The sequence below is a fragment of the Amblyomma americanum genome, chromosome 3 (genome assembly GCF_052857255.1).
Source record: "Amblyomma americanum isolate KBUSLIRL-KWMA chromosome 3, ASM5285725v1, whole genome shotgun sequence".
NCBI classification, from domain to species: Eukaryota; Metazoa; Arthropoda; class Arachnida; order Ixodida; family Ixodidae; genus Amblyomma; species Amblyomma americanum.
Window position 1 is genome coordinate 76,639,398 of NC_135499.1, and position 144,179 is coordinate 76,783,576.

General features: G+C 45.6%; 2 protein-coding genes across 3 annotated transcripts in view; both read left to right on the forward strand.

Moving 5' to 3' along the window:
* The window catches only part of LOC144124680 (arylsulfatase B-like), a 107,033-nt gene extending 77,924 nt beyond the window's left edge, over positions 1-29,109 (forward strand). For both annotated transcript variants that reach the window (XM_077657512.1, XM_077657513.1), the window contains exons 7-11: positions 18,677-18,803; positions 20,166-20,465; positions 23,323-23,594; positions 24,300-24,479; positions 28,958-29,109. In XM_077657512.1, coding sequence (XP_077513638.1) covers positions 18,677-18,803; positions 20,166-20,465; positions 23,323-23,594; positions 24,300-24,479; positions 28,958-29,098 — 1,020 coding nt within the window. In that variant the 3' untranslated portion in view covers positions 29,099-29,109. The remainder of the gene's footprint in view (positions 1-18,676; positions 18,804-20,165; positions 20,466-23,322; positions 23,595-24,299; positions 24,480-28,957) is intronic.
* Positions 29,110-57,449: 28,340 nt separating this feature from the next.
* LOC144123078 (arylsulfatase B-like) lies at positions 57,450-105,990 on the forward strand. Its single transcript, XM_077655982.1, has 11 exons — positions 57,450-57,519; positions 60,293-60,611; positions 63,866-64,025; positions 71,424-71,536; positions 75,757-75,867; positions 82,444-82,575; positions 84,717-84,843; positions 92,197-92,496; positions 96,320-96,591; positions 98,235-98,417; positions 105,767-105,990. The coding sequence occupies exons 1-11, from the start codon at positions 57,512-57,514 to the stop codon at positions 105,905-105,907; spliced, it is 1,866 nt and encodes a 621-aa protein (XP_077512108.1). The 5' UTR covers positions 57,450-57,511; the 3' UTR covers positions 105,908-105,990.
* Positions 105,991-144,179: the final 38,189 nt, after the last annotated feature.

Below are 144,179 nucleotides of genomic sequence, written 5' to 3' on the forward strand. Positions count from 1 at the left end.
TTGTTAACCCCCATTTGTCATTTTTTTTCTGTTTTTTTATATTTTATTATTCATGCTCACTATATATTACCACTTTTCGTCCTTCAATAAACTCAGTTGCTAGTCAGCGCTTGTTTTGCCTATGTCCTGACTTTGTTGCGCTGTTCACCCATAATGAGTTGGACGCTGCAATTTTCTAGAACTAACCAAAGGTGCAAGAGGATAGAAAATTGTCTTCCGGAACTGTTAAATAATTTAGAGGATGTAAATCTAGATATAAAGAATATCTCAGAAAAGATTAGAAATATCTAATTTCTACCACAGATCTTGCAACTTAGCCCAGCAATGCAATTACTTCCAGTCCTCAATGACAATTTGTTGTGATTGTGTCGATAATCTCTGTGTCCTTCATATACTAGTGACTATATATGGATTCCCCTGCATTTCATGGTATTGTCACACGTGAATGCGGGAGATCACTGATCACAAGAGACAGCGGCGGGCTTCGACGAACGTCTTGACCGCAGCTCCAGATCACTTCTTCTTTTGAGGCGGCGCGTGCTAGCGGAATGCACTGTGTCACTGGCCTCGTTTGGGATTCAGGTAGCGTGACTGGGCCGGAGAAGAGACGAGGACGATCGGAGGAAGAAAACTTGGAAAACTTTATACAAGGACTATTTACATTATGTACAAGCACAGGCAACTGAGAGTGCTTCTCAGTAAAGAGAGCTTCTTAGGAGTCGGGAGTCTCTGATACCTCTCAAGAAGGGGGCTCTCTCTAGCATCAAACCAGCAGCTCCTTAAATACTCTTCGTATTCCCCAGATCCCTAGCTGGGGAATACAGTTCGAAGAACGATGTCCAATCACACGATGACACTGATGGTACCACCCACGGCAGGGCGGTCCTGGTGTTTCTTCGCAGCTCGGTCGAGGGAAAGGGAATAGGACCCGGTCACGTTGTCGTCCCCGCGGTTTCCAGGTGGCCGCGCACGTGCGTCCGGAGGGCACCTACATGACACAGGAATGCAGGCTGTTTCCCCGCAGGTGTCGAAAGAGCTGCACTGGTGACCGGAACGCGGAAGCTCTGTCGCAGGTGCGGCACTCGGGCAATTGTTCAAATTCAGCGTGACTGAATTGGACCACACTGATACCGCACTTCGTCGTGGCGAGAAACGGAACGAATACGCTTATGGTCGTCGCTGGCATTCCTATGGGGACGCTATCGTCGCTGCTTTCGGCATTCCTGTTGAAGGCTGTAGTCGCTATGGGGACGCTATCGTCGCTGGTTCCGGCATTCCTGTTCCAGCACGTGGGGACGCTATTGTCGTCGTTTCCTCTGGCAGTCCTGCAGTCACGTCTCCCCCAGAGGGCTCACCCACCCTCGCGGTGGTCTTCAGGGAATCCTCCCCATGCCCCACTTCGCCGAATTCCACAGCAGGAAGGAAGCGCGAGCACAACAGCACCCCCGCCGCCAATATATTGCGCCCGGAAGATGAACTGCTTGCACGTAGCTCGGCCGACTGGGCGTGCCAGGAACCAGATGCTCTTTGGGAGTCTTCTGATGACATTCAGTGCCGAAGCTCGGCATCGCTTCCCCTCGTCTGATGGCCATTTTTGGAAACTCTCTGCAATGCTAGCCAAAAGGGATCACAGACGCCAAACCGCACCTGACAAAAGCACGTGCCCTCAGAACCCACTCATCCCGCCAACCCAAAACTCAGCGCCAAAACTGCACTTAGCAAAAAACTTTAACTAAAACTTGAAGAGATCAAATGTTTTGCCCGAATGAACACATGGTGTCTCCCGACAAGTAGTATCGCACTTGGATAGAAAAAAAAAATTCGCTAAATGAAATCAGGTTGGTGCTTAGTGGGTACGCGGTACTGGAATAGGTGACTTGATTTGGCCGACGTGGCTTTCAATTTTGCCCGCCCCAATACCTAGAGTCAAGGCACGTTACACCACTCGCTCTTACTTATCCTTGGCCGAAATAAGGAAACCTTCTCCTAGGTATGTTACCTGATTATGAACGACATTTCTGCGAAGAAAGTGGGAGATATGCGCTCTCCATTAGGCATAGAATAAGAAATAAACCTCCAAAACTACAACTTTGGGGGACATCCCCTTTTGTAAAATCTTTACTAGCTAAAAGGCTCGGCTTAGCCCGTCGGCATTTGTGTGGAGCTTGCCTTTCTTGTAGCGAACCTCGAAGCTGTGGTGCTGGAGTGCCAGGCTCACCCTCAGTAGACGACCATTTTTGGGTGACATATTGTGCAGCCAAGTCAAAGCGCAATGGTCCGTTTCTACTGTGAAACGGGACCCGGAGACGTAGCATGCCAGTTTGTATATCGCCCAAACGAGGCATGCGCATTCTTTTTCAGGCGTGCTATACGCCTCTTCCCGCGTGCTGAGCTTGCGGCTCAAGTAAAGAACAGGCCGTGTGTGCCTGCCATTGCTTTCCTGGCAAAGAAGAGCGCCTAACCCGCGGTCGCTGGTATCACATTGTATGATAAAGGGTTCCGAGAAATCTGCAGCAGCCAGTATTGGGCGCTCGCTTAGGGCCGTTTTCAGACTCTGATATGCCTTCTCTTTCTTTTGGTCCCAAGAAAGATTGGCAGGCTCACTTTTTCTCAGCGCGTCGGTCAGGGGGCTGGCTAAATCAGAGTAGCCCATTACTTAATGCTGATAATAGCCTGCTAGGCCAAGAAAAGCCCTGAGTTCCGATTTTGTGGTTGGGCGACGGTACTCCATCACGGCAGCCACTTTAAGTTCTGCAGGTCTGCGTTGGCCTCGTCCAACCACGTGCCCAAGATAGTTCACTTCGGCGCACCCCAGGTAGCATTTTCCCGCCCTTACCGTTAAACGAGCCTCAAGCAGTCGGCTCAACACAATACGAAGGTGTTCAATGTGCTCCTCCCAGTTTTGTGAGAAAACGGCCACGTCGTCAAGGTAGGGGAGAGCGAAATCTGCAAGTCCCCGCAGCACTTGGTCCATTAACTTTGAAAAACAGTACGGAACATTTTTCAAGCCGAAGCTAACATTACAGAGCGAAAAGTGCCGCGGGGGACACGAATGCTGCATACCTGCTGGCGCGCTCAGTGAGTGGCACCTGCCAGTAACCACGAACTAAATCCAGGGTGGATATATATTCTGATACAGTGACTGTTTCAACCCTTTCCTCGATGTTCGGAATAGGGTAGGTCTGGTCCACTGTGATTGAATTCAGTCTCCGGTTGTCCATGCAAGGTCTCGGAGCCTTGCCTGGAACCTCTACAATAATGATTGGAGACGTATAGTCACTTTCACAGGGCACTATGACGCCAAGTTCGCACATACGGCGGATCTCCGTCTCAATGATTTCTTTTTGCCTTGGAGAGACACGGTACGGTTTGCACCTTATTGGCTGTTCGTTGGACATCTCAATGTCGTGTTCGATGAGGGTTGTTTTTCCTGGCTGGTTTGAAAACCCCGCCTCAAAGTCGCGGAAGACGTTTTTCATGTCTCCTCGTTGTTTTTGCGACAAATGTGACTCTTTGTCTATTGAATTTAGCAGCTCATTCGCTACCTGCTCGTCCGCATGTATGACATAAGGTATGTCTGAGATCTCTTCCTCTGGCATGTTCAGCGCCATGTTAACCATGGCCTGACGCTGCACATAAGGCTTCATAAAATTACTGTGGATTATCCGATTGTGTTTGTTCTTAAATTTGACCTCATAGTTGGTGTCCGAAAGCTTGGACACCACCTTAGCTGGCCCTTCCCATTGCACCTTAAGCTTGTTCCTTTTTGACGGACGCAGCAACATCACCTGGTCGCCAGATTGAAAGGTGCGCTTGCGTGCAGATTTGTCGTTCTACACTTTAAACAGTGACTGCGCTGCTCTGACATTATTGCTTAGAGTTCTTGACGATGGGTCGCTTCTCTGCTCTGCAATGAGTGCTTTCCTATCAACCTTAGTCAACTCCTCCCAACAAGTCGAAGCAGGTGTTAATGTCGAACCCTTCGTTGGTTCCTGTTGCCCCATTCTCTATGGAACCGGCAATTCCTTGGATTTCATGAGCTACCGCTGGTTCGGAAACACCTTCATGGTCATGCTTATGCGGTTCAGACGGATCAGTTGTCTGACAAGAATCCCCCGGCTGGTCGGCAGAATGGTTCGGTGCCTGCTCATTTATCGGAGCGCAGTTGAGCTTCTTTGCGAGCTTTCGCGCTCGAGAACGTGTTAGCGCCATGCAAGCCAAGCCCGAGGTGAAAGAGAGACCTTTTTCTTTCAGCAGATGCTTGGATTTGTTCGAAAACAGGTAGGGCAAGTGTGTCGGCAAGTTTACTTAACTGCCGCTTCTGTGTCTAGCCTGCCTAAAGTCCCCTCTAGAGTCACCTTCGCTATAGGCAAGCATGCACTCTGTTCTTCGGCGACCTGCTTAATCCAGGCGCATTCGCCGGTGTAGTCCGTGGAGGAAACACAGGATGGGTGAGCAACATCCATGGTAGCCGCTGAATCCCGCAGTGCCCTGAATTTCTTGCCATTTATCACCACGTCCCGCATGTATGGCTCCAGCCATTTAAGGTTTTCCTCCGACTCTCGCATGCACGCGAACGCCATCTTTTGCTGTTTGCAGTTCACTGAGATGTGATCCTCCTTGTTGCAATTATAGCAGACAGTGGGCTTTCGCGCTTCAAACTCACGAGCTCCAGGTGCCTACTGTTTCGGCGAATTATCAGATTTGGGTGATTCCATCTTGTTTTCGCCTCCTCCTCCTTTGATCCCGCTTCCTCTGTTCGGTGATCCCGGCGTGCTGGTGGAACCCTTCTGTCGGGGATTCTCTTTAAATAGGTTTCTCCCTTTCCTAACCTTTTAATGTACCCTGCCTTGCTTTGGAGGTTTCGGCGAACATAATACTCGTCTGCGAGCTGTGCCGCTTTGTCTAGGTCTATATCTGTTGGCCTATCTTGCAGCCATATCTCAGATCTTCTGGAAGTACCTTGTCATGACTTTCGTGCACCTCAGTGGTCTTAAGCCACTCGTTTAAGTTGACTTTAAGCCGGTACGCGAAGTCAGTATGCGACTCTCCGCCTTTCATTGCCTGCCTGAATCGCTGCCTAAAGGCTTCAGCAGAAAGCCGGTACTTTCTAAGCAGTGCGCTCTTTACCTTCTCAAAGTCATCACACTCTTCCCGTGAGAGGCGAGCCACCACTTCGGCCGCCTCGCACGGAAGGAGAGAAAGTAACTTCTCAGACCAAGCGCTCTTGTCGATGTGCACGTTCCCGCATGCGCGTTCGAATTTTACCAAAAATAGTGCAATATCGCCTCCCACGCGGTAGGGTGAGACGAGATCCTGCAATCTCTGCCTCCCTTGCTCCTCTATCGAAGCTACAGGGCTAAGATGCGCCATATTCCCTCGGTTCGACGCGATTTCGAGCTCCTTCATTTTTCAAGCACGTTCTATCGCTTTTTCCTCTGCCTCACGGACCTCCCGTCTCTCGAGCCAACCGCAGCTCTTCTTTTTCTTTCTGCTCGCACAATTCCCGTCTTTCTTGAGCCAACCGAAGCTCTTCTTTTTCTTTCTGCTCGCACAGCTCCCGTCTTTTCTGCTCTTCTTTGCGTCCAACAATCGTTTCCCAAGCCTCGTTGACCTCCTCAGAAGTAACCTCCTCCTGCCGCATAACCTCGAGAATTTCTTTTTTTCCTTTCACAGAACGTAGCGAAATCCCCAGCTCCTGGCAAATTTCGAGCAGGTCCTGCACATTTAACTTCTCCATCGTGAGTTCCACCGTGCGTTATCAAGTCCATTAAAACAAAAGCCCTAGCTTGAAGTGGACAAAGCAGTTTCCCTAAATCAATTTCCCAGACAACAGGAATCCGCACCTAGCATCTGCCTGTGCTAGTACGGTCTGGCGAAATGAACGGTAAACATTGGGCACTCACCCTGCCAAGGTATAGCTGACGCCTATCAGTCCCGTAGCTGCCGAGGTCCGTTGGAGCCGGTAACTTCACGTGGAAGTCCCACAGCTGTCATCCAGTTGTTGGGATTCAGGTAGCATGACTGGGCCGCAGAAGAGACGAGGAAGATGGGAGGAAGAAAACTTGGAAAACTTTATTCAAGGACTATTTACCGTATGTACAAGCACGGGCAACTGATTGTGCTTCTCAGTAGAGAGAGCTTCTTAGGAGTCGGGAGTCTCTGATACCTCTCAAGAAGGGGGCTCTCTCTGGCATCAAACCAGCAGCTCCTTAAATACTCTTCGTATTCCTCAGATCCCTAGCTGGGGAATACAGTTTGATGAATGATGTCCAATCACACGATGGCACTGATGGTACCACCCACGGCAGGGCGGTCCTGATGTTTCTTCGCAGCTCTGTCGAGGGAAAGGAAACAGGACCCGATCACGTTGTCGTCCCCGCGGCTTCCAGGTGGCCGCGCACGTGTGTCCGGAGGGCACCTGCATGACACAGGAATGCAGGCTGTCTCCCCGCAGGTATCGAAAGAGCTTGCACTGGTGATCGGAAAGCGGAAGCTCTGTCGCAGGTGCGGCACTCGGGCAATTGTTCAAATCCAGCGTGACTGAAGGGGACCACACTAATACCGCACTTCGTCGTGGCGAGGACCGGAACGAATAGGCTTATGGTCGTCGCTGGCATTCCTGTTGAACGCTATCGTCGCTACGGGGACGCTGTCGTCGCTGCTTCCGGCATTCCTGTTGAACGCTATCGTCGCTATGTGGACGCTATCGTCGCTGCTTCCGGCATTCCTGTTCAAGCACGTGGGGACGCTATTGTCGTCGTTTCCTCTAGCAGTCCTGCAGTCACGTCTCCCCCAGAGGGCTCACCCACCCTCGCGGTGGTCTTCAGGGAATCTTCCCCATGCCCCACTTCGCCGAATTCCACAGCAGGAAGGAAGCGCGGGCACAACACTTCCCGGAAAAAAGAGAATCATCCCGATGCGTAGCCTGCGTGTTTTAAAAAAAAGTTCACTATGGAAAGCATGATCTTCGCGCGAAAGTTCAGTTCTACCGCTATCGTTCGTAGTAAGGACTGAGACGGACAACGTGTACCACCTCAGGGTGCAGGGGATCGCAGAGACTTCTTAAAGCCGTCAGAAACGACCTCATAGTTGAGGTCTCCATTTGGCCTAAGAACTTCGTAGGGTCCAAAATATCGACAGAGGAGCTTTTCGCTAAGTCCGCGTCGGCGAATAAGAAACCATACCCACACACGGTCTCCTGATGTGTAGCGAGCATCACGGCGTCGGAGGCTATAGTGTTCGGCATCTCGGCATTGTTAGTCGAGAATCCGCACTCTGGCCAGCAGGCGAGCCTCCTCAGCGAGGTGCAGGAAGGTGTGAAGATCTGCATTCAGGTCGATGTCGTCCACGTGAGGTAACAAGGCGTCCAGCATCGTGGTCACGTGGCGGCCGTAAACGAGATGGAACGGTGGCATGTTTGTCGTTTCCTGTACGGCCGTATTGTATGCGAAGGTGACGGATGGGAGCACTTCGTCCCAAGTTCTGTGCTGAACGTCGACATACATTGAGAGCATGTCGCCTAGTGTTTTGCTTAATCGTTCCGTTAAACCATTCGTTTGAGGGTGGTAGGATGTCGTCTTTCGGTGGTCTGTATGACTGTGGCGTAAACACTGATGCAGGAGGTCAGCCATGAATGCTGTGCCCCTGTCGGTGATCAGGATCACCGGTGCAGCGTGACGCAAAACGATCTGATGGATGAAAAATTTTGCCACGTCGAGGGCTATGGCGCTTGGCAGAGCTGATGTTTCCGCGTATCGTGTCAGGTAGTCAGTTACAACGATTATCCACTTGTTTCCCGAATGAGAAAGAGGGAATGGGCCCAGCATGACCATCCCGATCTGCTCGAAAGGCCACGATGGTGGTGCTATAGGCTTCAAAAATCCAGCTAGTTTTGTTGAGGGCACTTTGCGACGCTGACAGCCTCGGCACGTTCTGGCGTAGTGCGCAACGTCCGGATGAAGGCGGGGCCAGTAATTCTTCTCTTTGATCTTTGCAATCCTGCGGGCTACACCCAAATGTCCAGAAGTCGGTTCGTCGTGAGTAGCTTGAAGGATTTCGTCACGTAGGCTCGTCGGTATGACAATAAGCTATTGCTGATTGTTTGCGGAAAATTTTTCTTCACGAGGACACCATGGCGAATGCAGAGTTATGCTACCGAGCGCTTGAAAGCCTTCGGGATAGTCGGGCGGGTACCGTTAAGAAACTCCATGAGGTGCCGAAGTTCCGGGTTGGTGTATTGTTTTTAAACGAGGCTCATTGCACTGATCGCATTTAAGGCGATGTCGTCGTCGTAGTTACCATCCTCCGTTGGGGATTCGACCGGAGCGTGCGAGAGGCAATCGGCGTTCGAGTGCTTCCGGCCAGACTTGTACACCACTGTCATGTCGTATACTTGGAAGTGCCGACTCCATCTGACGAGGCGGGTTGCCGGATCTTAGGGGGTCGCAAGCCAACTCAAGGCATAATGGTCCGTAACTACAGTAAAACGTTTTCCGTAAAGGTAGGGTCGAAATTTCGACGTCGCCCACACTATCGCTAGACACTCTTTCCCAGTTGCTGAGTAGTTAGCTTCAACGTGAGACAAAGAGCGGTTGGCGTAAGCGATGACTCGTTCTCGACTGCTCTGGATTTGAACCAGAACGGCACCCAGGCCGACGTTTCTTGCGTTAGTGTGAAGCTCCTTATCTCCGTTTTCGTCGAAGTGAGCCAGAACTGAAGGTGCTTGCAGGTGGCGTTGAAGAGTTTCAAATGCTTGTGCTTGAGGGTCGTCCCACGTGAAAGGCGTGTCTGTCCTTGTCAAACGCGTCAGGGGCTCAGCGATTCGAGCGAAATCTTTCACAAAGCTACGGCAGTAGGCACATAATCATAGAAAGCGGCGGACTGCCTCTTGGTCCTGCGGTGGAGGGAAATTGGCAATAGCTTTGGTTTTTCCTCGGTCCGGCCGAACTTCCTCGTTACTGACGACGTGACCCAAGAATTATAGCTCAGTGTAAGCAAAGTGGCATTTCTCTTTTTTAACCTTAGCCCAGAAGAGTTGATGGCTTGCAGCACAACTTCGAGGTGCGAAGGTACTCTTCGAACGTTGGTGCGAACAAAACAACGTCATCAAGGTAGACGAGGCATGTCTGCCACTTCAGGTCTACCAGAACTGTGTCCATCAGCCGTTGGAACGTTCCGGGTGCAGAGAACAAACCAAATGGAATTGCCTTAAACCCATAGAGCCCGTCCTGAGTAATAAATGCGGTTTTTTCTCGGTCCCGTTCATCTACCTCGATTTGCCAATATCCTGATTTGAGGTCCATGGATGAGAAATATTTTTAATAGCAGAGGCGATCAAGAGCATCGTCGATTCGAGGAAGGGGATAAACATCATTTTAGTTACTTTATTTAGGTGGTCGTAGTTAACACAAAACCGCAGTGTGCCATCTTTTTTTCTCGTCACGAGGATTACAGGTGCGCCCAGGGACTACGGGAGGGCTGAATGACGTCGTCTCGAAGTATCTCCTTAATTTTGCGGCTGATTGCGACGCGTTCAGTGGAAGACACACGGTAAGGTGACTGTCGGAGAGGGTGCACAGCGTCATCCATAATTATCTGATGCTTGGCTAGCTGTGTTCTTCTGACGCGGGAAGATGTCGAGAAGGTATCGCCGTAGCGCTGGAGGAGAGTTTCTATTTGGCCTCGCTGCAGCGGCGAAAGCACGGGGTTAATGTCGTACTGGAAGTCGGGAACACCGGTGTGAACTTCTGTTGACGGCACCATGGCAAGGCTGGGCGCTCGTCGAATGTCGGCGATACCATGAATGTGGCCAACAGTTGTCCCAAGGCTGAGATGTTGGTTCTCACCTCCAAAATTCGTAAGCAGTACTTCGGTTTCTCCGTTTTCGAGGCAAACGACCCCTCTGGTGACAGCAGGACAGCGGTCGGAAAGCATAATTTGTTTGCTTTCGATGACACCTTCAAACTTCCGCAGCGTCTTCGCGCCGACAGATACCACAACACTCGAACGGGGTGGAATGGTGACGTCATCAAGGATCTAAAGAGCCGCGGGACGTTCGGAAGCACTGTGGATTGCGTTCTCGGTGGAGAACGTCACTGACTTTTGATTTAAGGTCAATGACCGCGTCATTTTTTGTCATAAAATCCATTCCGAGGATTACGTCCCGGGAACACTGGTCGAGTACGATGAAGGCGGACAGGTGCGTGTCCTCTTCGATGGTCACTCCTGAAGTGCACTTGCCAGCTGGGGTGATCAAATTGCCACCGACAGTACGAAGCTGTGGGCCCTTCCAAGGTGTTGTCACCTTTTTCAGAGTCGCGGCATAAGGTCCACTGATTACCGAGTAGTCGGCGCCGGTGTCTGCAAGTGCGGTGGCGTCGGCACCGTCGATCGAAATGTTCAGATCAGCAGTTGTAGTCGTAGGTGTAGGGGAAAGTCGCGGAGTCCGCTCATGGCTACGGTGTGGCGCCAGTCGATTTCATTGCGGCGAAGAATTGATGAGGCGAAGCATGTTATCGGGCTGGTGATCGTCGATGCGTCGTATAAATGGTCGGTCATGTCTGTGCAGTTGTGGAGGATCTTGGAAGTGTCGCCGTTGAGCAACCTTTCCCCAAAAGGTTGCCGCTTCTAGTTTTCTTGACGGGGACTATGAGACCTTCCGCGCGAAATGCCGGCGGAAGAACGTCGCGGAGACGAAAAACGACGTGGACACGGCGACCGAGCATAGCACTGTGGTGCTTCGGGTGCCGCGGCCAGGTAATCGCTTATTACTCGAGGCTGTTCACCACGCTGCGGTCGAGGCGCATCGGCACTATATTCCTTCCGACCCATACGTTGTAACGAAAGTTGCGGTAGACGTGACCGGGCGCGCCGCAGTGATAGCACAGAGGGCGCTGATCGGCAGTACACCAGACGTCGCTCTTCCGAGGGGGACCTGAGAAGGGTGAGGAAGGAGTGGTTGGCGGCGAATGTGGACAGGTGTATAGCGGCGACCTGGAGGCGGCGGTGGACGGCGAACGGCTGCGGCGTATGTCATCATCTGTGGTGTTGTGTTCCGTTGAAGAGGGTCTGGCGGCGGGAGTGCCTGTTGAACCTCTTCACGAATAATGTCCAAAATGGAAGAAACTTGCGGGGACTGCGGGGCTGGAAAGAACTTTTGAAGCTCTTAGCGTAGGACGGTCCGGATGGTCTCCCGAAGGACGTCGTGGCTAGAAGCATCGACACCGCTAGTAGCCATCAGCGACGGCGGACGCTCGTATTGTCTGGATCGTATGTCGAGCATGTTCTCCATCGTAGTGGTTCGGAAACAAATTCGGCGACTGTTCTGGGCGGGCTTCGAACTAACCCAGCGAAGATCTGCTTTTTGATGCCCATCATAAGAAAACGCAGCTTCTATTCGGACATATTGGGATCAGCCCGGCGGGAGAGCTTCGCCATGTCCTCGGAGTAAACTAGGACGCTCTCGTTTGGTAATTGGACGCGTGTCTGCAGGAGCAGCTCGGAACGGTCTTTCCAGAGGACGGTGGCAAAAGCCTGCAAAAACTGAGTCTTGAAGAAAGCCCACGTTGTTATTGTGGCCTCTCGGTTCTCAAACCAAGTACGAGCTGCACCCTCCAGTGAAAAAACACGTGCTGCAGCTTTGAGTCGTCAGCCCACCTGTTGCATTGGCTACGCGATCGAACGTCTCGAGCCAGTCATCCGGGTCCTCGCCTGGAAAGCCTTGAAAGGTGGGTGGCTGGCGTGGCTGTTGCAGCACAACGGACGGCGAAGAGATCGCATCCGGCATGCTGACCGGGGTTTGTGTGGACACTGATTGTCGCGTTGAATCAGAGGTCAGTGTCCTCACAGTCGGATGAGACTGCAGACGCCCGAACTCTGCTTGCAGCCCTTGCAGCCACCGGCTACCTTGGTGGGTCGGCGCAACTTAGACTTTCAAGGATTCAGGCGGGCTGGAGTCCCGGCTTCCTGGAGGGGTCCTGGGCATGAGGTGCGCTACCAAGCACCTCCACCAAGGTGTCACGCGTGAATGCGGGAGATCACTGATCACAAGAGACGGCGGCGGGCTTCGACGAACGTCTTGACCACAGCTCCAGATTCTTCTTTTAAAGGCGGGTGCTACCGAAATGCACCATGTGACTATCAGGTCTTACATAACTTTGGTTATTTTTTTTCTCTGCTTCGAGATTACATCAAAATGAAGATTGTGCGTTTTTTGGTGTGTTTTATGATACTATGAATGCCAAGGGCCTGGTTAGCATTGCTGTGTGTGACATATGCACCAATGTATGTCCGATAGTGTTATTAGTTGTGTCTTATTGCTTGTAATATGTCCCCTTGTACGCCTATGAATAGTCAGCTTAATTGTGTCCAATGAGAGTATCGACAACGTAAGTGGTGTTCTCTGCTTTTAATCCAGACAAATATAATTGTTTAAATGAGAAGCTCTATGTTAACGTCCTTCAACCGGTCAAATATGGGGGCAGCAACATTCAAGCTGTAAATAAGCAGCTTTTTGTTGCTTGCCCTCGCAGTTCTTGTACTCTTGTAAAAATGCGAAATAAATTGAATTGTACCCCAGGTGGTAGAAATTTCCGGAGGCCTTCACTACGGCATCCCTCATATCCTAAGTCGCATTAGGACGTTAAACCCCGATAAACCCAAATAAACTCACTGCTATATGCAGAAATCAGGCTAATTTAATGAATCTTGAAATATCTATATACATTTTGTAGATACAGGAGGAGTCACAAAGGTAACATATGCAAAAAGAGCCTGCTGCTAGAGAGTGCTCAAAATTGCTAATTTACTAACACGGCGTGAAAATCATTCACTCTCAAAATATTTTCAAGGCATATTTTCATGCGAGTGCTCCATATTAATGAAAAAATTTAAGCGTGAGTGAAGAAAAAGACGAAAATTAAGTTACAGAGCTTGAATGTTAGGTGATTTCTTCACACTAAGTAGCAATGAATGGCACAAACATGTTGCAGAAAAGTTAACTGTGAATATGCCGTAATTAGATTTAGGTTCTCTGGTAAGAAATTGTTCTGGTCTCCGAAGCCAGTGAAACTGATGCCGGAAACCGGATGCATTTAATAGTTCGGACTGGGAAGTGTTCGTTTTGCGATCTTCTGGATGATAGTGACAATACAAAAATGAACCATGGATTACATTTCTTGGAGTATGCGAGCTTGTAGTAACAATGGAAAACTGCATAGAATGTTGCTGAAAGAAAAAATGCAGATGGCTTGATTGGGCATCTGTTGTAGCGATGAAGAGTGCGTTTTGTGTTTCCCTAAGAAGAAATGTAGAGTTAATATTGATACGGATAAAAGGGCAGTAGGTAAGATGACCATGCGTAAATTAAAATAACAGCGTGCCCTAATATGCACTCGACCCCGTACGCCGTTTTCTTTTTAGGTGGCGTACACAGAGTTTTCGCGAGAAGACGAAGTAATTTTCAAAAATAGATTTGCCAAATAAAATAATGTGTCTTTCATGACAGTAAACGACGACATGGGCTGCATTTTAAGTGTGTAAAGGCTGCGCTGTAAGCCTCAATGTAAGAGCAGTGCGCAGTTGTATAATGTGCGGCGTCTGAGATAGGGCTCAATTTACGCAACCGTCATGGAGCTTGGATCAACATACAAAAGGATAAAATCTTTTTATTGTAATCTGTGCTTCAGTAAAATATGGTGTATGCAAACGCCAACAGATTTTATTGAAAAAATAAATCTCACGCCTTCCCCAAAAGACATGACGGACTCTAAAGGCATACATCATTGCGATTCCTGCGTGCTTCCTGGTAGGGAACGTAACAGTCGCATAAACACACGTTTTGCATAAAAGAGTATAAGCCGAAATCACCAGGTACTGCGAAGTGATTGTTTTCTTTCTAGCGGTATCTGCTTAAACTTCCTGGTGAGAAACGTAGCGTAAGTTCATTGCTTGGGCAGTAACAAAAATCAGATAATTAATTTTTAATTCCAGCTGGCAGGCGCATGGGAGCAAATAGAGAATTTAAGCGGGCCATCAGGACACCGAACATAATTATAGATGTAAAAAAGTAACTGGCCTTGGCCCTGCGATGCCAGGAATTCCGACAAGGAAAGTTGTGGGGCGATTTGGTGACGATATTCCATGACTACAGCGGGACGAACGGTGCGTAGAAGAAGGAAACGCGCAGAGGTCTACAAAGCGCTGTGTTGTGTCGCTGTGTTGTGACCTTCTTCAATGTCCCGTTCGTACCGCTGTAGACAGGAATTCCGGCTGTTCAGATGCATCGAGGGTGGTATGCTGAGCCTGCATTGCCACGCGCACGTAGAGAGGTAGCGCGGAGTAGACGCCTCAGACTCTTCATTTTTTACCTCTGCCTCGACCGGCGCGTCGCAGACGGCAGATAGGCCGGCGTGTCTAGGCTTGCCCTGCGGCTCGAGTGCGTGCATCTGATGCGCCTGGAGAGACAAAATTCCTCACCCATATCGCTGAAGGGAACGACATTGCTCCGCACCAGACAACTGATACTGGATGCTAGAATAGCCTGCTGCATTCTGTAATTTCAATGAGCGACGAAGTGCAAAACTTTAAAGATTGACTAGCAAGTTATTGGTTAGTCTCCATAGGAATGAAATAAAACACTGTGACGTACGCGACGGTGATTGCTATGATCATGTCGCTGAAAATCCGGCGTCGTCGTCGGCGTCGTCGTTTAGCTGCAGCAAGAAATGCAAGAAAAATCCCCACAAAAGCAACCTAGCGTGCAAGTGGGCCGCTTAGTTCATGTCACCTCGTGGCTTCGTCCCATCCTGCCCATCAGACTTTGATTAAACTGCCCACTTAGGCAGGGGGGCAGTTAAAATAAGGATTAACGGGAATTAATAGAACGGGAGTTACGGCAATTAACGGGAAGATCAACCTGTGCCGCACAAAACCCACCGGTGGCATCACCTGCCATCGCAGGGCAGTGGCTCATCGCTTAACCGCTGCACCACTTCGTCAGTAGTAGTATGAGGGACCCCAGGGATCAATGAATGGGAAGTAGAGAATGATCAAATCCGCATATATGGCAACTAACCCATTAAAGGTTCAACGTCATACCCTTAAGGCAGTGCTTAAGTGTCCCCTCAAAGGTTTTGCAGGTGGTTTCGTAATTTGAAGGGAAACAAGTAATCCAAGCGACGTGCATATTCTTTAGTTCCAGTTAACTAAATTAAGGGAACGGGGCCGGATATGGCACATGGCACAGAAGCATGGTCTCCTAATACCGCGCTTGAATCTTGCTAACATTAAGCTTACAGTAACATCCACATCTATCATAATTTTTCTCGCGCTGATGATGAACAGTAACCCATGTGCTGGCATTTCGCTTCAGCGCCTTCAGATTAGGTGATTGTAATGTCAACAGCAGTGGTTTACTTTCAAAGGCATTGTTTACGAATGCATCCAAGCGTTTGTGCCAACAATTGGTAAGAAAAGCACGTCGTATTCCTTAGATTACTCAGGACACTTCACGCTTACAGCGTCAGCTTAAAAGGTTGAGGAAGAGGTCAGAACATTCTAGTTGCCACACATTAAAACCTCATAAAGAACATAACCCAGCAACAAAAACTGAAATTGCTCATGATAACAATAAATATTATAACACGGTACTTCCATAGACGATTCAAACGTGTCCCGAGAAATCCTAGCGGCTTATACTTCCATTTTCTCGATCACCCAGCGTGTTCTCAGTAGGTAGTGTGTATGTGTGTGATAATGGCGGAATTCGCTCGGCGTTCAAATTCACTTTAAACTTTTCACGAAAGATAATGGCCATCTTCCAGAATTTCACATGTTCTTGCCTTCAATTCCTGATTCAGTGATTGCTGAGGCTCGTATTTATAACTTAACACTGAACCTTGATGTGAAAAAATCGCTTGGACCTGATGACATACCTAATGCTTTTGTTGAAACCCTATTCGGAATAGTGCTATAAATATGTGTGTACTTTATAATAAGTTTCTGAATGAATCTTCCTTACTGGGCAACTGGAGAACTGCCGGAATCAAACGGAAACGCCAAACAGGCAAAAAAACACGCCTCCGTAACAACCGGCCAATTTCCTTAACCTCAACATCGTGCAAAAATCTCGAACACATAATTCATAAGCATTTAATCGCGTCTCTTGAGGAACACAACACAATTTCAAAAGCATCGCACCGGTTCAGACACGATTACTTTACAATCACTCTATTTAAACTATAGAACACTTTTTGAAGTCATAAAATAGGGGAAAGCAGACAGGCGCAATTTCGATAGACTTTACAAAATCATTCGATAAATTTTCACACAGTAGATCACTTCACAAATTAGGTTCTATAATAAATAACTAAGCTATTGGCGTGGATTTCTGCTTCCTTAAGAGACCAACATCAGTTCTTCTCACTAAACAACGCATCTTCTGATACTGTACTTGCTGATTCTTGTGTTTCCTAGGGGTCCGTACTGGATCCTCTACTATTCTTGATCCTCTTAAATGACATTGTTGATAATATTTCAGTTCATGATAAATTGTATGCAGGTGATTTTGTGGGCTGCAACACTATTAACGGTTCAGGACCAACATAGATTAAATAATGAGTTTTCAAAAGTAATAGCATGGTGGGAAGAGTTGCACATGACATTGAACTTTGACGACAGTATTCATACGAAACACTCTGACGAAAAGTCTCATCGTGTGGGAACGGCGCTGGACTTAAACTAAAAAGAAAACTTTAAGCGCGCTTCGTCTGTTGTCGTGTTTACAGTTTTCTTGTTTGTTTAAATCCAGCGCGGTTCCCACACGGTGAACCACCAACTAGCCCCTGTAATTGCTTGCTTAAAGGTCTCATTCTCTTCCCGTACAGGACTATTAACGTCACGCTTTCAGAAGTAATGCATTATAAAAACCTCGGTCTGTGGATCACAAACAATTTGTCATGGACGAAACAAATCGACACTGTCACAGATAACGCCCGCCGTAAACTATTTTTTCTTAGGTCTTTAAAATCAGCACCACCAACTGTGCGATTTCTTGCACACAGAACCATAATGCGTCCATCGATTTAATATGCCGTCGTAATATGGGGCCCGAAAACCAGCAAGACTTATTCCAACGAAAAGCAACAAGATTTATTTTAAACAAATACCGTTGTGTATCAATCCCGGAGTAATTTCAACAATGTGTCTTCGCGTCGAATAATAACAGGCATCGCATATGTAGGCTGAGTTCTTTTTTTTCAGTTGATAACAAGACATTACAATATTGACACATCTGGTATCATCACTTTCTCGATAGGTTATGAAACAAGACACCGACATGACTAAACAATAATGGCCCTAACTTCAAGAAAAATTTCTTTAAGCAGTCTTACTTCCCACGAACTATGCCTGACTGAAATAATGTCCCTATCGACGCACTCACGCAGAAGTCATTAAGATCATTTGAAGAGCACCTAAATTCTTTACTGATATTGGTTTGACTGTATATATGTGCATTTATGTATGGTATGTACCCACTCTGCTAACACAGCAGTATGTATAAATAAGACAACAATACTGTACAGCACGCGTACACAACACTTTTAGAACGTCACTTGCATACGCTTCACTTATATGCCACTCTCACTAGGACAATCCTACGAATCTTTTTAAGTTGGTTCAAAACACGGCAACAAAATTTATCAACTCATCCTACTGACGTCTTCAAAGCATATCTCCACTGAAGCATTCTTTCGACATTCAAGCACTTTCCACGGCCAGAAAACATGCTCGCTTATTATTTTTTGTGCCTTTTATCATAATAACCTTCCCTTTATTCAAGTATACATCAGACTAGCCCCCCATGTCTCATGTCGCCTTGATCATGCTCATAAACTCTGTCCAGTGTTTGCGCATAGAAAATGTATCAAAACTCACCTCTAGTTGTGGCCATAAACTAGTAGAATTCTTTACCATCCAGCATCGGGTCATTGCCGAACTTCCCGCATTTTCAGTATTCATTAGTATGTTTTCTTTGCACCCATGACACCTCGTAATATTTTGCGTATATTTATTTTGTTCTTTTTTCCTCGTTGCTTAGTGCACAATTTTATATCGTTTGATCATGTATTCTTTGTAATTATTTGAAATTTTTTGCCCTGTTTAGTGGTGCAGTTTTTGTAACTTTTTGTTTTGTAAAAGATATGCTGTGCTCCTTTGTTCTGTTTTGCTGTTTCCCTTGATCGTGCTTTTTTATCCTCTATCCCCCCCCCCTATTTAATGCCTTGCTGGGCCCTTAGAGTGCCCTGAAATAAATAAATAAACAAGACACCGAGCATCTACTTTTGCGAACCGAATAAAAAGACGCACTAGAAGCTCGAAATGCCTGCAGTGTCCTGAATATCTTGCGAGTACTTCTGAGTACGTTCTTGCGATTTATCTTCACTATACTTCAGGACTTTCTCTCTATGCATATGTAAAGTGCAATAATATAGGTTTCAAGCAGTATTATCACCTTCTAATTGCTTTAGAGGGCCTGATATTTCGTGCTTAAAAGCACTTAGTAGCTCGAAATTGTTGTTCTTACACTGGCATAACATTTAATGTTTGGAAATGAGTTCAATACTGGCGCCTATAACGGCACGCGGCTGACGCAGAGCGTTGACTACCACCACAGCCGATGTTCCTGTACGTTACACACTTCGCCCCGCACTACGGCACCGTTAGAGACCCTCTGCAGGCACCGCCTCGGTACTTGCAAGGTTACGACTTTATTGGCCACCGAAACCGCACCATTTATGCAGGTAAGTAAGCTTTAAACGGCAAATTTATTTTGGCGTCATTCACCATCCACATCAGCCTTAGCCGCCAAATGCAAGACAAAGCCCTTTGCCATGTATCTCTATTTAATCGCACCCTGTGCCAGATACGACCACCTTATCCCCGTAAAGTACACATCCTGCTCAATCCACCTGACTTTTTGTCGGCTCCCGCCAAGTTTGTCCCCTCTTCGAATTGCTCTTAACGATCATGGTTTATCTTGTCCTCGCATTACGTACCCTGCTCTTCTCAGATGTCACCCGCACTATATGCAGCGGATAGAACAACTGGTCGCAGGTTCTCAGGGCTCCGATGCATACCAGCCAGTGATAAAGAAGGGTTCATTCGCGCTAATAAGTATATCTTATAAGAAGGGACCGACTCCAGCAGCAAGAATTGTGTTCATGCCCTTGCGATCGCAATTTTTCTCCTCTCTTTTGTCTTCCAACGCAACGATGTCGAACAGTCGACGCTCCCTCGAAGTTACTAAAAATCCGGAAGGCTGTACATTGTAGAACGCTTATTGATGGGAAACCTTTCGCGCTGATATATTTAAAACACGCACGACAGAAAGCAAGCAATAGCAAGATCTACGCTGCTGGAACAGATTTAGCACGCAGGTCCTGAAATGTCTAGAAACTTTCCCAGAGCTGAGAACAAACCACGGTGCCTGGCAGCCGAGGCTGTGCCTCTCCGTGCATGGCCGTATTCATTACAAAAACGTCTGTATTCCAACTGAGTGTAGTATACTGTGGCGATTTTTATTGAAAGAATATTTCAATTAACAGAGGAAAGCAGTTGGAAAAGCTACGGAAGTAAAGTGAATAATACTTCAGTGTCTCCTGCATGGCAAGTTTAATCAGATTACACCGCTTCTATGAGGCGGCTTAGTCCTCATCACGGAAGTACAGCCTTTGTAAAAAATAACCAGTCAACAGAGTTTCTTTCTTAGCGCTTTAGAGATGCTGTTATAGCACCTCTTGAGGCTTAAATACGGCAAGGTATGGAGATCCTTCTCCTCACCTTTGGAGACCTTCTGGTATTTAGGAGCCTAGTGACAAAACTATACGGCTCACAGGAAAACAACGCTGCCTGGTGACTTTTAGCAAAGACGATAACCCGCTAAAGATGTCGATGCGACTTCGAAAATACCACCACAAGTTTTTAACTGTAATGCAAGCTGACAGCTAGTCTTCCAATAAACCAAGAGCGATTTAATTTGAGTGTGTCACCTGTGAAAAGCGATCAAACGTTCACGCGTGAAGTGTCAAGATAATCTCTATGTTTGACGCCCGATTAAGTGCGAAGAGCGCACTCAATTGGTTACTTTTCCACATTCATTACAGGTATGGTGTCCGCACTTGACGAATCTGTGGGCAAAATTTTCGCCGCCTTGCAAGACAGAGGGATCCTGGACGACACATTTTTCATTTTCTGCTCTGATAACGGCGCTGCCGCTACATTTTACGACGCAAACGCTGCATCGCCCTGGCCACTGAGGGGCGAAAAGTTCACACTCTGGGAAGGCGGAGTACGCGCTCCTGGATTCCTATGGACCGCAAAGAAACTCTGGACCGGTGCCGGATCCGACTACGACCACTTCTTCCACGCTACTGACTGGCTGCCTACGCTTTACGAGTTGGCTGGTAAGAAAATACCACTCACTGCTCTTTATCTCTTTCTGCTGTTAATGTTGGGTGTTAGATCAGCGGTGGTTTTGGTGCCCCGTTTTAATGTAAACTAAAATGAATGGCATTATGAAGGCCGATCTCGAGTAATATAACTCTTCTCTGCAGATATTTTGAGCAAAACGAAAAACACCTATTGTAGATATTTTAATATCCAGGCAATAGGGGGAAAGTGATTTTATGGCTTTGTGTGACCATTATCCTCACTACTTTATATCACTATCCCCCTGGGCGAATATGGGCGCTGTGCGTTGCCTGCAGACAATTTATAACACTTCCGCAGTGGCCCTTGCACGGTTTAATTTTCCAGTGCCTGCACGACTGTTGATAATCCGACTGAATCAAAGATCAGTGCTATATACAAGCAAGTATATATTCTGCTCATTGCTGCACAACCAGGCCGATGATGAGAATATTCTATGCTGTTGCGTCCTCTTTGTAAGGGATGTTTCTACGCTGTTCACAGCGCCGAAATTACACGGTGCCCTGAGCGCCAGGGGAACATTGGATGATGACAACGTAGAGCATGCGCTTTCATGACTCTGCCTGGCCAATTATATCTGAGGTACAATCGCGCTTCACTATTTCAAAGCCACCCGAGATGTACAGTCGCCAGCAAAAGTTTCCGGGATGCGATTTCATGAAAAAACATTTATTGTATCTCAACCTCGCTACCCAGTAGCCTGATATTGCTGCCAGAGGAAGGTGCATGCAGGCGCGTAGAATCTTCCCACATTTTATGTAATTGGCTTCCGGGACTGTGCAGGAATAATTTTTTTTCAGCAAACCGATGTCCCATAAGCTTTTTCTGGCGATTGCACATATCCTTACCCATACCGCTTCAAGCTAACAGCAGCGAGGGACGTTCTTAGCCAAGCCTGGGCCTGCCGTAGCTCACAATATCGTCATGTTTTATTCAGTCTCACTATCATCGGTAGCTTTTGGTTGTGACATAATATAACTGCAGTGCAACTTTGTTGGCAGTAGACGTTCTATATAATACGCAATTGTAGAGAGGATGACACTGTGGAGTCAGTGCCCTCAAGAAAGGAAAAGCTTCTGCACACCTTCTGCGACGTTTCAGGAGGTGTTTAAAGGCAGTTTCTTTCTAGGCGGCAGTGGATAAGGATCCTATGATCAAGTGGAGCGTTGAACGTGCTCAGAGTGGCTCATTGAGCACGAATCTCATTCCGGGCGCAGTGTTGTGGCTACATGACACTGTTCCAGCTACAAGCACCTTGCCTGCTACTTTCCTGCCAGACGCGCGTACGCGCGTCGTCTGCATTGAATGTTTATTATCCACCAAGCGCTCAGAAGTGAGGACATAACGGTGCCGGCCAGTCTGCGTCGACCTAACCTCGACGATCGACAAGCAAGCAGGTTGCTGTCTCCACAGTCGCTGAGCTGTGCTCTTTAAGCTCTGCTTAATGCTTGATAGCACAATATCTCTAACAGACAGTTTCCTTACCTAATGTGCCTTGATTCTGCTGTGCTGGCGTACCAACAAGCGTGGGCAAAAAAAAATGTGTTTTTCGCTTGCTGTAATTGCAGAAAGGCCAGAAGATTGAAAACAAGAATAATAATAGCCTTCCTGATCCTCGTACTAGCAAGCAGCGCTGTCGAAGAAGTAGCAGGCATTAAATGATTTATCATAGGGCTGAATTAAGTTAGGAGGACTAAGAAAGCAGCAAATACAGTGTTAAAGGGCGGGCGCGTATATTATTGTGTCTTAGCGGACAGACCATGACTGCTGTGGCATTCCAGATCTATGACGATAGAACTCTCAACCCAAGGAATTCTATAGCGTCAACGAGAGACTGAAAGTTATCGCAAGTAAGCTTACTAAGAGGGTCAAGTAGTCAAAATATACGGAAAGATAGAATCCACAATGAGTAAAGTGAAAATGCAGTACACTGCAGTGATGAGCAACTTCAATGCCTAGGTAGGCAAGGTGCAGTCAGGTGGAAAGGCAGGTGGGTAGTTAAGGAATGGGATGTAGGATTAGAAGTGCCGAGTTATTAGTACAACGCACCGAACGATCATAATTTGCGGATCATGAATATCTTCTTGTGGAAACAGGAAAACCGGAAGTGTGCGTGCAAGGGCCCGCATGTACAGATTAAAAATGAGACTTCGTACTCTGTGCGCCTTCTGACAGATGCTAGGTATGGAGGTGGTCGTCAAAGTGAGATGCAGTGACCCATAATCTTGTGGCCTGCAATTAGTCTTAACATGAACCGTGAACGAAAGAGACCAGAACATAAGAAATTAACCAGGAGAAAAACCATGCAGTGGAGGTCATTTTATAGGTACTCACTAATCATGAATGGCTGCTTACCAGTATTCCTCAAGAAGAAAGCCTGTAGCAGCGGTAGCTTGCAGGCTGTTAGGGTTGCGTATAAATTGAGTACAGTAAAGCGACTTATGGAAAGGAAAATTATATGCCTAATTTTAGCCGATTTGTTTGTCCGTGACGAACAGAAAGAAGCTTGGGTAGGGCATGTAACGGGAATGCAAGAAACTCAATGGTATAAATTCCTTGATATGACAAGGGAAAGCGGGGGGCGACGTTTGGCGTGTTACGGGTGCCGCAGCCGGCACAGGCCAGGAATAACTCCGTAGATACAGGACAGGAGAGGGCTTTGTCCTGCAGTGGGTTTAGTTGGCCTGATGATGATGATGAATGGCCCGGGAAATCTAAAAAAACTTTGACCCTGCTGATTCATTTTATTTATAGCAGATTTTCTGCTCCGGTGACTATCCAAATCTGTGATCAATGGCTTCCTGCACTTACCCCGATCTATGATTCACGTAGGTGGGGACCTGTCACAGCTGGCTGACATCGACGGCGTCAGCCACTTTCAGTCTCTGCACAATCCCACGAATGCTGCACCCCGAAACGAGGTTCTCCTGAACATAAACCCGGTTGATCGCAATGCGGGTATAATCCAGGGCCGATATAAGCTTATCTATGGCCGCTTTCCGGTTGGTGTGTCGCACTGGATCAACATACCCGGTGCAAGAGAGCCTGCAGCAAAGGAGACTGAACTCGCACGTCAAAGCTGCCAGAATTCTCAGGCCTATAAGGTTTGTAGCGACGCATAAATACAATTCACTTGTAGCAAAGGAGATCCATAGCGTCTGAAAGCTGCACGCAGTGATCCTATTTTTTTTCGAAAGCACGGTGCTTGGCGGGGCTGGCTTGCGGAGACATTACACGAAACTGTAGCTGAGAAATGCTTTAGAGACAATGGCGCTAGGGGGCGCAGATGTAGAACTGAACATGTTAAGTAGCCATGAATCAAGACAATATTCTGTAATACTTGCTTCTTTATTTGCATTGATTTGGTATGAGCTCAGCTCAGGTACTACGGAAGCTGTAGATTTTGACGAAAAAAGTATACGCTATGGCTGCCGCATGATTGCAAGGTGAAAGATGATCTGTTGCAGCTTTTAGAAAGCCCGATGGGCGGGTGCTACTAGTAATGCTATGGTAAAAGCCAGTTTATTTTACGTTGCACTGCTGCACGGGGGCCGCTGGTTGAGGCAGAAAACTTTGCTCTATGGGCGCGAAATTAGGCAAGTGGAAGACTATGGCCAGTGCGATAAGAAATACTAGCTCGAATTCGAAAAAAATTTTAAAAAACAATTTTTACTAAGGGTGTATCTTTGATGGATGTTTGTGGAAATTTTTTACTATACCCAAGACAACTTGTGCTGCAAGTTGAGGTTGCTGCTGTCATAACTGAAAACTCAAAATGTGATGTCCTTTCTCCTTTTTACTGAGCAAAGGTCCTCGTCTCCCGCGGTGTGAGCCCCAAATGTGGCTTAGGAGACGACGTGTACACGGTGCCTGTAAACTGTGGTGAGAACTCGACCAAAAATTCCTGCGACTCCGACCCCGGGCCCTGCCTCTATGACATCATTGCGGACCCGTGCGAGTACCACGACATAGCGAGCGAAAATCCGGATGTGAGTCTTCTAGTCTGGTCATTTACACCCAGAATATACCGAAATCATACCTCGCTTTATGACTTTCGTCTCCTTCACATGTACAAATCATTGTCCGAACGTCGAGTTCTGTTCTTAGAAGAAACTATTGGTTTGCTTAAAAAATACACGCGGCCATCAAACTCGTCGTCATGAAATGTGGTGCTTTGCATGTCCTCGCACTAATTGCGGATTTCAAACACATAAATGTGCATTGCCAACCCTGCTTAACCGCATTAGCCTACCCATTGTTTCTTTTCGTTTCCCCTCGTGGCAACAGATAAAATCTAGTTTTAGAACAGGGTTTTAACGGTAGGAACTGTTTTATTTTGTGTTCATTATATACAAATGTCTACTTGCTACCCTTCCGTTTGCATTGTTTTGATTGATTTTTTGTATTAGGCTATGTTTTTGTGTTGGAAAATGTTATATTTCAATGATTATACTCGTTTCAGTTACCGATAAGCTGTGTATACACATCGTTCAAAATTTTGTCCAAATTGTGCACTGTAAAAGTGCTCTGTATGAAGCTAAACAACTCTTAGTTATCTGTATGTCGGCTATTTTCCCTCGTTTTCAGCCGTGTGATGTACATCGTTGAAATAAGCTTCACTTTACTTGACTTAATCTCACAACACCAGTTTGATTGCACCAGTTGGGTGCAGTGCGAAATATTGCATTTCAGAATTTGGGAGAAAGGGCTGCGTTTTCGAACTGCGCGAAAAAGAACATATGGCAAAGAAGATAACGCGTCGGACTGCGTTGATATGCTTAGGGCAAAAAAGCAAGGCCTCAATCTTAGTCATCATCAGCCTGACTAAACCCACTGCAGGGCAAAGGCCTCTCCCATGTCTTTCTAATTAACCCTGTCCTATTCCAGCAGTGCCCACCCTCAATCTGCGGACTTCTTAATCTCATCCGCCCAACTAACTTTCTGCCGCCCCTGCTACGCTTGCCTTCTCTTGGAATCCACTTTGTTACCCTTAAGTACCAGCGGGTGCCTTGCCTTCGCATCACATGCACTGCCCAAGCTCATTTCTTCCTCTTGATTTCGACTAGGATGCCATTAACCCGCGTTTGTTTCCTCACCCACTCTGTCCGCTTCCGGTCTCTTAACGTTACACCTATCGCTGCGTTGTCTTTAATTTACGCTTAACCCTTTTCGTTAGCCTCCACGTTTCTGCCTCTAAGTGAGTACCGGTAAGGTACAGCCATTGTACACTTTTCTCTTGAGGAATAATGGTAAACTGCCATTCATGATCTGAGAGAACCTGCCATATGCGCTCCACCCCATTCTTATCCTCCTAGTTATTTCCATCTCATGATCCGGATCAGCTGTCACTACCAGCCTTAAGTAGACGTATTCCTTTGCCACTTCCAGTACCTCGCTTCCAATTGTGAACGGCTGTTCCCTTGCTAGGCTGTTTAGCATTACTTTTGTTTTCTGCATGTTAATTTTTAGACCAACCGCTTTGCTCTGCCTGTCTAAATCATTGATCATGCTTTGCAATTCATCTCGGGAGTGACTCAGCAAGGCAATGTCATCAGCGAATCGCAGAATATTTAGGTATTCTCGTTTAACTCTTATCCCCAACTGTTCCCATTTCAGGCCTAGGAATACCTCCTGTAAACAGGCGGTGAATAGCATTGGCGAGATCGTATCTCCTTGCCTGACGCCCTTCCTTATTGGAATTTTATCCCTGAATTTATGGAGGACTACGGCAGCTGTGCAGTTTTGATAGATATCTTGCAGTATTTGCACATAATGCTCTTCTACACCCTGATTCTGCAGTGCTTGTATGACAGCTGATGTTTCCACTGAGTCGAAAGCTTTCTCGTAATCAATGAAGGCTATATACAGGGTGTCCAGGCTAACTTTAGCCAAAGGTTAAAAGATAAAATATTTGAGGTAGGCCAGCGAAACCACTTAAATACACCTACCAATCGGCTTGCGCATATTAGGCAAAATTTTTGTTTTGCAATTAATTAATTAGCATTTAAGGTAATTTTTCTAAATGCGTAAATATTGACCTTAGGCAGACTGTGAATAGCCAAGATGGAGAGCACCTTAAAAAAAAACCATTCCATGTATTTGCGATAAAGAAAGCCTAAGGTGTATCTTCTTTATGAGCTCCAATGAAAGCCTGCGAAATATAAAGAAAAGACGTGACTAGCGCACTCGCGCGCCACGATTGTGCTGCTCTCAATCCTGGCTTGAGTGCACGAAATAAGCTGCTGGCAAGGCGCCACGACCCATTCACCGTCGCGCTTGCAGACTGACTCTCAGCGGCCGTCGCAACCACCGTCGACATATCGGCCTGCCGGAGCAATGGGGTCGTCGCGCCTTGCCAGCAGCTGATTTCGTGCACTCAAGCCAGGATTGAGAGTAGCACAATCGTAGCGCTCGAATGCGCTAGTCACGTGGTTTTTGTATTTCGCAGGCTTTCTTTGGAGCTCGGAAAAAAGATACACGTGAGGCTTTCTTTATCGCAAATAAATAGAATGGTGTTTTATGGAGGGGCTCTCCAACTTCGTTATTCACATCTGCTGTCTAAAATCAATTGTTACGCAAATAGAAAAATTATTTTAATTGCTGATTAATTAGCTGCAAAACAAACAAATGGCTACGATGCGCAACCGGGTTGGTGGCGTATGTAAGTGGTATCTCTGGCCTACTTCAAATATTTTATCTTTTAACCCTTGCCTAAAGTTCACCTAGAAACCCCGTATAGGGGTTGCTTGTTTTGTGCGCATTCTCTATCATCTGAATGATAGCGTGAATATGATCTTTTGTCGAATATCCTTTATGAAAGCCTGCCTGATAAGTCTTCGTCAAGCCCAGTTAAATCGATGTAAAAGTGGTTAAGGTGTGCAGCCTTCTGTGAGAGGTTTGCCTTGTGAAGCTTGTAATGCGCAAAGTGTCTGCGTAGTGGTTAAGCGCGTTCAAAAGCGTCGCCTTTGTCGCAAGTGTGATTCAGAAAGTGATGTTCACAGATCCCAGAAGCACACATTGGTGCGCGATAAACGGCGTTCGAAGTTGCTCTTTTCACTTTCATTTTACAAATTAAAATGAATACCCTTTCTGTCCACATAAGTCGAAGCGATGCCAAGTTTTGCATTCCGAATGAAACGTGTTGGCAATTATCGGAACAAGCGATACCTTCGTCCAACTTTCTTCATTACGAAACGGAGCATGTGTAGGCTATGTTAATATACACGGACCAACGCCGTGTTCTAGAAGAATTGTGGGCGATGTTGCCGTCGGCCGGGGGTGTTGTCTGCTCGCTCATCTGCTATGGTGCGCGGTTCGCTGTCTTTCGCTTATTGTGCCGTTTCAGAAGTGCTTTTAATGTAGAGCTGTCTAGACTGGTTAGTTTCAATGGCTGTCATAATGAGCAAATATAGTGCACCCGGCAACATGTCGGAGACGACCAGAACCTTTGTGCTGTTCGGAGAAACTCCCAGCTGATACGGCGTCTGTTGGGCGTTAACACAATTACAGTGCCGTTTTGAAGACATATCAGCTGCTAAATGAGGTTGAAAACATTTCATAATCTTATTAAATGTATTTCTCAGCGGTTATCCGCCAGGCTGCTTTCACCGCAGCTCTCTGAAACGACAAAATTATTTTATTACTTTCTTTACAACGAATGTTTTGCCTATGTTGTTCTGCCATTTTTTTTAAATGGGTGCTTTGAGGTAGAAAAGCACATTTTTCGGAGTAGCATTTTAAGCAGTGTAGCTCATAATAATTCAGGTAGCACAGGCTAACTAGCAGGTTGGTTAAGGAATATCTAGTAAGTAAAATTTTAACTCCTAGATTTTGGAAACCTTTAAGCTAAGCAACCTCTCCTGTGCCCGTAACTCGTCGCAAGAGCGAAAACTTTAGCATTTAAACCGCAAATGTCTTCTCGGTAATATTAGTTAAGAGGCAAGCTTTTTAAAAAGAAGAAAAATTGCTCTCTTTTATAATTTATATAGAACTATCGTAGGTTGAATGTTGATAATACGTCTCCATTTTATTGAAACTACTTTCAGACTAGAGAAGTGCTTAAAATGCTGCCAATCATTCCTTCATGACCGAAGGTGTCCAAAAAAGACGCAAGTATTGTTGAACTGCATATCGCTAGTCAGATGAGGAAATCGAAACATTTTTAAATATGTATGCCTTACTAGCAATTTCTTCCGTCCCTTTAAAAAAAATTCATGACATCATAAAAATGATAACAGTTGCCGTATGCATTATGCCTTCAGCATGGCTTTTCAGTTCTCGCAGAAAAAATTAAGCTAGAATAATAAACATCGTTCAGGGAGCAGGAAAAAACTTAACGTCTCAGCAGCGAGCAGCAACACGCTGACGGAGGCATCCTGTTTCTCCCGCCATTCCACCTCCGGAGTTAGCTGCTGAGGGTTAAAAATATACAGCGAATATAGCCTTTTAATTTCACCCCCATTTGCAGGTGGTAAAACGCCTGCAGGATCGTCTTGAAGCTTTACAGAAGGGGGCCGTCAAGCCAAGCAACCTCAAGCAAGACCCAGAGTCCTTCCCGTCACGTCATGGAGGCGCGTGGGTCCCCTGGAAGGACGATGTTCCAGTATGAGCACAGCGCAATAAACATGAGCTCTGCTATCGAAGTGGACCACTAAAGGTGGTCCAGTGAAGTCAAGTTTATTTTCTATTTGTAGAAGGAGGAACCAGGTCAAAAACGTTGAGAAACAGCTTGACGAGACCCGGCCCGCTTATAAGAATTGGCAGAGCCAAGGATAGGAGGTAAATCAGTTCAGAACGTCTATAACAATTCTATGCTTATAAAATTTTCTTGTTACTTTTGTTCGCAGGAAAATGAGATTCACAGTACAACACAAAGAAAGCAAAATAGGAACGTTCTGAAATTCGCAATCATGAAATGAAGAATACATCAAGGAAAAAGCTTTCCAAGCACAGAGCAGTAATCAATTCATGACAATTTATCACAGAAAGAGCGCTGACACAGAATGAGGCAAGAACACCACACAGCTTTGTTCTGTGTCATCGCTGTTTCTAACATGAACTTAAACCTACAAGCCCAACTCACTTCCCTTCTACAAACAGCGTTGGGCCGTGAATGTGGATTCGGATGCCACCACTGCTTCTTCATGCAGCATGATGCTTCTGTATTCAGCGCCACTAGGTAAACCTGCATGGGATCAGGCCGTTGAAGTCAGTGTGCAAGAAGCTGGGAAGGATATGCTGCCCACAATGCACCCTTTTAAGCCAGGCATACTGTATTGCAACTGGTTTCATTGCAAAATGGACTATTTTTTGCTTTACACTCAAGAAAGTTCCTGCAGATTCTCGCAAATTTTCGCTGCTTCTTAGCGTTTCGCCAGGGAACCTCTGTGAAACATGTGTGATGTATTCACTCCTACGGATTTTGTCAGAACACATCATGGTGCGCCTGAGTTGCAAAGTTGAACTGGACACTTTGAAATCAATGAATTGCATTCTTAAGAATTACATTTACTCGGCGAATGATGTGTGCCCACGGTCACTGTGTAAAGAAACAAAGGACATCGGACAGGAGTGAAAGAGAAAAAGATATAGTATGTTTTTTTCGAGTTCTCGACGTTTCGACCTCCCTCCTGCTGCTTCATGTAGCGGATATTGAGAATTCCAACTCCCGATCAGAATAAACAACGGAAGACACTTAAGACTACTAACATCCTTTAAACACGAAAGGGACTTTTTCTTAATTTTAATGTTCTTATTTTTATTTTATACTTTTCTTCCATAATTACACACCCTACGCAATAGCATGCAGTCGTAATGCAGTGCATATAGAAAGGGCCGCCTTTTTTCACCAAGATGCTATGCGGTTTTGTGGGCCTTGCTTTGCGTGCTCGCCACGGAATCTAAACTTCCTGGGCTCGCTCCACCGCAGCTCAAGAAAAGGAATTTCATTTTTATTTGCCTGATCACGCGGGGTTTGGCACGGCACTTTTTCTGGACATCGGATTTCCTTGCCGATGAATCGTATAATGCTTTAGCATTAAAACCAATTACCGATTGAGTGTGATGTCGACGCTGGTGTCTCACTCTATGAAGGCCTAAAGTTCTCAAAGTCTAAGGTTAGTTAATATCGGAAGAATAGACTTCTTGAATACATAGTGAGCCCGAAAATATGCAGTGCTATGACAAACACCATCTGAGAATAATGGCCTACGACGGCCTCTGTCCTGTATACTCTGAGGACAATTTTTACTCTATTAAATGCGTTTGTACAACTCCAGCGCTGCACTGAAATGGCGGCTTCCTTGAAGGTCGTACTTTTTTGTTTAACGGAGCTTTCTTCATTATTTAACATGAATCTTTGAATGGTTGTTGTCGAGCTCTTAGTCTTGCTATTAATTAATATTGGCGAGAGAGATTCAAATGCCGAAATTCTCCTTATGCTTTAGGACGCTCCATAGATTGAAAAATGGAAATATGGCATTTTTGGAAAGGAAATAGCACAGTATCTGTCTCACATATCGGTGGCCACCCGAACTGAGCTTACGTATGGAAAGGGATAAAGGAGGGAGCGAAAAAGAAAGAAAAAAAGAAAGGAACAGAAAGAAATTGAGGAAGAAAGAAAGAAAGAAGGAAATAAAGAAAGAAGGAAATAAAGAAAGAAAGAAAGAAGGAAAGAAAGAAAGAAGGAAAGAAAGAAAGAAAGAAAGAAAGAAAGAGAGGAGCCGCATTGCAGTGCTCCGGAATAACATCGATCACGTGGGGGGCATTTAACGTAAAATAGCATTGCACACACACGGGCGGCCTTTGCGTTTCGCCTCCACCAAAACGCGGCTGCCGCGGCCGGATTCAAACCGGGGAACTCGGGCTCAGTAGTAGAGCGCCCTAACCAATGTGCCACAGCGGCGGGTCGTACTGGCGATGAAAATGCTTGTCCTTATTATCGACATGTGTGCTCCAATCATGCGAAGGAAATCGCTTGAGGCTTGAAAACCTGGCCCGCCGTTACTGTGGAGAGCCGCTGAGACTGTGAGCACTGCTATACTAATCTCCTGCAGTGTTTGCACACTAACTTCGAAAAGCGGTAAAATGAGCGCTGCCTTTGTTCGCCAGCTGCTTTTCTCTCCCCCTACCTTCTCTGTCAAACGAATGCCCTGCTTTTTCTGCCAACTTTGTCTCTTCGTTTATTCCGCACCTGCTCCGCCAGCGCCAGTTTCCCCGCGTAGAGGTCAAATAATGAAGAAAATGCGCGCAGTAGTGATGACATATTCCGGTAGGTAGCGCTTCCACTCCGTCACGACGGCCCGACGTTTGAACGTGAATAAAGGCGTGTCTAGGGAACGTACAGGTTTCTTAGTAACATATCTTCGTCGTGTCCACCTGACGGTTCTCGCAGGAGGCAGAGCAAGTTCCAGTAGGGAACAAGATGATTCTGTCCAGTTTTCGCGAGTGTTTGGAAACGTCTATGGCGGCGCATTACGTCGCTGTGCATCGAAACGAGGGAGGAGGGAGGAAGAGGAAGACGACGCTGCTCGATCTGTTGTCACCTCAGCTCAGTAATTTCGCCTTGTTTTCTAGTTATTAACTAGGTTATTTCCATCCTTGGAAGACTGCCGCGTCTTTAAGGCGGTACTGTCCCTACGGGAAGGGTATGGCAGCTCCGGCGCCGGTATCCTTAAAGGGACAGCGCCATCCGAAGGAGCCCAGTGGGGCGGAGGCGGCCATGGCATCACATGTCGGGGATCTGCCAGTCATCAGGGACGTCCAGCAGTGCAGTGCGTCATCATCGCTCAGCGGGGACGACTCAACTATCGTCGCCTCTGACGAGAAAGTGGCTGACATGGTGGAAATGGACAACGATGGCTTCAAAGCGGTGAGTCATCGGAAGCACCGGACAGTCGGCATCCCAGTGATAGTTCAGCCAAAAGAGAAAGGTGTTGACTTCAGAGAGTGGAACCCTATCAGGCTGTTCGATGATATTAAGTACTACTTGGATCTGCTTCGATTCGCAGTCGCTTCACAACGCAAGGGGCTCTTCATCTAGATATCTCAACGGAAGAGCAAGTAGACATTCTTCTGCGGTGCTCTCAGATCGGTGGCATACGAGTTCAAGCCCGGTTGCCACACTCCTACATGACTAACACATGTGTTATAAGGGGAGTACCAGTGTGGTATTCGGAAAGTGCCCTTCTTGACTACTTGAAACCGCAAGGACTTCTGCACGTGCGGCGGTTAATGCGCCGGGTGGAGCCTGGAGAACAACAATGGGCAGCGAAGCCTACAAACTCTATTGTGCTAACGCTTGCGCCCTACACCAACGCCCTGGAATAATTGACCTTGGTTTCACCAAACATGCAGTCCACGAGTTCATTGAAACTCCTCCCCGGTGCTTCAGGTGCCAACGCTTTGGACATGTAGCGAGAGTTTGCAACAAAGATCAACGTTGCAAGCGGTGTGGTGGTGGCCATGATTACATAGAGTGCAAGGCAGATTTTGCTTGCGCTAATTGTGGAGGTGACCATCCAGCGAGTTTCAGTGGCTGCACATTCCGTGTAAGCGCCTTACACCGTCGCAAGTCCTTCATTAGTGGCCCCAAACCACAACCTACTGAGAAACCGATACATGGAAGTGAAGAGTTCCCTGCGCTCGAGTCGGAAGCTCGGGACGTGGTAGCAAGCGACGTCGCTGCACGACCTGATCCGAGCAACTCGGCAACGGCCTCCGAGGGTGAGCTGGCTGTTCGATCTGCTTCTGCAAAAAGTGTCCATGTTCCTCAGCGACCAGATCACAGCAAGACTCGACAACATGGAGGACATCCCCCTGCCTTAAAAGAGATGCAGACACCAGCTGCCGTAGCCAAGAGTGGGTCCCAGTCCTCGTCTTTGTCGAAGTGGTGCGCCAGTGCGTGCAGCAAAATAAGGAGCTCAAAAGCCGGAATCTCTCCGACCTTCTACGCGTTTTGTTTGATGTCCTGCGTTCATATAGCCAAGCGATGCAGCCTGGCACTTTGAAGAACTTTATACAGCTGGTGCTTTCCTTTGAGACCTTGATCACCGCCTTCGCAGAGAACTTCAACTCCTAGATGGCTAGTTTTCTTCAACCTGTTGCAACTAAAAACCCTAGAGAAGTGCCGTTTTCATGCAATGGAACTGCACTGGGATTATAAGTCGATTAGCAGAACTAAAATTGTTCTTAAAAGAGACCTGTGTTCCAGTACTGGCCCTCTCGGAGGCTGGCTTGCCAAGCGGGAGGTGTTTGCCGGGATACGTCGCCCATAAGAATTGCAGCATAAAGTCTTTTCCCGCAAGAAGTGCCGCCCTTTACATACGAAGGGAGATTCCTCATGTGGCTTTGAACGTCACCGATCTTTGCACCGACAGTATTGAGGTAGTGGCTGTGGATTCGGCTCGCCTTCCGAACTCTGTCCATTGCATCAGTATACGTGTCCCCGCGGAAGAAGGTCGATATGGCTCTGTTCCTCCAGCAACTTTGTGACCGCTGCCCATCACCCAGAATAATCTGCGGTGACTTCAACGCCCACCACCCTGCCTGGGGTGACAGGAACACAGATCCTCGCGGACGCCAACTTGTAGAAGTCATCGACAGTTTGGACCTGTGCGTGGCCAATGACGGAAGTCCCACTTTTTTCGGCCTCCAACCTCACCCACATCTATAGACCTAAACTTACATTCACCTGACGTCCATGTGCAGTGGCCAACTAGAGCTGACCGAATGGGAAGTGATCACTACCCGATATTTGTGTTTACTGCCGACCTCCATCAGCGTGGTCCTAAAATTTGCCATGTTGTTAATTGGGACAAATACAGGGAGCACTTAGCCTGTGTTTCCGGTGATGTGACCGACAAAATGATTTATGCTAAGATGGCTGCTACCACGGCGCTCAAGCTACCTGATCATTTTCCGACTCCGGATTTAAAACTCAGGAACCTCTGCGCAGCGCGCAGAAGGGCGGAGCGACAACTGTTGCGGAAGAAGGACGACAGAGCCTTGAAGACAACTTTCAACAGGCTCAACTCTGCCATTAGACGTTATGCGAACAAGCTCTGTAGGTCCCAGTGGGCATCCTTTTGCGCTAGTTTGACTGTTTTCTCACCGATAACGAGAATTTGGCGTGTCCTTGGCAGTCTTGATGGTGGCTCTCGTCCGAGTAAACCTTTCGAGGCGCTTGCATTGCGCGCGCAGAAACCTCTCGTGTGCTTGGCAGAGGAATTTGCTGATGCATTTGTAAATTCCAGACCAGGCATTCATTTCTGCGCTCTGCCTGCTACGTCTCCGTCTGTTATGGACGCCCCGTTCACACTTCGAGAACTACAGACAGCGCTCCGCAGCCTGCGGCGTCGCTGTGCACCAGGTCCTGATGGCATTAACAATCAAATGTTACAGAACCTCCCTCTGGAACACCGGAAGATGCTCCTAACCTATCTCAATCGCGTGTGGGAGTCTGGTGACATTCACCCTTCATGGAAGGTGGCTTGTGTAGTCCCACTGCTGAAGGCCAGCAAAGAGATGACAGACGCGTCCTCGTATCGTCCTGTATCGCTGACGTCGTGTGTGGCTAAGCTCATGGAGAAGATGGCAAGTAAGCGTTTGTCTTGGTGGCTTGAAGATAGAAGGGCACTACCAACATGCATGACTGGATTCCGCACAGGTTTAAGCGCTCAAGATAGCGTCCTGGACTTGATAAGCCACATTGAACATCAGAGTGCTTTTGGACTTTCAACACTAGCTATTTTCCTAGACGTATCAAATGCTTATGATAGCGTCCTCCAGAGCTCAATACTGAATAGTCTGCAGGTTATAGGCGTACAGGGCTATCTTCTGAGATTCATTCACTCATTTCTCAGTGATCGTAAATTTCGAATGCGGTTAGGCAGTACAATGAGCTCCGAAAGGACGGTGTCGCGAGGGGTACCTCAGGGTAGTGTCCCGTCCCCAACGCTCTTTAATGTTGTCATGGCTGGTCTTCCCGCAAAAGTGCAAAAACATTGTAGGCATGTCCATATGTCGATATATGCAGACGACATTTGTCTTTGGTTAAGCGGATATCAACACTAACGCTTAGCTCTATTAGCGCGACAGGCCGTGCTTTCAGTTCAAAGTTGCCTTCAAGGTGTTGGGTTGACTCTCTCGGTGGAAAAATCTAGCTTCGTCCTGTTTCCAGGTAGGGGACGACGGTATGCGCGGCTGAGCATAGCCTTGATCAGTCTTGCCTTTGTCAGGTTAACCACATACGTTTTTTGGGCGTCACTATTGACTCACGTCTACAGTGGCGACGAGCTGTGGACTCGATTGTGGCTTCACTATCTTCGCTTCTCAATGTGCTTCGTAGAGTTGCTAATAAGCAATGGGAAAACCATCCTGCTTCAATGATCAGGCTTCACGATGCCCTGGTGACAAATCGCATAATGTACCAGCTCCCTTTAATTTCCCCCTCGGTATCGCAGCTGGAACGTCTTGAGGTTTTGCACAGAATGGGACTAAGGAGGGCTCTCGGCGTTCCGCAGGCTGCTCCAAACAATGCAGTACTGTATGAGTCTCAATCGAAACCTCTTCGGCTAGCCGCTTCACAAAGACTTTTGCTGCAAATTTTCCGCCTCAGAGAGACTGTTGCCGGGAGAGCGCTTCTACAGCGCCTTCGAAAGAGATCTGAGTCCCGGGCGTACTTGGCTTTAAATACTCTTCGTTCTCTGGGTCTCGACCTTCGGGATCGACCTAAGACGTTGAAGCCACCTTGGTCCTTTCCGAGCCTCGATTGTTCCTTGACAATTCCCCACGTTCGCGCTAAGCGGAATTCTCCTTTAGCGGCAATGCGTTCGCTCGTACTGGAACATCTTGAGACCGAATATGCCAGTCATCTTCAAATTTTTACAGACGGCTCTCTGGACAAGGTCAGAGGATCTAGTGCAGCTGCATTTCATATTCCGTTTTTGAAGTATGACTGGTCTGTTCGTTTTACTAAAGCCGTGTCCTCCACAATGGCCGAAAGCGTTGCCATTGAGGGAGCTCTAAAGAAGCTACGGTGTTGTACGCCTCAACCTACTGTCATAATTACGGATTCAAAATCTGCCCTTCAAAGGTTAGAGTACGGGTTCCCCACTGATGCCTTGAGTCTTAGATCGCTACGTTTGGTGCAGAATCTACATAGAAAAGGCTTCTCTATACGTTTTCAATGGGTGCCCTCGCACATAGGTGTCTTAGGCAACGAGATAGCAGACAACCTCGCCCATACAGCTCTCTCCGGGATTCCAGTACATGGAGTCCCTCATGAAGTCAAGCAAATGTTCAGAGATGTGGTGTTGTGCCACTTCAGTTCTTTGTGGAGCTCTCCTCATCAGCCATGTGTGACCAAGGGTCTCAAAAGGTACCAAGCCACTTTGCTGCACCGCGTTCGCACGGATTCTGCTCGTACGCCGGCGTGGCTGTATAAGACTGGCCTAGCGTTGTCACCATTGTGTTCAACGTGTGGTGTGTGTGGTGACATAGAACATTACCTCTTGTGCTGTACTTTTACAACGCGGAACAGGCTGTGTTATTCGGATCCCTCAAGAAGGCAGGAGTTCCTCACAGTTCTCTTCAGGACATTGTTTTCCCGCGCGGGAGCCAGTCGAGTAGAAGGGATGCTTCTCGCCTTCTTCTACTTTACCTGCAGGACACGGATTTGGCCTCCACATGGTGACCTCAGGAGTGTCTATTTGGGTTTTTGCGGACAGTGTTTCTGTGATTCTATTTAAGTGTCGCTACGGTGGAGCAACTGCCGGCAGCAACTGCAAGGCTAATCCCACCATTAGTTTACAACCACTCAACTCAACTAGAAACGAGTGCTTGGGCACAAATGGGGCCCGCCGCGGTGGCTCAGTGGTTAGGGCGCTCGAGTACTGATCCGGAGTTCCCGGGTTCGAACCAAACCGCGGCGGCTGCGTTTTTATGGAGGAAAAACGCTAAGGCGCCCGTGTGCTGTGCGATGTCAGTGAACGTTAAAGATCCCCAGGTGGTCGAAATTATTCCGGAGCCCTCCACTACGGCACCTCTCTCTTCCTTTCATCTTTCACTTCCTCCTTTATGCCTTCCCTTACGGCGCGGTTCAGGTGTCAAACGATATATGAGACAGATACTGCGCCATTTACTTTCCCTCCAAAACCAATTATTATTATTATTATCACAAATGGATATCGCATGGCGAGGGGATGCTGGGAGCACACAATGCCATTTTACGTTAAATGCCCCCCACGTGATCGATGTTTTTCCGGAGCCCTGCAATGCGGCACCCTTTCTTTATTTCTTTATTTCCTTCTTTCTTTCTTCCTCAGTTTCTTTCTGTTCCTTTCTTTCTTTTCCACTCCCTCCTTTATCCCTTTCCTTACGTTAGCTCAGTTCAGGTGGCCACCGATATGTGAGACACTGTGCTATTTCCTTTCCACAAATCATATTCCATTTTTCAATCTACGGAGCGTCCTAAAGCATAACAATTCCGGCATTTTAATGACTCTCGCCAATATTAATTAATAGCAAGACTAAGAGCTTGACAACAACCATTCAAGAATTCATGTTAAAGAATGAAGAAAGCTCCGTTAAACAAAAAACTACGGCCTTCAAGGCCCCTTCCTTTATTACGCACCTGCTCCGCCAGCGCCAGTTTCGCCGCGTAGAGGTCAAATAATGAAGCAAATGTGCGCAGTAGTGATGACATATTACGGTAGACGGCGGCACAAGTTAATCTTGTGGCGAAATCAATGAGCAGTACATCCGATGCACACCGACATGCTGCCGATGTTACCCGCCGTATCCTTTACTCGAAGGGCTGCGCGGGCTCCGGCCCACCATAAAGCACTGGTTTGGTCTCTGTCACCGAAAATTGCAGTTTTGTGTCGGCCCAAGGCACGGTTCGGGTTTGTAGCCGCGGGCCGGAGATAGTGTGTGTTGTGTTGGATTTTATGGCACTTAGGTAGCTAAGGTCAACATGCGCGAAGCTCAAGGTATAGAATAAGTTTCTTGTAGAATGTTTACAAATGTGAAATGTTATCGATAGTGTAGATGGCCTAAAAGATTGCACTGTCTAGTTATAACACAGGAAAAGAAATTTGAAAATGGCTAATTGTAAAATCCGTAAAGAAGGGCTCAGCGGTTTGCTTGGCTGGGCGAGGATTCTGAGGCTCCGAACCAATCAAATTAAAACCTCATCCTTCTTCTCAGGAATCAGAAAGTATCTGAATTTGTATCATGCTATAAAAGCGGGCCAGTGGTTCAAAATTTCCAGTTTTTCAAGTACTCTTGCTTCTTTTAAAAAGCTAAAAATAGGAGCTACGTAACAATTGCATTATCACCTAAGAGCAGTGTTGGATGAAAAGGAATGCATTCATTATAACATTTTAAAGTACTTTTATCTTAGTTTTTGCAGTTTAACACAAGAGAATAAAATGTGGCTAACCGTAAGTTCATCTCCGCATTCTTCGCAAACAGGTTTGTCATCTTTTGTTAGCAGGAAGTTGTGCATAAGGTCCGTGTGGTCTATTCGGAGACGGCATAAGATCACTTCCTTGAAACGATTGTGGTACACACACGACTTAAATTTACCTATAACCACTTTTACCATGTGTAGTTTATTATTTACTGCACTGTTCCAAGCCGACTACCATTTTTTGCTTAGTTTCCTTTATACTAACTTCATGCAATCATTAAAAGGTACATTCTCGTTTTTAATTTTCTTGCCACGAGATTTAGCAGCACACAGACCTGCTTTCAGTTGCCTTTTATTCTGGCATGAATCGGGACCCAGCAGAGTTTTATGTTTTGTCCTCGAGCTGTGGCTGTTACTATGATGTGTATGATGCCACCAAGTAGAGGAGTGATTGCGTTTCCAGAGGGGAGAGCTGTAATTACACTTAAGGAATATGTGTATATAATACAATTTGAGAGGTTCACGTTTACTACTTTTATGGCCACATAAGCTGCGTAACTTCCTGCAGTGAAGATGGATGCGCACTGCGGAAGTCGTACTGTTTTTTTTTTTCGAATGCCCTCGCAATACTGGGATTCTTATGTAAACATCAGTTTTTGAACCGTCATTGTAAAAGTCCGTAAAACTACTGTATTTTTCTTCGAGTGCAAGGAATTGTTGTAGTATATGTTGCTGTGGAGTTTGTTTTTTAGGAAACTGTGTAAGACTGAAATCGTAGATTGCAGGAAAATTGTACCATAGAGGCAGTGGGCGTCGTCTTGGACCAATGCCAGGTAATGTATCCAGTGCGCCGATGTTTTGGCACATTTCTTCAAAACGCAGCAGCAGTGACCTTATAGCTAAGGGTTTGTTGTTAAATATTGTTCTAGATGGGCACTTTGTGACTATTTGGTGACAGATGTGTTTAGGTAGTGAACGGATTTTTAAAATGAGCGAGCATGTGAGCATGGTTCTTATGTCTGTAAGGGATGATTCGATGGTTTCCACATAAGGACTGCTTATGGGTGACGTCCTGTATGCACAGCTGGAAAGACGCAAACCTAAATTATGAACTGGGTCCAGTCGTTTAAGGTACGATTACCTCCCTGATCCATAAACTATGCAACCATAATCTAAGGTAGAACGAACTGCTGAGCAGTAAATTTGAAAAATACAAGTCCTATCGAAACCCCAGTGTCTTCGTGAGAGCAATTTAAGTATGAATTTAAATATGTTTAGAGCTCGAGAGGCTTTGACATTCAAGTTATTTACGTGTGGGAGGAACATGAGCTTTTTGTCGAATGTTAAACCTAAGAAATTATGTTCTGGCTTCGTTGGAAGAACGGCTTCATTCAAGGGCAGGGTGGGATTGGGCTGCAGGCGTCTCCTGAGAGAGTCAAGGACGGCAGCTGTTTTTTGTGAGGGAAATCTAAAACCGTTTTTGTCTTCCCAATTACGACATTTGTTTAATATGAGCTGTATTTGTCTTTCACATGTTAAAAAGCTGGATGATGATGCACGCAATTTGGAGGTCATCTACGTAAACGAAGTAAATAATAGACTTCGGGATTACTTTGGCTAAGGGATTAATTTTTACGATGAGCAGTGTAGTGTTTAGAATACGTCCCTGAGGTACACTGTTCTCCTGAGTGAAGTTCCTCGAGAGGGTTGACCGAGGCAGACTTGAAATGCGCTGTTCGACGAGAACTCTTTCAGGCAGTTTAACATTTGGCAGCGGATACCCAGATCTGCCAGGTCGCGGAGAATTCCAAACATCCAGTTGGTTTCCCAATCTTTTTCCATATCACAGAAAACCGCCAGACAGTGTTGTCTATATATGAATGCTTCTCGGACAGCGTTTTCAAGCTGGACAAAATTGCCCTCCGTTGAACAAGCTTTTCTGAAACCGCACTGGTGGAAGTCGAGCATTTCGCGAGATTCAAGGATAAACATTAACCTAATATTCACTATGCTTTCGAAGGACTTGGCAAGGCAACTGGTAAGCTCTATCTATGAACCAGTAACTAGTAGGAGAGGATGGGAGTTTTCAGGTTGCGGGAATGATTCGATGACTGCCTTTTTCCATGCCTCTGGAATTTTTCCTGACACCCAGAATTTGTGAAAAATTTCCAGAGTACTTCTATCGCAGGCTGTGCCAAATGTGCTAACGTTTGATAATGTATCGTTCCAGGGCGTGTTGCAGTCTGTTTCCCGTTAGTTAATACTCTATGAAGTTCATGAACTGTAATCTAACAATTGTTTGGTTCGTTAGTGTAACCACTCGTTGAAAGTCTGGTTTTCTGGTGAGTTATTGTACTTTAAGAAAAAGTCATTGTAGTGTAGTGAACTAGAAACATGGGAGAAGTGCTTCCCAATAATGTCGGCCTGTTCGTTAATATTTGTTTGTCCATCAGGGGGTGTCAGGAAAGGAATTGAAAACGGAGAACACTTGCCATCAAGTTTGCGAACCTGCTCCAACATGTTTTTTGATGCAGTGGAGCTGTTTATGGAAGATATATAACCTTGCCATGAAGCGTTCTTGGCATTACGATGGCTATATCGAGCGTTGGTCATCGCCTTTCTAAAATTTATAAGGTCTTCTTGTGTGGGGTATCGACGGAAAATTCGCCATGCTTTGTTCTGCTTCTTCTACTATCTATACATTCGCGTGTATACCACACGTTTTGATTCTTTCACACCGCTCCCGAAGTCTGGGGAGTGACTTGGTGAGCAGTGGAAATGATACATTTTATGAGCATCTCATTTAATTTGTCAACATCGAGGCTGTCCAGAAATATTTCTTCCAACGTTGCATTTTGTCGGAAGAGTGTCCAGTCGGCCGTGGCCAACTTCCAACGCCGTGGTTTGGCCAAGGTGATTGATGGTGATGGTGTTAGACTGATAATGACAGGAAGATGACTACTCCCATAAGTGTTGTTCAGAACATCTCATTTAAAATCAGTAAAAACGTTTGGCGAACAAAAAGTTATATCAAGGCAGCTCATTTCAACAACGATTTTGTTACTCTGAGATTTTGTACTCATCGGTGATCTTCACAAAGTGAGCAAGAGAGGGAAAACAGGGTGGGCTTGCCAATGTTTCGACTAGTTCACTTGCCTAGACAAAGACAAGTCCGCTTGTCGAAAAGTTGGCAACCACTCTTAGGGTTACCCTCCTTTGTTCACTTTGTGATTAACAAGAACCATCTGACCGACATCTGTCTACCATGGACATCGCTGATCTGTAATCTATGTTCTATTTAAAGTGAGAACATGCTGCAATGTTAATGTATAATTCAATTTTCTTCCACGGAGAGCCCTCGCACACTTTGGAGGTTCCTGCTGTCATACTTAAACTCACTTGAAACAGATAGATGGAGTGCACAATTTCTTAATGTTATCCACCTTCACGCCTTGTTTTCCATCCACCTTATTGTGTAATATGTAGCGCCCCTCTCATCGCGCGGGGTGCGGGTCACCATCGAGCGGCCCAGGACACCAATGGATTTCTTGGTCACATTCAGTGGGCGAAAGCACTCCCATTGGTGCACTCTCTAGCGCTGGTTCATGGCGTCCAAACCGCCAGTGCACATAAAAATGCTATCAGCCATCCAGCGCATCTGCACAGAGCTGCTGCTTCCTTCTTCTTCTTCCTCTTAAAACATGGCACACACCCGCATGGGGGGACCGGCCAAGGTGCTCCTTCCTAGTTGCTCATCTTCGTCCTTTTCTTTAGCCGAACCTGAGCTTCGGTTTCTCGCAACGTTGATAACGTGCCAGGCGCCAACTGCTGTACCGCGCCCCCCTCGTGCCTTTGTCCATCCGTCGCGCCACATTCTGCCTTCTTGCGGCGAACAAGTTATTAACTGCTCGCTTCACTTGGTTAGTCATGAAAGCTGACGTTCGTCGCTGGGCTATAACATGTCTCCAATGGCAGAGCATTGAAATTCACCTTCACGCCCGCCGCTCTGCTTACGGGAAGTTCCCCTCGTCCAGATGCACTTGTGCCGCTACAGCCAACACGCCATACCTCTTGCTATCTCGCGTACGTGCATCCGTACGCACGTTGCTCCTAGGTGTTCCCCATTGCGAACACTACGGCAGAGAGAGTTCCTGCAGCCTGCATGACTGGTTGGGTGTCTCGTTTCGGTTGTGTTATTTTTGTCGCCACCGATCGAGGCCGCCACTTCCAAACGGCCCTGTTCACTGCTTTTGCCAACATCCTGAGAGTTATTCATCCTGTGCCCAATGGCATAGTGGAACGGCTTCACCGAGAGGTGACGGCTGCCCTCGTCACCTATCAGCACCGGTAACGCTTAAGGAACGTGTCCCAGCGCCTTCCTTTCGACCTTCTGGGCATCCGCTCGGCACTCAAGGACGACGTGGGCTGTTCTCCTACGTTGTTAAGGCCCAGCAAGATGGGCCGTTTTCAGCACGCATCCTGCGCTCTGGGGCGCCCACGCGCCGACCAGAGGAAGTCTGGGCATGGGCGACGCCGAGCGCGTCTACGACGCACGTATCCGACAGTGCGATTGCGCGATACTCGTGGCAGCGCGCGTGCTGTTTCCGACGTGCCACCATAGACCAATCAGTGGACGTTCTGCTTTTGTGCCTTCCGGAGCGGGTCTTCCAACAACTACCTGCAGCTTGCGACCGGGTACGTATTCGCGCCAGGCGCTTGGAGTTGTGTACCGCTTATTTTGCGTGTCGGGCTGCGGTGCTCAACGGGAAGGCGCGCACGGCGCACGGCGCGTAGGACGCAGAAGTGTCTACGGAGTCCGGCCTTAGTCTACGGTGCTCCCGTGCGCCTACCTAGAGCATTATTTCTGCCCCCCTCTTTGCCATCCGTCTTTGACGGTTCCACTTAGAACCGGGACCGGCGCCACCACGTTTTAAGATCTTACTTCTTTCGTCCCTGATGACTGCAACCCATGGTCTCTATTTTTCAGGCAGGATTTGGACTCCTAAAGCCATGACTTGGTACGACGAGACCAAATACACCTATCCTTAACACCGGCCTACGATGGAGCGCGCTGCGTTCACCATCGTATGAAAAAGCCTTTCACACTGAATATCAATGATCCTGAAGACTTCGTACCTGTTGACAGACTGAAACACGGTCTGTGTTGCCGTTGCACATTAATTCCTGCCACCTGCCAGCCTCTATGCTGCCATCCTTCCGTGCAGCCGGATTCAAGCACGTCAACGGGGCTGCTTCTGTGGCTACCACTATATAGGGGAGCCCGTAGAAGCCTTGCCGTGAAGCGAAGACAAAGGCACATGCAACTGCTGCTCATTAATCCCAGCACTGCTGCCGCTTTTTCTGCGTTTCGTCCTGGAGTACTTCGCATGTCCTGTTTATATTTGCAGCAATTTATTTCCCTACTCCATCGTTCTGCCTACAAAAACCCGCACTTGCGATGTGTCGGTCCATGTGCACTGCTACAAGAGCCTTGTATGGACACCACGGACCACGGGAACAGAAGAAACTCATTCTTAGAGTTTCTCCTCTATGAAAGCTTTCACGTCAGTTTTCGGGAGGCCAATTACTGTGACCCGTGCAGCTTAATCCTAAGTGTGTCTACGGGTGTACAGGGTCGTACACTCTTAGTTGGAATGTCGCTCCGTGCTGCCGGCGCTCCGAGGGGCGCCTCTCGCGGGCGCCGGAGAGACTACTGCGCAGGAGCAGTGAGAGCTGTAGGCGGGGCTTCACGCGCCGTCTGCAACAGTGCACTCTGTATTGCGGTGAAGTGGGCTTCAATTTTGAACTGCGTCCGCATTACGCCCATCGGAGAAACGTGAGAAACAAAACACTGCTGAGAAGCCTATCAGCCACTTCTATCCCGTTGCAGCAACAGTAGCAAAGCTTTAACTATTGCGTGCCGCGCACTTTCCCCTGAGTGTCATTATTTGTAGGTTTCAAATTAACCGTGTAAGCAGAACACATTTGTACTGTTTCTCCAACAAAATAAAAGCAGCTGATAGGCTTCTTAGCAGTCTTTTGTTTAGTCAAAAACATTTCTCCGATCGGCGTTATGCGCACGCAGTGCCAAATTGAAGCCCATTTCACCGCTATACCTGTAGCAGACGACGCATGAAGCCCCGCCTGCAGCTCTCACCACGCCTGCGCAATAGTTTCTACTGCGCCCACCAGAGGCGCCCCGTGGAGCGCCGGCAGCACGGAACGACATTGTAAGTAAGAGTGGACGACCCTGTACATTGACGGATGCAGGGGGTGTAAAAGATGACGGATGTATCTTTCGCTCTGAGAGCATGGAGCGGTGCGTTATGCTTCATTATGCCGTCGATTTCATTGCGAGCGTATTTTCGGTATCAATTTACAGATAACATCCACATAGTAGACGTGTAATTATTGACCTGGAGCTGGTAAACTTGGTATTTATAAAGTAACTTCGTGCATCGTCGCTGACATATGACACTTGAGTATAAAATGGTGCCTTAACGTCTACCTACTCGTGTACCTTATTAAGTGCGTAAGGGTCATGGCCAGAATAGTGGACCGTGTCGACACTTATGAAATGAGAAATATGAGTTCTTTTCCTTGTCGCGATGACCGAGATTAATGTAAAAACCTGGTTCTTTTTTTGTGGTACTTCTGCATTTTTTAGACATTTGGTAGACAAGGGCAGGGAGATCAGGGACAAACATCTCCAGGAAAACAAGAGTCATCGGAACCAAGGAAAGCATGGGATAGTTTCTTCCGTTATTTTGGGGTGCTGATCAATGGGGCATTAGTAGTGTAATCATATTTAGCTCTAAAAATATCTTTAGCAGGTACAGAGAAAACGTGGTCTCATTAAGGCATGGGGATCAGACCCTTGGCCTCCGTATGTCGCGTACGGTACTCTACACACTCCGCTACGCCGGTAGCTGTTGAGCCTTCTACTTTCGAGTGTTTTCGCCTTGTGTGTAACCGAACCTTAAAACAGTCCACCCCCCATCTTTCATTCATTTGCAACGAACGAACGTTTTGTAATTGCGCAAGTGCCACGTGGAAAGAGATCGAGCGGTGAGGGCGACGGTTGTGCAAGAACCCTCTTATTCAACCATTGGTACCAAGACAGCCAGAACCGAGGCCCTCGTCAACTTCAGTTAACAAGCAACAAAACCACAACGTGAGGTTACATTCCACACGAATGCACTTCAAAGGAGAACCTTAGACAGCCGTTGCCATAGCTGAGTTGGTAGAACAGCGTTCTACACATACAAAACATCGCCGATTCGGGTCCTGCTGCCCCAGGATGCAGAACTTTCCTTTTTCTTACATCTAAAAATATACTTGTATGGAAGAAATCATTTCACTACTAATTTCGAGGTGATCAACAGCTAAATTTAAATAAAATGGCCCCTCCGCATTCCTTGGTGTTCGAGAATGTTTTGTACAAGTTTATTCAGGAAAGACAACACAGCAATTTTCTGCTCAATCGAACTGGACGGTAATAATATATTTCGGCAAAAACTCATTTTTTGCACCAATGGCATTCCACTGAAGATGCCTAATACAGACATGAGTTTTCTACTTTCTGACACCTTTGCGAAGGAGCTGCAGGAACGATTTTGGGTTCGCTTCCTTTGTCGTCCGATCGCTTTTTGGGCATTTTTCGAGCACTTGCTCCTAACGTGGAATTCCAAGCTCCGCTGCTGTTACAGATAGAACAGCAGGGCACCGTTTACAATCGCCAATTATGTATCAAGATGGGGCTACATGCAGACAAGTTGCGAGGTGTTTCGGCGCTTCTTCTATGCCTGCTAACGTTCCGAAGGCGCACAAAAGCAGCTTTATCTTTGCGCAGTAAACGTACACACTCACCATCTTTCACTGCATGGATTGCTCATATTTCGACATCCAAGCAATGAAATTTGTTTGGCGTACCAGCCAATCGGGGTTAGCTGTTTTCAAAATAAAATAATGCTCACGAACAGAGCGTGTTAGGACATGTCGTGCAATACACTCTTTATTTCCATCGAAACTGACGTCAATCAATTGCTTTTTATTTTGGCATAGTCGAGAAGAGTCCACATATTGCATTCAGTTAGCTGTAAGCTCCTCGCTCTGTCTTGTTGCTGTGTAGGGCTCAGGCACAAAGAATTAATCCAGCTCTTCATGGAACTCTTTTGACTTTTGAATCGCATAATGGGATGCTGGAGGTATAATATTTTCGATTTCTTTTGAAGGCGTGGATTTCTGAAGAGGTGTTAACAGGTCACAGCGTTGTTTAGAAAAATCAGAAGTGTTAAACGCACGCCTAAAATTATTCAATCATTCTGAGAGATTCCGCAACTATCTTACGGGGAAGTAGCTGAAGATTCAAATCACATAACTGGATACCAGGATGCTTTGCCTTCGCGCTTCCTAAGTTAAGGCTAACAGGAGGAAGACGTTGCGCCGCGTGCGCAGCTCTAATTATGCTAGTGCTGTGGGCGACGAAGAATTCCTCTTCCGCCGCCGCGCTCAACATCATAAAAGTGGTCTTCGCCGCACAGAAGCCCTTGATGTTCGCGAGAGCGATAAAGAGTAGAAAGAAGTTGCAAAATATCGCCTCTCCTGTACTTAGCACCGCACAGCGTTACCATATTTACTTTAGCTGCTCTGCTCTACACAGCAGCTTCTCAGGGCTGCGCAAACCAAATGGCAAAGCAGCACAGCAGAGCGCGCAGTAAACCGGATATCACCTCAAATTTATGCACGAATTCATGCATTTATGCACTACCAGCGTCGTCCTGTCAACTCCTAGTTAATGTGTCTTTTTATGCTGTTTTTTTTTCGTAAGCATGCGCCAAGTGTCCAAACAAGCTACGCTTCAGTATTACGAACAGGGCAGCGAAGATTAGAACCACCTTGTTTATGAGTCGCGAGAAGTTTGAGTGGCGCCGCCTCACGGTCTGCCTACGTGTCGCCACAGCGTAGCTTCCCGAGCAGAGTGGTCCAGCTCTTTTAATTTCGCCAGGTACTTTCGGCTTTCCTTCCGCATTGTTGTCAGTCACGGGTAACTTCTGAATGACAGAAATAACAGTGGTAGAATCACACCTAAGAGAAATTTTATTCGATCCTGATCATCAACGAATGTGCCAGCTTTCTTCTCATCCTATCCTTCGCTTTCCTTACGCTCCTTTCTTATCCAGTTGTTAGCTTCACGATGCAGGTTGAGCTTGCTTTATGCAAGCGCGCAGCTTTAGTAGCGATGGACGTTGTAGCACCTACTACTAGGCGGATTTTCATTGAAAGAATATTTCAACTTGAAGCTTTAAGAGTGGTCTTCCTTGACAGATATTTATGAATGTCACCAAAGGCACGTAGGCTTCAGCATTGCCCGAAGTTTAACGAAGGCAACGTGCATGCATTATCATGTTTCACTCGTTGGCGTCTCGGAAGGTTATCGACGTCATTGTGTTATCAACCTGTCCTGTAAATCATCTACCTCTGCTTTCTGATTTACAGTCACTCATCTACTCAGCAGCATTAATAATTTTCTGACCAAGGCGTTGGAGGCAAGCCGCCGCCTTACTGAAGCTGAGGACGTGTCTTACACGAGTCGCGTTGTTGAGTTTGTCACTGAAATTGCTGGCAACGGTTAGCTTCCATCATCTTATGCGTTCTTTAAATAAATTTTGGAACAAGCACTGTCGTGATCTAGGGCAAAGAAGGGCTACAGAAAGTTTTGAAGGATTGACGCCTCCGCCTCGTTATCTCAGATGCGATCGCCCCGAATCGCTTCAACACACAGGAAGGTTAATGAACGGAATAATTTGTGGCAGCTGCTTTCTGTATTTGTTACCTGATATTTGAAAACAATACTCGCCTACAAAAAGCACACGGTAAAGGCACCGTAGACGACTTGCGTGGCGTCTCGTAAACCGGATACGCATATCTTGTACTCTTTAAACTTTTTGTAATACACAACAGTCGATTGCGACGGTGGCTTGATTATTTGAAACCTTATCATCACTGCTGTCTGCATTCTTAGCCGCTTCGTGCACTTGTGTAAGCGGACAGAGCTTCGCTGTGCGATTTCCTTCGCAGTAGGTCTCCACGATTACAATCGACAGAACGGAAGACGAACAACAGGCACGCGGGACGCTGCATGTATGGAGCCCTTGTCGTGACGTCACACTGCAGCTATCGCAGCGGCGCCAATGTTAAAAATCTGTGATAATGTGGCTTCGCGCAGGCACTGCGTTCTCAGAGGAGGCAAGCGTTGTGCAAGGAAACGTGTACTTGAAAGCGTTGTACGTAGGAAACAAACAGCGCTTGTTTGTGTTAGGCTTTCGTCTCGTGTCCCATTCTTGTTGCGCTGCGAGCAAAAATGATGAATAATTACCAACTTGTCCAAATTTCCGCCTTGCTGAGATGAGCAAGCACTATACTTCTAGCGGCTGCACGAAACCTGTAAAAGGACAACTAAAGAGCGATTAACTTTTCCAGCCCTCAATAATATTATTAAAAGCTTGCCATCGTTAGATCTCTTTGCAATTCTGTATTTACTGAACACTTTGTCATTTCAAGTTGCGGCTCGACGATTCTAACCCGATTTCTTAATCGTATCAGCAATACTGCTAGCAGGGTCATATTAGACACTGTGAGTCGAGGAATATACAATTAGTGAAATACATTTCATAGGCACGTAGTGCTCCAGACTCTGGAACATTAGGTCTGAAAGTTTAAAAAAAAAAGAGAGCATAGATTTTTCTGTGAATAATTTCAAATTTATGGGGACGTCCGGCATACAATGAAATTGAGTTGTGTTTTCCATATGAAAGACAATAGCTAAGTAAACCACTGCAGGCAGCAGTGCAGTCGCGCCCACTGATAACGAACCAGATGGTCATGCGGATTGCGTTCGTTGTATCCGAGAATCATAGTAAGCGGACTCCTCTTATAATACAGCCAATATTAGTAAGTTCGCGAAAACTGGCGTTAATTTCGTTAAAAAAAACCAATTGAAGCGCGTCTGCTTTTTGAAAGCAGAATCAAGCGAGGCACGTTCCAGGCTCTCAACTGTGGTCATGACCTCCTCATCGGGACCACCCTTGCTGCCAAAAATGTGCTTCAGGAAGGGGATATAACTAATTGTTGTTCAAGCGTCCCCTGCAGTTCGTGTCAAGCCGGCCACAATACTTAGATTCCTGGTAGTTAGAGAGTGCTCGTATTGTGCACACAACGGCTCCGGTATTGTCTCCTCATGCACTTAGTCATCTCAGTAAACACTTGCCGGCTATTGTATTAACAACGCGCTGCCACAAATCTACTTGCTTCTTATGAGGGCTGTTTTGGACAGAGTTATTTATTGTTCCCGAGCGCATGCAGTGAACCAAGCACCGCAGTGCACGTGCGCATAAAATGTATCAGCTACACTGCCTGCTATGTGGCGCTGCCTGTACGCGGTAGAAGCCCAAAAGGTGTAGCCGACAGGGCAAGCGACGCTATTTCAAAACCTTAGGTCTCTTAAGCGCAAGTTTAGATAGCAAAACAAGGGGTGCGACGTTCTAAAGCGACGTTCTAAAGAAACGCTTTAGTGGAGGGAAAAACTCCTGGATGTCATTAATGTGCGCTGATATCGCAAAGCACTACCAGCGTGCACGCCACCTGCCGCACGCCTACAAACTCTACCTCTCAGGGCACCTGTCAGGTGGCGTGTGCAGGCGTCTTAGGCCGACAACGTCGACGCCGACGACTACGACGCGGAACGCAGGAGCGGACGCCCAATAGCTGACCTCTAAAACGCCAAACTAGGAGGAAATGATTTTTCCTCTAGCGCGCACCCTTAAAGTGGTTTTCGCTACTCCGCATCTATGGAGTGGTGCATGTACTCCTCTACACAAGAGAGATTACTCCTACTTAAGATTACATGGCAAGAAAATTTTTGCTACTCACAGAAATAGAGCACAAACGTGGCGCCATATTGATTCAACCTCGATTAGGCTCACTGCTACAGCTGTGCTAGCGGCAGAACCAAATGAAAGAGTTCCACAGGTAGGCAACCCAGCTTGTTAAACTGCACTGCTTTCATGTGACCCTATGTCACGGGTTCTTCTTGCCGTCTGGAAATGCTGAGCCGTACACGGACGCTTCAGGGGTCATCTGCTTGTCGTCTGAGTGCGTTTTTCGTTATACTATGGCTGCGTGTTTAGGTGCTTATTTATAAAATACTTGCGTCACCTTTCGGGCATCATTGTAGAGGAACCATGTAATAAATCTTTCAAAATAATAATCCACAAAGTACATGAAACAGAGTAACCATCAAGGAAATGCAAAACAATAAGCTCACAGTATCAGGGTGCAAAAAGCTGGAAAACGAAAACTACATTATGCTCACAAATATGCTTGAAAAAAAAAATGATCATGAAATACTGATGCACATTCTCCGACAATAAGTTCCACTGTTTCACAGTTTTTGCAACAAAAGAAACACAGTAGGTCATATTCACACTATAAATCAGGTGATAAACAAATGTGCAGAATATCATCAACCCTTATACACAGCGTTCATTGATTAGAAGAAAGCATTTGACTCAGTGGAAACCTCAGCAGTCGTGCAGGCATTGCGGAATCAGCGTTTAGAAGAGTCTTCTGTAAAAATAACGAAAAATTTTGATAACTATTGCACAGCTCCATAGCCCTTTATGAAGTCAGCAATAAAAGTCTAATAAAGAAGACTATGGGGAAGGAAGGCATGACCTCGCCAATGCTATTCATCGCCTATTTACAGGAGCCGTTCCAACGCCCGGACTGGGAATAGTTAGGGCTAAGAGTTAATGCAAAACACCTAAGTAATTTGCGTTTAGGTGATGACATTGCCTTGCTACTTCACCCCGGAGATGAACTGCAAATCATGATGAATTAGCTATACAGGCATAGCAGAACGTAAGGTCTTAAAATTGCCATGCAGAAAACCAAAGTAATGCTCAACAGTCTCGCGAGGGAACAGCAGGTCACAATTGGTACTGACGTGCTGGTAGTGCTAAGGGAATGCGTCTACCAAAGGCAGGCAGTGGACGCTTCTCCGGATCATGAGGTGGAAGTAACCAGAAGAATAAGAATGAGGTGGAGCGCATATGGCAGGTTCTCTCAGAGCATGAATGGCAGTTAACGAATAGCCCTCAAAAGGAAGGTAAACAACAGCTGTACCTTACTGGTGCTCACCTGTGGGGAAAAAACATGTAAGTTAAGCAAAAGGGTTTGGCTTGAGTTAAGGACAACGCAGCGCGGTATGGAAAGAAAAATTATACGTTAAACGTAAAAACACCTGAAGCGGGCAGAGTGGGTGAGGGAATAAACGCGGGTTAATTACATCCTAGTCGAAATCGAGTGGATGAAATGGGCTTGGGCAGGTCATGCGATGCAAAGCAAGCTATCGCTGGTCCTTGAGGGTGACGGAGTGGATTCAAAGAGAAGGCAAGTGTAGCAGGGGGCGGCAGAAAGTTAGATACGCGGATGAGATTAAGAAAGTTACGGAGATACGGTACCAGCAGCTGGCAGAGGACAGAGTGAATTGTCGAGACAGGGGAGAGGCCTTTGCCCTGCAGTGACCGTAGTCATGAAGATGATGATTATGATAAAAACTGTCCGTTTTGCCGTCGTTTTCACGCACCTTGTTGGGGTGGCTGTGCCTAGACGGGGCATAACTTGGTTCCGACAGGTAGCCGCGCTTATCAGTGCCTGATTGATTGTGGAAGGTACGGTAGAGGATAATGGTGCAAGAAGAAACGAGCGGAAAGTACACAGATACAGTAGAGACCAGCAGAACGACACTGCATGTCCTGTGACTTACACCCTTTCCGCAGGTTTTATTCTTCCAAACGTGGTGCAAGCCGCCCAACTCTCCTTTTTACTGGATGGCAGCCGAAGATACGTCACTGACCGCAGTTATAACACTGCTGACCAGAAGCAGATGACACGGCAGGTGGCGTTGTGGATGGCGCAAAAATGGTGATTTTCTTTCTTCATTCTGACTTGAGCGTTGCGACCAATAAACTCCATTTGTTTTAGTTCAGAAGAGGACAATCTTCTATTATGCGCCACAATTGCGGAAGGAACTCAAATAGCGAATTAATCTAAATTGTGCTTCGTACTAAGGAAGAAATATTTGCACACATGTATGACGGGCGATGTGAACCATTTAAAATCCCACTGGGGTTTGCAGTGCAGTCCTTGTGCCAGCGCCCGTCGATAACCTCAAGGCGCAGAATTCTTAAATATTTCAATAGAGTTTTGGTACATCCGTTTTAATTCTCGTCTCAAACTTATTTTCTGCCAACAGACACCTCATGTAATTAAACTTTCTTTGCAATTTGTTCCTAGCTTGTGTATGATCCTGCGGAAAGAGTTTTCGAACTACACTTTGTAGCGCCTTGGAAATGTAGTCATAGCTTATTTTCGCGTCGCTTTATTGGTCATTCTCGCTCCTCCTCTCGCCTTCGACTCCGATGTGCTAGGCAAAGTTGGCAGTTGTGTGTGCGCTACGGAAATGCAGTTCACCTCTTCGAATGCAACTATTCAGGCCAACATATGTACTCTATGCTTAGAAGTGATGAATGTAATTCTTTAACTACGGTACATTCTGTTTACTCGCATTGGGTACCTAGTCAAGCAGATTCACATGTTTGGGGTACTTAAGAATCCTCAGCTAAGGTATTCCTTTGTCCTGTACACGATGCTGCGTAGCTGCGCCTATGTCACTGTGGATTGTATTCGGGGGCGCACTGTCAGTCACGGCTTTCTGAAATCTGCGCTGACTTCCTTCCTTCGTCAGTAACCACATCTTCCTTTCATCTGCAGCAGCAACTTCAGCACTGAAAAGTTTTGTAGGAAACTTTTTGTCATTATGACACGCTTTTACCGCAACGCTGCTATACGCGGAAGAAGAAGGCCGTCAGTTGGTGAACCTAGAAAGATATTAGCTGGCGCCTACCGCAAAGGTAGGACGAAGTCCGCTAGCTGGATCAAGAAATTGTTTGCACAGTGATCACAGCTCACAGCTGGCAATCACGCCCATGCGCATGGAGCCATCGTAATGAGTTAGTGCCACCTTTCGGGATAACCTGTTCGCGCACAGCGCTCCTCTAGAGCTCCGAAATTTGCTCTCGGCACCTCCGCTTGTCCGCTTCCTCTTCTCCACTTCGCTGTCAGCCTGTCTGTAATGCGTACCTTGCGCAGGGACGCTGAAATTATACAACCCGTAGAAGAAAACTCAGACAGTTTGCGCTGGGAAGCGATTTTACGAAATAAGCTGGAACATTGCTTTCTTAGCAGCCAAAGCATCTTCCGACTATTAAATTCTCTGGGACAATACTGCTTAAAAAAATAAAAAGTTGTCCTCATCCGAACTTGATTTCAAAGATGCGCTGCCTGATGCACTACCTGAATAGCTTGTTTCGTCGAACAAAACTATTGTTTTTTCTTGCGAGAGTTTTGCAGAGAATGCTTGCCTACTACTGCAATGTAAAATCCCTGTTCTGGAAATAACGTCTAACCTGACTGAAAAATGATACATGAGATTAGCCGAGTATTTTGACACCAACCAAACTATAACATAAAATACGCGCTGTGAATTATTTATGAATAGATTGGACCGGAAGCGGGGATCGCTATCCACAACCAGTTTGCATTAAAATGGGTCACATGAAACTTAATTTATACCTCTAACTGGAAGTTTAGTAATTAGAGCTTTTAAACTCAAATTTACAGAACTGTTATTTAATCCGGGCACTTGTCGGCCAAATCGGCGTTTATGTAGCTTAACGCTGTCTAGGTAAAAAGAAGTGTGTACGATTTAAGAAAAAGCATCATAGTCAAGCCCCGAGCTCGAACAAACTATGGACATCAAAGATTAAGCTGTCAGATAGCAGATTTACTAAACAACTATCCCGTCATTCACGACCTATTAACTGAAAATCTTTCATTAAGCAGGTTTAAGAAAACACTCAAGGGATTATTCTTAACGGAAGACTAGTGTGTTATGTTTTCATGTTTTTCTTCTTGTTTTCAATTTTATGTTCCATGTGCTTCAAGTTCGATAGTTTACATGTATTTTATGTTTGGAAGTGTTTTGTTAACATGTATTGCTAGCAGAAGTTGCTGCACTTATTCTTGTACTCTGTTTCCTGTACATATTCTTGCACTGTAAAAAAAAATATATATATATAATAAGGGGGTTGGGGGATACAGTTTCATCTAAGACATTTCTCTGCATGTAAACTCTGTTGAAACTCTGCATGAGTGTCAAACCGCTGCTTGCCACAGGGTGGCGTGACCTCGTCAGGCACTTTTCCGCCTTTTGTCACGTCCCCCAAGACAATAGTCTTGTATTATTGTCTTGAATAAAAAATGATTGATTGATTGATTGATTGATTGATACCACTCTAAACTTTCCCGCTCGTATAAATACCAGTAGGTCGGCGTAAGGCATAGGGTCGTCATAGTTTGGTGCTACTTTACGTACGTCTTTAACAAACCGTCAGTCGTCAGCTGTCACAGCGGATTTAAAAACTCGATGTGGCGTCAAAATCCGCACGGACTGCGAATCCATACTGCCTACACCCCGAGACATGGACCCAGAGAGAGATTCGGCGCGTCGAGAAGTAAGAGCACATCAGCTCAAGACCCCATCGCATCACATATACTGCACAGATGCCACCATCACCGATTCAAAAACTACAACTCCTTCAGTTGATTCTTCTGTAGGCCCTCACCTTCAGGAAGCCTGTCTCCGGAACTGTATTTCTGATCCGACTTTGGCTGAAGCACAAGGAATCGTGGAAGGGATCCTTCCCCACCGTCACCATAGTAGCAGCATCACAGTGCGACCGGACAGCCAGAACATCCTCCGTGATATCGCTACCAAGATGCTACAGTGAAACATCCAAGCACAGCTGAATCTCTGCCTTCACTAGCACCCAAACTGAACGTTCTTCTTGAATGGGTCTCTGCTCAACAGGGAATAGAATTGAAGGAACATGCACATTCCCTCGCTCTCGACACCTCTCCGAGCAACCCTTCTCCTTGGCCCGATGATTACAACTCCAAGGATGAGAGCGCTATGAACCGAAAACATCGCAGAGAAAGAATGAAAAAAGAACTACGACCCCCAACGGCGCTTCACACCTTCCCTCCTGGACACTTTACTTCTCGCCGGTCTACTTTCATTAGACAAGCGCAATTTCAGCTATCATGTTACCTGTACAACCACCACGTATTCAAGCGCTGTGGCCACCCCAGCTGTTACGCGCGTGTGTTTACAAGGTAAGCGCCATATATCTATTAGACCTGCCTTTGGGCCACACAGTTACCGCGCTACCCCAAACGCAGATTCCTACCCAGCCAGGTACCCTATTCTTAAAGAAATTATTAAATTGTTTAACGACAAATAGCGCTTTTACGTTACAGCTAGCGACCGGGACGTCATTATGTTTACTTAAATAAAGAAGTGGGGGTTACGCACGCATTACAGCTCGAAATTTCAGTTTCAATTTAACGATTGTAAGCGCCTCGCCCTGGCAGCGACGGGCATATTGAAGCAGTCTGAATGATGCCAAGACCCGACTGCACCCGACTGCACCCGACTGCACTCGAATGCTGCAAAACTGCTGCAGGCATGGTCGCTGCGGAGAAGGACGTGTGTCTACAACAATCCGGCCGTAGCACATTGTAGTGGAGTCCCCGAGATCGTGCCGAAACTAGAATGAAAAGGGTTATGGTTTATGGCCGTTTAACGTCCCAAAGCGACTCAGGCAATGTGGGACGCCGTAGTAATAGGATCCGGGAATTTCGACCACCTGGGGTTCTTTAACGTGCACTGACATCGCACAGTACACGGGCCTTTAGAATTTCGCCTCCATCGAAATTCGACCGCCGCGGCCGGGACCGAACCCGCGTCGTTCGGGCCAGCAGCCGAGCGCCGTAACCACTAAGCCACCGCGGCGGCTAGAATGAAAAGGGAAAGACACATGCCTTTTCTGCCTTTGTCCCCCTGTCCTGATTTGTTCCTTTCCCTCTTCCGCAATCCTGGACCAAAAAAAGAACATCCCACTTGCCTACGATCAGCATTAGCAACGCGCAAGTGAATCGTTCAGTCGCGAGCAAGCACGTGACCGTTGGCTCATGTTGTAATGCATCGCGAGCGCGCCAGTGTTGCCTGACAGACACATGGTCTAGGAGACCGTTTAAAAATTTCTTTTGCAAATTACGTGGTGCACGAAATGAGCTCAATTTTTCGCACTTGTTTCGAGATGCATAGCCATGAAAACGCAAGAAATAGCTTGAGTGTGAAAAATGGAGTCACGACCCCGTTCAAACATCTGCGCCCCATACTGTGGCCACTGCTCGTTGTCCATATATCCACCTGTTGGACGACATGGGCTCCGATTCTTCGACTTGAGCTGACGACCCGGACAGTGGTTCGAAAGCGATTTTTTTCTATCCCTCTTCAGGTAACGTTGATCTTTAAAATGCACTTCACTTCTTCGCCAACCGGCCAAGAGGAAAACGAAGACTTTCTTCATCCGTTCAGATCGCTTCCTGACGCTTGCACAGGGACTCTCTGCTGGAAACGCCATGAACGAGTAAGCCTTTTCAGATCTCAGTGTACGAAATTCTTCCACTTACCAACACACACCTCCTTCCAGAGGACCTGCTATGAAGGGAGCTCCCTCTATTTAATAAATCCTTCGGACGCGGCCAATACACAAGCGCTTAAATTGTTTCTCGAACCGTTAGGCGTCTGTGCGAGGTAGCATTATTTATTCAAATAAGTTGTGCATTGTTTAACAGCAATGCACCACAGTCTAATGTATCTTTGATCGGCCACACAAGCGAAAACACGCCCTCACACGCACTGAAACCATTCGACCCTCGATGTATTGAAGCAATGAGACGAGAGTGTTTTATAAGAAGTGGTAATGTTTTACAAGAAGTGGCCATGTCAACGACAATCTAGCCGCAACTTTAGTCAAGAATGAGTGAATTTTCGCAGCCTAAAACCACCACGCGTTGCTGTCGTGCGTGGAATTGAAACCGCCGTTTCCGGTTTGTAGACAACAGAAGCGAGATGCATGGACGTCTTAATCAGGTCCGTAGGGTGTAATCGTAGGAGCACCGGTGATTTTGTGGCGTTCATGCACTGTGGGAAACGACTTCTTCCGCAAAAGCTTCAAGCTGTGTGCAACAGCCGAGTCCTATAGGTCAGGCAGAACCATAACGGGCCCTGGTATTATCATCCTTGGGTCATACTGAGCACAACGTGACGCAGTAATTGTGTTTGGAAGCTTCATTGTGAGCTTAATTTTTGCTGCTTTACTTGAGAAGAATGTAGATAAATTAGAGCCGCACTGGCGGAAAGGTTGTAGGCTCATTGATGTCCCCTGTGAATTACATGTCCATGAATTGGCAAGTTGTTTTCTGTGAAACTCCCTAGATAAGTATTTGCCTAAGGGCGCAGAGCGTGCTTTGTGCTCCTCTGATTCCTTTTAGCGTTTGATGCTTGAATAGCTAGAAGTGACCGTTCCAACCAGTGGCGGGCGGCATGCGCATCAGAGTATAGACATTAAGAACACAAGACGACTCAGTGAAGCTGAAGTGTGGCGTGGTCAGTTACTACATCAGGTTGCAGTTGGAATCACCCGCCAAGTTATCGATGTCTTGTCAGAAACACGTAAACTGTTTTATATTATGATTATAACTACAAACTACACATTATCATAATTATCCGGTAGCTCTAGAGCTTCATGGTTTGCCGGACAGCAGTGAGATGTGAGTACACCAGTCACAACACAAAGCAAAGAATCAGAGTAAAATACATCCCTAGCCATTCTTCAAAGAAAAAGTATTTTGAGTGAGATTCCTGGTTTTGTAGTAAATAGGGTACTTTTAAAGCAATTTAAAGATTGCCAGCAGTATCTTTAAAATGCATAGCAACAAATGAAATGAAACATTAGCCACTCGGAGAAGAGGTGAGGGGCTTTAGGTTTAGGTTGTAAGCTGGCATGTGCGGAAACCTGCGAACCTAATTTTGGTAATGTTTTAATATGACAGTGGCACTTAAGGAAGCATTCTATGTATGGAATATCGCCAAGCATAAATTATGGTTTTATATATTCACTGTTCATAAATTTCGTTCAACATCAGGAAACAATTGCCGTTCAGACGTAGAACTCCAGCACCTTTACCATTTGTCGTTCGGAGTGGCGTCACTTTGCGCTTTTACTGGACCACTTGAGCGCCTTCCGGACGCACCCTGAAATTTAACCAATAAAACCCAAAATCTTTCAGAGGCAACTCGCCAATACTATTTGCGAAAAAAAAAATTCTCTACTGAACACAGCTATGCACGCATAAACTGTTTGAGGCGTGCTTAAAACGTTGACTGCATCGTGAGCAAGCGGTGTCCATTGTCGTGTATTCCTGCTGTGCGCCATGAATACTGAGTCGCGCAATGAAGCGGCGAGACACTACGAAAAGCACGCATGCCCTATCGCTGCTGCTCTCTGCTTGCGGTTCAGGGAAGTTGGCTTCACCGGTGGTTCACTGGTGGGTCACGCCGCACAGTAGAAAATTTAAGGGTGGTAAGCCGGAGGGCCACGACGCACAAGTATTAGGGCTTCGGAAACTGCTCTTGCAGTGAACATGTTAAGAAAGCCAAATTAGTTTTGCAACACGAAACGCCAACTCCTAATCTGCATACCTGTACAAAAACCTAACAAATAATCACAGTAGCATGATAGTGTAACCAACGCTCCAGGAACCATGTGGTCACTGATTTCCATTCGCAGATGCGCAGGTCGGTGTGAACCAAAAGTAAAGTTTCGGTATATCGATCGATGCGAAAAATTTGTCTTGAATAGGTCGAAAACGGCGAGGTGCCAAAGTCACGAGCGATAAAAATATCATTCACCGCCATTCGCTGGGGAACATAAAAAATGCTTCGTTATGAAGACTGCTTAGATCATTTTAAGAAAATACTGACAACTATAGCTTCCTCTCAGAGAAAGCCGTCAGGGCGCCACAGACATAGCAAAGCAGCAAGGTAGGTTAGTCTGTGATGGCACATGACTGAGAGAACGTTAATGCGCAACAAGATGTTTACACAACACGAAAATAACAGCACATCCGAAGGATATGCGCAGGCTAAGTTATGTTTTTTTTTCGCGTTCTAATATTTTTAGTGCAGTAACGTTTTTTGAGTCACTCACTATGGACCCGGAGATGCGGACAGTGCCTTGATTGGTGAAGTGGCACGTGGCACCAATTTATTTTTAAACATTTCAGGGCATTTGGCGCATTTATAGCTCAGGCTACAGTGTCTCGTATACGATCGTAGCAGCCGTCCTTGCTACACAGGCAAAAGGCAGTGGGGGAAGCTCCGGAAGATAACACGTGTGCTGCCCCTGCTTCACCCACCATCACCGCGGCTTCGCCTGGATTAATTTCTCAAGCCCAGAGCGAGCCGGAACATGCTGCGCCTCCATCGAAACCATCTCCAGCAGAAGGCCCCGGGATCAGAAGCCGCCCCCTATTCTGGAGCGGTGCTTTCGTGGCTGTGGCAGGGGTCATTGTCGTCATTGTGAAGCTCCTAAGCCTCGACTCCGGCATAGACCGCGAGAGAAACCAGCCCAAGAACAAACCGCCGCACATCGTATTTATTCTGGCTGACGACTTGGTGAGACTTTCATTAACGTTTTCGTCATTCCTTCCTTTCTTTCGAGGTTTCTTTCTTGCTTTATTTTCTATTGTGTTCTTCCATCTCCTTCTTTCTTGCTAGTTGCCTTGCTTGCTGTCTTTCCTTTCTTCGTTTATTTCTTTCTTTCCTTGTTTATTTATTTCTGTTTCTCCCTCTTTCTTTTTTTATTAATCGGCATTTAAGGTAACGCTGCCGTAAAACCGGATCACTCTTCTTTACTTTAACCGGTTTGTAGTGTTTTTATAGCGTCCGTAATCTGGTCCAGTAATAATATTTTTCTCACCGGCCCTTGTGCAGCTGTGTGAAATTAACTCCACAAAAACTTCAGCAAGATGGCCCTTTATGTTTCTGTTTCACTTATTTCTCCTCGCGCTTTTGCACTTATAGGCTCAGTTTCTTATAAAGGGAGAATTTCACACGGAACTGGCTTTGCTTCGGTCACTGCCAGCATCCTTCGAATTGATAGAAAAATTCACCTAAGAGTAAAGCTTGAAGTTTCTTAAAAACATCTCGTTATCAGTATCGCCGCTGTGATAATTCTGAATACTACATTTTAAAAGGTGCGCACTTAACCGGTCGCTAAAATTCAGTTTCCTATGTGACAAATCTCACGCTGGCCTGTTCTATTTTTTTAGCAGAAAACTAAAATTCACTTCCATTGGAAAAGGTTAACTCGTTCTGCTACGCATCATTGCTACAGCGAACAGAAATCAGTCGGAACTACAAGGGATATACGGACTATTTGAGTTCAACATAACACTATATTTCTTAGACGCATTCCCTTTGTTGCCTTAGTCGTATTTCAGAACAATGTGGGTAAAGTAATAACAAAATTTGAGGGTACTCTTAAGCTCCGCATTACGGGTGTGTCGCATTAGCGTTAAAGCCAATACATACTGAATTGGTCCTTCTCTACTTTACATTCATAGTTTCCTTAAAGTCCTAATACCACTACTGGAGCAGTGGTGCAGCAGTTAAGCGATGCGCCATTACCCTGCGACTGCAGGCACTGCCACCGGTGGGGTTGTGCTACCAAGGTTGCTCTTCCCGAGCAACTTTTCGCAGTTCATTATTGATTTAACTGTCTCCAGCCATAGTCCTCAGTCTGCTCGCAAAGCGGTGGGCAGGTTGTGATGACGCCACAAGGTCACGTGACCTAGGCAGCCAACCAGTTTCTTCTACGAGGATTTTTTGCTCGCAACACCGCAGACGAGGACACCGTATTTTCTGCAGAACGGCTGCACTAAAGCTATCGCGTTAAACGATTAAAGAAACAGGATACCAAATCCTAAACCTGGTTTCAAACAATGCAGAACGTCTCAGCGTGCGAACAAATTACGTCACTATTGTTCTCCCTTTACCTCGTTTCCCTGCGTTTAATGTCTAAAATGGTGACCGTAAGTGAGGGTTGTGATCACTATTTCCTGAAATGGCTCAAAGCAAGCTCGAATGTTTTCGCTCAGCAAAACCAGTAAATAAGGATTGGCGTACCGCTCGTGACGACACATGCACAAGGTTATCTGCGACTACTGCCACGATAGAGATAAAAAAAAACATCTTTATTAACACGGCAGAAGAACCTGCCGTGTAAGTTTGATAGGTTGCGCAGACGTGAAAAAATAAAAAAAAGAAAACCTGGAGTAGCTCCTTAAGGCTCTTAGCTCTTAGAATCTTAGAATCTCGATCCGGCTAAGATGTCAGAGATGTCAGTGCAGCGAATGACGTATTCTGCACGACCTGCTGGGAATATTCTCGGGCGCTTGCCGAGCAGCACCAGCAGCTGCTGGCTCCCGCAGTGCAGAGGCTGCCGGGAGAGCGACGTTTCCACATTGTACAACAGTGGAGTTAAGAGAGTCTAATCTCCTACGGCGCAGTGTTGGCATGTCTTTTGAAATATTCTAGATGCGACAGAAAAGTAGACACAGTAGAGCTCGTTTCACCCTAAGCTATAATGTAAGGGCTGCTAATAATCAAGAACCGGTGAAATCGAAGGTATTAAACCAATAAAGATATTTTATTCACGCTAGGCTCGCTATGTTTGGAGGAACACTGAGGGCGACTTCATTCAGTTATTATCCTAAGGAAAAATTGATCCTCAGTTCCCTTCTGGCTATGCTGACGTTTGTTCAGCAGCAAAACTCGCGTTGATTGCCGAGAAAATTGGATTGAAAATTTTTTTACACCTAGTTTATAATTTATGACGTCCTCACCGTAAAGAACAGGTAGCCGCTATTTTCAGCTGAATGGCATTAGAGCACAGAGTATGGGACCCCACGGAAATCGGTGTCCACGCAGACATTTCATTTGCGAAATTGGCCGCTGGTGGGGACAGATGTGCTTCGTGTTTTGACCTCGTTTAGCGGGTCGTTCTATGCCAAACGTACCAGGCTTCTTAGTCGAACCTCTCCGATTTATTGCAGGAAGTGCCTGCCTTTTAGTGCACTGCCGAAAGCTATTTCGTCAAATATTTCTGTCGGAAAATTTCCGGTCATATCACACCGCTTTCATTTTTCCAGACGAGTGCAAATGTAGGTCTCTCAAAAGAATGATGAAAATCAACTTCACATACGCGCAAATGTTTTCCAAAACAATGTATTTCATTTTAGTACCAGCCACATAAGAACTGCCAGCAAATGTTTTTTTAATATTTTAGATCTTTCTTTGAGCCCATCAGATAAAATTTTTGCAGGAAACATACGCCGCAGCAGTTGGCAATACAAATCGTTAATAAGATATGTGCGACATATGAATTTGGAGAAAGTGTTATAACTCGATACAAGAAAGTAAATTAATGAAAACAGTTTTCAAATTTCCAAGCAATAGAGATTTCCCGTATATTCAACCTTTGATTTTATATTGCAGTGTTCCAAGTAAAAAAACAAACTGGGGCCTATTACATAGCTAATATGACTCTTAATCCGCTCAGCGGTTTTTGTAGAACTCATCCCTGTTTTGGAAAAAAAAGATTCGGAATTTTACATCTCCCAGTCCTCTTCAGTCGGCTTCTCGATGAGCAACTACAACAGTCCGTTTTATAATTCTTTTGTTTTAATTCGTTTGAATATTTTTATTTCCTTACTCTCTTTGTTACTTGTGAACATATACGAAAGTTCTTTAAAAAACTGCAGGCAGTTGAAATAGTGTTAAATTAATCTCACTTTTTTGGTAACTGTTGCAGCTACATCTTAGATGAAATGAGAGCTTCTATAACATCCATCTGTTCTTCTCTTCAGGGCTGGGGCGACCTCAGCTACAACGGGAACCCCCAAATTCGGACACCAAATATTGACGCACTTGCTTGGAATGGAGTCCGACTCACCAGGCTCTACCACCAGCCGATGTGCACACCTACCAGATCTTCCATCATGACTGGCCGTTACCCCATACATACAGGTACGCTCCTATTCTCGCTGTTTGGTCATTTTACGAGAGCGTGTATTACCAGCTTCACACGACTGCACTGCAGCTACATGAAGGAAAGTATAAATTCATTATGCTCAATAGTTAATTTATCTTTGTCCCTGCGTGAGAAAAAAATTGAATTTTGACATACCTTGATCGGCCAAATTTCAACTACTTTTCAGTCAAAACTACTATTAAGTCAAAAATACTAAATTTCTCTTCATTGAAACACGACTTAGTGCATCTGAGGGAGCTCTATTTTGAATGGCATAAAAGTACGAGAGAACAGGACAATTCGTGCTCACGAAAAAGCAATCTTTGAGAAGGAAAAGCGGAGGAGCTTGCTAAAAATTACACACAAATATGAAATATATTCGCTCAGAACATAGAAGAACGAAGTATGTATTAAATTTCGGCAAAATGTGTTTTATGTTTTATTATAGTCTGTTTCACGAGTGAGACGTTTTGGGCCACTGCAGTGCAGTTCCCAGGTGGGCCGCGGGCTGACTCGAGACAGGCTCACAAAATAGATTAGGCCGAGCATAGCAGTTACCTATTTTCGAACTAAAATCACACAAATTGGAGTCATCCTCTAGCGCAAAGCAGTTGTTTGCAGTCACAAAGTCAAGTGTCGAAGGTGCGCAATAGCAAGGACGCCGCCCTTAGTGAGCAGCGTCGGTACTGGACGGTGACGCCACCTTCGACGACATGCTCGCCGTGATCACTGTGCGTTGACATGTTACGCGAGATGTTTGAAAACACTCGCTCAAACAAATTCCTGACGTATAAAAATAGGAGAGGACACTTAGACTCCGCCTTATGGGTATGATGCGAGAGCTTTAACGTGTTCTTGCACATGTACACAGAATTAGTCATTGTGCACTTGACACTGATGGCTACCTGGAAGTCCTGCCGCAGTGGTCCAGCGGTTAAGCAATGCGCCACTGAACTGCGATCGCAAGTCCTGCCACCGGTGCGCTTTGCGCGACCCAGGTTGCTCGCCACCCATGTTGCTCTTCTCGAGCAACCTTTCGCGGGCAATCATTAATTTAACTGTCACCTGCTACAGTGCGTAGTTTACAGACAATCCGGTGGGAAGGATTTGATGACGTCACAAGATTACGTGACCAGGCGGCCCACCTGCCTTCTAGGTTTCTTCTCTGGGGATTTTTGGTAAATTTTTCGTTCACTGTCAACGACGCAGATGACGCCGACGGCTCCTTAGAGCTATCGCGTTAAAACCGAACCCGACACTAAAGCACCGTCCCTTTAGAACATACTGGCGCTACTTGTCCAGAGGCGGCCCGGATCGCTCAAAATGCGCTATTAATCAACGGTGCACAACATCCAAATTGAAAATAGTTATACAAGAACTTTATATATAACAGCTACAAACTCAAAAATATATTTCTCTATTCTAGTGAAATAGACTTGCAGTATGTGGCACGCGTTACCATTTGAAATATTTGTGTGCCATTAGATTTTTAAATCTAAACTCTGGTGCGTGCGAAAACAGCATATGCTTAAAAGCGCAAAACAGTTGTGGTTTATAATATCTAACTGAAGCTGACTTCAAAAACAGCGAAACTAACTGCCCATACCGAGCTGAGACGTTCGACATCGGAATATACGACCATCATATGGGATCCCTATCAGCAACTGTGTTGTGAACACTGAAAAAAAGTTCACACAAGGGCGGCTATTGTTATCGTTTGTAAATTTAGAAATTTACGAAATCTGTGGTAGACATGCCACGCAAAATAAACTTGTCTCCACTGAAAAGGAATGAGGGTCGGCAGGGTGAAATTTTTTTGTTTTGCACAATAATCACTTCAAGATAAAGACAAGCCCCTACTTGAAACGGCACTTATCTCGCGCTAACACTAATGCTAAAGTTGGACTAAGAAAAAGAATTAAAACTTAAAGTCTCGCAGACCCTTGGCTTAATCCAGTACGAAGTAGAGGAATAACAAATAATAAAAAATTGCATAGCAGAAAAGAAAAGAAAGGACCATTATATAAAAGTTAATGGTGCGGCTGAGCCGAAACCATTGGAACGGCTCGCAAAGCGAAGGTGAAATGGTTTTTCAGAATTCGAGGCTATTCATGAATTCTAACGTGCGTAGCTTCTACGTAAGGCATTCAAAGTAGTTTAGCGTTTTAAATGTAACCTAACCAGCCAATAAAACTGCACCAATGTTCAGACCTCTCCTGACTGCTTTGGAGGAGTGTGGGGAAACTTGTGATGACGTCATTGCTACCAAATTTAAGTTATCCGCTGCGTTCGTCTACATGCAGCCGTGCGTGATCAGATTTCGCTGAACAGTGATTCGTGACCTTCACCTTCGGCTGCATTCGTTTTCTTCCTTGAAACAATCGCTTCTTCGGTGGAACCTTGTCGCCGCCATACTTAACGTCTTCATGGTTTCCCCTTCCTATCGCTGTCCACTGCAGAGGAGCCTGAAGCCGACGCCATTTATTCTAACAGCGATTACCTTACTATTTCAAAGGCGTGCGCAAAAAGATTTCGCGTGCTTTACCTTCAAGTTTCACATATTTGGCTCCTTTAAACTCACCGAATAATGAAAATTAAGAGAGATAATCAACAGATTGTGAGGCCCGGACCTCGGTATGTTCGCTCCTTGTAGGCAGATGAACAATTTCAAAAATTTGGCGGTGGTTCAGCTCTGGGTAAACCTGGAGTGACGCGATAGCTACAGCTGGCCTAGTTGAACTCGCTGACTTGAATTGCAGATTCGGTCTTTCGCCGCTCCGTTTCACTGGGCGTTCCTTCTTCATCTTCGTCCCACTTGACACGGCGCATGTGCACAGCTGTTGCAGCTCGGTTTCACCGGCGCACCGCGCCGCCGATAGCAGCAGCTGCTCCGCACCACGTGGCTGGTCACGTGACCAGTCACGTGACCAACCACGTGGCGGTGGCAGCACCGTCACGTGCCGCGGCCACGGTCACGTGTCACCGCCACGCTGAAGGCTCGAAATGCTACCGTAATGTAGCTGTCGCTACAAAAGATGCAAGGAAAATGATTGTTAGGAATCTTGAGTGTCGCTTCGGCCTCTTGCGGCATGGGGATGTTTGTGTGGAAGTTGATCTGACAAAGTGAATTTAAGAAGATAATTGTCGTCCCTCACCCCCCCCCCCTCTCCTAGTGCAATGATGAGAGCCATAAATACTCATCTCGAGCTTTGCGAACTTCTCGCAAAGACCAGGTTACAACCGTGACGGCCAGAATGTCTTCCAATACACACTCTATATTGCTCAGAATAATCGCTGAATCGAATTTCTTGCCTAGTCGGCAGTTCTTACTGTTTCCTATTCGAAGAGAAATGTTCCCTCATTCTTTTTACTGTGTTGTATCATCACCACCTGTACCGATTTATAGTGGTCTGAAAAGACCGTATTCATGAGTATACGGGTCCTTCATATCTGTTGCACTTGAGTCCTGTCTCTGCAGAGCAGGACGACGCTGTCTCATTTGGTGGTGAATATGTTAAGGTTTGTATAAAATTTTCTTTTGTGGCTGTGTATAACATCTCTTGAATTCTGCTCCCGCATTCACCGTGTGATGACCTTATGTCTGATAGTACTAATAAAATAAATAAATCAATAAAAATTCATGGCATATTTCAAAGTTTACTATTTGAATAGGCGTGTTAAGGAAATAGTGAAACCATTAATTGCTTGTCTCCTTCGCGTGATTTAAGAAAAGCCCACATTGCTTAAGAACTATTCAAAAACGCTTTAGTAAACCGACCTTAGTAATGTGTCCCACAATGCGTAGTGATATCTGCGAGTTGCGGAAGCTGCGCGTTTGGTTTTGAGCCGACTCATTGCGGTCCGTTCATGTCTTCTAAGGCTCCAAAGGGGTAACTAATGGGTCGAAATGATGCGCGCGACGTCCGCAACTCGCTGGTGCAAACGTAACCTTGGAGCTTCCATTTATGAAGACATAGCGCGACCTACAAGATTGCTTACCACGTTCCTTCCTCTCAATTATCCTTCGCCGGAACAGCTCTTGCTCTCCACATGTTCAGTAATCTCTGGAGCTGTGGCGTCAGTAAAAATATACTTTAAAGGGGTGGTCAAGCCAGTTTGCTTGACGTAATCTTCTTTTATAAAAGATCAAGCATGTTTTTGTTATGACGCGCGAGCTTATTCAGTCATTTTGTGCGTTAGTGGCCGGTAAGCCGAGCTTCAGTACGAAGCACACGCATCGATGCTCGCTCGAAGGAAGTCCCCAAGCGGCAGCACATGAGGTGGAAACAACCAGTAGGTTGGGACGTTATAGGCAAATATACAGGATGTGAAGAAAGTGTTACTAAACACAACATAAGCACTTAGGCATTCTGTGGAAGAGTATTTAATCCGGTACTAGAATGCCGACGGGAGGCTTGTCCTGTGGTTCGTGGTCTTTCGGTACATCAATCCGGGCGGTGAGCAGCTTGACCGATATGAACACTGAGAAAGTCAGTAAAGAAGAATAGCGTCGTCATGCTCAGCTTCTCTATTTGTCTTTACTGTATTAATGTTAAAGATACAATTGTTTCGTCGCGGGACAGGTATCTGGGTGCTAGCGTTATCTTTTTTTCAGGTTAAGGGGACACTGAGGAGTAGCCCATCTGGTTATTGTGCTTAGAGATGGTTAATAATCTCGCTCTTTCTAAACATTTTACTGTTGTTCTAGCAGAAAAAAAACAATCATCTGTAGCTCAAAATGTTAGCTTAAAAATTCCAAGTATTTTTCTGTCTATCTAGCAAAAAAACAAGCATCTGTAGCTCAAAAATTTAGCTTAAAAATTTTCTCACCACTCGATTCATACTCCTGACCTCCACACCAATGAAGACTTGTTGGCCGTTTTGTATTATTGCGTAGTTTTTCTGGCGCTTGAGGAAGTGTGCCTGCTACCATTCAGTATTAACAGCAGTAGACTGTGCGCTCAAAGGAAATGGCGCGTTCGTTACGCGAGAAAAAATAGTCGTGTTTATTACAGCCGGAGAGGTGGGTGCGTTCATTATGCGAGTGCGTGCATTAGACAAGTGAATACGGTAGTTCCAAATGTATGATTTTATTATAAATTACTAGTTCCTGGTTTATAAGCACAAATTGTGATGAATAAAACTTCACGCGTTTTATGCGCGAGTAAGCAGAATGTGATTTTTGATCGGCGCTTCGTCACACTAACGCTTGCGGTTTTAAATTTGGACTACAAAATTGCTTTTTCTGCGGAGTGCATTGATCCGAAAAACACCTCTTTTTGATATGTGCATGGAGCCGAAGAACACTTTATCGTCCCAGTCTTAACAAGTCGCCTTGTGCGCTGATTATAACGTCTCTTCGTAATAGCAGGTTTTAGCTTACGCTTACACGCGCAGTGTTTTAATTACGAGGATCGAAACTCAGAGAACGCACTATTCACAAGACTCTGAGACGTTACCGGCATTTACGCACCGATGAGAGCATCGTCAACCCACGAATAAAGTGGTTATCGGCCAAACGACTTGTATTTCTTCTCTCAGAATAATACCAACAAAGAAAATAAGCGGATTCTGCATTGGAAGATTTGAGTTCACATGTACGTTCAGTGCTTAATCATCGGCAGCTATGCTAGAAAGCATGGTCACGCTTACAGACAAGCTTATAAAAACAAGCTCATCAGTGGTTTCAGTAATGGTTAAATGAAATTCTTGACGATGTTGAGCAAGCCTGTAGCAGCAATAAACTATCCACGGTAGTCATTCTCCCTTTCGCGCGTTTTGAATACCCCCATTTGACGCACCGAATAATACAACCGCTAATCTGCATCAGTACTTGTTTTAGATTGTTTACTGAGATAAACATTTTCCTTGTTACACCAGGACAGGCAAGCAGCCCATTTTGTCTTGAAAAGCAACTCTTCAAAATTCAGCACGACATATTGACAAACCTATTTTTGTAAGTAGGTTAAATGTGTGAGCTGGCTTGGCTAGAGCGTTGGAGCTGAGGTGGGCGCATCATAAAGATAAAAACTCTAAAGCAGGTACTTGGTTCTACCGGTAGACTTTGCTCTGAAGCGCTACCGTATTGAGACAACAGCCATAAAAGTACAAACGTAGTCCGCGCAACAAGCGCACTGAAGTGCTGGCCTAGTGATTTGTGCACCCGCTGCACATGCAGGAAAGGCTTAGTTCTATCACCAGGACTCACGGGTACCCACCGGCTTTCCAATGGGCACAAGGTTTCCCCCGGCCCGGTCCTCGTCTTTTCTGGAGTGAAATGCTTAGAAAACTGGTCTTTAACCTTTTCAGAGACAACACGCGGGAACACTGTTTATTCCTGTGAAAAAAAAAGCTTCTTTTCTACAAATAGCGGATCACAGAAAAGCATGCAGAAAAGCACTAGGCTTACATCAGAGTCTTCCAAGAATTTTAGCGCCTACAAACTAAGCGACACTGTCGAAGAAAGAGCGATTACCAGACTTTGAGACGATAGCAGTCTTCAAGTTTAGCTGAAGGCGTCCGACATAAAAATTTAAATCTCTAAACGAGGACGAGGAACACATTTAATTGCACACGCTTGTAATATAAGGGGGTCGAAATGAAAGACTGTTTTAAAAGAAACAAGGATAAGAATTATGCTAAATAAGAGCACCAAATACTGAATAATTTAGAAAAATCTGGCCCCGTAGTCGCATTTAACTTATTTCTATTTCTGTCGATGCATACAGCAAGCCTGTTGCAAAAATAATCACCTTGATTAGCTTTTTCTCTACCGCCCTGATCTATCATAGCGCAACTCATGTAGCAAATCATGTCATGTATAGGTACTGTCCTCCTGTGCTGTTCGTGAAGCGTAAGATAGACAATGCCACGTGGAGTAAACTATGAAGCGAGTTGGGATTGCAACGTTCTAATTTCAGAAATGTTTCGCTCACAGGCAACTCGAGAATGTACGCATCCCTCGCATTGAACTAGCTGCTGGATTTGAAAACGATATGTCTCTTCAACATTATTTAATGAGTTGAAATATTTACTGAGTCGAAATGTGGGTGCACTGACACCACCATTATGTCTATCCCACATTACGGAAATATAATACGTCTGTTCTTTTTGTACACTGCCTTCAATCGATCCTCAAATTTCCTGTCGCTATGGCGTAGGACTGCTGCACCGAGGCCACGCATTCGAATCCCGGCAGCGGCGGCCGCATTTCTGTAAAGGCGACATACAATGCGCCTGTGTGCTGTGGGATGTTAGGGTACGTTAAATAACCATTGGTAGTCGAAATGAGTCTAGCGCCCTACATTCGGGCGTCTCCCCGACCCATTAAAACCTTACGTCATACCTGTTAATCATGGTATTGATTGACTATCGTCCTAAACATTTCTTCCTAGGGATGCAGCACTTTGTTCTCCTGATGGAAGAAACCAGAGGGCTACCCCTGGAGCTGAAGCTTCTTCCGCAGTGGCTCAACGATCTAGGCTATACATCGTACATTATCGGAAAGGTACGTTTCCGTTTCGGAGGGTTTCTTTCGTGCATGCGTCCATTACGTTCAAAAAGCAGCACTATGGTCATAGGACGCTTTCACATATTTTCTTGTGAGCGCTATGGGAAAAACACTCTTTTTGGTCATTGCATTATTATACAATTACAATAGATGTTATCATAACTATTATTGTTCATTGTGCAGGCCATGCTTTTGTTTATATAACTGCGAAACCATTTCGCCTTGCGATGAACACAATTGCAGTTATCAATGCCGTGGTGTGATGGACAATTAGCAATTTTGTAAAATAAAAATAATATATTATTTCATCTCTTTAATTCTTTTAGTGGGATAAGACCATGAATTATAAGACTGACCGCTAATTTCCTGCTTGTATCAGAAATTAATTTTTATTTTTCCAAACGTGGCTTCATATCTTAACACGATTTGCGATAACACGATTCGTCGCCTCAAGCGTGATACCCGAAGTTTATCCGCTTGTTCAGTGCGGGCTATCGAAACAAAATAAATGAGAACGTTCGCGTTTATGTTTGCGTTAAATATTTATCTTCATCTTTATGCTTGAATTTGATAGACATGAAACAGACTACCACTACCGCCCCCTTCTCATGGGAGAGGCGGCATTCAGAATTCCACAGTAGTGTCGTAGCGCCGGATACGCGCGATGCGTGTAGGAAAAATGCCGCAGCACACGGTAGTTCGGAGTGATCAAGGGCATTCTGAGAAGGAAACAGGCATGTACCTCTGCCGCCCAGTCTGGACAGAAGCCTTCACAGAGGGTATCATCATACACATCCTCGGCCTTTCCTCAGTGCCTCGGCGACTCAGTGGCCGTTTCCTGAAGTGGGAGATCCTTACTATAGGAGGTATTCTATGGTCACAGCGCGACGAACGGGACATACAAGAACTAAATACATAGGGACACACACACAGCAACAAAAATCATGGAATACCGTCACCAACTCGCCCAAAAACTTACCTATAGAAGGTGCCGTCAAGGTCACAGCATACGGAGCTTGTTTCATTGCTTCACCACCGGTGCCTTTGGCTGAAGGACGCCGTGATGTTTTATATCAGATAGTTTTACCTCCATTCTTTGCAAAACCAAGTCGAACATCCCCCGATTTCCGTAAGAACTTCATTCCGAATTTGAAGCAATCAACTCAAAGCATAAATTCCTTTCTAGCGACTCATACAGAAAATATTACAGCCTATAGCTGAGTTGGCAGTAAGCAAACCCATGAAATATTTTATAGGTAACGCGTAGCGCATTCCAGGACGGCTGCTGCTTGAAGAATTCGGTTTATGGTTGTGCGCGTTTCTCCGCTTGTTGCACGCATCGAGCGGAAATCGTGATGACTCTATTGTTGTGCGGTAGTGTTCTTCCAGAGCCAGACAAAATGCATCTGTGACACTGACCCTTTAGAGAGTCGCAGTGCTCGTTTATAAACACACCGCGTCTTTAGTTATCTAGCCCCGACTTAGGGCGCATTATTTCTCGCCCTTTCGTGCTCACGCGCGTCTTAGAGGCAGATTTCCAGCAACCAACCTCCAGTACTCGCTGCGCCGGCTACACGAGGAATGTTCGGTTAGCCTTTATTCCTCCCGGCAATGCGCGCTTCCACTCGTTGGAAGAGGGCGCACCTCGCCCCAACCTCACCGGGGAGGACAAGAAGGCGACCCTGCTTGGCTGCTCTAACCTACAGCCCCAAAAGGCCCTGCTTGAGTGCGCCTGGGTCCCGTACTGGGGTCCCGTACTAGGGACTCCACCTAGTCATTGTGAGGGCCGGCCCCTTATGAGTCAGTCAAGTCACACCTCCCTACACGTACTCTTTTCGAGGCAATAAATGTCTTTCACCACCACCGCCATCCAATCGCAGCGCCTCGGTTCCCATAGTTCGCGCCAGACTGCAAACCATTCGGGGGGAAAGATTCGTCAAGAAAAGGCCAGATTTGGTGTTATGTCATTTATTATCACAATGTGGTTTTACGTTATCCGTCCGGCTCGCGAATGGTCGCAGATGATATCTTGAGCTGCCGAAGAGTGGAGAAAGAACCATTGAATGCTATCTAAATTAGAAAGCGCCGCGAGGTCTATTAAAATCACTACAGCGCGAACTGAGTAGCTTGCTTAACTTCCACTTTGACCACTCGGGCTTCGCAGCGAGAATGAGAAAAAAAAAATCTAGCAGGTATTTCCGCTCATGAACCAAAGGCGGCAGCGATTAAGTGGCTGCACTAAATGACGCTGTATAAACCGCCATCTTCATCACCACCACCACCAGCCTGTCTACTTACACTGCAGGCACATATCGTGACATAAGCGCTCCGGTGATGACTGTATGAAAGCCAAGGAGGCGATGTTTACCACTCACAACCAAAAGGGAAGGGCATCAGTGTCATCCTCATCGGTCGCCCTTCATGTTTGGTGCTATCATTCTTCTTGCCAGCGTGCTCGAAGGCAGTAGTGCTATACCTGATGTGACTGCACACATCGCACTGAATGCTTTATGTTATGCGCAAGTTCTTGCAGTTCTTGCGAAGTTCTTGCGTACTGACAGCACCGAGACCTTCATTAGGGTATCGAGCAGACAAGGGTTAGGACATGAAGGACTCGCTCGGACATTTCAAGGACGCCGGCAGTCAACAAAACCAGAAAACACAGTTTTCTTGCGTAGGTAGCGTAAGAGGGTTTCAACGTAGCTGTCGCCCTCGCCGATGTATGGCGTCCAACGTGGCACTTGTGGTATTACAGATCGCTATACCTCCGCCGCTCAACGACGTTAATGGCACTGGATAGCTCGCTAAAGGTTAGGTTACAGGCAAGACGAATACAGTCGATAGTAGAAGGTTGAAGAGCCGCCGCCATTGCTCATTTGCCAGGCCTACAACCAGATGTATAGAGACCTGATCCCACTGTTGGCGTGAAGTTATTTCTTCTACTTTTGAGTTTACTAACCTGACAGGTAAAAAAATGATTATACTACTAGACTCCCGTTAATGAACAGCAGAAACAACAATTGTCCTATGCGCCTCTTGTTAGTGTTACGTCTGGCTGTTTTCATACAATGACTGAATATGTATGAATCATGAAACAGCGATGAGAAGAGGTGCTTGCTCATAGGTAGTCATTCCGGCTCTTTGGGTAGGCTGGCGAATTCCTCGAACGGGAATTAAAATGGCTATGCCGACAGTATAGTCTAGATTTTGTATACCTTACTTGATCTCATGTCCTCTTATACTGTCATTGTCAAAAGTAAGGGGGCTGTTCTTTTGAATTCTGCTGGCGCAGTTTTTCCCAGCCGCCGGCGAACGCTGGCAATCCTAATCTAACCGCGCTCCGCTGTGGTCACTGCAACCTGGTTGTTTTTGGGAATAAGTTTAGGTCACTATTGCTGTTTGATGCTTTGGAAATTGCTAACAAACCAAAACAAGAAAAGTGCTAATAATTGTGCTACTTGCCGGCCGCAGGCGAATTCCACGTGCTTATCCGCGTTCACATATTTTTTGCTTCGTTCCAAACAAAGACGTCAAAACTGAAATTTGCTATCGCTATTAATTGAACATTTTGGCTTTTCTTTCTTGAATATATTAATTTGTTCTTTATCCACAGCACAATTGCCATTGCAGTGAGGGGTTGATTTATACAGTATAAGACATAAATGTTGATAAATGACCAAAAAGAAAACAGAAGCATCCTCATCAACAAAATAACAGCCGAATAACAAACATTCACGCAGTACTTATGTATATGCAGAACTTCTTTTAAACAAAGGTTCAACTGCGATGTTCACGAAAAAAATGTACTTTAAAAGAAGACCTGCCATCCACGCAGCACACATGTACAGTCACGAGTAAAACCAAATACACAATGACGTCAGCGAAGTGGCGAAAATCGCAACGCGAGGCTTACGCGGCGCCGTGCTTCGCGAACAGACCTGGCACTTCTTTATCGGCGTGTTCGTAACCACAGCACCGAGAGTTGCTATCTGCGGCTTCGATGGCACTTTACGATTGCTAATCTTTTTTTTTTACTGGCAACTGCAATAGAAGAAGAAAGGCTTCATAAATCTTAGAAATGTGTATTTCATGGAAGTCTACGCAAAATAATATCCGCCGATCGCAATGACCTCATCTTATTCAGTTAATGAGGCTTTTAACTCTCAGTGTGGTTCGTCATGTTCTGTGTTCCTAAGTGCTGATCTTTCTATTTCCAGTGGCACCTGGGCTTTTACAAGTCAGCATACACGCCCACGAAAAGGGGTTTCGTGAGCCACGTGGGCAACTGGGGTGGCGCCATCGATTATTACACTCATGAAAGGGCTCCTGTGAGTGATCTCATGGCTCTACGAGCCACTAGTAGAAACAGTTTTCATTGCTTTGACAGCTGCGATATAAGAACACAGGATTAAAAAGTAGACGTTCTTTGATTTCTAGCAAACGCTTGCAGGTTTGTGCGGTAGAAACTATTGCTTCAATGGAGAAATATACTCATAAAGGAAAGTCGAAGGTCGGTGGGAGGGGAGAAATGGATTCGATGTTTTAGTGTGTACGTTTTGTCAGTTTCTGATCTTCGCTCGTCCAGGCAGCCAAGTGGCGCTGCCAGCATCTTAGATACATGGAGCAACCACCCTGTAACCCAGACAGCGCAAGGGAACATTGCAATATAATAGAGGGCAGCAGAAAGGGGGTTGGAATTTGGGTATTCATTCATAAAAGTATGAATATTCAAGGGCTAAACTGGGATGCAAGGAACATTCATGGCTAAAAGGAAAAGTGACATGGCAACAAATAAATACTCCTTGGCTTTGTACACTTGTGTTCAGAAGCTAATACCAAAGAGGAAAACAGGAAAATGGTAGAATGTATTGCAGCGATATTGATGAGCTGGGAGGACAGGGCGTGATAATTATCTTAGGCGACATGAATCCACACAACGAAGACCTTGATGGGTACACAGATCCTAAAGGTAAACATGCTTCTGGATATGTGTGACAGGCATGATTTAGTTGTATGCAACAGTACCCAGAAGAGTGAAGGGCTCATAACATGGGAGGCCGGAAGTCTGCACTCGAAGATAGATTTTGCACTTATGTCACATAGGATGCATAATAGACTAGCAGTAATGAGCATGGATGAACATAGTTCCTCCAGAAGTCTAAGTAGTGACCGCAAACGTATTAAGTTGAGTATCAGAAGAGAAACCAATGTAGGACTGAAGCGAGATGAACGATCAGAGGGAGATGATTACTCAGAGAAGTGATTGGAAGCAGCAGCCAAACAAATTGAGAAAGTAATATTTGAGAATAATGAAACAATATGGACTTATCCCAAATTAACTCGATTACTTGAGCTAGAGATGGCAAAGGTGCGAGTCAAGCCAAAAGGGAAAAGACTCAAACCCAAGAGTTGGTGGCATGAGGGGGTCAAGAAGGCAATAGAGGAACGTCAGGAAGCGTCCAGGGATCAAAGATATTCCAAGATCAGGGCGGCACCAGAACCTGAAGTAAATACAAACGTTTATAAAGTGGAGAAGGGAAGCATCCCATGAGAAATGAGAAAATTAGAAAAACCGGTGGCCAATGGAGGTCAGAAGTAAATAAAAAGAATAGAAAAGCAGCTCAAAAAGTGTGAAAACCGCTAAATACAATAAGTAATAAGACTAGGATAGAGCAAAGGTTTATTGTTAAAGATCATGGAATTCGACTAGAAGGGGATGAAGCAATGAAACACATAGGAACAAGGATTACAGAAAAAGTCAACGAAAGTAATTTTGCACATAATTTGTCGAACGAGGATAGACCGGTTACTGCAATTGCTTCCCTTCAGCAAAGAGAGTGGGAAAGGGCTGTGAAGAAGGTTCCTAGTGGCACGTCGACAGGACCAGATGGTATTCCGATTATGCTAACAAATAAGCTAAGAACAAAATCTAAGCAAACATTAATACAGGTATTGAACAAAATGATAGTGGATGGCAAAGACCCCGATGAATGGAGATTAAGTAGAATGAACATGGTGTATAAGAGAAATGAGGACAAAGCTGACGCAAGTTACTACCGTCCCATACCAGTGACATCTATTGTTTGCAGGGTGGTGGTACAGATTATAAAGGACAGACTGCAGGCTTGGGTGGAGAACGAAGGGGTGCTAGGGGAGCTACAAAATGGTTTCTGGAAACAAAAGAGGCTGGAGAACAATCTGTTTTCGTTGACGCAGTGTATAGTGAATACTGAAAAGGAACACAGACCTCTATGACTAGCTTTCCTGGATATTAGGGGATCCTACGACAACGTTTATCAAGAAGATTTATGGGACATATTTGGAACATTGGATGTGGAAGATGGAGTAATTAACCTTTTAAAACTTATATGTATAAAGGTAACATAGTGCTTATAAAATAGGAAAAAAATGTATCAGGGTCTATAGAGATACAGCGGGGGCTTAGGCAAGGATGCCCTCCGTCTCTTTTGTTGTTGATGTTGTACCTGCAAGAATTAGAGACCAAACTGAAGAGGAGCGGACTAGGCTTCAACCTTTCTTTTCTCAAGCAAGGCGAATGGATTAAACAGTCATTACCGGGACTAATGTACGCCGAATATATAGTGCTAATGGATGACAAGATTTGCAGAAGTTCATAGACATTAGTGGTACAGAGCGAGATAGATTAGGTTTCAAGTTTAGTAAGGAAAAATCTCCAGTCAGGATATTTAATGCTGAGTGCGGAGAGCATAGAATAAAGGAGTTCACGCTAGAAGTAGTGGATGAGTACAAGTATCTAGGGGCGTGGATAAAAAATGGTGCTGAGTATCTGACAGAGCACGAAAAATATGTAATGAATAAAACTAGTATGAATGAAGTTGTCATGAAAAATAGGGTACTGTGGAATTACAATAGGTATAGAGTGGTAAGAGGGATTGGTAAACGGGTGATGGTTCCTAGCCTGACTATCAGCAGTGCGGTCCTGTGCATGAGACCAGATGTTGAAGCAAGGTTAGAAATCAAACAACGCGGGGTAGGGAGGCTAGCTTTGGGAGCACATGGAAATACACATAACCAGTGGTTACAGGGTGATATGGGATGTGCGTCGTTCGAACGCAGAGAAGCTAGCAGTAAGATAGCATTTGAGGAGCGATTGAAAAAATGGGGGAAAAGCAGTGCGCTATGAAAGTTTTCAGATACCTCTACATAAGGAATGTTGACACGAAATGCAGAAAGCGAACTAGAAAAATGACAAGCAATTATCTGGACACCATTAGGTGGACAGATCAGCAATTATCGGTTAAGAAAAAGAGAGAGCCCTGTGGAAAAGAGGGATGCTGACGAAATCGGCACTGGCAACATACAGGGTCTTTAAGCAGGAAATTGCCGAAGAAAATATCTAGGATAATTGTAGAGGAAGCTCTTTATTGTTTAAGGCCAGGACGGGAGTTTTGCAGACTGAGACATATAGGGTCAGGTTCCACGAGATAGACACGTTGTGCGCTGCGTGCTGAGAGGAGGAGGAAACGACTGAACGTTTGATACTTTTCTGTAAAGAGCTTAACCCTACAGTGGAAAGCAGCGGGGCTGATTTATCCAAGGCATTGTGGTTTAAGGACAGTGAAGGGAAAGGCGATTTTGAGCATGTAGAAGTAACCAAGCGAAGGTTATCTGATTGGTGGCTAAAATCAAGGCAAGAGTAAAATCAAGACAACAGTAAAATTTCCCAAGTCATGGCTGGAAGGCTTGAACCACCACCCGCTTTAAAGGGTTCAGCCTTATCCATCTATCCATCCATTCATCCGTACATCTATCGAAGCGCCGCAGCGTCTTGAGGATGTTCGGCGGGTGGTGGGTTCGGAATACCTGGTCCTTATGTTACGGCAGGTGTGGTAGATATGGGTGGTTTCATTATGCGTCAAAGCCCGTCATTGTCACACCATAAGTGCTATGTTAACGTTGTTTTGTAGGCAACGTGTGCAGAGAGCCATTGCAACATTGAGGTCGAAAGGTGTCTGGTCTTTGAGTTGTCTTGTATTTTTGCCGAAACAATTTGGTTGTTATGATTAGTTGTTATGCTGTCTTCTTCGACACATCTGATGCTTCGATCACTATGATTCGAACGGTTATATTTCTGTGCGATGTGGTCACCCGGGAGATGTTCTTTATTAAACTTTCACAGACAGAGCACGATATGTAATTGAAACTGTTAGACAACTGCTGCTCCTTGCTACGAAAAGATACACATGTCTTCAGAGAGAAGCTAAAAGTGCGGAATATCTAAAACGTTTGAAAGCAGCGCCTCCAAATTAAAAGAAAAATGAGGAAACCTTGAGTACAAAAAAAATCACAGAGGTCACTTAAAGCTCCGCCTTAATGGTATGACATGATATCGCAATTGCTTAGGCTTTCCATTCTGAGCTTACAAAATTACCAACTCCAATGCCAATGATCACAGTGAACTCCGGCGGCCTATTGCTCCAGTGCGGCGTTTTTGCTACAACATTTTCAACGCCAGCTCATGCAGCGCACACCTCTCTCTCGTTCAGCATCCCACGCGCCTCAATGCGCGATTGAGTGGTCCGTTGACCCAGGGAGCCAGTTATGCACCTTTCCGTTCCCCCAAACGACAATTTACTCTAATACAAGTTTGTTTTTGCGGAGCCCCCGATAATAGGTTGCCGGTTCAAATCCTGCACTTAGCTGCGCTCTAACTTAAGTAGTACGTTCATGCTGCACGAAACTTTGAATCGTATGAGACCGTCGGGAACATTCTGGGGCAAACTGTTCGCATTGCACGATTCTTTTTTACGCAGCCTCCAATTATTTCCGACACGCATGCCTACTGCGCCGACGGCTTTTGGCCCGAACGAGCTGTATCCGCTGTCGCATAAAACTGCTTTATTTATTTGGGGCACATATTCACATGACAACGTTGTCTTTTAGAGCTAAAAGTCAAGTGTTGCTTTGGCCGTTCTGTTCGAAATATAATTCCACGGTGTGATCCCAAAAATAAATAGGAGGAGGATTTGGTTTCGCTCAGCTTCTTCCTACTGCAGTACCGTTAATGTTGACAGCATTGTATACTGGGCAAGCAGTAAAATTGAGTTTGCGAAGCCAGCCGTTCGAACACAGGTATTGACCAGATGTTTAATGCATCGTTTTATGTGACGGTACCGAGAAAAAAAAAAGCTTTTTTAGGCTATCCTCTATAGATGACGGTGGTTTCGTAGTTGCTCCGCCTTATCCGTATGGCGTCAAAGCTTTCGTGGATTAATGCCCTTATATGCGGACTCGTTCATTGCCTACTTCACATTCACAGATGCATGCGAGCTCTCATACAACACCTGGCGCTGTAAGACAGCAGTTAAATGATGCGTCGCTGCCCCGGCAGATGGCAGTTTCAAACTGTCACTAGAGGTGTTTCTAAAACCCAGGCTTGTGCAGTTTCAAAGTAACTTCTTGGCGACTAGTCAATAATTTAAATTCCGGGTGCCAAGTTGCGCGGTTTGTCATTACGTCACAAGGTTCCCTAAGCTTCCCGCCTGCCAGCGGTCGCTTTTTCCGCTTGCATATTATACTTCAATCCCTAAAGCAATATTAACATGCTGCATAACATGGCGGTTGTGATTTTGATTAAATTTTTTTTTTGCACTGTTCCGGTCCTCAAGAGCAATAGCGAGACAGAGTTAGGAAAATTAACAAGAATAGAAGTTATGTTATAGTCGAACAGTTTGTGAAGAGAAAACCCAGAGGATACGTTTTTGAAAATCAAGATCTTGGGGAGGGGGGGGGGGGGGGCGATTACGCCGAAAATCAGTCCTTACTTGCCGAAATCGCAGTATTCGTCTACGTAACATTCAGAGAGAAACCGGGTGATTGAAATTAAGTTTCCATAGTTCATGTTGCATTTTTTTTTACCTCATTTAACGCGTTATTACGACTATATCTTTCAGGGCCATAATGTATTATTTTCTATTTTCTTAAGCATTACACAAAGGGCAGCTAGCACTAAGAAACTGAAAAGGAAATGAGGCCTTTCCTTTCGTGTCCTTTCTAACAATTATTACGTTGGGCACGTTACCATCCCCATGCCAAGAACTTCCGGGTATTTTAATTTTCTTCTTGATATAGCGCAAAAAAACTTATTCAAAATCACAGCTATAATTTTAGGCAAAAATTAGCCTTCTAGTAGGATGCTATTGGTTTCGGTAGTGCTACACAACACTATGCAGTAGACGTTTTGTCGGCACCCGTATTTTTAGCTGTGGCTTCTGAAGCGTACTGTTCGCACGTATACTCATAAGGTTAGGCTAGGTTAGGTTAGGTTAGGTTACCTGTACATGTCATGAGTAGAAAGGCTTAAGACGTTTGTAGTGTTCACTTGAATGAAAACACCTCAGTCAAGAAAGCCAAAGGCATTCCGTAATTTTAATCTATGTTAACGGCAAAACTGCGTTCTCTAAATAGTCAAATTTTTCGGTAGAAATCGAATATTAGACGATGTTTCGAAAACAAATTGGCGGATGATCGGTGGTGGGGGGTGTTGGGACTGGCCGAAAATTGGTGAAAACGGGGCCGCTACCATGATTCCAATTAGTCTTCATTGTTCAGTGCACGTTCCTAGGAGGCCGGTGTGGTGTAAAACAAGCCACCCTATCATCTTGCGTCAGCTGTAATGAACGTTTGCTTCTGCTCACTGAATGATCGCGTTCGCAGTTAACGTTTCTCTTACACTGCCATGTTTGCATATTATGCATATTGTCAAAAAAATGCATCAGTTCTATCATGTATGAGTGTGCTTCAGGGCTTGGGTTCTTTTCTCTATAAAAAGAACTCGCTTCTCCCTCATTTGTTCGGAAATATCTGAAAATATCAAATGGGCGGTGAGCTGAAGTTTTCTTTTACCTCCGTTTTTTGCGCAGAAAAACAGCAGCGATTCCGGCTTGGACTTCAGACGAAACCTAACCGTGGCAAGGAGTTACACAGGTGTATATTACACCGATATAATAACGCAAGAAGCGTTGTCTGTCATTAGGAATCACCCAGTTCAAGAGGTGGGCTATAACGGAGTGTACTGGTTTGGAGGCTTCTCCTGACGTGTTTTTGTGCCTTAGCACGAAATCAAATTCTTGTGCATCACCGAACTTAGTTACCAGTTCGTGCGACTAGTCTTCTTCGCGACAGGAATTATGCATTCGGAACCAATACAATGGGTTATGAGGCGAAAACTGCTCTATATTTCGTGATAAATGATGATCGTGACGATCTGCTTGAAGGCGACACGACGGGCAACACTCTATCTCAAAACGTTACCCAAAGTTGTAGACACATGGCAGCATGAATATAATTTATTTTGAACATAGAAGGTTATTGTTGGCAGAGCAAAATGTGTCATTTTTTGTGACGTCGCCACAAAATATGTAAAATGACACGAAGTACTTCAAAGCTATTTACTCTGCATTACTACCTGCTCAATTTTTTTTAAATCTAAGACACATTGCATCTGCTGTCATGAGTGCATGTCTATTCGTTGTTAGAAAGCTTGGAGTGAATTAAGATGCGGAGCTAATGTCTTGCCTAAAATTTACACCACACAAAGAACAGGAGACAGTTACCTTACGGCTGAGAAGCAGTTTGACCCGCCAGCCAAATTCTCTAGCTGCCGCGTACATGTGGCTGTTGGGCAATGTTCCGGTAGAACATGCTAGTTTTGTATCCTGCGAAGTTTTGTTTAGAATTGTTCTGTGTACTATAAAACTAATGCGAGCAAAAAATTTCCCATTGCCTGTAGTAGCTCTGAATGGGGAACCACCTGATGTAAGATTGCTCTCTTTGGCCGTTGTTTTCACACTGTAAAAAAGACGCTTAAAAATTGGCTTAAAAGCTCGAAGTGTTCTTAATCGTCGTATTAGTCATCTGCTTGAACCCCAGTGGCAGGCTTCCAAATGCTGGGAAGCAGCAGTACAAAACATTTTCTGGCCGTTAAATGGTAGTCGTTGTCTTTCATCCACTCGTCCGTTATACACTAGACCTAAAGCGTCGAATAATTTACAATCTTGTGGGTTTCGCAAAATATCTCCAAATACAATAGGTAGCAACATAATTGGTATTTGCGTCGCCATTATATTCTAATGCTCCAGGAGATTTCTGTCTTTAGGAGGAAATTGCCGATGAGTTTTTGGGCGGCGAGTGTGGGCTCTGTTTGCTTTGTATCACTGCGTTCTTCCCACAGTTAGCTCTTATTCTTTAGCGTTCATTTTTTCACGGTCGCCTTAAAATTTTATCGGCTACCTTAGAAAACAGTGGTAGGGTATTAACGCAAACAAACCGTGTGGACGTGCAAAAGCATGTGTTTATACTGGTTGGATCGTGGTTTTGCTTTGCTGGGTCGTTAGCACGTCTGGCGACGCTATTCGACTAAGGTTAAGCTCTCACCGAGGCTAAGCTGCCCTGATATGTCCGCGCCGCACGTGGAAGTTGATGAAGACTATGATGAGCAATGCACAGCGCGAGAGTGTGTCGCAGTTTAACGCGAGATGTTATCGGCTGAAGCTATAGCACAATGCCCTTGCGCTGTGGCCAGTGAAGATTATCTGTTCGCGCTGCCGCTGGTTCGAAGCCTAGTTGCGGCAATGTTTCGTTTTCATCATTGCCTGTTGCTGTTCTTGGTTTTGTCAAGGTCACCTTTTCGGTCAATCTTCACAGAAACTCGGTGAGCGGGTTAGATTTTATGAAGTAGTGCTTCCGCTTTGAAATTGCTGGATATTACCTAAAGCAAAATATTAACTAAGTTCTGTGACTGCTGTGCGCACCTAACGGCAGCACGAATTTACGCCTGTATCGATGTAAAGCCTTTCAGACGTAACCGTTTGAAAATGTGAAGACTGTCTTCGTTGTTATTATGAGTTCGTTATTTGGGTTCTCGAAGTGTTTAAGCCCATCCAAAGCAGAAAATCACAGTACCTTTTGCATTGCGCCGTCCATAGTACAGCCATTCAAGAACGCCGCCTTTTAGCAAAACGATTAGCACAAAATTGCTTTCAGATCATAGTGTTCCTAACATCGAAGAGCACAATGGCCGCTGTAAAAGTCGAGAACGTTGTAGCAGTTATAACGCTTCGCGCTAAAGAATTAAGCTTTGAAATGGCGCTTGCAAAGAGACGCGCCTCACTCAGCGCTTTCTTTGTCCTCGTAGCCTATGTTCCTGTATGTCGCACACTTTGCACCGCACTACGGCAGCGAGAAGGTCCCCTTCCAGCCGCCTCCCCGGCCGGTAGAAGGCTACGATTTCATTGGCAACAAAAATCGCACGATGTATGCAGGTGAGTACTAGTGCTACAACGGAAACTCACAGTTCCAGACGTTCAATATCAGACATGCCAGTGGGTTGATGTATTTTTCGAAACATGAATGTCGCGTATGTCAGGCAGTGACTAGGATCACTGCGTGACGAAGATGTGGAAAAGGACAGTTTTCATTGACTAGGTCGTTATACTGGCAGTCAAGATTATAGCGCTTGTCACCATGTGAGTCACGAAGCTCAGCGCGAAGCCTGGTTACCGACAACCAAATTGTGCACAGGCGTGGCGTGTCAGAGCTGGTCATCCTAGTTATCATCAGTCGAGTGTTCTTAAGGCAAAACCCCTTATCAGTTACCAAACTATAAACAGCCCTAAATCAAACAGACTATCAACCGATTTGATTTTCCAGGAATGGCTTTGACAGGAACAGGCAACTCGCTGAAGCATTCATCGCAGAAACTTCTTACAGCGATCGTACTTTAGAAAGGAGCACCGACCAAACTCCAGCGGATTTACTCACACAGTGACTCTCCTTGATTCGTTAAAATCTATGACTACATTTACATTCTGTTGCGATTGATACTCACATTTGAAGGAGCTCCTTAGCATACATGTCTTTACCGCATTCATTCATTCTTTCTAATTTTTAAGGCGAAAACATTACTAGCCCATCAGGAGGAAAGGTGGCGGTATGTGTTAATCTGTTAGCGTACGTGCTCGCATATGGTACCGAAAATTCTAGCGATTGCAAGAAAAGTCAGATGACGTCATCAAGCTGCCTTGGAACGCACACAGGAATCCTAGCGCCGCAGTTTCAGTCAACAAGTGGCTGTAGAACGCACAGAGAAAGCCGAGCACAGTCATATGTATATCTTCGTTTTCGAAATTCTAAAAACTGATATGGGTATGACCCTCGGTGGGCTACACAGCGTCTCAATAATTACGGAGCCTAACAGTAATAGTTAGAAAGTTAACTATTCAATATAGATTAACCAGCCTGCTAGTTACCACATCTTAGCAATATTTTTATTCACTACACAGCTGACAATGCTATGACGAAAAAAAAACTCTTGTGAATCAACGGGCCGATTTTTAAAAATTGTTTCAAGTCTGAGGTGAAACACATTGTGTAGAGATGGCAAGAAGAATAAAAGGACGTTATCAAGCGGATTAAGGACGCACATAGGAATCCTAGAGCCCCACTTTCAGTCATCAAGCGGCCGTAGAACGCTTAGAGATTAACCAGCCTGCCAGTTAGCACGTCTTAGTATATTTTGAATCACTGCACCGCTAACAATGCTATGCCGCAAGAAGCACTCTTGTGCATCAACAAGCCTATTTTTAAAAATTTTGTGAAGCCTGAGGTGAAACACTGTGTGTATTGAAGAGGGTCGCGTGACCTAAAGCTGTGATTTATTTCCGACGTTTCGGCTGGGACCCGGCCTTTGTTAGGGAATGCAAAAATCAGCCTATCCTTGCTTAATTCTTAAATACAATTGCTGTGTAATCTCGCGTTCCCAAGCCACTAACACCGTAAATGAACATAAAAAATGCACGTGACATTGCAGGTGTTACATGGTCTGAAAGATCAAGTCTTTCGTAGGGACACCTTCGGCGTTATAACAAAATACCATGCAAGCGCTGAGCATGCAGAACATATTGCATATTTAAAAGATATGACACAGACAAGCGTGACCAGTCATATCTTCATCAGATAAAAATAATAAAATAAAATACACGTTGTAAAGTAGGTTATACACCGAGGATCATTGTGTAGTGCTCGTCATGCACCATCTAAGCCATAAAGAAAAAAAAACAACTCAGCTCTTAAAAATACTACCCAGTACTACATGGATAGCGAAGCCACATCTGGCACAAGAACACGTAAACATCAACGCGTGTTGCGTTCGTCATCTATAGCTTTGGCGAAAATTGTTGTGTTGCAAAGAAATACTAAAATAAAAATAAAAAGCTTCAATGTCTATGGCCATCTGTAGATATAACAGTCAATCGCACGCCCTCGGAAAAAATATTGCTACAATATATATATATATATATATATATATATATATATATATATATATATATATATATATATATATATATATATATATAATAACACAGCACACTACTAATACAGCACACACAGCACACCACAGTAATAAGCACAGCGTCACGAACAACCAGCGGAACCGTCCAGGCACAGATCAGAGACCGCGTTCAGTCCAGAGCACGCACGAGCGACCGAGCGCTCGGCGCCCGATCTTCGCAGTGTTCGGCGCTTCTCGTCGTCTTCTTCGTTGAGCGCCAGCCTCTGAAGATTCTAAAGCCCGTGTCCTGTGTTACAATTCCCCCCGGGCGGAAGGGCGCCAGCATGAGGCAGCAAAACAGACTTCTGCTCAGCGCATCGTAAAGAGGGGGTATACGTCACTGTTGCATCTGAGAGCGCAGCACAGGAAAGAGGTACCATCACTGAAGAGAAAGGTGGAATGTCTGTGTCCTCTGAGACGACCACAGTAGCGGCAGCAGCACCGGTTACGTCCAAGGGGGCGTCACTGTAGGGCGACAAGTCAAGCTGAGCACGGGCGCAGTCAATAACGGCGTGATGTGAGGAGAGGAAGTCCCAGTCAAGGATAACGTCGTGAGAGGAGCGGGCGAGGACGATGAACTCGATTGGGTAGGGAACGTTCCCGATGAGCATGCGGGCGGTGCAGGCGGCTAACGGTCGAATGTCCTGAGCGCTGGCCGTCCGGGGAAAAACGGGAGGAAGGGGCGTCGTCACTTTTTTGAGTGCGACAGAGGGTGTGACTGAGAACCGAAACGGCTGCGCCAGTGTCAACAAGTGCTTCGACGGCGACTCCTCCAACGAAAACGGTAATAATCTTGGCAGATCCAGAAACAGCTCTTGAGTGAGCCGCTGGTGACGCAGTTCTTGCCTCCGGAACTGCGGTGGTTAGTTTTCCGCGTGGACGGCGGGTTGGCGACGGAGCATTGGGGAACGGGAACGACGGCCAGGAGACGGCGAGCGGTGGGAGCGGGGATGGTAACTAGGAGAAGAAGAATCCGGAGGCGGCAAGTGTGACGCAGGTGAGGACGACGGCGGAAGGTCGTACGTCGGTTCACGCCTATAATCGTAGAGACGGTGGTCACGACTGCGACATAAACGAGCCACGTGGCTAGGGACGCCACAGGCATACCAAATAGGGCGGTTGTCATGTGCGCGCCAGGGGTTGAGTGGCTGCGGCTGTGATCGGGGGCGGGCAACCGGACGGTAAAGTGGGGTTGCAGGTCGCTGGGGTTCTAACTGCCGGGTAGGTGGCCTGTAGACAGGGGCAGCAGGTGAGGGCCGCGACCGCACCACGGCATCGGCGTACGTCAGATGAGCCGCGATCAAAGGTGGCTGGGAAGGAGGTGGCAGGACTTCAGTGACCTGCTTCTCGATAACATGCTGTAGGTTGGGAGTGAGCGACGGCGCAGGCGTAGGCGGGCAGGTAGACAAACATAGCTGGCGTGCGACTTACGTACAAACTGCTGGATGCTCTGGAGGAGCGACTGTTGGTCCAGAGCCCCGTCCCCTGGCAGAGCCAAGCTGCAAAGTGCGGCCTCCTGTAAGCCTGCACGCCGGGTAGAAAGGCGTTGTTTGCGCAGCTCATCGAATCTTTGGAAGTAGCCGATGACACCGGAGACAGTCTGGGGATCTTTGGCGACGAGCATCTGGAAGGCATCATCCTCAATGCCTTTCATAATGTGTCTGATCTTGTCGGCCTCGCTCATAGAAGGGTTGACACGCTTGCAGAGGCCGACGACATCTATATAACTGATGAAGTTTTCACCGGTTTGCTGGGCCCGACTTCGCAAGCGTTACTCGGAGCGAAGCTTTCACACTGCGGGACGGCCTAAGACTTCTGTCAGACTGGTTTTTGGAGCTGCCCAGCTTGAGATGTCAGCCTCGTGGTTTCGAAAACAGAGATTGGCTACGTCGCTCAGATAAAAGATAACGTGGTGAGCTTGACGCTATCATCCCACTTGTTGTATGCGCTTACGCGTTCATAGGAGGCCAATCAATCCTCCACATTCGTGTCATCTGTGCCGCATAAGGTGGTCGGGTCACGCTGCCGCGCGGCGCCGGTACAGAAGACAGCCGACGGAAGCGGTGAAGCGGTTTGTGTGACGGTCTCAGGCATTGCAGGGGTGGTAGGCAATGCGCGGGTGCGAAGCTCCAGGGCGAGGGATCGTTGGCACCTCCACCGCTTGTAATAAGAACACAGCACACTACTAATACAGCACACACAGCACAGCACAGTAATAAGCACAGCGTCACGAACAACCAGCGGAACCGTCCAGGCACAGATCAGAGACCGCGTTCAGTCCAGAGCACGCACGAGCCACAGAGCGTTCGGCGCTCGAGCTTCGGAGTGTACGGCGCTCGAGCTTCCCAGTTCTTCTTCTTCTTCTTCTCCTCAAGTGGTCGGCGCTTCTCGTCGTCTTCTTCGTTGAGCGTCAGCCTCTGAAGATTCTAAATCCCGTGTCCAGTCTTACAATATATATATATATATATATATATATATATATATATATATATATATATATATATATATATATATATATATATATATATATACTTATGAAGGGAGCCAACAAAACGAAGGTGCATAGGGGAACGTTATTTTTTTAATGTGTTGTGTTTATCAGTGGGATAATAATACTTAGATTAATAAATCGCTTAAAGAAAATTACTTCGAAAGCAGCAGAAAAACAACCATGCCGAAGGTGCGATCCGAACCCACGACCTCCGAATATCGCGTCCGGTGCTATTACCAACTGAGCTACGGCGACGGCTGTCCAATCTGCTGCTCTCGTGGGTATTTATCTTTATTGGATGTAAGCGAATATTGAGAGTGTTCACCAGCGCCACCCTCGACCATAGCGGCGGACTCCGCTATGGTCGATCCAACACGTGACGTTCCACATGACGTTCCACGTCACGCTCGCGGTATTAAAGGACGTGCTGCGTCCGCCGCTATGGTCGAGGGTATTCTTAGCCCGATATTCTTAGCCCGGGACACCGCATGACGAGGCCCCTTCTCACACCCGCTTTACCAGGGTCCTTTGGTACTCCAGTTTGGCGCAGTTTAGGAGGGAAGTCTCCCTTGCCTCTCCGGTAGGGGTGGGGGAAGGGGGTAGGTGACGCTTTTGAGTACATGCCCACACAGAGTGGAATATTTCACAGACGTCTCCACAGTGCGAGCAACGGCCATCTATGTTGGGATCAAAGTGTTTGACTACTGCAGGACAGAGAACAGTTCCTGTCTGTGGGCACCGCAGAGTTCACTCCCCCACCTTACTCAGCGCTTTGCCTGAGTTAGTTCCTGCAGTTTCTGTTGTGCACCTCTTCTTAGATAGCTCTCACTACTGTATGTGGCTGCCGTGGTGTCTCAGTTGTTATGGCACTCGGCTGCTGACCTGGAAAGATTCGGGCTTGATCCCCGCTGCGGTGGTCGCATTTCGGTGGAGGTGAAATTCTAGAGGCTACTGAGCGATGTCAGTGCACGTTAAAGAACCCAAAGCTAGTCGAAATTTCTGGAGCCCTTTGCTACGGTGTCCCTCATAGCCTGAGTCTCTTAGAGATGTCATATAATTATAAACTAAGTTAGGGTTAGTCGAAGAGCACTCATGCCTTTCCCCCAAGCATAGCCCGGTCAATCCACTTGCGAGATACACCAGCTCGTGTCGCCAGAAGAGTGGTCTCCCTGTTGGTTTAGGTAGGCGCGTGAATGGCTGGTACACGTATGGGATGTGGGCATGCCAGATGCAGTCATAGAGCGTGGAAGGGCTGGCTCCGCAGGTGGTGCAGTACGAAGGTAAGTGGGTGAGATGAAACAACTGATCAAACTCGGGGCATCGGAATGAGTTCGTTTGAAGTTGTGACCAGTGTATGATATGTTAGGGGTCTAGTGTGGAGTGGGGAAGAGGGTATGTCATGCGTCTTTGCCTGTAGTGCTGTGTGACAGTGTGGATGTCAAAGGGCTTGTTTTGAGTGTGAGAGTATGTTTGTTGCTCGGGGAGGCCATACACCGGCGCCCGCAAACCACGTTCCCTGGTAAACGCATAAACGTTCTCATTTGCAGGGATGCCATTATGCCCATAACCAGATTAATGATGACTTGTTGCCCTGGTGCTGGTAAACTAGTATGTGCGCTCAAGATGGAGTAGCAGTGCCTTGACGGAGTCTATAGATATGACAGTGTGGTCTGTGAACAGGGTGCAGATGTTGGCTATAGACATAGGTATTGCCAGGCATTATGCCTCAGTAGTGTTCGTGTTTCTGATGGCTACTGCTGTTCTGGTATTGGCTGAGTCCGGGAAAGCAAATGTGTGGATACCTAGGGATTGTGTGTGTGGTGCTGCGTCGGTATATAGGATGTCCTTCATGTCCGTTTGACACGCACCTCAAAGCGCGATTGACGTGTCCACTCACCTCAATCCTCAATTTTTAGGTGCATACTACCACCACCCAAGTTGCCGCGGTGGCTCAGTGATTCTGGTTCTGGCCTGCGGACCGTGAATATGCGGGTTCGATCCTGGCCGCGGCGGTTGAATTGGGATGGAGGCGAAATTCTAGAGGGCTGTGTACTGTGCGATGTTATTGCGCAATAAAGGACCCCAGGTGGTCGAACTTTGCGAAGTCCTCCAATACGCCGTTCCTCACAGCCTGAGTCGCTTTGGGATGTTAAACCTTCATAAACCATAAACCAACACCCCCTCAAAGCGCTATTTAGGAGTTCATTAATCCTGTGTGCAAGTTCTGCGCCTTTCCTTTTGTGAAAACCAATGGCGGGTTTAAACTACGAGTAAGGCAATCATATGAGTTATAGTATTTGGAGTCCGTGCAGTGTGCCGTTAATGCGATGGAATGGAACCCCACAAACAAAACAAGACCGAATCTTCACGTGCACCTATAGACGCCAATATGGAGCGGTGAAACGTGCCACTGGGTAGTCGTCTGAGAAACATCAAAATGGGCCTGTCACTCCAGACCTCTTGGCCGCTAGTGCCAGTCAGCTTTCGCTGATTAATGTGCTAAGCCGTTAAGCTTAGATTAATCATTTTTGACACCGCCTTTCCTGCACAAAGTGAGGATGTATCTTAAAGAACGAGATAACATTAGACCTCCAAATAATTCACCATTTTGAGCATCAAACAGAAAATGGCAGTTCGTCGCCATACACTGCAGTCAAGTTCACTGCTTTTAGTTTCAATCCGCAATGTCTATTCTTGAAGAGAATACGGGTGGAGTGCGAAACTTGTCTGGAAAATTTGCGGTCAGTAAAGGATAATGGTTGAGCAAAACTCTGGGTGCCTTCATATTTGCAGGTATGTTGTCCGCTCTTGACGAGTCAATCGGGCTTATTTTTGCCGCGCTTCAAGAAAGCGGGATTCTCGACAACACGTTCCTGATCTTTTGCTCGGACAACGGCGCTGCCGCTACTTTTTGGGGCAAGAATGCTGCCTCGTCGTGGCCGCTTAGGGGCGAAAAGTCTACACTGTGGGAAGGTGGCGTCCGCGTTCCAGGATTCATATGGACCTCCAAGTCCCTCTGGAACGGACCTGGCTCCTACTACGACCGCCTATTCCACGCTACAGACTGGCTGCCTACGCTCTACGAGGTGGCTGGTGAGCACACGTGAACGACTACTGTTGATCTGCTTCGCAGGGCATGTACTATTCAGATTATATTACCAACAAGAGCTGCAGCTATTGTTGGCATCCACTCTGGGTACTTTCGTCACAGCTTGTAAGAAATCATCGGGCACGGTTTCCACAGACGCCTTCTTGCATCCTCTCGAAAAAAGGTTGTGTTGTCAGCGTTACCACCCCATTAAATTGCTTTACAAATGGAAGCACTGTCGAAATATAAACTCTGAAATTATCTTTTGTCCAGTGGAAATATGCCTGAGATAAGCGTACCATAACATTTTTTTCACGTTGAATTCGTGCTTATTGTTGCAAATATATTCGCTCACGTTCTAAAGATGTGAGAGATTATTTGCACCAACGCGCATTCTTTAATACTGCTGCTTGAGGAGCTTTGTTTTGTGGTAGCCACAGCCGCACGCTTTGCTAATACCAAAGTAGGTACCCTAAGTGAATGCCCTATTTTCAAAAGTGGCGATAAAGAACTCTATTACTTTAAACGCTCTAATTTTGTATATTTTTCTTTGAGAAAGCCATATTGCCGGGAAGGTATGGGTGCGCGTTTTTCTGAATAACTATAAAGGCACGTATGCAAATCACACTTTAGAAGCTAAGTTATTTTCTTCCTACATCTAAATTTACTTCTCGCTCCTTTTATACAGGGCCACAATTTGTGTAATAAACAGTTTTTGTCGCAAAACAGCTTTTAACTTCAAGTAGATTCTGTTGTTTAAGTCAGGAAAGAGGCAGGACGACTAAAACACAACTGGTTTTATTTGCTTAAAGTTCACGCTCCTTGATTCATAATTTTGATTACATCGAAATACGAATTTTTTTCAGCCTCAGTATTAGGGTAAAGCACCGCAGTGCTACTAAATGTACGAGCCTCACGAAGAACGACAGAAATTATTTTTGGCAGTCAACTTTGTGGGTGCCATTGCTAGGAAACTGCTCATCGTGACTGTCGCAGTTTTCTACTAGTGATAACAGTATTTCACTCTAAGTAAGGTGTCACTTTTTTCCGAGGAAGCTACTTAAGTGCTTGCAAATTAAATCATCGCTTTAAAATAAAGCTCTGAAATTCGCCACTTCAATACTCTGTTTCGTATATGAAACGACTGTGAAACAATTTGGGGCTTGAAACTTCGCCATGCCTTTTGTTTCTCACATTAAAGCTTTCTAACTCGAGCTAGAGGTGATGTTGCTTTACAACAATGCTTAAACATTGTACGCAGAAAAAAATGGCCTTTGTAAGCGGCACTATTATGAGACGTTCTTGCATAGTACCTAGAAATCGAATTGTATTTTGGCTAAGATACAGTCTCAGCTGGGCGCATGAATACCAGCAGGAAAAATGGCTGAAGGAGCACGTAAGTTAGTATTCGGATTACAGTCTGTGCATGAAATGCACAATGGCGCAGAAAATGACTTAAAATGGTTAGCTGCTGGACTAGGTTGTTGTCAGAAATAATGAAAAGATTCTAGCGCCGAGAAAGAAAACACACAAGGAAGAAGACAGAAGACAACAAAGCGACCGTGTGGTCTTTTGTCTTCTATATTGTGTGTTGTTCGTCCCGGCACTAGACTCCTTTGAATATGACTTATAACCAGCGGTCATTGGTCGCGCCGCATCCTGGAAACATGGTCGCTCAAAGTGGGGTGCTTCAAAACTAGTAAAAACGTTCTAGCTAATTCAGCAGTGAGCAGTCTGCCCACGACTTCGGTTGTCGACACTCACAAACTGGCTCATCTTCTTTGGGGTCGGCACGGCTATACTATGATGCTTTCTGGCGCGAACAAGGCACATTTCGATATATATTATATTACAGAAAGTATTTGAAGCTCGTGTCGCCCCCACGCTGCTGTCAGTACCTGAAGGCGCGTGGTAAACATCGCAAAACCTTCTCAGTCCGAATAGAGCTCTATATATCAAGGGAAGACCTGCTTGCTGTAGCCCCATACCAAACAATACTATCCAAAAGCATTTTTGAGTGGTATACCGTTTATCCATGCCGAAAGGTAGCGCAAAAAGAGCAAGGGACCAAAGGAAGAAGCAAGACACGACACCAGTGCTTTTTTTACAACTAATACTTCATTGGAAAGAACACAAAATGTCCGCCACGTAAAAAGATAACCAAAAGGTTAACAGCATGGAAAGCACAGGAAAAAAATTTAAAAGGTGGCAATGCTGAGCAACGAGAGATATGAAACAAAAAACAGGAAGCTGCATTGTGACATACAAGAACGACCAAAAGCAGTTAAAAAAAATCACTTCCGTGTGTAGCCTAGGTACGCTATTTCATTTGCAGTTACAGAAATCCATGGTGTGCTAATACGGGAACTTCCTGGTCTTGATATGGAAAAAAGCCGCGATGATTTCCTGTGAGAGTGGTTCCTTATGGGTTTCTGCAATACGGCTTATAAACCCAATTTTTTCTTATAATATAAGATTTCTCTAGAACACTCATTTATCCACAGATTACCTGTCCGGAGTCTTGTAATTTTTGGCTAATAATTTTTTTGCTATAGTCAAATGTGTTCGCCTTTGGTTTTTTATGGCAATCTTGATGATGATTACGAATATTTATGGCGCATGCGCGTCTATGGCCAAAGAGCGCCATGGCACAAGGTATTTTTCGATTATTTAATGTGGGGTCAAAGACCCATTTTACAAGCATTTCACCCTTTACTAGCCGAACACCAACCAGGCTAGGGGAAAGCTTGTACTCATTGTATCGACGGTGGGCACCCGACGGAACTGGGGATCGAACCCCGCACCTCCCGCATGCGAGACGAATGGTCGACCACTCGGCCACCGCTGCGGTCCATGTCAATCTTAACTTTTCGGTGCTACCGATGGAAAACAATTAAATGAAGATTTCGGTGCAATTTAAATAAATTGAACATTTCCATAACAATGTCTTAGAATTTTGCAATTTTAATAATTTTTGTTCGATAGTGTATCACATGGCTACGACTTTTGAAGCGTATGTTTGGTAGCTTGAAACACCTTCGGAGATGACATAACCTAAGTCGGAGCTCTGTACGCATTAGTCGTTTTGAGGATACATTAGGCCATTGCAGCGCGCGCAGGAATGGCGTGCTATTGAGAGGTTCCGGCTTTGCGGTTTTCTTGGAGTTTTCAAAACAGTGATGAAACATTCAAAATTATTTCTTCATGTCACTTTAAAAGAAATATGAAAACTTAACGATGCTCTAGCGTGTTATGTCGCTAAGTAATTGCAACTGCTGCTGGACGTTCCATACTTTTGATACGCATTTTTCTACATGTCTACTTACACCGCGCACCTCAGCCTTAAGGAATACTTAATGACAAAACAGCACGCGGGAAAGTTCGAAATGTTAAGTCTAACGCTTTGCGAAGAAGAGACGACACTGGGGTGGAGACTTTTTGTTTTATTGGCAGCAGAGCCGTTTCCTCTTCGTTTTTGTGCGTACCGCTTCTCGAGTTAATCGTTCTTCCCGGAAGCACTGGGCCCACTCCTCCAGATAGAAGTCGCATTGAACGCGACTGTGCCAAAATTTGCCCCTAAAAATTAAATTTCTCTGCAGGACTGTTTTTCTTAGTTCCTGACGCTCTCTCAGGGCTCACCGAATTAATTTTGAGCTCAATGGGATTGTAGAAAGATTAACATGAAATGCCAGGCTGAAGATAACAGATTAAAAAGCGTTTGGCGCGCGTCTGGGGCGGGGTAGCTGCTATCAGTTTTCCTGATCAGATTACCGGCCTACTTTGTTCAGAACAGCCTCCTACATTTACTACGGACCATCGTGCATGCAGGGGGAGAAGTGTCCAAGCTAGCTGGCATCGACGGCGTCAGCCACTTCGGGTCTCTCTACAAGCCCACAGCCCCTGCACCTAGAAGCGAGATTCTCCTGAACATAGATCCCGTTGACGGGAACGTGGGAATAATTCAGGACCGCTATAAACTGATCGCAGGGCGCTTTCCGCACGGTGTGTCAGGATGGCTTAATGTACCCGGCATGAGAGAAGCAGCAGCGAATGAATCCGAGCTCGCTCGTCAAAGCTGCCTGAATTCACAGACTTACAAGGTTTGTCTTAACATACTATTTCTAATTACGTGTGCAACATTATGTGCAAATGCTTGTGAAGTGAACTTAGGAACATTTATTTCTAACTTAGAGCAGCGTTTTAGTAAGAACTGTTTGAGGCATATTACTTGAGACCTTACGCAAGAAACGTATGCCATAGTTGCTCAGTGAGACAGGAGGAAGAATTTGGGACTCTGAGGGGACAATTTATTAGGCCTCTATGCGTATTTACGTTATTATGACGCTGATGGTTGAGATGGTAAAGAAATTAAACAGAGGCACTGCCACTTCCAGTCTTTACGCAGGCAAATTTTGGTGCGTCCAGATTTTTTCTACCCAGATCCCTCAGGTTTTGCTACATTGCTAGTCACCTCCAAATGATTATCCCAGAGTCCTTTTCAGTGTTGACCTTGCTCTTTAGAAAAGTGACGGGAAAATGCTAAAATTCTATTTTCTTGGCACCAAAGAAGTCTTCTGCTGCCGGACAAAAGTCTATATAGCCACAAAGATGCTCAGATGAAATTTCAGTAAGGACACATTTTGAGAAAATGGTCCTCAGTGCCCCAGGATGAAGTACACATGGCCCGGGAAAGGAGCGAGAAGCCTAATTTTCAAGGCTTTTTGCTAGAGAATGTATTAGGAAGAGTTAGAGATGAAATGTAATGGAGAATACTTTAGCAATATGCGATTCGCTGGTGACACAGTGTTGCTGTGTAACTCACAGGGCGAGCTACAAAGCCTGATATTGGACGAGAACAGGTGAAGCAGAACTGGGGCTCTAAACATTATCATGCAGAAAAAGAATTAATGCTCAACAGTAGCGGAATGGCGCAGCAGTTTACTGAATACAGCGAAGTGTTGCAAGTGGTAAGGGAATACAGCGGCTCAGGGCATGTTCGGAGCGCAGATCCGCGCCACGAAATTGAAGTAAATGAGAGAATCAGAATATGGTTGAGTACATTTGTAGGTATTCTCACATTGGGAATACCAGTTTACTAGTATTCCTCAGGACAAAAATATATAACAGCTGTATCGTACCGGCACTCATCTATGGTGCATAAACGTTGGGAATAGGGTGCAATTTAAGTCGAAGACAACGCAGGGAGATATGAAAAGTGAAATGAAAAGTGCAACGTTAACAGATGTAAAAAGAGCCGAGTTGATCAGGCAACAGAGACTAGTTAAAGACTTCGGATTTGAAATAAAGAAGAAGAAAAGGGCATGTACATGCATCTTACTGGAAGGCGAGACAAATGACATTTCCTTAAGGCAACCGAGTAGATTTCAAGAAAGGGCAAGCGTAGGAGAGGCAGCAAAAAGTCAGGTGAACGGTTTAAGTAAGGAAGTTGGTAGGCACAATGTGGCCTCAGCTGGCTGAGGGAGTGAATAAATCAGTAAGATATATGAAATTCCTCTGCCCTGCAGCGAGCATAGTTATGTTGATGATTACCTTAGTCGCTAGAGATCGTCGCTTTCCGCAATAAGATTTTTTTCTCTATTGCTGTTCAAGTGTGAAGCGCTGTGATGATTTTCTAAACGTCAACTGAACATGACGACCCCTGTAAGCGAGGTTGCTGCTTTCGCGCGGCAGTTCTATACGCAAATTCAACATGAATGGTGTCGTTCTTTCCCGCAACAAAAAGGTCCTTGTCGCCCGTGGCGCGGACCCCAGCTGTGGTTTAGGAGACGACGTGTACTCAGTGCCTATCGACTGCGGGGAGAGGAAACCCACTATGAAGCCCTGCAGCCCAGAGTCGGGGCCATGCCTCTATGACATCATCGCAGACCCGTGCGAGTACCACGACGTAGCGAGTGAAAATCCCCAGGTGACAAAATATGCTATTATATTGGATCGCTTCATATAGCTGAGTATTGTACCATGAGAGATTCTTTTTCACGCCACGTGAAGAATGCGGTTTTCTTGAATGTGATAGAAAAGTACAGTTGGGCACATATAGAGGTATAATACTTTTCACAACAGTAATTACCGATTGATGATGAAGTGAAATGGAAAAGAATAAGTTAACTCAGCAGAAGTCGAATGCGAGGTTTTTATATGTGCGCGTCCAAAAACAAAAAGGTCTCCATGGTGCATACGAAGTGCTTCAAATCACTGCCTTTGTCGTGAGTGTCAACTAAAAAAACAACAAAATTTTGTGAATAGATATGCCAAGCACATAGCTCTGTATGAATAAACGAAATTAAGAGTACAGAGTTAAGCAACGTTTTGCTCACCATAAATTTTGCAGGAAGTAAACGCTTAGCGTTCATGTCCTGCTAAAGGCTTTGGAATTTCTCACTTTCTACGCTGACTGGAGCGCATAACAACGCAACGACATGTGTTTCCTATGGTCCTAAATTTTTTGGGTACCGGACACTGAATGCGCGCATCAAATTTCTCCTCACTCGGTTCACCCGTCTTTGTTCTGAAGAGGCTATACGCAGGCTGTCAGGGAAGTCCGCAGTTTAGGTTGCGGTCAGGGCTAGTGGGTAGGGAATTCTGCCAAGGGTTGTATACCGCGAGAGAACTAAGGCGCACGACAACCTAGCAGCAGCAGGGATTACTTATTTAACAGTCGACGCCCATACCGTGTTGTCTTTTCATTTCTTGTCATCCTGCATGGTGATCGTCGCGGATACCTTCCACTAATGTTTAAACTGGCCTTCGTCAACAGGTATCAATATCGCGTTCACACCAGAGTAACAGTAGTCTCCAAGCCTCAAAAAAATATGTGAATCCTTTTAAACACAAAGATTGTCAACTTAACACTAATACGTCGCTTGTGACGACTCTTTCAAGGAGCCTAGTTTTAATTAGACATTGGTAGCAGGCCGTCAGTAAGCGCAATATCAATTTTAGCGTTTCGAAAGCGTGGCTGCGCTCTACGCAGTGGCGGGGTGATTTTTTGTCAGTGCGTGTATCTTTTGGAATCGTGTGCGTTGGAGCGTGTACATGGCACTAGGGGGCACAAGCGTCATGTCAGCTATGTCCCCCCAACGATGATTGGCACCGACGATGCGTGGCTCTCGAGTTACATGTGCTGGCAAGCATGTTTATGTGAGCTGCAGTGGCGCGCGGTTTCCGATCGACGCGCTGAAGGTACTAAATTCACCACGCCTCAGAGCCGACTGCAATCGCTGTTAACGAATTGTAGACTAATGTACTTATTTAGAATAGTCAACTTCAAACGCCTAATTGCAACCAGACACTGGACAAGAAGAGGTAAAACGTTATCGATTAGTTTTCTTTACCACCTTACATAATTCCCGTTTCATTAAAACTTAAAAATACACGTCGACCAAAACGATAGCGCTACCACAATAACGTTAAAAACAATATGCGGCGTCAGCTTTATGAGCGAAAAATCATGGCATGGGTCTGTCAGGTGGTTCCCAGGGAGAAACCTAGGAGGCAGGTGAGCCACCTAGGTCAACTGACCTTGTGACGCCATCACAACCTGCCCATTGGATAGTACGACCATGTTGGCCAGCTTACATTGCTAGGGTAACCTACCGTTGTTCCATTCTTCCTTTACGTACTCTGTGAGAGCGGTGATCGAGTTGTGTCCTAAAACTCTACGGATACTATTTGGGATCCTATCGGGTCCCGGAGCCCATTTAGTTTTAAGGCTCAACAGTTCTGCCCTTACCTCTGCCTCTGTGATGGGGCGTGGAGTACCTCGTTTCCCGCTCCTTTTTACGCCGGTAGGGCGGAAGAGATGCTGTCTCCTATTACATTTGTTTTAGTTTATCAATGAATTAGATGTCCGTGCCTTCGTGCGCATGTCTAGCTTTGGCCAATCTGATGCTCGATTGGGTTTTGGAGTTTACTGGATCTAGGAGGTAACGAAGCGGGCCCCATGTCTTGGAGAGGTTCATGCATCTTTCCATTTCGTCGCACCGGTCGCACCAATTTTGTGCGCACAATTTGATCGCATAAGATTCGAAAGTCGGACAAGACCCCAAACCTGGAGCTTCTCAGGTCAATCTCCCTAACCTCATGTGTAGGGAAACTGATTGAGCGAGTTGTGCAGGCTAGTCTCACAAAGCACATGGAGCAAATTGACTTGTGGCCTCGTGAAATGGTCGGCCTCCGTACTGGACTGAACACACAGGACGTTATGCTCCGACTAAAACACGATATCTTGGACGCAAAATCAAGTGAGTCTAAAGTGATCCTAGGGCTAGACATGACAAACGCGGTCGAGAACGTCAAACACGAGGCTATATTCCGGGGCTTAATAGACATAAGTGTACGAGAGAAACCCTACAATTACATGAAAGACTTCCTGACAGACAGAAGCGTCTGCATAAAGTTCCAAGACACCGAGTTCCCCGCAGTGGAGCTAAGGAGCAAGGGCACGCTGCAAGGCTCCGTCCTGAAACCTTTCCTCTTCAACGTGGCCGTGAGAGGACTCCCCACGGCGCTCAAGAAAATCAAGGGCCTGCAATTCAGCATGTATGCGTACAATGTCAACCTCTGGATCAACCAGGGAAGCGACGCGAGCACAGAATGGCGCTTGCAGGAGGCAGCGGACACGTAGTGGCTTATACCGCCAATAGAGGCCTCTCGTGCTCACCGCAGAAATCGGAACTTTTCGTCTATAATCGCAAATCGCTCTGGAGAAACCAAGACTCAAAATTCGACATCAAAGAGGAATTTAAAACCATTCCTAAAGTTGAGTAAATCAGAATGCTGGGATTCTTTTTGCAGGAAAACGGATGCAACGATGGCATCAAAAAAAGCTAGATGGCTATGCGTCGCAAGTCCTAGGTATCTTTAGTAGAATCTCCCTCAGGGGCAGAAGCCTTAAAGATAAAAGTTGTACTAGATTTAATACAGGCTTATGTCTTTAGTCGAGTGTGCTATGCCACACCCGTCCTAATCCTAAGAGCGGACTAAAAGGGTAGATTGGAGTCCCTCATCCGAAGATGTATCGAGAGATCTAGGACTCCCGACATGCACATTCCACGGAGAAGCTCCTCGCCGTTAGGGTGCGCAATAGCTGGGAAGGATACACAGCGGCAGTTCACATGGCACAGCTAGAGAGACTTAGCAGCAGCACCACGGGCAGAGCTATCCTGCAGAAGGTAGGCTAGCAGTCAGACTGTGTGCTGCACCGTAAAACTGACATCCTAACTGTAGGGAGAAAATAGCAATAGCTCCACTGGCGAGGAATATTAATCTGGCGCATAATACCGAAAGGAGGAATAAGAGAGCCGAGCCACTTACAGAACGTATCGAAAAAATGAAGCCCGAAGAGGTCACCTACGTAGACGCGGCTATTGGGAAGTGAGGCGCGGCGGTTGCCTGAATATAGTCAACGGACTAGGCGCCCTCGCTTGGGCAGCCGCTATTCGCAGCCGCAACATAGAGACGGGCGATGAAGTCGCCGTAGCGCTCGCTTGCGTTGGAACAAATAAAAAATTCGTAGTCAGCGATAGTAAAACTGCCATCTGGAATTTCATGAAAGGCAGAATCTCGCCGGAAGCGGCGAGGGTCCTGACCGGCAGACATCTGACCCGCAACGTCAGCTTAATATGGACCCCAGCGCACGCGTCCCTACCCGGCAACGAATCTGCTGACGAGTTAGCTCGGGCTCTCTACTTCCGGGTAACCGTGGAACCACTGGACCGTCGGAACCTGGACGAAATCACTGAGAACAATAGACTAAACAGAAAACTAGTGCCGCCACCAGATAAAAGGCCAAGTAATAGAGAAGCGACCGCATGGCGGCGCCTGAAAGCCGGAAATTTTGTTAACCCAGTATGGGCCTTTCACGTCCTACCAGGGGAACACGAAAACGATCTTTGCAAAACGGGCGGGGAGAGGGGCACTCTCGACCACATATATGGGAATGCGGCGACTCCCCCGGAGTCGTAAAAGATATGGATTGCAGAGAAAGCTAGGAAGTCCTGCTGCCGAGCGAAGATCCCGCTCTGCAGAAACCTCTATTTACTAAACTCAATCGCGGGGCATTTAAGGTAATAAAGTGAAGCTATCCGCCTGGTGGCTGAGGCGGCGAGAGACAAAATCTCTTTGTTAACCTTTAGTCGTGGAGGCTCCGTCCTCCAGGCCTGCGTGCCGCGGGTGGAGAGTAGTAATGGCGCCAATTGGTCTCCATTTCCGGTGGAAATAAAAGTTGTCATCCACCCATCCCACTGGATAGCGCGAAAAATTTCCTTCGTGACAGGGAGCAGTTCAATTAATGATTGGTCGCTTGGGAAGAGCAACCTGGGCCGCAAAAAGCCCACCGCTGGCAGCACCGGCCATAGCAGGGCAGCGCCGCATCGTTTAACCGGTACATCAGTACGTCAGGAGGTGCGTGAGGACTCCCACGGATCTATGAATGTAAAGTATACATGGAAAATACGCCCTCCGTATATATGGGAAATACGCTTAAAGCGCTTAAGGCGGAGGTTAACTGTCCCCTCCAATTTTGTTTCCTTTTCGTCCGAGCACATTTTTGCGTTTTAACATGACTGATTCCGACCACACAAGATTTCATCCAGCACTCGACTTCATTTCCCTTTTTACTGACCTGCGGCATTATCGAAATGACTGTGGGGCCGAAAGTGTGATTAGACCTCCAAAACGGATACTTAAAGAATGGTGGTCGATTTGTGTAGTTAGGCCAAATTCGAATTGGATGCGCTAGCCGTTTCAGTTTTCATTTCAGTTCTGGTGTTTAGACCTAGTGTTCGCGAAATGCAGTTGTTAGCATAGCGGTAATGTTTTATTGGTCATATATGGAAAATTGGTCACTCTCTACATTTATAGATCCCTGGGAGTCGTCCTACTATTCCTGGCGCAGTTGTGCAGAAGGCAAACGATGGGCCACTGCCCTTCCATGGCAGGTGCTGCCGTCGGTGGGACTTGGGTTGTGACCCAGGTTGTTCTTACCGAGAAGGTTCACACGATTAACTGAGCTGCCGCCAGAGATGGCGGGCGGACTGCTCACCTGCACACCGACTCCTGCCCACCTGCCAATGGCTAAATGAGGGGAGTGGCCATTGTAACTGCTAGAACACTAAAACTAGGAGCAGGCTTCCCTGTCTTTGACTTTTTACGTCCGCCTTCTCCTTTACAAATTCCCATCTTGAATGCTAGTTCGGACATACAACTGGCCTGCCTTATTCTATTTAATTCACTGAAGCACCACGTAGAGTACTTAAGTAAATATGAAAGACATTTAGAGAAAATTTCATGTTTTTCAGTTTTGCAGTTTCTAGCATATTAGCGCGAAGCTTTGTAGTGCTTTTATTTTTGATGTTATTTCACATTCGGACCGGGAACTCATTGCATTATTTGGTACTTGTATATGAGCCGGGCTTTCATTCTGGGTAAACAGCGCGAACAGACGAAGTACCCAGAACAAGGAGAACACACACACACACACACACACACACACACACACACACACACACACACACACACACACACACACACACACACACACACACACACACACACACACACACACACACACACACACACACACACACACACACACACACACACACACACACACACACACACACACACACACACACACACACACACACACACACACACACACACACACACACACACACACACACACACACACACACACACACACACACACACACACACACACACACACACACACACACACACACACACACACACACACACACACACACACACACACACACACACACACACACACACACACACACACACACACACACACACACACACACACACACACACACACACACACACACACACACACACACACACACACACACACACACACACACACACACACACACACACACACACACACACACACACACACACACACACACACACACACACACACACACACACACACACACACACACACACACACACACACACACACACACACACACACACACACACACACACACACACACACACACACACACACACACACACACACACACACACACACACACACACACACACACACACACACACACACACACACACACACACACACACACACACACACACACACACACACACACACACACACACACACACACACACACACACACACACACACACACACACACACACACACACACACACACACACACACACACACACACACACACACACACACACACACACACACACACACACACACACACACACACACACACACAAACTAGCCCTACTATCCATTCTACTACGAGCCGAGCTCCCTGAAAAAGTCGTGTACACTCGATGGTGTTTCTATTGTAGTCAAGATTTTTATGTTGCCCGTGTTTTTTGGCCGAGTTCTTTCGGTGTGCGTATTTTAGAATATTTCCGCGAACCTTTGTAGTTATTTTCATGTTATTTTACCTACGGACCAAGGTCTGGTCGCATTATTCGCTATCGGAGGAACGACCAGCGCTCCCTGGTATAGCCCTGCACACGCGCTGCAGTATCAACGCCTGCGCAATATCTCGATAATTCACATTGATAAAAAATTCAGAGCAGCTGATATTGACAGGTATTTTATTTGTGACTAGGTCCCACTGCTCGCTATTGCGGTAGAGGGCCGTTTTGTCTTCGTGAGTATGTGCTCGAACAATAAACACTTATATTTTGCCGCCAGCCTTCTTTTCTCTCGTCTACTCCGTCGAGCCTCTTCTTACAGCTTCGTCACAATAGATTTTGGCTCAAGAAAATTCATAGCACAAACAAGTTTTGGCTAAGTAAGCACTCAGATGTTATTGCAATGCAATTCTGAATAATGCAATGCTTGAAAAGGCAGTGGAGCCACACGAAACCTAATTTCACAGCAATGGACGTGTCTTCACTATCGCGAAACGTGTTGTATTTCAGTTTTTGGCGCTCCCTAGCACGCGCCTCTCGCTGCATCGAATTACAGTGGGGACATATCTGTAGTCAACCATCGGCGCTATGCGCGTCAATATCTGTGAAAGAGCAGATTCACTAGTAAAATGATTGAGTATAAATCGCTTTCGCTTTGCTTTTCTGCATGACGACCAAGTATGCGTGCTTTCCTTGAAAAACGAGCTCGAATATAGATTTAAAGTCTCACGAACAGCAGTAACATGCGACAGTAGGAAGCAGTCGAAATAAACGCTGTATTAATATGTATTTCGAGCTTTCACACTGCACTTTTTGCAGGTGGTACAGCGACTGCAGCAACGTCTCGAAGATTACCAGAAAGGAGTCGTGAAGCCCAGCAACGTCCCACTAGACCCAGAGGCATTCCCCTCTCGCCATGGAGGAGCATGGGTGACCTGGAAAGACGATGTACCCTTATGAGCTGCGCGCACAAGGCGTTAAGAGTCCAGTCAAGGCGGGCCAGTTATCACCACCATGTAACAACTGCTGTCGCCGCATATGATTTGTGTACAAATACAGAGACAGGCACGTATGGCCTTGATGGATCAGAGGTATAAAATCTGTCTTCCGTTCAAAAGTACCGGTGTTCGAATCTAGGTGCCCGCAGTTCTCCACCGTGATTGAAAAAAAATACTCCCTGTGTCGATAGAATTGAATAACCAGATCTAGGGTGCGACGTGACCTCGGTGACCAGAAACGACAACTCATTCCCTCACCAGATCAAGATTTAGTCACCCCAGTGTAGTACTTGTCCCTAAACTTCTACGAGCAAACCAATTAACCTTCGGCCTTCAGTCTCCAGCGGCTGCGGACCAACTGACGAAGGCGGCAGTTAGACCTTTGGCGTAGCCGAGGGTGCTAAGAATCTCTGGCTCACGACAGGCCGCCACTGGAAACAGAACCTGGCAACGTTTAACGCTAGAACCTTATCCAGTTAGGCTAGCCTAGCAGCTCGGTTTTAGGAACTAGCCGCGGGAATAAATGGGATGTCATAGGGCTTAGTGTAGTTATGAGGACAGTTGAGGCGTACACAGAACAGACGGGCACGTAAAGTGCATCGTAGATTAGCGAAGAGACAAGAACTAGATGTGGGAATCTTCATCAATTAGGATATCGCTGTCAACATAGAGGAGTTTTATAGTAATAACGAGAGGGTGGCAGCTACCGTAAATAGTCTTAATAAGAATTACAAGCTGAAGGTGATGCAGGCCTACGTGCCTACATCCATCCTTGAGCGCATCATTGAAAGCTTGTATGATGACGTGAAATAGGCAATGAACAAATTAAAATCACTGTACACTGTATTAATGGGCCACTTCAATGTGAAGGTAGGCGAATATGGCAGAGGCTTCAGGAGTAGACGGGGCAGTTGTTAGTAGAATTCGCATAGAGAAATAATTTAAGGACCATGAATAGATTCTTCCGGAAACGAAAGAACAGGAAGTGGACGCGGAAGAGCCCCATTGGCGAGAATAAAAGTGAAAGAGAGTTCATACTATGCACTCACTCTGGTATCGTGCAGGACGCGGAGGTTCTTGGAAAAATGCGTGTAGTGACCAAAGGCAAGGTATCAAATTAGCTCAGGCTTGAAGAGAAAGGGGAAGAAACTAGTTAAGCGGAAGGCCATTAAGAAGTTAGCGGTAAGAGGGAAAGTATATAAATTCAGTATATTGTTGCCGAGCAATATTCGGCTTTCACTGAGGAAAACGATTGGAATGCTCAAAGAATGAACGAAAATCTCACAGCTATCATTAGGGAGTGCGCATTAGATGAACTGCGGTAGGATAGTTCGAAAGGATACCGGCAAGCGGTCTCAGGAGAACAAATATCTGGTTAAGAAACGCCAAATCATGAAAGCCTCTAACCCTAGTGAAGACTAGAACTGGTAGAGTTACCAAAGTTAATAAGCGAAAGATATCCGACCAAAGGAGGTTTAATATTGAGGACAATAGAGCATGCTCTAACGAATGACGGCCAGTAACGAAAGAAGTAATGATAGCCTTTGGAGCAGGGCAAAGGGTGAAAACAGCTGATGAGAATCTGTTAACAGACGGTCTGTTAAAAGACGGTAAGGAGATGACACTAGAAAAATCGGTCACCATACATACGCAACAACTTAAGACCATGAGCGTACTAGAATGTTGAATGAACCCTAACATTTTCTTAATTGATAAGAAAGGACACGTGAAGGACTTGAAAAATTCGATCAATCAGCTTACTGTCAGTTGCCTGGACAGAAAAAACGTTTATGTAGCTACACTTCGCTACCAAATCACCTACTATTGTATGAAGGTATTAATGCTCCTTCCTGTGGTAACAACATTAGGCGACTGGGTAGCGAGGTGGAGCTACTACAATGAACGTTTTTCGAAGAACTCGCGCCCCGCAAAGTTTTGTCTCCGATGGTGCCATTCTATAAGCACACTTTACAGAGAATTTTTTCTCACTCGTTCATGAAACAAGATGCACTGTCACGCAAGTATTGACCAATTTTCGGTGAACAGAAAAAACATCAAACTTGCAATTCCTGCCCAATTTTCGCATTCTATGCACCTTCTGCAGTGCAGTGGCTGACATCTACCATATACCATATGACATATACCATGTGATATTAACATTCCAGAATACCCAGCTATACAAAGATTCAATAACCCAGCAACTGAGGACTGTGAGGCGGCGCTGTCCAGCTCACATTCGGACGACCACCTTTCTCTGGTGAACCGGGCAAGAGCGCCGGAACAACCAATGGGATCCTGCAATGAGGGCCCACTCAATCACTCTATCTATTAGACGTTTTTCTCTCTCTCTTTCTGTGCGACATGGAATGTACGTACGGGAGAACGGCAATCTTCTGTCGAACTTGTAAAATCATTCTGCCTTAACACGTGAATCTCTTCCGACTTACTCGTAGCAATAATTCTTTCACACAGCCGTGCGATCACCCTAACAGGATACCCTGCTTCCTTCAGCCTGATATCTGATCATCCACGCTACCCTCCATTAATTTCAGACAAGAATTGCTTAAAGTTCTGCGAATACAAGACATGGCGACGCCATCTTTAATCAAATTTGAATGGCCAGACATAACTCAGCAATGACTTGACCGAATGCTGGGAGTACTTCTAGCAGGCCTGACGCGGCTCGAGAGGTACATCCAAATGTAGAAACTGCATCTTACCTTGGTTATTGAATTGTATGGTAAAAACAAGGCCTTTACCATATCTGGCTAACGTGTCCAAGACATCCTGTGTAAATGTATCTCGTAGACTTTTTTGTATATGCACAAGCCTTCCTATATACATAATCTGATACACTACGGACCGTAACCAACTTGACCAGCTTTCTGTCCTCCTAATGATGACGGTACAGAAACTCTTAAATAGTTGCCAAGTGGCTCAAGCCGTGGAGATGAACGTGTGAAAGAAACTTAAATATTCAATGCCAGGACGTAAGGAAAGTGGAATGAGCGGTATTTCAGACATATGAGGCAGAAACGTGTCCGATCGGTATTAGAGAAATTGGATACCCTTTCTCGAACCACCTCCAATACATTCACTTTCACATTATACGTTTATTCCAAGCGATGCACTCGTATTCTAGTACAAGGTGGCTTTTGCTTCTCTATGAGTGTTTACATCTTAAGGGCACAGGGTAAGGTAAAATTAGAAAAAAAGCGTTTTTTTTTGGAATTTTAGAAGTTCAATTCTTTCTACACATGTTCCATGATCGCACTTTCCTCAGAAAGCCATATTTGCGGCTGAAAAACGCTTTTTCCGAAACCAAGTAGTGAGCGGCCACGCCCCCTTTCAGGATTAACGTCAATTTTTTCAACCAAAAAGTCCACCACCTGATTTCAAAACTTGTCTAAAATCAACTACATATAAAAAAATTGTCTGGCAACTATTGTACAGCTCCTCTTTTTTAGCCAAGACAATCCTGAGACGCTTTGCACGTTTTTTCCACGTTTCTGCAACCTTCATGCAGCTGCGTCCGAGTGCTATCCCTTTCGATCAGTATTGTAAATTGTGCCGTTGTTGGTTGCTGCTGATAAGTTGAGATGCCCAGGGCAAAGAAGGCCTTCGTCAGGCGTGAATTTCACGGCAACCGCTACGCTCATCGTGAAAAAGCAAAAGGATGTCCACGACCGAATGAGATCCCGAACGCCGAACGCGCCAGCTCCTCGACATCGAAGCTTTCAAGATTTTCTCTGTGCTTCCAGGAAGAGGATGTGCTACAGAGCTGCAGCCAATATGCCTTAATGGACATGGACGGCATTTGTGCCGCAATTACACAGATTTGTGTGTGCAGAGAGTGCGGTGGAAGTGTTGAGCTCATCGAAATTGTGACAAAACGGGTAGGTGTTGCAAGCGTTTACAGTTTGAACTGTGAAGTGTGTAGTGCCGCACAACGATTTGAGACGTCGAAGAAAACTACTTCTGGCCTCTATGAAGCCAACCTCAGGTTAGTGTATGCCTTGAGGTCCATTGGTAAGGGAATGGCTGCAGGAAATATACTCTGTGCTATGCTAAACCTTCCTAAGCCGCCGACAAAGTTTGCGAAATACAATCAAGAGCTTCTAGGTCACATCGAAGCTGCTGCTCAGGAGTCGATGAAAAGGGCAGCTGACGAAGCTGTGCAGCTGAATGAGGGGGATAAAGACATCGCAGTTGCTCTTGATGGAAGCTGGCAGAAGCGAGGCCATACTTCCAATAACGGCATAGTCTCTGCGACCAGTGTATACTCTGGGAAAGTGCTGGATGTGGAGGTTTTGTCTAAACGTTGTCCAAAGTGCAGCATCGAGGGTACAAACAGTGACCCCCTTCATAGAGAGGTGTGCCAAAGCAACTACCAAGGCACCAGCGGTGGAATGGAATTCGCAGGAGCACTGAAAATTTTCGGCAGGAGTGAGGAGCTTCACGGCGTTCGATACGTCAAATACCTTGGGGATGGTGACAGCAAGGCTTTTATGGCTGTGAAAGCACAAATGCCATATGGTGATTCCGTTGAAATATCCACGGTTGAGTGCATAGGGCACGTGCAAAAAAGGATGGGCACAAGGTTACGAAGGCTAAAAAAAGGAAACAAAGCAGGAAAACTCTCTGATGGAAAGAGCCTCTCGGGCCGAGGCCGACTGACTGATGCAGTAATAGACAAGCTCCAGACGTACTATGGTTTGGCCATCAGAAGAAATGTAGGAAACCTGGATGAAATGCGAAAGGCCGTTTGGGCAACCTTCTTCCACTTATCGGCCACAGACGATGACCCATGCCATGGACTTTGCCCAAAGGGACCTGATACGTGGTGTGCCTTCAACAGAAGTCAGTCAGAGGGCAAGTCATTTCTCCACAAGGAGAGTTTGCCTGCATCTGTCTTGGAGGCTATCAAACCCATTTATAGGGAGCTATCGAAGGCTGAGCTCCTAGAGAAGTGCCTGCATGGGCGAACTCAAAATGCAAATGAGTCGTTCAACCATGTTGTTTGGGAACGCGCGCCAAAGAATGTGTTTGTTAGGCTTCGGACCCTACGGATGGCAACACTGGATGCTGTTCTTTCATTTAATGATGGTAGCATCGCACGGGCCAGCGTTTTGAAGGCGTGTGGATTTAACCCAGGGAGCAACACCATCAAGTGGCTGAGGGAAGCTGACCATAAGCGCATGTACTTTGCGGACCGAGCAACACGACAGCTTACAAAAGAGACCCGACAGTCAAAACGACAAGCCGAAAAGCGAAAAAATGACGGCGACAGTGACTACGAAGCAGGGGGCTATTAAACCAATTACTATGGAGGCGTTTCTGGGAATAAAAACTGGTTTTTCACATCTTTTTTCTTTTTACGCTCTATTATCTCTAAACAGTGTTTTTTCTTACAAAGGTACCATTATTTCCAATGCCTTTCAAGACAGACGGCTGATTTTTTTTTGCAATCATCTACATAAGTGTTGCCAACTACTGAACTAGAATTAAGCAATTTCACTGAGCAGTTATTCTGTTATGAATTTTGAAATGCGCAAAGAAAGGCCAGATTTGTGTACTACCGGAAAAACTTTTATTAAAAATCGAATTTTCAACACATTTCAAATATTCTTGTTCAGTGAAAAGAGCGCAAAATTTGGCAAACAATGATATATGTATTATTAGACTACTGTTATTAGTTAGTGAGAAACATGTACCTCAACATGGCCTAAAATGCATGGGAAGTATAGGGCTTACCCTGTGCCCTTAACATGTAAACAAGCTTTGAGTCACTTTGGGTCTGACGTCCCAAATCGACTCAGGCTACGAGGGACGCCACAGTGAAGGACTCCGGAAATTTCGACTGACTAGGGTTCTTCAACGAGCACTGTCATCGCACTGTACACAGGCCTATAGAATTTAGCCTCCATCGAAATGCGACCACCGCGGCCGAGATCGAACCCGCGCCTTTTGGGTCAGCAGCCGAGCGCCAGGACCACTGAGCCACCGCGCCGCGCGCATAAATAAAATTAAATCAAAGGCAAGGCAGCTCATTTTTTGCTCGGAATGCAGAAACAGATAGAGGGCATGACTTCGAAGTGCAGGATGTGCTTCCTTTTTGCCTTCCGTCCACCACAAAAGTCATTCATCAAAAGGCATGGTGCGCCTTTTTCTTGGAAAAGAGTTGGAATCAATCTCTGTGACCACGCAGAAGCTTTCTTTCTTTCTTTCTTTCTTTTTCTTAGACATTTGCCTAAGAGAGGACTGAGACAGACTAAAGGCTTGGTATCGCCTGACGAGGCCTCAGCCCCCTGTGCATCACAAAGAGGCAAAAAAATTATATATATATAAAAGAGACAAAACATCTATACACTACACTTCCACGGAAAAGATATTAGTGAGAAGAGTAGACAACATCACTGAACAAAAGAGCTCTCTTACAATCCTTTTTGAAGGCAGGGAACGGTTTATTGTAATTAACGGGAATGTCTCGTCTATTGAGTATTTTGGTAACCTGAAAGGGTAGTGTTTGCCGGCCATAGTTTGTTCTAACTATTGGCATTCTAATTTTCGGATCTCTGATGTCTTACGGGCTTACACTCTCCGTAGATACGTTATGCAGTCTGTTCTTATGTATCCATTGTAGCAGCTTGAAGTAGCATACCTGGTCTGCCCTCAGGATATTGCACTTACTAAAAAGCGGGTGACTTCTTAGTTTCCGTTTATCCTCATAGTAAGTCTTGCATATGCGTAGCACTTTCTTCTACAAAGTAATTAATTTGTTGCAATTTGAGTCAGTTCTTGTGCCCCAAACGAGTATACTATAGCTTATTCTAGAGTAGAACAGGGAATAATATAATGTCCGCTTCAACCAACATGGAATTAAGTGTTGAATTCGGTAGAGGCAGCCTGTAAACCGTGATAATTCGGACTTAAAGCTATCTACGTGGGTGTTCCATGAGAGATCACCACTGAACCATAACCGCAAGAACTTTTGCTCGGTGACCTCCGCCAGCGGGTTGCCGTCATACCTGATGTTGATGGGACTGCCATCTCGCTTGCTTGTGGGTTTGAAAATTACGTATCTAGATTTTGTTATATTTAGGCTTATACGATTGGCTTGCAGCCACGTAGATAGTTTTAGTAAGTATTCATTTACAGATTTTTCTAGGCATGCTTTTGTTGCTCCCGTAAAGAATATATTATGTCATCTGCGTACATGATTAATTGAGGAGATCCTGGTATCATAGTTATATCGTTCACGTATATAAGAAATAGTAAAGGCCCAAGAATGGATCCTTCAGGGACGCCGTACTGTAACTCCATTTTACTAGGCATACAGTTGTTTTTAATTACATACTTGGACCTATCCTTCAGATATGTTTCAAGTAGTCTGAGCGCTACACCCCTAATCCCACAGATCTCTAGCTTCGTTAATAATATATCGTGTTGTACAGTATCAAACGCTTTCCTAAGATCTATAAATAGACCCAGCGTTAGGAGCTTTTTCTATGCTTTCATTAATTTTATTTTTTATATGCAGAAGAGCCTGTTCTGTAGATTTTTTGCTTGAAAGCCATACTGAGCGTCAGTTATTATTCCATGTTTCTGAAAAAAAAAAAAACTAGTGAGTCTGTCATTGACAACGCGCTCAAATATTTTAAAAAGAATAGAGAAGATGGAAATTGGCCTATAGTTATTAATATTTGCTGCACCGCCGCCTTTATACACGGGAACTACTTTTGCTATCTCTAGATCTGCAGGAAAATCTCCAGTAAGAAGCATCAGATTAACCATATATTACAACACGTGACTTATGTGGCTTGCGATATGTTTATTTGGCAAAGCTCTTATCCCGTCATCTCCAGATGCTACATCGTTTTTCAAACTCTTGATTATTCTGTAAATTTCTGATGAACTGCTAGGAGAAAGCGAGATGGAGCCCATTGGGCCATTGGTATGTGTCGGCTAGTACGTACTAGCAAGTGGACCAGTATACTAAGATTCATTTCTTCCGCAAGCTGCGCATCTGGGAGACGATCCCCAGTCACTGTAATAGCTGTTACGCAGGGATTCGGTCGTTTTCTGTTCATTAAATTATTAACCATCTCCCAAAGCCTTTTATTGTCATTACGAACCCAAAGAATTTCAGCCTGAAAATACTCAATTTTCGCTTTCTTCACGTCTGAGTTCAATTTGCTCCTGAAGGTTTTAAACTCGGCAAATAGATGCAGATCGCGAGATTTCAGAAAAGCATGAAAGTTCTTATTTTTTCTTATGTGCCCTTGGATAACTCCACGGTTATCCAAGGTTTACGCATACCATTTTTCTTTGTTTTATGCTCACACAAAGGAAAAGCTGCATCATAGCACCGCAGAAGTCTTTTCAGAAATATTCTATACGTGGTTGTAGCATTCTGTTCCATGTAGACGTCCTCCCAGCTTTCGTTCTCTATTAGGGTGCAAAAAAGCCTCAGAGTTTCATCATTTATTTTACGATGCCAGGTCTTTTCCTTATTATCTCTGTGTCTGCTGGAAACAGGGGGACCCAAACAGAACACGGGAAGGTGATCACAGAGGTCACATGTTATAACACCAGCGGCGATATCGTCACAATTCATATTTGTAACGCAGATGTCAAGACACGTTGCGGTATCAGTGGTCCTCCTTGTGTGAACTGTCACAACGTTCGTACAAGCATAGAGATGAATAAGGTCACGAAATTCATTTGCATTCGAGCTGTCTGATATTGTATCAATGTTGACATCTCCAAGAATTGTAAACGATTTTATAACAGATTCTAGAAAACTCACTGCATTTTCAAAGAAGTCGCTAAATTCAGATACACAGGCAGATGGCGGCCTGTATATTGCTCCAATCACAGTACCAGATAATTTGATAAACAAACTTTCTACGTTTTGGTCAATTCTTGTAAAATTATCTATAACTTTGTAACACATATTTTGCTCAAGATATACTTCAATTCCGCCTCATTTTTTTGCTTCCCTGCATATGCTTTCACACCTATAACCTGGCAGATAAGGTATGTCGTGCTTTGTTAACCAGGTTTCTGTTAGAACTAGGGCTTGAAATTTAATAGTCAGGGACTGAAGGAATATTACTAGATCATCGACCTTGTCTATTATGCTGCGCATGTTTAAATGCAGAGTTGTAAGCTGTCGTACACTAGATTTATACGTTTTATTGAAAGTTGCATAGTCATAATAGCAACATCCAGCTATGTCCATTGCAAGGGTTCAATGAGCGTTAGAAACATTCCTGCTAGTGTCTATTGTGTGGCTATTTTTTCCACATCAGACACATTGGCTATTCTGATAACATCCGCAGTCTCGTCTCTGATTGCATATATTTTTCCGTGGGAGGTCCAAACGAACTTCCATCCCATTGCTTTCTTTCGGGCAGTCGCAGCGCCCAGGAGATTTTTGTTTGACCCCGTTAAATGCTCATTAACGAACACAAGGTTGCTTTCCCCGCCGAAGTCCATGTCCTTAGTGGTCAGCCGCTTCTTCCTGAATTTCTGCAGAACCTCGTCCCGTTTAGTGCCATGCACAAAACGAACTATGTTTTTTCTTCTTTGTTTAATGTCGAGACGCGGTGACATACATCAATGTCCGAGTTAGTTATCGGCTCATCTAAAAAAGTTCCAATTCTTTTCACAGCGTCGCATGGGCGGCCAGCATCGGGAACACCTTTTATTTCAAGGTTATTAGCTCTCTGGTATTGCTCCACTTCTTCTATCCTCTCGCTTAACCGACGGTTTTCTACCGTCAGCTCGTCGTTTTTTTTTAGACAACATCTTAACTTCCTTTCTCAGCTCTTTTATCTCATTCTTGATTTCATTTGCGCCATCGCAGGTGTCATTTCAGTTTTTTACGCTATCTTTTAGCGTTCTAAGGTCAGCTCTCAGTTCGCGTTTCAGATCTTCAAGCGCCTTGCTGATTTCTTTAACATCTTTGCTCATGACTAACACAGCAGTCTGAAACACAGCTTAACGCCAAGTTGACAACACTTATCAATACAAATTTAAAGCAGATCAAGCAGTTCAACACTCAGCGTTGTGTTCGGCAGCGGCGCATAGGCAGTTTTTGGATCGCAGAACAAGCAACTAAGTCTCACCTGCAACAGCAAACAGAATGCTTGAAAGTGCCTTAGATGCGCGCCGCGCCGAACTGAAGCCTGAGTTTGCAACGGCGTTCTTTATAAGGCGGATTCCACTCTTCGACGACGCCCCCTTGTGGGTCAATTCCGCCCCACGTTGAGCATGCGCTGCAGGATGACGAGACAGTCACGGGAGGTGGCAATCGTGCGTTGCTTCTTGGGCGACGGAATCAGCACGCTTCCAGAACTGCAACAGCAAACAGAATGCTTGAAAGTGCCTTAGGCGCCCGCCGCGCCGAGCTCGCTGCTTACTCCTCCTGTCTTCCTTCCTAGCGTGTATGATGCGTACTCATATTACCGCGAAGTGGAATGTGTAGCGCACATCAGAAGTGAAAGCGTAAGCAAGAATCTCGAAATGATGGTTGCTTGGCATGGTATTCTGCAAGAAGTGCATATCGATTGTGGTCCGCAGTCCAGCTCGAGTGCCTGCCAAAACTTCGCCCGATTTAGTGATTTCAAGCATGTCGTCTCTAGCCCGAGATTCCTCCGAGCCATTGGCCTTGCCAAAAAAGTAGTTCAAATGGTGAACAGTCTCCTTAAAAGGACTAAAAATGCGCGAGAACGGTTCTGGGTCGGTATTCAGAACTTGTTTACGGCCTTTGAAAGATGTTGAAAGGCGAGCTGAGATACTAATGACACGACGATTGCGGGGACGCCTCACTGACTTCAGGTTCCAGTCTGCAGTGGAGGTCAAGAAGCATGCCCAAAGACCTAGGCCCGCTATTTCACATCCAGTCCTGTCAAGGGGAGGCGTGGTAGCTATACAGAACGACAACGGATGAACAACAAGGCAAGAGTTCAATATCAAGCAGCTCCGTGATCCTATCTGCTCAGGACAGAAGACTGCAGCATCCTACGACGTAACCGGTGACACATCCGAAAAACAAGAGGATATTTACCAGGAGACACGAGCGTGGAGCATGATGACACGGACCTAGGCAGAGGTATTACTCCCACCCTGCCCCCAAGTTCAACAGAGCATGGAAGTTGGGGTGAAGACAGGAAAACTGCTACAACACGGCGGCCAGCTACAGCGCTGTTAATGACACCAGTAGGTCTCACTTGAAAACAATCAGCGCACATGTTTCTCCTTGGTATCTCCGAGTACCTCCTGTCTACTCGTGGTCGATTGCTTCAAGGCCTGCCGTGATGGACCACCAAGAGACGGTCCTGCGCTCATGTGGCCACAATCAAAATGTTTTGCTGCGTCAGCGTGCGGCCGCCTTCAACCTAAAAAAAACGATGGGCTGAAGTTTGGACTCTAAAGCGCCCAATTTCCGGTGTCGCCTCACAAGCTGAGAGCCACAGCAGCGAGAAGCCGACCTTATCTTCCCCATTGGCCGCGGCCATGTCTGGAGACTGGTGTGGTTTCCGATGTCTCCCAACAGCGCACCTGCATCACGAATTAGGTATTTGAAGCACAGGCTTTGGCAACACGCGTCGACAACCAGCTGGCTATGGGAGCACAAGTGACGACCTACCACCGCCTACACGGCCTCGTCGACATTCTCTCCGCTCTCAAGCCCGAACACGTGACGGGGCGTGTCCACAAGTGAGGGTAAGTGGAAAATTTGGCGTGAAAGTGAACGTTAAGGCCACTCCCTCAAGTGCGAGGCCATGCTCTACCAAGACACTTTATTGAATGAGAGCCCTATATAACTCGGCATTGAGTATGGCCGAGAGACTCTCCCGTTTGCTCTTGACGATGTAAAATAATGAATTAAACCCACTCGTAATCTTTCTGGCGATGGGAACGGGCGTCGACTTGACCGCGGTTCCGTCAAGCAGGAGCTGCAGTAGCGACCCCGGTCCCCCATTCAACAGCGTACAACTCACCAGGTCGCAGCATTTAACATGAACCAATGATCCAGGCAAGGTCAGATGAGCCGTATGATGACAAGAAGCAGTCGTAAACGTGCACCCGATGCGGCTGATTTGGGAAATCTGCGCAGGTCTCCACGCACGCGCCATACATGCTTACACACTCTCAAAACTTGGCATTATGTGCGTGTTTGTCTTCATTTTACTCTGTTCTACTGTACTGTACTGTTTTTATTTTCCTCGCGGAAGGGAAAATGTATCGATATGTAACGGGTTACGCCGTGGACCTGTGGCCAGGCTGGGGAAACCCATGATCTATAAAAGGAAGCACCACACAATAAAGATGGCCCTTCCCGTGTCAGTCACAGTGTTAGCATCGTGTATTTTCAAGCCATACCCACTCAAAGCGAACTTCTGGGAGCACAAAGAATGGCCTAGAACAGCAATGCTGTGGGCCTATAATCCACGCCGGGAAAATTTTGCAGAGAAAGGGTGTGGTCCTCAACAGAACAAGGCAATAAGTTTTTGGCCACTGCTCACAAACAAATCGCACTGCTTTGAGCAAACGGTAAGTAAAAGAGAATAGACTACTAAAACTTTGCTCAGTCCAATAATTTTGTTCCCAGACAAAAAATGGCTGCATCTTAGCTCGGCTGAGCCCGGTTATGCAAGCGAAATCTTTGTTATGCGTGGTTATGCTGTGCTGTTAAGCTAGCTTAGACTCAACCTCTTCGATCATCTCCGAAGCCCAATTCGTGGCAGAGACAGTGGCGGAGGCAAAAGCAGCATCGGCTGCCTCCAAAGCTCTTCGTTGCCGCCTTTCAGCAATCTTCAACTGCCCTTGTGCCTGTCGACGCTCCCGTTCTTCGTCGGTCTCTGCCGCTAGCATGGCGCATTTAACTTCCCTACATCAAGCTAAATATTTACCATGGCCGGCAACGTGAGCCGGATGATCAGACTCAGCCCGTCCTATACGAGATCCTCCCGACGGCGTAGACGGCCCCGGCCGACTCGCTTAATTCATAGCGAGAAAATGCGATCTGTCACTGTGTGTGCACGTGAGAGCGGCGTTCTCTCCCTATCAAGCGAACAGCGAGTCATGTTTTTAGAATCGTGGACACAGCTCGCAAGGTGGGGGTCGGAGCAGCAGCGGCGAGTCACCTGGTTCGTTAAGTGGCTGACACACCACTCCTCCAATTAAAGGACAAATGTACAGCGCCGATGGCCCTGGCTCGACGACGCTACTAAAGCTTTCGCTTTAAAAACTAGCGCTTTCTCTTCGTCACTTGAACTTTCGTCTCTATATGAACTGAAAATTTGAGGAAAGGAAAAGACGCAGGAACTGTCTCACATATATCGATGGACACCTGAACCGCGCCATAGGGGAAGAGAAAAAAGGAGGAAGTGAAACAAGAAAGGAAGAAAGAGGGGCTGTAGTGGATGTCTGCGAAGTAATTTCGACCCCCTGGGGTCTTTAACGTGCTCTCACATCACACAGCACACGGATGCTTTTAGCGTATCCCCTCCGTCGAAAAAAAGCCTCAGGGGTCCGGTTCGAACTCTGGTACTACGGCCCAGAAGACGAGCGCTTTAACCACTGAGCTACCGTGGCGGGCCGTCTATGTCTGAAAACAGCAATCTGTGACTGAAGGAGCTGTACGAATGGCTTGATAAAAAAGGGTTCAATTAAGTGTTAGAAAGACAAACTATATTGTTTTTTCAGCAGTAAATTGGTCTGTCAATCACAGTAGGCAAATAACTTTCAAAACCCGTTCCCTGGATAGGCTTGCTGAATGTAAGTTTCTTCGTGTAATGTTTCATGAAATGTTACGCTGGATATTCTATATAAGCTATACAAGAAATAACATACGCGCGAGGTACTTGCATGCCAAATAGATTTCGTGCTTTAATTCTTGCATTATTTTAAACCTCACGCGGCAATTTTATTTTACCGCTGTTCACACTAGACTGCGACATAGCTGAACTATTTTGGGTGTGGCAATCGAAACAATCATTCAAAACCTTCTCCTGATGCAAAAGAAAGAGTGTTAGATTCATTGATAACTTATCCAAGTCTGATTCTGTCCGCCGCGGTGGCGCATTGGTTATGGTGCTCCGTTGCTGACCCGAAAGGCGCTTCGTTCGATGCCGGCCGCGGCGGTCGAATTTTAATGGAGACTAAATTCTAGAGGCCTACGTACTGTACGAGGTCAGTGCACGTTAAAGAATCCCAGGTGGTCGAAATTTCCGCAGCCAGAGCAAACCAAATCTGACTCTACTTCATGCTACTAAATTGAGCACGCCACTATGATGATGGGAACGTCTGCGATCATAAGCTGTCGATGTTAGTCTTCTCTGAATTTCTAGCCGACTCTAAACGGTTCATCTGTGGATACATAAATACTCATCCCGGTTATTTTTAGGACACGTGCATTTTAAGGAAAGCAAACATAGGACAAACTGTGACAACTAATTGCTATCATGGCAACACACTGAGCTTTTAAATGCCATCCTTCATTACGTGAGCTAAGGAAACGGTGTCGAAGTTTGCCTGTGTATCGAACATTGTCAGTTATATTTTTTATAACCAATGAGTGCATTTTCTTTCTTTCGTGGTCACTAAAATCCCCTTGCTTCTTCTTACTCATAAAATCTTTTCTTTGAAGACTGCAGTAAAAAGTGTTTGAATATCTGTTTTCTTTGTCACGAATGTATTGGTTTATGGTTTATGGAGGTTTAACTTCCCAAAGCGACTCAGGCTATGAGAGACGCCGTAGTGAAGGGGTCCGGAAATTTCCACCACTTGGGTTCTTTAACAAGCACTTACATCGCACTGTACACGGGTCTCTAGAATTTCGCAACTCGATCAAAATTCATCCGCCGTGGCCGGGATCGAACCGGCGTCTCTCGAGCCAGGGGCCGAGCGCCATGACCACTCAGCCACATCGGCGGCTCGATGATGAATGTATTACATTCTTTGTTACGCTTTAAGCACTAGTGTTTTACTACGTTTTGTTGTAGTATATAATGAACATGCTTGTACCGTTGCTTATGATGCTTTTGTTTCGACAACTGCAGTGTGCCAGGGGTCTAGTCAGGGGAATGCTCCCTTTTTGCCCGGGCACCTTGGCAATTCTGAAGTGTATTGTGAGAAATTTGCATTTATTTTAACTCAAACATGAGTAAGTGCTCTTTGCATAAGCTTCCGTGGTCAGCTCTCCACATGAAATAAGGAGCGCCATTTGCTCGCGCCTGTGGAATTTCCGCTGGCGTTGAATCTTCTCGAGTTTTCTCGAGGCGTGGACGGACGGACAGAGGGACGAAAATTTACAGTAAAAACTTGCTTAATATTGTAGACGAATGTGTGCAGCTTGTATGATGATGTTTCACATTATATGCTTCAGCAGACGAACATTTAAAGTGCAACACTTATGACAAAAAGGCATCCCTATTGAAGTTTTTGCGAAGTCAAAGAATTTTCTCAACTAAGAATCATTTTTCTGGGGACATGCTGAAGCTCAAAAGTACACTGAATTGTTTATGCAACACATTCGGTGCACTGTGCCTTAAACTGATTTTCCTCTTTTTCTCAGGCTCATTCTTTTAATGCCACTGGAGCCGAAAATCACCACTTTTCAGTTCACTAGACAGAGAGAGTTCGGTTCAGAAGTCTCCAAAAATTGGGACGCTTACTATTTGCTATGCATTGTATAAGTTCTCTACACTCCTGTATTGTGAAACTCCCTAACGATCCTTCCAACCTACTTTGCTGTCCAAGGCTACGTTTGTGCTGTTTGGATTTGCACTGTTTTACACTGGAGGGTCATAGATTATCCTCTCTCCAAATCAAGTGCCCTGTTCATGTACGATCTATCGTCATGATTAGCGTACCATTATCATCCACAATAATTTCTTTCCTGCTTCACGCTTGTTGGTTTTTGTTCCTTAACATTTCCTCCGGTGATTCTTGTTCCAGGCTCTTGCTTGCCGGTCCACATTTTATTCCCGCTCTGTTCTTTGCCTCATGACTCATTACAGCAAGTCATCTCCGCCAGGACACGCATGCTGAAAGCTTTACTCCTTTTGGAATTTGGTAAAGCTGCAGGTCATTACAAGGACGTTCCGCTAATTTAGGTTCCAGGCAGTTATTATTTATTTCATTTCTTTTTAACTCCTCGTTGTGATCTTGATTTAACATCACGAAAGTTTCCACTCATAACCTCCTTTTTTTGCACTTCCATTTTAACGGCATTGCTTTCACGCGCTTTCCTTATCTTCCCGCCGTCCGTTTTATGCTCAACGACTGCAAAGCTACGAAATAGAATAGAATCACCTATGCCAATCACCAGTATGGCAACAGAGACAAAACAGAGATAGAGACTTTGCCGCTCTTGGAAAATTATGGCAGATCTGAAAAATGTGCGAGAGCAAAGCAAACCAGCAAAGTCTGACGAGGCAAACATGTACTTCGAACCATTATATTTCCTCATGAGGGAAAGAGAGCAGACACGAACCTAGTGTCTGCCACTCTCAAACACGTAAGAGACTCTACGAAGCTCGGCGTGAATTTCTCGCATATTTAATATCATGAACAGTCTCATTTATGTGCCTCGCGTTTAATAAAGAGACACTGTGCTGGAGCGCTCCGGTATAACTTCGACAACATGTGTGTCTCTAATTGCACTGGAACCGCGCATTGCACGGGTATTTATGATTTGATTTGTGAGGGTTTAACGTCCCAAAGCGACTCACGCTATGAGGGACGCCGTAGTGGAGGGCTCCGGAAATTATGACCACCTGGGGTTCTTTAACGTGCACTGGCAACGCACAGCACACGGGCCTCTAAAATTTCGCCTCTATCGAAATTCGACCGCCGCGGCCAGGATCGAACCCGCGTCTTTTGGGACAGCAGCCGAGCGCCATAACCACAGAGCCACCGCGGCGGCCGCGGTATTTATGCATCGGCTTATTAGAAGTAACTACGCACTCATGAAGAAATCTTGTCCTAGCCAGCGGAGATCTCTTTGTTCATTCGATGCTTTTAGTTTTAAATTTCGCCTGATTAGATAATTCCCTGGATTTGGCAAAAACTGGTTTATGGATTACGAGAGTTTAACGTCCCAATGCGACTCATGCTATGAGGAACGTCGTAGTGAAGGGCTGCGGAAATTTCCACCGCTTGTGGTTCTTTAACGTGCACTGACATCGCACAGTACACAGCTCGTATAATTTCGCCTCCATCGAAATTCGATTGCTGCGGCCCGCATCGAACCCGCATGTTTTAAGTCAGCAGCCAAGAGCCATAAGCACTGAGCTTCTGCGGCGGCACCGAATTTGGCAAAGCTGGGATATGTGGGAGTAGCGAATACTTGAAGCGCATCTGCTGTCGCTTCATACCGCCATCCTACGCGCTACTCTCATCTGCTATATGACACCGTAGCAACTCGTAAAATATTTTTCGTTCTGAATTATTGAACCTGGAACACACCCAAAACGGCTAAACATGAGCTCTTACATCAGCTCTAAACTGAAATTGATTTAAAATTGTTCTGGGTGGTGTGCGAACAGCAAAGAGCTACACCGGATCATGACTACATAAGCATGAATACAGATCTGATGTCCTGACCCTGACCATATTCCTATCCTGCCTATAAATTTCGCTACGTAGAATTCATTTGTCAGAGGTGCAATTGCACCAACACCAAAAGGTAGCGCGCGTGCAGTGGGTAGATTGCTTCCCAGCGCGCTCCAGCAGCGGAAGTGCATGCAGACAGCTAGGGGCCAGCTGAACCATCCTGCAGTTTTTGTGCTCATATTATCGTCGACACAAGCTAAGCCGCGATGCTTGTATTAGTGCTCATAAAATTCGCTTTTATTTATCGCTGGTGGGGCCGCAGTGGCCCAATGATGATGGTGCGCGGCTGCTGACCCGAAAGACGAGGATTCGATCCATGTCACAGCGGTTTCATTTCGATGGAGTCGAAACGCAAAGGCGCCCATGTGCTGTGCGATATCAATGCACGTTAAAGAACCCCAGGTGATCGGAGTTTCTGGAGTCCTTTACTCCGGCGTCCCTCATAGCTTGAGTCACTTCGGGATGTTAATCCTCCATAAACCAAACCAATTTGTCGTTGCCATGCCGTTAACCGCTGGTGGAAGACCATCGAGAACCAGAATGCGAACCGTTGTGGGCACGCCAGCACGCACTCTGAAATTGGCCGTATTCTTGGCTAAACAGAAAGCACGGTCCGCCATAAAGATAACGTTTTCGGCGCGTTGCGATCCAGCAAGAAATTCTTTTATGAAGCACGGAATGCGTCCCTGGGGAATACTGATGGGAAGAGCGTGCTTGTGCTCGTGCCGCCAACAAAGGGAGCTCAAAAACTGTAAGATGTGTCCGCAAGACCCTCGCTATATGCATGAGCTTTCGCCGATAGAGGGCGTTAAGAAGGAATTTGTTTACTGGTCACGTGCTCTGTTTTAGTTGTTGGGCACCTGTACTAAGCGGGGTGTTGCGAATCCTTGCCGTGTATATATTGTTGCTTCATGTCCCCATCTTCAACGCTTTCTACAACGGGAATTTGACGCCGTAGATACCTTTCCCCCAAAAACCAATTATTATTATTATTAGTGACTCGCCTAGATATCTCTTCTGAATAGTAGCATCTGGGATACCCTTAACGGGGGCCATGAGTTATTTGAGCTCGAAAGTAAATATGATTGTATTGCGTAGTGAGCCGTGAGCCAACACTGATGTTGTCTATATGACATAATGAATAGATAAAAATGGTGGTAGATATGAAGCCCTGGCCCTGAGAGCCGTGGCGATACTTTTTGCTTTCGCGTCAATACGCCTTCGTCGCATTTACTGTAATTTAAATTAAGATAGTCTAGGGTCTAACGTCCCAAAGCTACTCGGACTATGTGGGACGCCGTGGAGAAGGGCTCTAAATAATTTCGTTCACCTAGTGTTCTTTAAGTGCACTCAAATCGCACAGCACACATGACTCTAACATTCAGCCTCCATCGAAATGCGACCGCTCCGGCCGGGATCGACCTCTCATGGGTAAACAGTCGAGCACCGTAACCACTCAACCACCGCGGCTTCCTTTCGTAGCATTGATTTAGGCCCGACGTTTGTTTTGAAAGCCTACTTCAGGCATTTTAAGACTGGGCTTGCGAAAGCCCAGTTCATGCTTGGCTTTGGTGCAAATAAAACTGTATGGTCAAGCCACTTGAGATTAGGTGTGAACATTGCTCTTAAAAATACTCAAGCTAAGAATTTCGCTTAGATCACACCTTCCGAAAGAGATAATTACACAGATATTACTGCGCCAATCTTTTTCAGAAAAATGACTTCATAATCTAAAAGGGCATTAATATTCTGGCCTCAATTCGCAATTCAACTGCGTATGGGGTAATACACTGAGAGTAAAAAATGTTAAAAGTCAATACCTACTTCTTCACCTAATTTATTAACTTTAAAAGTCAATACCTACTTCTTCACCTAATTTATTAACTCGTTAACAGGACATGTTAGCATGTAAAAAAAACCGTGTTCGGAGCACATGTCTACCTATACATTTTTTTGGCGGCACTATGGTGCAAGTTAACACAATAAATTTTTTGGCGGCACGAAGCAAAAATTTTGAACTGAAAGCCACACAGGCATTATGTGTTCTGAACTGGCTTAAGCGTGTGGTCGTCTTTTATTGGCGAGGAAATTGTGTAATCGTCCCGTCTTTAATATTATTGCCGAATCACTTGTGTTTGGGAGTTGTGGTCTTCAATATCTAAAACTTATTTCGACTTCGACCGAAAAAAGTATTGTTGCTAATAATGATGATTTAATGTCCGTTCGTCATCATGTTAGTAAATCAAAAATATAGCGCAAACATTATCATCTTTAAATACATTGTGCCTCCTACTGGTAACTCTAGAACAACTCGTAACAAAGTTCAAAGTACCAGCTACCCCTAACGCGTGTGGGCAACAACTAATTTTGTATTAGGGAACAAAAAATTGAAAGCCCTACCAATAGAAATAAAGGGAGCCACGAACTGGACCAGATAAAATATTTTATAATTGAAACATCAACTTGTCATGATTTACTGCCGCGAATTTGCTAATGTTTTATAATCAAATTATGTTTTATGTAACTGGCGTTCATTTAAGCATTCTTTCGTTCTTATTTTGTGATAAGAAGTTTGTCGAGGAATGTTTCGTGATATTTCTGCATATCAGAATGTAAAATTATGCGTCTGCAACAACATCGGTTCTTGGCCAAACAGTTGTTTTCTGATATTGCTGTGCCTTTTCCAGGCGGAAATGAAGTGTGAAATATCCAAATATCTAATAAATAAACATTTCACCTGAGTTTTCATCAAACTGAAACAAACACTAACACATAATGCAAATAACGTTTTATGTAAACTTCAATATTCTTAAGCCGTATTTTAAATAAGGAGAACAAGCCTGTTTCAACATCCGGTACTTTCTGTACAGTGTGTATATCCGTACTGGCCAAGGTGAATCCACTTGCTAAACCAACCAACTTTCCATCCTGAGCAGATCTTAAAATCTTCTGTGTTTTATTACTTCAATTTTGTGGTGCTGCGGAAATTGAGGCGAATAAAAAAATTGGCTGTGGTTTAGCTCTGGTTAACTATAGTTGAATTGCGAATGCTTCGTTTCCTAGGCACGTCGTCTACGCAGCGTCTCATTCCGACGCTGTCGAGAACTCAAACCGGTCTCTTCCGCAGTTGAAGTCACTCCGGGACGTGGCACGACTTCTTCTAGCTGCATCTTCGTTACCACGTTTCTCGAGTCGTGCGGCGCGCTCTTCTGGCGTCTCTCTTGAGCACGTTGTCTCTTCCTTGCTTCGTTCTGTCGTTGCGTCTCTTTCGCGCTCTCCATAACAACCACTACACTGAGGCCAAGCCAAGCGCATATATATATATATATATATATATATATATATATATATATATATATATATATATATATATATATATATATATATATATGCGACCCGTCCTATTCCTCTACCCCAGCGGAGCACATCTGGTGGAGCGAGCGGCGACGGCAGCGGCATCGACGGCGGCGCCATCTGTTTGGAGCGCCTCTGCGGCGTTGTTAGGCAACGGCGGCTCAAGGTCGTTCGTGGGCCACGCATATGACATACGACGCGACGAGCTGAAATGGCTCGCTGGCTGGAGTGGTAAAGCTTTCGCTTTGAAAGCCACTTGTGTTCTTCTCCAGCGAGAAGAGTGAGCCGCAGAGAGGAAGGAGTGAAATAATAATTTTAACGCGAGCGGCTTTAGCTCCGAGGGACGCACCTTGCCGCCTTCTCCTATTAAATACCAGGACCAAAGTATTTCACGAGATTGAAAATATTGTCACCTACTCAATCATACTCCCGATAAAACATTTAGATTTCGCTCATCAGCTCTGTAGACCCTCTACCTTGTCTCGCATTCCTTGACAGGGTCACCGTATTCTAAAAATCTCTAACAATAAGAACACCTAGAACAAGCCATGTCATTCTCCTCTAAGTAACGGCTAAGGCCGGAAGTGTTTGAGCTAAGTATTTAGAAGTTTTTGGCACATTTAGTTCAGAGCGTGCCTCTCTAATTTCCTATTCCAATAATTGTACACTTTTTATATATGCAGCCAAACGATCAATCAACTGCCACGATAAATGACGCCGCATTTGAAGTTTATTGTATTCAAGTGCCTTCAGTAGTTTCATGGCACGATGGCTTTATTTATTATTGCCATGTGTTTTGCATGTTTTGCCTTTATTGTTGACTCTTAAATAAATATTAGCACTCAACCTGTATTTGTATGTTTTGCCCCCTCCTGTTAAAATCCCAAAGAGGGATTGACAGTATTCCGAAATAAATAAAATAAAATAACATTGAGCCAAACGATCAATATGCTGTCGCGACTAATGACGCAGCATTTGAAACGGCAAAAATGGGAAGGAGAGATTTTCTCAAATTGCTTAACATATTTCTAGCAATTATTTCATGTAGTGGATCTATTTTTCTTTTTTGTTTCATTTCTAGCTCGAACGGTGCCCAACACATGCCAGCGGCGCACAGCGCACAAAGAGCAGGCAGTCAGAAGGTCACGTACCCGAGTCAGCTGCATCGGAGAGAAATAGATTGGTGACCAGGCGCTCTCTCGATAAACTGGGGTTAATAATCGCTTGTAGTAGCGCCAGAAATCATTTGGGTAGCGCCATTTGAAAGCACAACTGCCATCCCTAAAACCTAACCACGTCGGCGCCAAAATTAGGCGGAATTGCAGGGGAGCTACGTAATACAACCTTTGTCCGTAAAGTTAGACGGAGTCCATTAAAAAAATTGCTTTTCACAATGAAATCATTTCTGCAATACTCTTTTGAGATAGTGTCTCTTGCAGTCTATAGAGCAGATTCTTTTACCCTCGCACGCAGGCTGCGGGGGCGCTCCTACTCTCGACACCAGTCGCCATGTGCCGGCGCGCGCGACACGTTGGACTGCGGTCGGATCGCGCCGGCGGTGCGTAGAATGCGTGTTTACGTGTTCTTCGCTTCCGTCGCTGATGCGCTCTATCACCTAACGTATGTGGGTGTGTGCGTGCATCACTACTCACATTTTCCCAGGCCGTTCTACGGTTATCTGGAACACGCTGTTGCACACTGTTACACAATGTTACACACACATGCGAGGGTAATCGACCAGGTACGGTGTGGATTGAACACCGGTACTTACAAGCACATTTATGCGCTGGCGTGTCGTTTGTTGCCGTTTTTTTACGTACGCTACAATCTATGATAATTTTCTGCATCAGAATGTATATTTATTGATTTTACTGGATTGTACAGTGATGTGCAAGCGGTAACCGGATCGGCCAGCTGCTGATCGAAGGTTGTCCATGCGAAGCGCGTGTTTTCAATCGCCAGTACGTCTTAGACATCCGTGCGCTGAGCTGGCTATTGTTCCCGTTAAACACATTTCGTGCATGGGGAGGTAAGCGCGAACGCCAACAATTTAAGTTTCTATTTCTGCATGTACCTCAGAGGGGCCCGCGGGGTAACGGGCTCACCGTAGAATCTCTCTGCTGTTGGTACCTACCTGAATCACAGCAATATATACACAATTTTATTTCATTCTGTGATACGTTGCCAAATGGCTACGCGACGCTGTCACACGCGCCGAGAGCTTTCAAAGAATATAAACACGACTTCGGTCCGCAGAATTCGTGAAAGCTGGCCTCTGCTTATATTGATTCAATCTTGGATAAATTAATCGAGAACATGTTTTTGTGCGCCAGACAGCATAAATCATGACAAAATTTGTTTTCTGTTAGCCCTCTGACTCAGTTGTGCTCACAACGATAATTTGTTGTGACCGGCGCACCACGTAGCTGGCGAAAAGAAAGCCCCATTTGTGTGGGTGCTTTATGGCCGGCAGGCAAGATTAAGAGCACATTGGAATTGCAGACGCATGCTAGCTGTGCACATAATGCTTGATACTGACCGAAAAAGTTTTCTCTGTGATGGAGCACCAAGACGGTAGCGTATTAGCGTGCGCGCGTTCAAATCGCCGGCACAAATAACGTGAATGCCGAAATATACGTCATGATTAACGCATCAGTTTTATCCCTTTGATAAAGAAAAGACCTCCTGCAACACAACCACGCTGTGGAAGTATGCTGGACAACGTTTTTGTAACGCCCGAAGGAAAGTAAATCGCGGCTATATGCAGGCGCGGCCGCGGAGCTGCCGCAGCCCCGCAGTCCCCAACCGCCCGCACCGCGGTGCGCCAGTTGGCAGAAAATGGCCGCGCCCGACAGTGGCTCTGAATTCTGGTCATTACACAGCTTCCAGCGCTTATTGATGTCTTGGAAACAGTCGGAAAACGCTTCTTTTGGCAGGGATGTCAGCTATTTTGTCGTGGTGTCTTGAATGGCCTCCACGCTCCCCATCCAGCGACTTTTTAGGGCTCTCTTCACGCGAAGAAACAGGAAAACTCACAAGTGGAGAGGTCAGGCGAGTAGGGCGGATGAGGAAGTACAGTAATGCTGTGCTTGGCGAGAAATTTTGTCAGGCTGAGAGCAGTCGGTGGCCTTGGGTTATCGTGGAGAATGCTCCATTGTCCAGATGCCCATAAGTAAAGGCGACGGCGTCGCATTGCATCAAGCATGTGTTGGAGCAGGTGGATATAAAACTTCTGATTCACCGTCTGCCCTTGTAGGACGAACTCGTGGTTTCCGACACCTCTGGCATAAAAAAAAACTACCGCATCGTCTTTGTTTTGGTCTTCTGTCGCCGCACCTTTGTCGACGCCGGAGAGCTTGTGGACCGCCATTCGGCGCTTTGCCGCTTTGTTTGAGCACCATATTGAACACACCATGTTTCGTCTTCTGCAATGATGCTGTCGACGAATGCAGCATCCTTCTCAGCCACGGAGAGGAAATCAGCGCTCACTGATGCAGGTGTGTCCTCCCCGTCCTGTGTGAGGGAGTGAGGCACAAATCTGGCATTCAGCTTTCGTTTCCCCACGTTCTCACGCAAAATTTGGTAGCATGTTGTCTTACTAATGTCGAGAGCATCTGATAGCTTGCGGGCTGTAATGATGCGGTCTTGCTGTACGATTTCCCTCATCCGAGTCACGTTGTTTTCATTCCGTGAGGTTGAATGGCGCCCCGGCCTTGTGTCGTCTCCCACCGATGTTCTCCCCGAAACGAGCCTCTTGTGCCACTCAGATACTCACGCCCGCGATAATGTTTCGTTGCCGTAAGCGTCTCGAAGAAGCTCATACATCTGTGTGGCTGTATTGCCAACCTTCACACAGAATTTTATGTTTACACGGTGTTCGAGGTGGATGTCCATCTCTCAACATTCACTCGCAGTAGACTGCGCCGACGACTAGTGACAACGTATTTTTCGACATGTAGTGGTACATAGCGGCTGCCAAAGCAATTAACATAGCTTTGGTTAGCCCGAAAAGACCACGCTACACATATGCACCGACTTTTGTTTTGGGGAATCATTTCTAGCGAAGAAAATAAATCAGTCTCGAAACTTTACAGACAAAGGTTGTATTCACTGGGCTCACTGGTACTCGTTAGGACCCCTTCTCGCCGTGTCGATCTCTCTGAGAAACTTCACCAGTACTGTGGCCCGTATCGAGTGCTATGCCACAGGACAGACGTGACCGACGAGATTGCTCCCCTCAATTCTTCGACGTCGTCAACCCGATATGCGACTGACATCGTTCATGTCGTTCCCTTCAAGCCCTACCACGCGCCTGCTGTATCTTCCAGTTAGCACCAGGACGGCGCTTTTGACGCCGAGAGTTATGTTACGGCCGTAGACACGAAACCCATGCTGCGCTCGTGCGTGCAACACGAAGAGGACGAAGTGATGCGAAGAAAGAGGACGAAGAAGAAGAAGAATGAAGTGCGTTGGTGATGAGTCCAGCTTCCTCAGTTGTTCGGCTGCGCCGCGCTGTGTGCTTTCCCTATGTTTAAATATATTCCCTGTTTGTATAGACGCCTTCACGTTACAATACTTTTGAAAAGGCCGTACGGTCGGCGACACATTTTATGTCGAATAGCAAGACGTGGTAGGCCAAAGCAAATAGAGAGAGCGCCAATAACCTTTAGTTCTCCGTATATGGTTTTTATCTTTCAAAGGTCATCTGAGTACGTTGTACTGCCTCTAGTTGGCCGCGGTTTCGCAACAAAATTTTATTATTTAGGCTTAAAATCATTCATTCTTTTGATATTATTTATTTAGTAATCAAAAAATAATAGCTGCGTTACCTCTCGGCAGTGATACGCCTTATACGATTACTTGTCCCTACGGATTTATGCTCCTTATACATTCTGGCCATCACAAGCTTCTGTTAACGGCCCAACGGTTGTTTGATTATGTTTTTACATTGTTTAATTGCGAGATTAAATTTCATATGTGAAAATATCTCCGAAATAAAATTTCAGAGCTTTAGTTTCATCATAATAAACAATAAGCAGTGTAGTGTGCCAACTGTCACGGGTTCCGCTACTCCTATGCGCCGACACTAGGCTGCACCTGAAGACGAAGTTGCCCCGCTCTCTATGCGCTGGCGACGCCTGAACACGCTGCAAGATCCGTCACTGCGGCTGGAACTTTTTATGCGTGGCTTGTCTACACTCCTTCTAACTTCCTCCCATATCCTCTCTCCCTTTCTCATTACGCCTAATTTCAAACATCTCGGATAAAAAAAAAGTCTTTCCGAGGACACATAATAAACGTACCCCTACAGCAGTCGCAAATATGACGTCTTTTTTTCAAAATGTGCCAAAATCTGCCTAAGCAGCGCTGAAAGCAACGCGAAAAATTCTTATCCTCAAAAATTATAGCCCTATCCAAAGAGTTATATCTTCTTCTTCACAAGTAACTTAGAGCATCTAAAAATGCGTTAAGAACTTGTGCGAACGTTAAAGTTTACATTTATATTGTGCATACGTATTGCACAATATAAATATAAACTTTGTATTCGGCTCGTTTCAGTGCGAAAGTCTAGAAGAGACCGAGTTGTGTTTCAGATGCATTATTTGTACAGTACTTCTTCAAAGCCTGTTTATAGAGTAATCCTTAATGATTTCTATGCTGCGAATTGAGCGGAAAGTCCGTTTGAACCGTCATAGTGTGCACTCATCGCACTGTCGGGCTTCACCAACATGTGCAAGAAGATGGAAATAGCAGGCCTCTATCAGAAGCGCTCACGTGAATGCCTTATATTTTCTTTCATTCCAACTTCGTCCGAGGAAAACTGGTCTAGCTAGAATGTATAGGGTCTAGAGTTGTATCTGTAGCAGCCTAAAATTCTTATTACAGCGAAAGGTTCACTGGCCTAGCGGCGCCGATTTCGCCGTTAGCTGTGGTTTGACCTTGAACGTCCTTGCTACGCCACTGCCATATCAATGCATTACGTGACTTCGCAGCTCCGCCAAGCTGAGACTTCGATGCCTCTGCGCTGGGGCTCCACAGCCGCAGAGCGGCTGCTGCCTGGCCACGTGATCTAGCCGACCAGACGCGGCTTCGCGTGCGTTCCGCACACTGCATAGGCAGCGCGCCAACCCTGCCACCCTGGCAGGTGGCGGTTAATGGTTGACCGCGAGAGGTTGTTCACGCAAGAACGCTGCGGCTTATTGCTGGAATGCCGCGTGTCTGCCACAACAGTTTCTGTGCTGATGCATGCAGCTCACATCTCTCTCTCACCACCACCACGTATGCCTCAAAGCGCAATTGAGGCGCCACTGACCCAGGGAGCCAGTTATGGACCCTTCCTTTCCTCAAAATCATCAGTGTGTAGAACGTTCTCAACGCCAACGCCAATGAACGCCGACAGCTTTCGCGTTGCTTATCCTGTATGAGCTGAGCTAATCCGTATTAATTTTTAGTAGCGAAATCACAGACTCAGACAGGACACAAAGCGAGAAGTCCACGCCTAGCCTTTTCGTTTCTTGTGTGCATCTGCCATTTGACAGTATTAATTAATCAAGGAAGCCACTACAAATATAACAACTAAATTAAAGTAGCCGAAGTGCATCCTTGCTCCCTCCACCATGGGTTTAATGATCTCTTCGTTACCGTCGTCTTGTGGATTCACATCTTCTGCCAGTCGCTTGATAACTTGCGCAGTCTATCATAAAGTACCTGTCGAGAAAGAATAAACTAAACAAGGTTGGAAACGGTCCAAGCTATTGTGCTCTAGCTGGCAAACAAGGAAGTCATGAGTGTATCTGGTCCATTTTTAAACGGACATCAGCCGGATCGGGTTCAGGTGTTATTTAAAATAGGATTTCGGTGGGGGCATTTAAGAGTTACGGGACCCTTTTAGTAACGATTGGTTTCCCGAAAAGAAATATTCATCAATTTGCTTACAATGACAGTACAACTTCACTTGATTTCATCTCTGGATTACATACATTCAGAAAAATACCTGCTTAAATAACGCGCTACCCGAAATTCAATTGTTTGTAGCCCTTTATTTAAGTTCGCAAAAACACCTTCGAAACGATAAGCTTTCATATGTCGCAAATCCGAAGCGGTCACTGACCCTACATTATTTAGACAGACCTGCTGTCCAAAATACTGGCAACCGTCCAATAACTTCCGTTATATTACTTACCTTTTAAGGCACGGGCATCTAGAAATGATAAAATGCAGCGTGTGTCATTTATTGGCTCCAAACTTGAGACTCAGACAAGTGGCAACGAAGCATTCGTGGTGTGGCGAGCGGCTCTCTCTTCGACAGATGTCGCCATACTACTTGCTCCAGACAGACACTGTACTGTCATAGTATTTAGCCAATTTTGGAACAGCCGCGCCTGCGATATGAATGGCCCGAATAGAAGTTAGGTTTGGTCATGCCTCTTGCGACCCTCTGTACTCTAAGGCTGAACAATGTGGGGTGAGATTGTTTTCTAAAAAAATTCAGTTATGAGATTTCCCGGCCATCTGACAAATAATTTATTTCAGAAAATATGTTAAACCTGGGTAGTCACGCTCTCAAAAGTATTCTGGCGAAAGCATTCAATGGCTCATACTAGCGGTGTCCATCCATCTGTCCGCCCGTCCGTCCGTTACACTGTTTAACTCGATAATAAAAAGAAATCGTTGTGCACGATAGGACTCGAACCACCATCGTTCCGTTCCGCAGCTGATCGTGCTAACGGTTACGCTACTTCATGCCAACGCATATGGAGTTCTCCTCGTCTAGGACGCAGGATAGTGTTTGCGGAAAGGGGGTCGAATCAGATGGATGCCTCCCAAATGCCCTCCAGTGTCTCCAGCATTTAACATTCACAAACAATTGTGTATAACTAACATCTTAACCACACATCAGTGACAGAAGAAGCAGCACCGCGCTAACGCCTTTCGCCTCACCGCACTTTAGGTCAACAAATTGCCCCGTGAATTTTTTTCTTGGCTTTTTTTCGTCGTCATATAAACCGAAAAGTATGGCTTTTCGGTGAGGTTATTGAAGCTTTCCTCAAAACTTCTTCGATGTTTGTGTGCCTTTTTCTAGGAAACTATTAGGCATAAGCGAACAATACTTTTAAAACATCACAGAGTTTTAGTTTCACGTACGTAGAGGCTTCACGTACGTAGAACTCTTACGGGTGACCAGTGCGCATGCGCAGAACGCAAAGAGTATGCGCGAGTGTCATGTACGTACGTGAGATTCGAATTTTTACGTTGCGGTCTTTGCGTTGCTTGCGTACGTAGCGTTGGCAAACATGGCGGCGCCCTGCCCGCCGCTTCACGGCGATAACAGCTTCGTCGCTAATCCCTCGACGCGATATCGTGTTCTAAACTGCTGCATTCGCCATCGATTTGCCCATTCTTACCCTCGCATAAGGTTTCAAGCGACAAATAGCTTTCGTTTTTCAAACAGAAGGGCGATTTTTCAGCTGTTAAGCATGACAAAGTAGCGTTGGTCGTCGTCATAGCAACGGTCTCGCTTTGAATGGCTTGGCTTAAAGACTTGTGTTGGATAATTTGGGCTACAACCAGTGTCTGTGTTTCTTAGTAGATGGCGCTAGGCGTAACGCGCGGCGTGTTTCGCGTACGTGTAACCATAAGAGTTTCAAACGACCTGCGTGCAGGCTACGTAGACTTCTCACGTTTGCGTACGTGAACCCTCTACGTACGTGAAACTAAAACTCTCTATTTTAATCAATACCATACACATGCCTGGTACGACGGTCAATAGCCTAAGTTCTTTTGAAAGAAAACATTCGTGGGTGGCGATTTTATTGCATCGAGCCGCACTATTATCAATCTAGTTCTTGATGGAGGCGCATCTATTTGGTGCCAGTTGTGTAAATTACTGCTTGCTACTCTTGTACAAAATTTCAACTCTCTGGAGATTGAAGACTCTTAGACAAATGTACATCAGTAGAAAAAGATAGATAAAACATTTAAATACAGCTTTGAGCTCTAATGCACGCTGCGTCCATCTCGAGAATTCCTTCGGAATTTTCGTAAACATAACTTTTATTACAAATTCTGTAAATCCAACATTAGAAGACGTCTTTCGACACTTACGCGGCCGCATTGTTCGAAATTTGTCTGACATGAATAGTGACAAGATGGTGCGTCGGTATGCGCCACGTCAAGACAGATAACTGTCTTTCTTCAGCTAATTAATTTAAAAAGCTACCTCAACGTTGCGTTCAAAGCCTGCCTCTCCAATTTCATATTCTGGGAAATTGACACATGTTTTACATGAAGCTAAAAGGTCAGTGCTAACGAATGCCCCTAAGAATGCAGCATTTGAAATGACAACATTAAGAACAAGAGATTTAGTCGGATGGTCCGACGTATTTATTCCAAGTAATCATTTGACGCCATGTGAAGTTTTTGTTGTCTGTTATGTTAAAGGCTAATGTTAATGACGCCGAAGACACCAATCAATCTGAAAGCATAAGGCTGTACGAATTTGAAACCCGTCTGACAGAAGTAGATCGATTAAGTACAGACAGTCTCTCGGGTAATTTTTGCTTAAACTAATAATCGTTGTACTGGCAAGAAACATCCTTTGCGCGAAATGATCAGTTTAATACTATCTCCTATTGCCCTTAGATCTGAGCTTATCTCTACCAAAAACGTGCGGAATCACAGGAGAACGGCTTAATATGGACACTACTAGACTCTGCTGACCTTTTGACGACCACATAGACAAAGATAATCATACTGCGTCGATTCAGTTGATTCCTAAGTGCAGCACCACCCACTCTACCAGCCCGCAGGTGAACTAAGAAGCTATGAGTCACTACCTGGTAATTATACGGCTTCAATGACGTCAAAAACCGCACCTTATTCTATCTAAAGCTCTACGCTTTATAAACATTTATCTTGGTGCGATGAAACTATTACGCTGGTAGTATCCCATCGACCAACATTACGAATAATAAAAATAATAAAAAGAGAGAAACATTCTCCTATTCTCGTTTTTTACATTCTTGTTTTTCACAGTGACGTGGTTTCGGTTGCGTATATAAAAGAGGTACTATTGTAACCAGGAGGTCTACGAGATGGTGTACTTATTGTGTTGCGGTAGACGCCGCCTAAATATTTCGGACGCACGTATAGTAAACGCGCCGCCGCGGTCGCTCAGTGGCTATAGCGCTCGGCTGCCGGCCCGAAACACGAGGGTTCAATCCCGGACGCGGCGGTCGAATTTCGATGGAGGCGAAATTCTAGAGCCCCGCGTTCTGTGCGATGTCAGTGCACGTTAAAGAAGCCCAGGTGATCGAAATTTCCGGAGCCCTTCACTACGGCGTCCCTCATAGCCTGAGTCGCTTCGGGACGGTAAACCCCATAAACCATAGACCAAAACTATCTTAAACACAAGTGTCATCCATAGAGGAGCCGCTTACAAACATGAACCTTGCACCAGGAAATGCTGAAGCAGGCATTTAGGCCATCAAACATTACCGGCAGAACAAAGTAGCTACGCTTTACATATAGAACAGCTAGACCAGGCCGAATGGTCAATTATGTAGGTGGCTATCGTCCCTTGTGAGGTCGGCCGCGTATTAGCGCGCCTCTCCGAGGAGGAGGTCCACGACTTTGAGATAGCAAAAAGTGCCCTACTGCGCTATTTCGGCATTCGAGTAGAGGCCGAATCCAAAGGTCTAAATGATGGCAGCGGCAGAGCTCCCAGCGATCAGCCTAGAAACCCCGTTCTTTTCAGCTGGAGACACAGCAGTTGCTCAGAAGCGCAGTAACATGGCAGAATCAAGCCCAGGAATAAATTACAAGTGATGCGAAGAAAGAAAATAGGCTAGAAAAAAACATAGTAAAGGTACAGAAAAACACAAAAAACAAGTGAGTTCAGATTAAATATCGCAATTCACACAAAGTGATCAAAGTATAAAAAACAACTTTTGTGTCAAGAAAGAAAAATAGAGGAAATGCACAAATATTTATACAAACGCAAACGATAACATATCAGGCATGCAAGAGGAAAGCTGCGCATCAACATAACCAAAGAGGCAATAGTCTCAAGCAGCTGAAAGCGAAGTTATATGAATCGTGCTTATATAAATGACGTGCTAAGCGTTACCAACGAATTGCTTGAGTAGATGTTCGCGAAACGTGTCATGATTACCCTGCAGGGCGATGCAGTCAATGGCACGCCGAGGTGACGAGAAGTTGAAATCATGTGTGTTGCCATAAATATGGGCATAGCTGTAGTTATTATATATGTAATCTATGTGATAAGTAGGAGGGACGTTGTAAATGTGCTGGCGCTGATTCAGTGGCATGGCCGTATTTGTGTAAGATAGATAAAAGGGCAATCTCGCGACGAATTTGCAACAGATCGAGCAAAAGTTCGGTCTTTATTTGGGTTACACTGGACTGATAACTCTAATTTTGCGAAATGAAACAGGCGCTATTCTGGACAGCTTCCAACTTCTCTATTAGACATTTCTGATGAGGTGACCAGATGGATGAAGCGTACTCTAGCTGCGGTCTGACGAAAGTTATGTAAGATGGTTTACGCACGTGAGGGTAGTGCATTGCAGGTTACGGCGAAGGAAACATAGTGACCGGGAAGCATTAGCGAAAATGGTGGTTATGTGTTTAGCCCAGGAATAGTTTGGTGAAGGAGGGACGCCTGGATACTTATACTGCGTAGTAAGAGAAAATGTATCGTTAATAATGTGGTAGGGAAAAGGCCGATTGACTGATTTTCGCCTAAAAGAAATTGTCTTACACTTAAAAAATTTTACATTAGCCACGTTTTACACCAGTCGTTGATGAGATCGAGGTCGCTTTGAAGTGCAAGGTGGCCATTTGTACTTTTTATTGGTGGATAAATAACGCAGTCGTCAAAAAATATGCGTATCGAAGATGAGATGTTTACTGGCAGGTCATTAATGGAAACTAAGAAGAGTAATGGACCGAGGACAGTTCCTTGCGCCACGCCCGATGTAACGGCGGAGACAGGAGAGGAATAATTATTAACAGCTGTGAACTGCTGGTGATGGGAACGCAAATTACGGACCGATGACAGAGTTAAAAAATCTAATTTGAGCGCAGAAAGCTTAGATATTAGTCGGCAATGTGCTAGCCGATCAAATGCATTGGCAAAGTTCAAAAATATGCAATCAGTTTGTAAGTTACTGTTCATGTTGAAGCGTAGGTCGGTAGTAAACTCAAAGAACTGCGTCTCACAGGAAAAGCCTTTTCTGAAACCATGCTGCTTAGAGAACAAAATGATAAGATTGCAGGTGATTGTAGATGCGTGATGTGAAAGTGTGTTCAAGCATCTTGCAACAGATGCAGGTAAGTGAGATGGGGTGGTAGTTTTCGTGCGACTGTTTGTCGCCACTTTCGAAAACCGGTATAACGCTTCCTAATTTTTTAATCGATGGGGAGCTCACCTGTAGATATTGACTGCTTAAGAATATGAGGTAAGATGATGCTGGAGACATAAATGGAACTTTTTGGTATTTTTGAATCAATTTCATCAACACCAGAGGAAGATGATACTTTAAGGTTATTTATCAGGTGTGCTATGCTATCAAGTGCAATGTCAACTGGCGCCATGAAGGGTAACCAAAATCTGGTACATACGGGATGTTAGAATGACGTGAAAACAGATGTTAAAAACGAATTAAATGCTTTATGACAGTCAGCATCAGAGTAGGGGGTGCTGCAACGTCATGTATTGAAATTTCAGTACTGACGCTATTCCGACGTATTGTTTTTCCAGAAATTGCTTGGATTATTCTTAAGTAGCGCCGGAAGGTCTTTTGAAAAATATTTATTTTTTGCGTCACAAAGGGCGGAACAATACACTTCTAGGCAGGTTTTATGTTTACCCCACGCGCATGGCGTACATTCGTGCTTTGCATTTTTGTACAATCGTTTCTTTCTTATTTCCCAGGCGTTGATGCTTTCTTGTAAACCAAGAGTTATATTTATGATTTGATAGCGTGATAAGTAGGAAATGTTTGGCTACAAGCTCTGCGAGCTTGTCTCTAAAAAGAGCCCAGTTATCTTCTATTGACCTGTCTTGAAAAGAGGGCATCACGATATTATCAGAAAACACTTGGAGTTCTTCATTTATTCGATTGTAATGTCCTCTGTTTTTGCCGCGAATATTTTTCCTCACAATGCCAGTGAACGTAGGTGGGATGTTAATTGTCAGTTGAAGTAAATGATGGTCACTCAAACCATCTAAGTAAGTTATGTGACACACTGTGACAGAGGCTGTTGTAAAGGTGAGGTCTAATGTATTGGGACCACTGGTGGGTTGGGTAACTAGTTGAAATAGGTTGAAATATAAAGTCATATTTATGAAGCTTGCTGAAACAGTACAACGGGATGAGAGCTTTGCCCAGTCGATCTGTGGAAAAATTAGAATCTCTGAGCAGATAAGTTACATCAGACTTGAACAGCTCAAATGCCCTCGTAATGCTTACACGTAGTTTATCTGAAAAAGAGTCATCGGAGTTCGGTGTTCGGTAACAGTTGCCTATTAAAAGTTTGATGGAGCAAATAATGCAAGCTGTAGAAATGATCTCAAGATCGGAATCGGTGATAATAGCAAATGATGCGGGCGATTTTTTTATGCCTAAGAGTACACCCTAACCCCCCCCACCCCGCGCTTATGAATGCGATCGTGCCTGTATATGTTATATGAGTTGAAACCAGAAAGAACTTCGCAGTCTTTGATACCCGGAAAACTATAATGTCATGAAAGCTATAATATAATGAAAGCTATAATATCGGAGTCCCTTTCCTCGAGGAAAGATGAGGAATGAGCGCTCTTGGATAAAACTTCGGATACTAGTAAATGATATTTAAAAAGGGGAAGATATGCCAGGTTTTTTTGTAGATGTGAGTACTATTGCCTCGTATGAGCTATTGATCTAACTGCACGACAGAATCAGTAGTGACATTGTAGATGTACGTTTTTTAGCCCATGCGCAGTTTATCAACTGATAACTTACACTTCAATTTATGCTGCTTTGCGAACTTGATCAGCTTTGCCCCTGCTTTGCGCATTATAAGCGAAATATCCTCACGGACTGCAAAATCTGTTTGTATAAGTTTAGGCCCGGATGATAGACTAACTGATTTGTCCTTGAAATAGGTCAACTTTGCATTGTTGGCGTCCGCTTCTCAGCGTTATATTTCCCCAGTCGGTGAACCCGCTCAAACTTATGGCTGGTAGCGGTAATTTCTAACTTTTCCGCGCAGAAGTTCATCATTTTCTCCTCGGACATTGCCCACTATTCATCTGATTCGTCTTCTATTCTGAAGAATAGAAGGTTTGTTTGAACTCCGCATCCTATTTTCCGCATCGTCACATCTTGACGCAATGACTGTCAGCTGATTCGAGACGCACACTATGTTTGCAATTTTCTTGCTCTGTTGTGCTACGTGAGGTGATGGCTGCTTCTAACGTAGCTACCGTAGCACTAAGTAGTCGAATTTTGTTTTCACTCTCAACAAGTTTTTCTTTCACGCCTTTTATCTCCTCCAGTAGAAAAGCGCAACCGTCTTCAAGCTTACGGATCGTTTCAAGGACCTCGGCAAATGCTTCAGCTTCGCCTTTAGACATGGGACCGGAGTTGGATTCAGTGTCACCAGAGAGCATTAGCAAGATGTTGCACAAGCCGAGAAAAATGCCACTAAAAAACGCGAACATTCGCTTTAACGTGTCTTCAGGAGCAGGTGGGCACGACACCGCCAAAAGGCAGCAATTGTTACTCTTAACACAAGTCGCGTTGTTCAAGTAACTAACCTGCAAGATCAAGCAGCGTGAGTGCATCATCCCAGGTGCGATGTCGTGCCCGAAGTGTGCGCTTACTGGTTGGTTCCTATACTGCGCGCCAACCGCTTCGAACGCTGGTGTTGTAGATCCGAGTTGCCTGACGAAAGGGTACGATTCTTCCAGAACAACAGCGTTCAGACTGGAATTCGGCGAAGTCAGTAGCAGGTACGGTGACGGTAGGTGGCCTGGGTGAAGGAGCCATCAACAGACCGTCTAGGTGTGAGCGGCCTGCAACATCAAGCAGCGTGAGTGCATCATCCCATGTGCGATGTCGTGATCATAAAATGAAGAAAAACAACCGCACATGGCCGTTGTGATCAGACCCATCGAACTCCGAATTTAGCGTGCTGTAATCCACCAACTGAGCTACTGCGGCGATGGTATAATTTTCTGCTTTTAGGGGCATTTATGTTTCATGTAACCTACCTTTCAGAGTGATCACTAGCGACACCGTCGTCCATAGCGGCGGACGTAGCACGTCCGGTATTACCGCGACTGACAGGTTGAGCGTGATCGAACGGTGAGGATGGAAGCTGTGCGGGAACACTCTTATGCTACCTATGGCGTCAAGACTACCAGAGCCGAAGCGCTCGTTACGGCATTCAGCAGACGGATGGCAAACGAGTGGGTTCTTATGACATACATGAAAGAAGCCAACAATCACTGAAACCAAGGAAGGCAAAAGGGAATGTTTTAATTTTTTATCTGTTTTGTTAATTAGTAGGAAATTGTTAGTTTGGTAAATTTATTACCCGAATATAATTCATAAGTGATTGCTGTATATTCTGCTTTCTTGTATGGTGTAGAAAGATGTAAGATGTAGACAGCTACTGCGACAACAAGGTCAAGGTCTGATTGATCTGCGAGCTGTGCCACGGAAGCAGTTCAGTTTTGTTAAATCGACGATAGTTTTCTTTTCTTAATTACACAAATATTACTTATGAGAGAACAGCACGCCATAGTCGAGCGTTATTCGATATTTTTTTTTTGCTTTTCATTGACTGGTATCTAGAACTTTAGGTCCGAAGAAATGAAAATGAAAATAGCTAGGAGTGGGAAAAATAAATGTATCAGCAAAATTCATAAAAAGCCTACCAATTATTCTTTACGAGTAAAGAGAGCGGTCACCATTTAGTACATTGACGAACTGAAAAATAAAATGTACGAAAATTGTCGGTAGGTCCAGTGCTCCACGTGCACAACGGAAATAAGCATGCAGAACTTGCTACACACTTGCTTCCGAGCAAATAAACTTTAGCAAAATAACTTTCATTTACCTATCTTAAGAACTACCCCAAAGACCACGCTGCACTGTTCGGTTGAGTCGAACGCCAAATGGGCATTACGTCAGCCGCACAAAAGAGGCACGCGTTGTGTCCACTGCATAATATCTTGACTTCACATTGATGAGTGAGAGGACTGGAATAACTGCATGCAATTTTGCCGAGATATAGCGTTCAACGTATAAGACAAATAAAAGTTGCTAATATTAGCGGGCAGCTATGTCAACCGACACAACAATGCCCGAAAGCCTGAAATAATATTTCTAGAACCGGTTACAATTAATCAAGGCATTATGGCATTTTCATCGGTGAATAATTACAAAACCTTAATTCTGGGGCTATCTTCGGAGGACCAGAAAGACGCGGATGGTACCAAATGAATCGCCGCTTCATGATGTACACGTTGGCATCCGAATTTCGGACATGGGAGTGAAAATCGGATGCAACGAATTTGAGCCTCGGACAAAACTAAGGTGCACATTTATTATCACCGTCAAAAATAATTCAAAGCATAGTCGAAATCATAGCTGAAATCAACTTAGCTAATACTCAATCTTCGTTTGATTTCGCATTCGTGAATCATTCTTTAATTTTTTGCAGTTACTTCATCTGGTGACCTTGAAATCTAGGCAACAAAACTTCACGATAAATAATTTCTTGGGCAATAAGCCATTAATTCCAAATTGAGGTTAATAAAATCAAAGCACTTCTGTTTCAGTGCCGTCATAAACACTTATCACATATTCAAGTTTATTTAAACAATACCAAAATAGAATTCGTGGGTTTTTTCAAGGCACTGGGAGTTTTGTTTGCATTTATATTTTGTAGAATATGTCCATATGAATCACCGTGTTATTATAATTTTTTGAAACGTTGGCATCATATATATGTAACGCAAATCCTTTACTTTGCCTATTTTTTGAACATTCTACTCTAGAATTCTTCATTCTTTACTATTCTTGACTACAATAGCTTCGTACGAGGAACAATCGCAGCTGAAAATATTAGTCAACTGAGTGTTTTGCTGAAACGAATAAAACGGATTCCGTTCGAGGTGCCATATTTTTACCACACCACAAGTATTTTCCAGAAATGTCTCAGCAATTATGGCC

Bases quoted from the DNA above. Each gene is read 5' to 3' on its own strand.
- LOC144123078 (XM_077655982.1), top strand. The intron at 71,537-75,756 runs GTACGTTTCCGT...TTCTATTTCCAG, and splicing joins CATCGTACATTATCGGAAAG to TGGCACCTGGGCTTTTACAA. The intron at 98,418-105,766 runs GTGACAAAATAT...CACTTTTTGCAG, and splicing joins TAGCGAGTGAAAATCCCCAG to GTGGTACAGCGACTGCAGCA.